The 140,850-nt window shown below is 57.0% G+C and overlaps 2 protein-coding genes across 3 annotated transcripts in view; one reads left to right on the top strand and one right to left on the bottom strand.

The window, feature by feature from the left end:
* Positions 1-317, top strand: part of PARVG (parvin gamma) — a 23,089-nt gene extending 22,772 nt beyond the window's left edge. Inside the window, exon 13 of the mRNA XM_045779988.2 lies at positions 52-317. Within this exon, the coding sequence (XP_045635944.1) occupies positions 52-161 (110 nt within the window). The 3' untranslated portion in view covers positions 162-317. The remainder of the gene's footprint in view (positions 1-51) is intronic.
* Positions 318-21,159: 20,842 nt separating this feature from the next.
* SHISAL1 (shisa like 1) lies at positions 21,160-96,528 on the bottom strand. 2 transcript variants are annotated; one of them, XM_087868636.1, is made up of 5 exons: positions 96,303-96,528; positions 68,998-69,093; positions 65,312-65,525; positions 54,846-55,163; positions 21,160-26,964 (listed from the first exon to the last, which is right to left on the bottom strand). In XM_087868636.1, coding segments are annotated over exons 2-5 (600 nt in total). In that variant the 5' UTR covers positions 69,065-69,093; positions 96,303-96,528; the 3' UTR covers positions 21,160-26,963. The 2 variants fall into 2 exon arrangements, with proteins under 2 accessions (XP_087724762.1, XP_045636018.1); XM_045780062.2 differs by lacking the exon at positions 96,303-96,528 and having other exon boundaries at positions 68,998-69,106.
* Between the last annotated feature and the right edge of the window lie 44,322 nt (positions 96,529-140,850).

Here is a 140,850-nt window from a genome sequence, read left to right as displayed (position 1 = left end):
CTCGCCCTGGCCGAGGAGTGACCAGCTGTCCTGCTCTCCTCTGGCCCGCAGACATCGTGAACAAGGACGCCAAGAGCACGCTGCGGGTTCTCTACAGCTTGTTTCGAAAGCACAAGCTGAAAGAAAGCACAGACAGCAAGCCCCAGGGACCCCCAAATTAACTGTCACTGCCCCTAGAAGCTGCTTCTCAGAGCCTGCCTGCTGCACCAGCCGGAAGACCCAAGGGCTCCAGAGGGACCTGCGCCACCGTACAGCCAGCTGCCCCCTGCCTCCCGTGTGTCCGCGGCATGTCTGCCCCGCCCCCACCCCCATTCCCATGTCCATCTGAGTATCTCTGAATTCACGAGGCATGCATGGATCTGTTTTGAGCCAACCCCTGGCCTCACTCAGTTTATATTAACAAGTGTTATTTCTGGGAGGGATCTGGGGCCTGCAGTGTCCTGGGAGAGACGATTCAATCTGTGTGTGTATGAGCTCCCCCCCGCAACCCCCACCCGGCACAGCTCCCCTTCCGCGCGGCCGGGCATGGAAGGTGCTCGGAGTCCCATCTCTGATGGCACCGGTGGGGGCAGCTGAGAGCCCAGTGATGCTGACCTTCACTGGGGCTCCAGGGCCTGACCTTGGGAGCAGAAAGGACTCTCGGGTGTCAGGGCAGATGGCCAGAGGCCCCCCCCACCTCTCAGGGTGATGCACGTGGCTCCGAAAGCAAGCCCCTGAGCCCCTTGGGGAAGTTAAGTTCGTCCTTGCCAGAGGAACTGTGGCCCAGGCCCACCCCCACAAAGGTGGCAGAGAACCTTGCCCAGAAATCCCAAAGGAGAAATCCTTGTGGTCTCCCAGGCTGTCCCAGGGAGGGACCTTACTCTCTCTCTGGTGAGACTTGGCCCTTGCTGCCTATGTTTCTCAAAGACTAAGTCCCTGGAGGAGGGTTTACCGTGGCCGTCCCAGTAGCCGACGTGGGGCAGGGACCAGCCAGGACAAGGCACAGGGGGCGGGGGTCAGGGCTGGCAGGGGAGGGCTGAGCTGGGCACCCGGGGGCTGCTGCTGGGCTTCTCCCCTACATTCCCAGCTCTGGGCCCCCGTGGAGGACAGAGCCCGCTAGGTCTGGGGTTATTACAGTTTGACGGCCTTGGATTTGGGGAGGGGTTTTGCAGTAGGGGACTGGCCGGTGTGGGCCAGGCCATCTTTGCCGGGCCAGCTGGTGGAGCTTGGGAGGACGTTCTATAGGGAGTGACATCAAGAGCCCTTAGAGTCGGTGTCTGAGTGCGAGAAGGTCTCAAGTGGTGTTCCTTCCACTCCACCCCCGTCCACCTGCTCCCCTCCTATCCCGATTCACAGGCCATTAGGTTTAGAGGAGGTCATGAGGGTGGGGACCCCATGATGGGATTAGTGTCCTAGTAAGATGAAGAGACACCAGAGTTCTCTCTCTCTCTCTGCCACCTGAGGACATAGCAAGAAAGTGGCAGTTCACAAGCCACGAGGAGGGCTCTTCCCAGCCCTGAATCTGCGGGCACCTTGATCTTGGACGTCCAGCCTCCAGAACTGTGAGAGTAAGTGTCTGTTGCTCAAGCCCCCGCCTGTGGTGTTTTGTTACACAGCAGCCGAAGCTGCCTGACCCAGATTCTCCGTACGATGAGTCATCAGCGAAGTAAGATGAAGGCCATAGAGCTACCCCTGCACGCCTCCTACGATGGCTAAATTGAAAAGTCCCACAATTCCAAGTGTGGGCAAGGCTGTGGAGCAGCTGGAATTCTCCTACAAGGCTGTGGGAATGCAGAACGGTGCGTTTACTTTGGAACGGCGTTTGGCAGTTTCTTATAAACTGAAACACACACTCCCCATATGACCCAGCCGTTTCACTGCTAGGTGTTTATCCAAGGAAAATGAAAACATATGTCTACACAAAGACTTACGTGTGAATAGCAGTACTAGTCACCAAAACCTCAGCCTGGGAAGAACGCACGGGTCCACACGCCGGCAAACGCATTACGGTGTGTTCATAGAGCGGGTTCTGCTCGGCATCGAGGAAAGGGGCGTGGAACCGAGCCGATGTGGAAGATGTCAGTAGCGCTGGGCAGACTGGAAGATTGGAGACACAGCAGGCTACGTACTGCTGGTACAGTTAATAAGAAATTCTAGAAAAGGCAAAACCACAGCAGTAGAGAGAGAGGAGTGTTCCCCAGGGCCGGGGGCTTGGGGACAGGGACTGACCGCAAAGAGACACAAGGGGAGCTTTGGAGGAGGTGGGAATGCTCTGCGTCATGATCGTTGGTGTGGGGGAAACATGACTATATGCACTCATCAAAACTCATCAAATCGTACACTTAAAATTGGGGAAATTGACCTTTTATAGATTATTCTTCAGTAAAGCTACAAACAACTGAAGGATTGAAATTTGCCGTCAGACCGAATAGGGGTGAGGTGTGTGTAAGGGAGGGAGCAAAGGCAGCCGAGCGGCCCTGATTCCTGCTTTCTCGGAACCCGGTATGAAGAAGACCAGGGCCGAGGGGGCAAGAGCAGAGGCCCAGGCCCGTTGAAATGCCTGCTGGAAGGCTCTGGAAGAGAGAAGAGGAGGGGAAGAGAGAGAGGCTCAGAGGAGGGAGGGGCTGACAGGTGCAGGGGGCCAGCTACAGACGAGGGGAAGGACAGGACACCTGGGAGGCAGGAGGGGTGGGGTGGGAGCAGACGGACAGGATGCTCCCCGCTACCCCAGCAGCCGCCGTGGCCATGGGGAGCATCATCTGTGCCCCCTTATCGTCCGGAACATCTCTCGCTCTGAAACCTCCTTTGATATCAATACAGCGGGATATCTTTTCCGTCTTTCTACTTTCAAACTATCTGTGTCTCTGTATTTAAAGAGGGTTCCTTACAGACACAAATAGTCATATCTTTCTGACCAATCTGAAGCCTCTGCCTTTTAATCGCAGAACTCAATCAGTTTTTTTATTGTGGTAAAAGACACTCGATAAGCTGGCCATTTTGGCCATTTTAAGGTGTGTGGTGCAGTGGCATTGAGTCCCTTCGCGTTGCTATGTAACCGTCACCACCGTCCGTCCCCAGAATTCCCTCCATCTTGCCAAAGTGGAACTATGTACCCCTTAGACAATAACTCTGCCCCCCCCCACACCTACCATCCTCCTTCCCGACCATGGGCACAGCTTCCCTTGGGGGGTCCACCCAACTCTCCATGCCCAAGTCAGAGCTCACCCTTCCCCTGTACTACCTCCTGACGCCCCATCTCTGGCCCCCAGGCCCCAGACCCATGGCTCATCTAGACCCCCCTTCCCCTTTCCCAGGGAACCAGTCCTGCCCTCTGCTTGCCTCTCAAGCTCACACCCTCCTCTCTTCCCTTCTGCCTGTGGGAAGGTCCAGGCTCTCACCCTCCATGAGGGGCCGGGATATGGTGACTCCCCAGCTGGGGTCTCTACTTTTCTCCCCTGTGACCCCAATTCCGCACCAACACTTGGGGTTTCTCTGCCCGGGGCATGGATCACATTAATGCCCTGCTCTAAACCCCCCTGGTCCCCAACTTCCCTCAGCGTCCGACATCCCGGGCCCTCCTGGCGTGCCAGCTTGGCGGTCTACCCCCTGCCCCACCCCAACCCTTCCCATCTGCTTTCAGCTCGGTGTCCAGGCCTTTCCCACGCTGCTGCCACCCCTGCCTGAGATGCCCCATCCCCCCATTCCAGGAGCTTAGCTTTCACAAAGGGACGATCCTTGAGGAGACGATGAGGGAGGGGGAGCCCGGGCCACACAGGGTGGATGCCTGGGGGTCCCGGCTGGCGCTGGGAGGCGGTGGAGGCAGTGGCTGTCACAGAGGAGACCAGGGAGGCGGACAGGCCAGACTCCCCGGCCCCCCACCCCCTCCACCCCGGGGAGTCTGACTCCTGCAGGGGTTGCGGGGGAAGTGGGAAGCAGGATGATGACAGTGGCTGAACGGGAGGATAGGCAGGCCTGAGAAGGAGCTGGCAGTCTGGGGCCGGGTGTGCAAACAGCTTCGGAGTGATGGGAAATGCCTCGAAGGAAGGCCGGGGTGCTGCGGAGTTGAGCCGCTTCCCAAAATAATCCAGGGGGGCAGCTGTCTCGGATTCTGAAACTGGGTCTGGCTGCCTGAGCTTCAGGAAGCCCCGGGCCCCACACCAGCCCCACTCTGGGAACAGATGGCACTAGGAATATTTTTTCTTTTACCAAAGTCAGCTGGTAAGCGAACAGCTTGTCTGGAGAGAAGTGTGTTCCTCCCCTCTCTTTCTCTTTGGCAACAGATCAAAGCCGCTCCCTCCCCTCCTCCAGTCCCTGCCCCTATGGGCTCTTTCCCTATAAGACCTGGGCAGCCGAAGCGGGGGGTGGGGGGTGGGCATCACAGGCCTTTCTCACGGGGAGCTCATTGGGTCCTCACCCACAGGTGGGTTTAACTTAGGGAGCGTCCAGGGCGCCTTGATCCATGGGGTCCTGGGCTGAGCTGGGCCAGCAGGTTCTGGGAGGCCTGGCTGGATGGAAAGTGGATAATGGTGATGTCCCAGACATGGTTCTTCCAGGAAAAGCCAGCCAACTGACTTGGGTTGGCCAACAACTGCATGAATTCATTCATTTATCCACGAGCGTTTCAAATCGATCAGTATGCACAGGTGGGTTTTTACATCTGTACGAATCATCGCGCACAAGCCATTCCTCATAGACCTTCCCTGAGCACCTACCAGTGTGCAGGCCCTGGGCTTAGAGCTGGGGGTGTAGAGACGGTCGGGTGGAGGCCCTGTCCTGGAGGAGCTCAGCGGCCCATCGGAGGAGGCAGGGTGGTGCCATGGGGACATTGCGATGCTTGAGTCAGATTCTGGGGCAGGAATCCTGGGTGCATCCTCCACCTGCTCTGTGATGCAGGGTGAATCACTCAGCTCCTTGGGCCTCAGTTTCCTTCTCTGTCAAATGGAAGCAAAGGAATCTGCTTTTTGTAAGGTTACTATGAAAGTTAAAGAAGAGAATCCACCTGACATTGAAAGATTGCTGGGCACATAGTGTTCAATAATGTCAGATGACATCACCACCATCACCGACATCACCACCATCACCACCATCATCACCACCATTGTCACCATCAGCACCATCATCACCATCATCATCACCACCACCATCATCACCATCACCATCATCACCATCATCACCATCATCGTCACCATCATCACCATCATCATCATCACCATCATCATCACCACCACCATCATCACCATCACCACCATCACTACCCAAATCACCATCACCACCCCATTATCACCACCACCATCACCATCATCATCACCATCATCACCATCACTATACCTGCAAAAACAGAACTGAAAGGCCCTCCCTCCATGGGTTCTGGTGAGAACGCCATCACGTGAAGTCAGGGCCCCAGCACATAGTTGGAGTTTGGGGCCGGGCACTAAAGAGCTAGCTCACCAGGTAACCTTACCTGGGTTTTGCACGTCCCCTGCCCCCAGGCTCTGCTTCTTGAAACCCACAACGCTACTCAGCACACCAGACGCACCGGATGAATATTTGCTGGCTGACCCAATGACAGGGACCTCTTAGCTCTACTGAGGTGGGGCAGATGCAGACCTGCTGCTGACACTTGGGCCCACCCTGGGGTCCTAGCTGGCCACCCTGATGCCCCAGGAAGCCAGTGTTAAAGCTGAGCTCAACTCTAGACTCACTACTCTGACTTCTGGTTGGTTTCCTTGGCCCCTGGGTTCACTGGCTCCTAGGCTGGTGAGTTCACCAGCTCAGCTGAAAATACAGAGGCATAGGGGGACCTCTGGCTCCACGATCTCTCTCCTTTCCCCATGTTGTCTGGAGAGAAAGGCAACAGTGTGATGTTGTGGGAAGTCCTGAACTCCGATCTCAGCAGCTCTGTGTTCTTGGGCAAGACACAGCCCTTCTGTGAGCATGAGCCTGAGTTTCCTTACTTATAGAATGGGAAGGATCCTCCCTGTTTAGCTTAATCCGCAGGGTGAGAGTCGAGAGGATTAACCGAAATAACAAGGGACAGGGCTTTCAAGAGTGCAATTAGCGAAATAATAGCTTGTGGCTCGAGTTGACCGGACCTTCACGCTTCTTCACCTGCCGCGGTCCAGACAGCCTGGCCGCTCACCAAACCTGCTTTCTCTTACTGTTGGGCACACAGCTAGACCACATTTTCCGGCCCTGTAACTGAGTCCTGAGAAATGTGAATGAAGTCAGATGCAACATCGCAGGGCCTGGTCCCCAAACCTGGTCCCTCTATGGCCCTTGGGGCTCCAGGAAGCCCGGGTGATGCCCAGGGGATGCGGGCAAGGTGGTGACCTCGGTAGCCATGTGCTGAAGCTGGTGGAGACACAGTTGGAGTTGTTCTGGGGGGAGAGCTGCCTGCCAGTCAGGACCACCTGCTTGGAACTGTACGCGAGCAAGAAATGTTTGAAGTCGCCTCTCTGCTGGGCTGCTGCGGTAGCTGGGGACACCCCGACCAGAGAAGCTGCATCGACCCTGCTGGTCTCGCCATTCATTTTATTTCAATTATATAGTTTTTTGTTGCTAGAAGTTCCATTTGCTTCCTTTCCAAAATTTCATGGCCATTTTAGAGTCCCTTGTTCCTTATTCATGTTTTTTGATCCCTTCTTTTGACTCGTTAGGTACCTTGATTTAAGTTCTGTGTCTGACAAGCTAGTGCCCAACGCCTGCCTTTGCGGCCTGACGCTGCTGCCTGTTGTCTGCGCTCAGTCTTGTCATGGTGCCTTTTCCCTTGTGTCTCTTCTGTGCGCTTCTCCGAGGGTCCTTTCCATTTAATCACCAGTCATTCTTCGAAGCCTGTGTTGCAGATGGGAACCTCCAGAGGTAATTCTCATCTCCATCAGCCAGATACCGAGGGTCACTCCCATTCGGCTCCCTTGAAATTAAAGTCTCAGTCTGAGCTCTGTGGGCCACACGGCTAGTGTAATATCCATGTTAGGGCCGGCTTGTGGTTAGGACTTCAGGGGAGGGTTTTTGCCTTTCTTCCCGTGCCAGGATTGATAAAGGCAAGTGTCCTCTTTAGGGTTTCCCCCTAACTTACTTCAACAGTGACAGCACGGCCCTTTGGAGACCCCAGCTTTACATGGCCCCCCTCTCTGACTCTTGAGCGGGGCAGGCCCAGGCTTTCCTCCTGCCCCAGCGCCAAGTGTGGTCATGACAAAGGGAGATCGGATGACTGGGCTTGGCCAATGTCCCCGGGACAAAGGCAGCTTTGACAGCGCCTTACCTCTGGGGAATTCCAATTCCACGTTTAGTCCCCTGGCTCGTGAGAGTTTTCCTTGTTCTTGCTTGCCCCCGTGATGCATATTAATGCGTATGTTGTACGTATCTCTGTGTATGTGTCTCTATGTGTGCATGCGTTACGTGCAAGCATACCTCCATATACGCACGTACCTACGTTACTTTTCCGTCGCTCTGCGGTGTGACCACTGCTCTCGTCCCTCGTACTGTGGGAAATGGGAGACACTCTCTGGTTTCACACTGTAGATTTCTAACAGGTAACAACGGATCTTTACAATTCTCTCTCTCTCCATTTTTGGCTCCTCCTCGAGTCTCCATGTGGAGGTTGTTAAGATCCCCCCTTGCCCCGTCCTGTCTCCCATCCTGGACCCTGATGTGGACAGCATTTGTCCACGGCTCATCTTCCCTGCCACACCGGTATATACCACTAACAAAAGGTTTTGGGTGCTTTCTTCTCGGGACAAAATTAGTGTGGGTGTGCAAGGGAACGGAATGTTCTGGGGGATAGGACGTGCCTGGAGCACAGAGTGGGCAAGGCAGCAGTTCTGGAGGAAAGAATTGGCCTAAAGTTCCCAGGCAGAGAGCGGCAAGAAACAGGTGCAGAGGAGCTGATGGCCTGAGGTGGAGACAAGGCCCCAGCAGCTTCCCCGGGGGAGGCAGGGGCCCCCAGGTGTCAATGGCCAGGGGATTCTGTATCAGATCAGGAAGAGCTTTCCAACAGGCAAGGCCATGCTGGGAGGGCGTGGGCTGCCTTAGGGTGCTGCCCGCCCACCTGTCGGGTGTCTGCACACAGTTCTAGAATCCTCTGGCAGGGTGGGAATAGAATACTCCTGATGGGCTAGGTGCAGCCCACGGGGCCAGGTGTCTTGCTCGGACCACCCTGGGTCATCAAAATCTGGGCTGTGCTGGTCAGACAGGCCCACCGGCCGATGTCCATCCACCACTCGGCCTACGGGGACTGGCGGTACCTCCTGGGTTTTATATTTTACACGCGGCATCCGCTCAGAATTTACACGTGCGTGACTCGTCTGGGCGTTCCATGCCATCTGAATGCTGCCAGAGTCCACGGACCACACTTCGAACAGCAGCTCTCGGACAGTGGTTCTCCTCTCGACCACACTTGGACTTCTGATCCTGGGTCTCCCCTGCAGGTGTTCCCAGTCCCTGGTCCAGGTGCGGTTGGGATGCGGGGAGGTCTCGACCCTGCCCAGTGGCTCTAATGGGCAGCTGAGTCTCAGAACCATAGTTCTAGAGCACCAAGACCTGGGGACTCATGGGCCTTCCTGTTCATCCCTCGTTTTGATAGAGGTTTGGATATGGAGAAATGCTTGTCTTCTCTGAGAAAAAGAACAGCACAGGGGCGCCTGGGTAGCGCAGTCGTTAAGTGTCTGCCTTCGGCTCAGGGCGTGATCCCGGCGTTCTGGGATCGAGTCCCACCTCGGGCTCCTCCGCTGGGAGCCTGCTTCTTCCTCTCCCACTCCCCCTGCTGTGTTCCCTCTCTCGCTGGCTGTCTGTCACATAAATAAATAAAATCTTTAAAAAAAAAAAAAAAAGAAAAAAAGAACAGCATAGTGCAGCGTTAAGCAGTGACTGGCTGGCTGGGATAGGACTCCAGTGAGAAGTGGAGACACAGAGAGGGGACCCTCATAGACTCTCCAGAGCCTCAATGGCCACCGTGAGCAGGAAGGAAACCTCAGGTCTGGCTGGGGTTTATCTCCGTGTTGCGTGGTCTAGCTTCCTCCCTGTCCTGCCTCCGGCCTTGTCCCGCCATCTCTGGGCCAAATGTCAGGTGTTGCTCTTCCTCCCCTCCCCCGTCTCCCTTCCTCCCCCCCCTCCCCCTCCCCCTCTTCCTCCTCCCTTCTCTCCCCTCTTCTTTCTCCCCTCCTTCCTCCTTCTTTTCCTGTCTTTCAGACTCCTTTCCTCCCATTCATGCAACAAACCCACGTGGCACAAGGCCAAGGGACACCAAAGCAGACTAGCCCCTAACCTCAGGGATTCTTGGTCCAGGAGACAAGACCCTTCCCCTCAGTCTCCCCACTTTAGGCCCAGGGTGCTCTGACCTTGAGATGCCAATGGGATCCCCTCCCTGCTCTGGAACTCTTAGAAGGGCCCCTTCTACCCCATCTCACACACTGTAAGGGGCCTTATTTCCCCAAACCCAACGTTGTGGGGAGCCGCAGGCCATCAGCGGGATTCTGGGGGTATGAGTGGTCTGTGAGGTGGTTTAAACAGTGCAGTGATGAAACCTGGCCTACCCAGGATGGTTTCTGGAACAAGGGGCAGCCTTTTTAAAAAGGCAGAGTGGATTTCCTGGGAGGGAGGGGCGGGCAGGAGCCTCTGGGTCTCTCCCTTCCCTGGGCCCCTTCCAAGGTGCTGGGACGGTCCTATGTCTCAGTACAGTTTGCAAGTGGAAACTACTTTCATGTTCCTTCTGTTAAAGTGCCCCTGCCGCCCCCTCCTCCCTGTCCCCCGATTGAACTATAGATGCTGGGGCCCCGAAACTCCTGGATTGGGTGCCGCTGGAAGGGGGCTGCTCCAGAAACATGGAGCCCCTCGTTCCCAGGGCTGGAACACTTCACAACTTCTTCTGTGTGGAGCCCCTCCGAGTCCTGCTCTGGGCCTTCTCCCTCTTCTGCTCAGACCTCCCTCCATGCGGTCCCACAACCTGGGAGTCGTACACATCTAATCCGGCCCCTTGACTCAACCATCAAAGTGCCCTCTCCAGGGCGGGGCTCTACAGGCAGGACTTCTTCAGTGGGAATCTGGCTCTGCCCTCTATCTGCCTTGACCTTGGGGGAGGGACGGGAGCTTTCTAAGTCATATCGCCTCATTTTAGGTGGGGGGTGGAGTCTATTGGTAAGCCTTCTTCCCTTCTGGTTTCTGTGGCTATCTGGTAACCCCCAGCTTACCTGCTGGTCAACACAGCAACAGGAGAGAGCCATCAGCGTTATGCTCCTGGTCTCTGCATGGGGGGCAGCTCAGCTCTTCAGTGTGGGGGCCTCAGGCACGAAGGCTCGGAGGCTGGGGTGGTCAGAGCTGTCCAAGGTCCCATGCTGGGCCTGGCTGGCTCCGCTGACGGACAGGCCCCTGAGTACTGCGGCTGCTGGGTGCACCTTGGGCTTCACACACCAGGAGCGCTGGGTTCTGAGTGTCTCAGGAGGAAACTGGTGGGCTATGCTGACCTAGACTGGAAGTCCTGTGGCTGGAGTCCACCGTGCTCTGCGGTGGATGCGGTGGCAGGCTGCCGTGGCTTCGGCCCTGCTAGCTTGAGATGCAAGGGGCAGGTGTTTCTCAGTCGCTCAGGTGAGATGGAGCCGAGACCCCCAGGGGGACGCGGAGAGCAAATGGGGCTGGAGACAGGCTCTGGCCTGAGATGAACCGAGCCAGCGAACCCAGCAGGGGAAGGCCCCATGGGCAGTCGGCGGTGTCAGGCTGTTTTCTGATGGTGGACAACCCAGGTCCTGTCCTGGGTGAAGACAGGAGATTTTAAAGGTGGCTTTCCTCGATAGCACGGGCTTTTCTGGGCCAAGTTGGTTGGTCCAGCAGGAGCCAGGAGGAGGAGGGTTAGACGCTGGCAGACAGAGAGCCCGGCCTCGGCAGGCACGGGGGGCCAGGGTCTGGGGCTGCACCCTGGGGACGGGGGAGGCGTGTGGTCGGACAAAGGACGTCCCCCTCCTCCATTTGTGAACGAGTTTTCAGAGAAACCCTCACACAAGTGTAAAATCCTTTACATACACTTAGCTATGCGTTTTCCAAGCTGCCACTACTGATAAGAATAAAATTCCATATAAGAAACATGGGCTTCGGGCAGAAACGCCCTCCGATCAGCACACGTTCATTCGGTCACTCGGTCACTTGCTGGGGAGCCTGAAGGCGCGTGGAGGGGTTTGTACTTGGCAGCTGCTCCCTGAGCGCCTACTAAATGCCCGCTCCTCGCTGTGTGGCTTGTGAATACTTTGGATCCTCACGATCACCTCCAATGGGAGTTCTCGCACACTCATTGGGCAGGAGCCCAGAGAGGTTGATCACAGGCTCCAGGCCACACAGCCGTGACAGAGCCAGGAGACCCAAGTATGAGATTCCCGGGGAGGGGGGGGGGTCAGGGCTGGGAAGTCACGTGACCTTACAGTGTTGATGGAAAGAAGAGGCACAGGTGAGGGCTGGCCGCCCGACCCTGCCCGGGGCCAGGCCCTTAGCCGCCCATTCTGCTAGCGGTCTGCCATCGATCTTTCCGGCACCCCCTGGGGCTGTTGTACCAAATCCCCACCTGTGGGGTGGCTCAGGGCAGCCAGAGTCCTAGAGCAGGACATGGGCTCCTTCTGGAGGCTCTGAGGGAGAGTCCCTCCCAGGCTTTCTCCGGGCTTCTGGTGGTTCCCACAGCCTGTGGGGTCCCCAGCTTGTGGCCATGCCCCTCCGCACTCCTTGTCCTCACAGGGTGTCCCCTGTGGGTCTCCTCTGCATCTGTGTCTCAAATATCCATCTTCTTTCTCTTGGAAGGGTGCCAGTCATTGGACGTAGGGCCCGGCCTAAATCTAGGGTGACCTCATTTTAATTCTATCTGCAAAGACCCTCTATCCAAATAAGGTCACATTCACAGGTCCTGGGGGTGAGGATGCAGACATATCTTTTGGGGGGCTCTCTTCAGCACAGTATGGTAGGGGAAGGAGCCTGTATGGGGCTGATCCCCAGCAGGGAGTAGTCATGAGGGCCCCGGGGGGCAGGGCTGGGCCGGGGGGTGAGGCAGCGTGTTGCCAGAGGGGCTCCAGCAGAGCCGGGAGCCCCAAGGCTGCCAGAAAGGAGGGTCTCCAGGGGTGGGGGGTGGGGGCAGGTTCCGCTTGGGGGAAGGCCGCAGAGACCTGGAGGGGGTGGGGGGCCTGGAGGAGAAGGGCGCCGGCCGTGGGTAGTACATGCTCACGGGGTCCCTCTAGGCTCAGAGAGGAGGTGCCGTGCCCTGCTGCCGACTGCCCCGTGGCCACTGTCCCGTTTCTGCTCCTGGGACCGACCCGACCCCAACAAGGACATTGAAGATGGCCACCCACATCAGGGTGGGGGGTCCCCATCTTCAGAGGCCAGCCGGGTCCCCGCACTACATCCTCTGTTCAGAGCGCTGACACTCACACGTGCGGCTCCCTCTGACCCAGCGCTCATGAAGCTGTCACGGCTCCTGGTCACCCCTGGGACCCGCCCTGCCACTGTCTCACCCCACACTAGCATTCCCTCCCTCCTCTCCTGCTGTCTGCGAGGGTTCCTGTTTGTCCCCTGTGGGGAGGGACCCTATTCACTGCATCCTGTGTCCAGAGCAGTGGCCAAGACTGTTTTCCAAATGAAAGAACTTTCTAATATTTTGAACCATCTAACAACGAAATGGACTGCTTGTGATAGTGAGCTCCCCATGGTTGGTGGTGTCCAAGCAGTAGTCCGATGAGCACTTGTTAGAGTATGTCGGAGGGATGAAAGCAGGAGGTAAGGGGAAGCTGAGGGCAGCCCCAGAGGCCCTCCAAGGGGCTCTGACCTTCCCAGGCTCCCGTCCCTATCTTCCACCACCTTCCTGTGCCATGCTGGCTAACACCCTCCCCCTTCCTGGGCCCCAGCCTCTCCACTGTTCTAGGAAACAAGAGGTGGCAGTATCTATTTGACTGAACCACCCAAATGGAGAAAACTGCAGAAGGAAAGACCAATATTTATTCATTATCATATTCAGAAATTAGGCTGGGGAGCCACAAATAGGCATTTCTAACGAGAGCCCGTCTGGCCCTGCCTCCCCGGCTCACGCCGCACATTCCTTGTTCCCGTCATGTCCTGCTGCCTCCTGCCGTGGAGTTTGACTCAAATATCTGCCAGCCGCTCCGGGTGTTTTCCGAGGCGATTAATGGGAAGGTGGGGGTCCGACAGCGATCCGGGACACGTGCTGTCCCCGGCGAGGCTCTCCCCTCCCCCAGAGCTGAGCCTCTGTGTGGTTCAGGGGCTCCCCTGTGGGAGCCACCGGAGGGCGGGGAAGGAGGGCAGGTGGAGTGAGGGGGCCGGCTCAGCACAGCCCGGCACTCAGGCATCCAGCTCTTTCTCCTGTGCTCAACAGGCTTCGGCCCCGCTTCTGCCCTCCACGGCTGTCTTCTACCCTCTTGGTAGCAAAGCTCCCCGGAAGAGCAAAAGCCCTCCCCATTTTTCTCGAATCCCCCAAAGTGCTCCAAGCAGGCCCTTGACCCCATGGATTCCCTGAAACCGCCCTGAATGAACTCAGGGGGATTCATTCAGGGGCCCCACCCCCCTGGCAGACCTCGGTTCCCCGAGCATCCGACTCCGCGGATGTGTCCCTTGCTGCTCCTGGCTGCCCGCTCCGCACCGGCTTCAGGACCCCGCACACTCACTGCCCCTTGCCGTTGCTTCCCGGTGCCTGACCTCGAGCACTGCGCTGTGTCCCGGGACTCAGTCCTCGACCGTGCCTCCCCTCATTAGACACAGGCGCCCTTAGTGATCCTGCACCATCAAGATGCCATGACTCCCACGTTATCCTCCAGCCTGGTGCTCTGTCCTGACCTCCAGCCAGGTTTCCAGCTGCCTCCCCGTTGTTCCTCTGGGATGTGAACCATGTCTTCTCAAGCTCAACACGCCCACCACTACACTCCCAGCCTCCCAGCCTCCCCGCCTCCCCGCCTCTCAGTGGCTCCAGCAAGTACCCTGTGCTCACCCACGGCGCCTGTCTCACACCCCACCCGCAATCTGCAGGAAATCACGTTTCTGACTTCAAAGCACATCCAGGACCTGCCCGCTCTCCGCCACGCCTGCTGCTTCACCCTCGTACAAGGCACCTCCATCCTTGCGCCCCGCAGTCCGTCCTCAGCACGGGGCTCAGAACAAGCCCTTAAAAACAGGAAGCCAGGGGTGCCTGGCTGGCTCAGTCAGTCGAGGGTGTGGCTCTTGATCTTGTGGTCGTGAGTTCAAGCCCCACGATGGGTGTAGAGTTTGCTTAAAATGCATGAATGAGTGAATTAATGAGTGAATGAATGAATGAAATCTTTCAAATAACTCAAACAGGAAGCCAGAATTTGTCACTTCTCTGCTCAAAACCTTGCAAAATCTCCCACTTTTCACCTGAAATGCAAGTGAAAATCCTTGCAAGTCCTGCAAGGCCCTGTGCCATTTTCCTGGATCTCCTCAGCGCCCACACTCACTCCTCTGCCCCCGGTCACCATGCCGTGAGGAAGCCCAAGCTGCCACATGGAGATGAACACGTTCAGACAGCTCGTGGCCAGACTCGCGGGGGGGATCAGGCATACCCCCAGCCTTCCCAGCACCCCTGAAAAACCCCACTCTGAGCCCCCCAGGATTGTCGTGGCAAATGTTTGTTGTCATTTCAAGCTTCTATGTTTGGGGGGATTTTTTGTGCAACAATGGATAACCTAACAACCGTCCCACAGAGGACCTGGTTTAAAATGTACTGTGATGAGGGGCGCCTGGGGGGCTCAGTCGTTAAGCGTCTGCCTTGGGCTCAGGTCGTGATCCTAGGGTCCTGGGATTGAGCCCTGCATCGGGCTCCCTGATTGACAGGGAGTCTGCTTCTTCCTCTCCCTCTGCCCCTCCCCCCGCTCGTGCTCTCTCGCTCTTTCGCTCTCAAATAAATAAAATCTTTAAAAAAAAATAATATGTACTTTAATGACATGAACACATACATGCATATATTATGCATAAATGCCAGAATGTGTTAACATATGTGCAATTTGTTTTATTGGCAGTCTTTTTGTTCTGTTTTCCTGTTTTGCTTGGCTCCCTTTCCTCTCTCCCACACATCACACCCTATGTCCTCAAACCGTGTCGCCTCATTCTTCGGGATGCTCGTGCAACCAGTAATTAATGCGTACACACACATGTACACAGCTTTTGCTGGGGGCGGTCATTGTGCTGCAAAAACGGGATCGATATTATACTCTCTTGTCTGTATTTTGCTTTGTTATTTGGCAATCCTTTGTGAAAATCCCTCCAAATCCTCTGTAGAACTCCAACTCATTCTTGTAAATAGTTGCATAAAATTCCACTGCGCGGCCACTCCGTATTCACCAGCCGTTCCCAGGGCTGTGCCGGAGCCAGCCCGTACTGGCTCGTGGGAGTCTATTGTTAATTTTTCAGGAATTTCGTGAGCCGGTTATTAAATGCAGTCAACAAAAAGATTAAATTCCATAAACTACATATTAAGTACATTCTATTAAAAGACAAAGGCAATAAATACTTAAAACGATCGCTTCCTAATTATTTTACTGTAACTGATGCTCGAGGTTGTGAATGTCTACTGTCATACGATGGAACAGCACGCTCCTGCGCGTCTCTTCTTGAGTTGGGATCAGGCACGCCACGCGGGTGGTCTACAGGTGGCCACGGTGAGAGGGTACACAGCACGGAACTTGCCACGCATTGCCACAAATTACGGCTTGATCTATGGTCTTGGTGGTCGTCCACGCTTCAGAAACGCTAACGTCGATAAAACAAATCAATGTGAAAGGGTGTCACGTTGGTACCTTTGCATTGGGAGTCTCACAAAAAAAGGGAGGAACATTCTCCAAGGACTCGAAAACATATTTACCTGGACAAAGAGGACATTCATGCATTGGACAAAAGAGTGAAGTCTCCACATGCCTTGGTTTCATTTCCTTCTTCCTCTTGCACGAAAACGGAGCTATCGATGGACGCTCACGCTGGATCTCCACTCGCTCGCTCATCGACTGCCACCGAGTGTGGGCTACAAGTACAAGAGTTCAGCAAAAATCAACAGAAGGGCTCTCTGAGAATGATTTGACTCTATAAATTTTATAACCGTGAGTATTGTATGTTTTACTATTACTCGTAAACTCTGTGCCACGCGTCCTCTATGTTTGTAAATGTTATGATAAAAAAATGCATGTGTTTTCTCCCCTCCCCCCGGAGATTAGATTATCACTTAGCAGCACCCACTGAGTCCTCTCTCTGTTGATAAGCATCATCTTGTTCCCTTTCCCACACGGAATGCTCTTCCAACCATGCTGGGTCAAAGGAGGTATGGCTTTTTTTTTTTTTTAAAGATTTTATTTATTTATTCGACAGAGATAGAGACAGCCAGCGAGAGAGGGAACACAAGCAGGGGGAGTGGGAGAGGAAGAAGCAGGCTCATAGCGGAGGAGCCTGATGTGGGGCTCGATCCCATAACGCCGGGATCACGCCCTGAGCCGAAGGCAGATGCTTAACCGCTGTGCCACCCAGGCGCCCCAAAGGGGTTATGGCTTTTTAATTTTAATGGCTATTTTCAGATTGCTTCCAACAAAGGCGAGGGGGGCCTTCATTTCTAGCTTGAGAGCACCGTCTTCTCACGCTCTGCTAACAAGAAATTCACAGATTTATTTTGCGCTAGTCTGATGGGTGTATGATGGCAACGCTCTATTTCACTTTGCTCCCCTGCCCCACGTCTGTGTGTTTGAAGGTCTTTTCCTACATTTGTTGCCATTTGGATTAGTTCCGTGAATTGCCTCTCAGTGTCCCTTTTTCTTTTTATAGAAATTGGGTTGTTTATTCCCTCTCTGTCGAATCGTGCATGCTCTCTATAAATTAAATATAAGCCTTGTATGTGTTCTCTGTGTTTAAATCTCTTGTTCGCATTTTCACTTGGTGTTACCTTCTGCCATACAAAAATTAATGTTTTCGTTTATCACTTCGTCTTTAGCTACCAGGTGCCTGGCCCTGGTTAGGAATCTTCCTACAGTGAGAATGTTCATAGACCCCTTTAGAATTTCTTCCTGGATTGTGTTTGTTTTATTTAAGTCTCTAATAGGAAGGTGGTTTTCAGATATGGCTAAAATCGGGGTCCACTTTTGTTTTCCTCTGGATGGGTACCTATCGGTATCATTTGTAAATACTGTGGCTTAGTCAAACCATGATAATAATGATATATTAATTAGTAATTCCTCACTGTATTGAAACACTACTTTTGTTCTATCAAGTATCATATATACTCACTTACATTTCTGGATTTTAATCTGTTTGTCTATTCTCAAGCCAGCTGTGCATTGTTTTGATATTAGTGTCTTTACAGTATGTTTGCATCTGGAGGACTTTGGGAAGACAGCCCGTGACACTGGGATGAGGTCATTAAGATTTTTTTTTTTTAATCTCTCTGTTCCCTTCCAGTGCATTCACATCCGGGAGGCTCCGAGTGAAAACTGTGGAGACAAGACGGAAGCAGTTGGATCCCTGAATCACTTTGCGGAGTGGAGTTTCCCTGCAGCTTGGTCTGATGGCCTCATCTTTGTAGGAGGGATGGAGAACCCTTTATTTTGACCTCCACATAGCCTTATCCTGTCCTGACTTACACCGGTGTTGAGGCATCAAAAGCTAAAGATACAGCATTAGCTTAGTGGCGGGTGGCGGTGCCAAGGAAACACTGGATCTGGGGCGTGGCGGTCAGGTTGTGGATGGTGACACATTCACCAAAGTCAGCCCGCGTGAACCTATAGCCTACTGAACTTGCCACACGAAAACAAGAGGGGAGAGAGCGGGAGAGTAGAGGTGCGTCTTGGCCGTTGATGACACTCAACAAGATTTGGCAAGAAAGACACGAGCTCAGGAGAAAAGTGGCTATTTGTGAGCAGGAAGAAAGAGAATAGAGAATTTCCAGAAATGGGGCTTAGCAAAGTTGGAAAGCCAAAAATAACGTGATAAAGGATTTAGGGAGCATTTGAACAAGAAAGGCTCGAACTACCTCAGGGCAAAAAGCAGATTAGAAAGGTCCAGTTAGACTCCAGGTGGCTGCCATTATATCGTGAGTGAAACATGGGGGCAAAACCGCAAGTAAGCAAAGTGGAGACCTGTATCCCAGAGAGACCTTTTGCATTGACGGATAAAACATGGACCTCACTTGAAACAAATACATGATGTTTACTACATTTTTAAGGATACTGTATTGGAAAGGAACCCCAAGCTTGGACTAAAATACTTGACTGTTGACTGTTCCCTGGGCCCCCAGTCTTCCACGGGCACACAGCAGCTGGGATCCCACAGCTCCCAAGGGACATACTCCTGCACGTCAAGGAGCCTGATGACAGGACATAGTCAAGGGCCAGAGAGAACGACCAACAAGGTACATTCTCAGGAGGAGACTAATCAAGAAAGCTCGGCCACCCCCGGGTAGGGACCTTGGCCCCAGGTAGGTCTACCCAGCAGGGTGTGGGGATTCTACGGAGCAGAGATGGGTCTCTGTTGTCTCCACGAGGAAGCGTTCATTGCACTTGTCACGACCCCGCTCCATCATTGACTAGGGGGTCGGTATCGGAGGTGGGGAATGTCTTCCAGTTTGCAGGTGTCCAGAGCAAGAGGAGTGGGCACAGACCCTCTGAAGAGCACCGTGCAGGTCACTTGTTCCAAGAGCCGAGATTTCAAGCTGGATTCAGTGAGCATGGCAGTTGGGTTCACTCTGTCGAGAAGGTGTGAGGTGCTCTGCATGTGGGACCAAGCGTGACTTGAGTATTTGGGGACCACAGGAGGATGACTCTTCCTAGCACCCTGGCAGTCAGGTGGGGCTGTGTGACTGGTTCCAACCAAGGAAATGTGAGCAGAAGGGTCACTTACCACTTCCAGCCCAAAGCGTCGAAGGGGTGACGAGTTACCCTCGCGCTCTGTCCTTCCTCGCCACGGTGACCCCGGAGGCTGCAGGGTGAGACAATGGTGAACAGATCAGACGGCGCCACGGCTCCTGAGTGGTGTATAATAGAAGGTTCTCAGCAACCCACATCACACCAAACCCCGTGTGAACGAGATACATATGGATTATGCTTAGCCACTGGGTTTAATTTAAATTAGATTATGTTGGATTTCCCACCTGTACGATCATATCATCTTGAAAGGTGGCATTTTAATTTCTTCTGTTTTAATCCTTACGCCTTCCATTCCTTGTCTCTGCCTCACGTGCTGCTGGGAGTTCTTCGACCACGTTGGGCAGAAGCGGTGAGAACAGATGTCAGGGGCCCATTCCTGATATGAAAGAAAAGCTTTCAAGATTTCAAGTATCCAGATCCCTAAGGTGTTTTCTGTATGTTTTCATGGGCATCGGCTATCGGGTTTGAGAACGTCCCCTTGTGGTCCAGCATTTTTAAACCTGAACGGGTGTTGGCGTTTATTTTTTTTTCTGTGTCTATGGAAGTGATCATACATGTTTCTCTTCAGGAGGCTGATGCTGCGATCATAACTATTGTTCTCTGATGTTCCCCGACCTGGCATTTCCGGGATACGCACCTGATTAGGTCATGCTGGATTCCACGTGCTCTCATTTTGATCGGGATTTTTGCATCTGTGTGATGACGGGGGCTCGCTCTCCCGGGTTTTGGTAACAGGGTTCTTCTGGCTTCAAAAAAATGAGTTGAGGCCACTGTCTGCTCTTGCATGTTTATCTTATTTTTCCCTCCTGTTCTCCAGAAGAGCTAGCCTGAGATTGGCATGATTGCTTCCTTACCGGTGTGGTTGCATTGGCAGGGCCTGGAGTTTTCTTAGTGGGAATAATTTGCTTATGGATTCCATTTATTTAATAATTACAGGGCTCTTTAGATTTTCATTTTTCATTTTCTAGTATCAGTTTCGGGACCTTGTAATTTTTTAACGAAAAAGATCCATTTCTTTTCAATGTTCAGGTGTTGGGTAGGATTTTTCCTCTCTTATCTTTTTTGGTGTTTTTTGGATGGGTAGCGATGCCTTCTTTTTAATTCCTCGTCTGGGGAACTGATGGCATCTCTCCGTTGTCCCAAGGCTGTCCATGGCCCTCCACAGCCCATTCGATCAAGTCCAGACATTTTCGCTGGGCACCCGAGGCCCTAAGGGATCTGAAGCCAAACTCTGTCCCTTCTCCTGTGTGGTCACCCCGCCCCCAACATAAGGGACAACTGGGAGAGAGAGGGCAGCTTTCCAGGACAGTCTTCACTCAGGAAGGTTGTCCCGTCCCCTCTCCAGTGCCAAGCGGGGGAGGTGCGTGAGCGTGAGTGTGTGTGTGCGTGAGCCTGTGTGTGAGTGTGTGTGTGTGTCTGTACGTGTGTGTGCGCACAAATGGCGGCATCCTGGCCTGGTCCTCCTTGCCTGGGAATAGGGGCATGGGGAGACCCCACACGGCTCTCCCAAAGAAGCCTCCACGTGCCCCAAGGACATGTCTGCAGCAGCAAAGCTGGTGACATCAAGCCAGCTCCCTCCCCGACACTTTTCCTGGTCCTTATCCTCGGCTCCAGCCCAGATGCTGGCTGCCCTGGGGAGGAGAAGGGTGTGTTTGAGACTGGAGCTTTGAACGGAACTGGAGGCAGCCCAGCCCTTGTGGGGCCACTCTGCTCTGCCCAAATTGTTTGTGGGGCTGAGACCCGGGCGGAAAGAGGGTTCGACGTGGCCCCCACAGGAGGCTGGTATGGGAGGCACAAAACCTGTTAGCCCAATAAGCGTGTCTGTCCCTCCCGGAGAGCAGGGGCTGGCCGTCCTCCGAGAACCCACAGGATGGCGCTCGGCCATCTAGGGCCACCTTCGGAGCCGGGGGTGGGAATCCAACCGCCCGAAAGAGCGGCCCTCACTGCGCCAGCCCAGGCACAGGGGTCAAGAGTTAACAATGTGCAGCAATTGTCCCTAGGCCGCCTGCCTGCGTGCTCACAGATCCCGCCACAGCCCGGCGGACCGCTCGGCTCTGTCTCCTTTCCCACCTGCTCTTGCCCCTTGGGAGGTGGTCCCCGTCTGGTCTCTCCATCTGCCTGTGGGGCTGGAGCCCCGAGGCCTTCGGGCTGGACCCCAGTCCACCCTAGACAAGTCCTCAGCTGAGACCTCAGCCCTCCTCTCCCAGCCTCTGGGACCGAGAGCGACACGTCATGACGGCGGGTTCCCGCGAGCGCAATTGGAAACACGAAAGCAAGTTTTAACACTGGGAACAGTTGATATGACACTCCTTTATTAAAACCTAAGGACATCTTTATAAAAACTACTGTATATAAAGACAAAAGCAGCGTAGCGCAGTGTAAAATACATTATTATTATTATTATTACATTATTATTATCAGGAATATTATTGGTTTTTGGTTTTCCCAGCTATCAGCTCTCAGGGAGATCCTGTGCCTGCTCACGGAAAGTCGGGGTGCGCAGGAGAGAAAACGCTCTGTCCCACCCTCACCTGTGTGTCTTTGTGTGGCTGACCCTGGGGTGGACACGCCCTGGGGGGGATCCTGCCTTGTTGGGGTCACTGAGCCCCTTCCCCTCGGCGTCTCACTCCATTATTGCCCCTGACCCAGACTGACTGCTTGCCGATCTGACGGTGACGCATCCACCAGCTTGAACACACAGAAGGAGGGAGAAACAGAAAGAACGCACGTAAGAACCAGGCGGGGCTCTAAAGAGACATTCCCTCAGGTCACCAGTTTGGTCCCGCTGGAGGCCCGCGGTGGCTGTGCCATCCGAGACTCACAACCACGTGCCCCAGCAATCCCCACCCCCCACCCCGGCTTCATCGACTTCCATGGCCTCCTGCATATTTTGCAGGGTGGTGTAGGGCAATTCATGGGGCACCTCACTGCGCAAACCCGGGGGTTGCTGTTCCCAGTGCGGTCCATAGAAACGCTGTTCCTGGGAACCCATGACCACTTCGGTGACAGCACTGCGAATGGTGCCTCCGGGAGGTGGGCCCTGCAGCAGCCCCAGATGTCACTCTCTCAAGGGCAAACGCAACAGGGTTTTGATGGAAAGGTAAGAGTTTTAGGTATAGTGTGACTAAGGGTCAAAGCAGTTCGCTCACCGAGCATCTCTCTAGCACCAACTATCTGGTTCTAGGAACTTGAGGGGTGGGGACAATGCCACCTCCAAGGTCACTCTCATGGAGGGGATGGGTAAGTGTTGCCTATTTGCTTTGTGGATCTGGGCTTTCCTAACTGTTAGACACAACTAGTCACTTCTCCAGTGATCCCAGCCTCTCCTGTGGACACACGCATGTTCCCTGACATCTCCGTGTTCGGCAGGAACTGCTCCCAGATGCACGCTGGGGTCAGAGCTGGGTAAATATTTGTTGAACAGATAAAGGAATGCATTCATGAGCGAATGGATTTTCTAGGATCTTCTATCTCTCTTGCCTGACCGCTCAACTTCAACATCTGTTTTTCAGGTCACAGACCCCAAGGTTGTATCCGTTCCCTTGACGGCCATCTGGGGCTGTGCGTGCGGCAAGGCTGGCTGGAGCCTCGTGGGGTGTCGGTCACACAGCAGGTGAGTGGTGTCTGTGTTCTGGAGGGTAAGGGGCATCACCCCAGCCTGGTCTGGTGATGGGCTCTGGGGCTGCAGGTGGCAGTAAGCACGTGTCACCACTCACTGGGGGCTGGCTGCCCTTCTGACCTCACAGGGGGTTGGTGGGGACCAGGTAGACACCATCTGATACTCACCAGGTAAGCAGTAAGGTCAAGAATTCCTGAAAGTCACTTCCATTATTCCAACCTCGGGTTCCCACAGCAGACGACGGGGGCGGGGAGGCATAGACGTCTCTCTGTGATGACGAGGCTGCCGCTCGACACTGACAAGAATGTCCCCAGTAACTCCCCTTGGGGCTATCCCGTGAATTTGGATTGTAGGGGGCTCTACTAGCCTCTAGTAGACACAGTGGACGGGGTGCCAGCTGAGCTGGTGGACAGAGCCTGGGCTGGAGGGAGGGGGAGGGTCAGGATCCGGACCTGGTGTGGACCAGGATCTGGGGGTGTGTGTGGGAGACGGTGCCAGGCATGGCCACACCCACAGTCTCGCTGTGACTGAAATGATCGAAAGAGGGCTTTGGACTTGATGGTGAGTGGGGGAAGCGTCTTGAAGCAGAAGTCTGTTATGCCCCATTCCTGACCATGTTGTCCCTGACCACCCGCCCAGCCCTTCTTTCTGCCTGAAGCCTGTTTTGGACGATGAAGGGAAGGACCACGCACCCTCGCTAGTGGCCCGCCTATTTTTCTAAAGTATCAGAGACCGCAAGAGGGCCTGGGTCCACCTGCGTGTGCTCTTGCGTGCACGTGTGCCTGTGTGTGTGCGTGTTCCGGTGCGTGTGTGCGTGCACATGCGTGTGTTTTCGATGAAGGCCTGTCTCATACTGGTCCTGGTCAGGGTCAGACGCCCCCCCTGGCAGCTGGCAGCCCCGGGCCTGGCTGCAGGGACAGGCTGCGCCCGGACTGGGGCTCAGCGCAACTTCAGAGGTTATGGGGAGGGCAGAGGGCCTGAGGGTGCCACCGGGGATTGGTTCTGAATCGATTCCAAAACTCACAGATCACACCATACACAGGCGAGAGGGAACGCGTAGGCTGCCCGTCCATGACACACCGTTCCCAGTGGGAAGAGGTCCTTACAACCAGGAGGCAGGACACAGACCGGCATCGGGTACAAATTCCTCCGTAAGGTATGTTGTCTTCTTCTTTCTCTGCTTTTTATTTTTCTCTTTGTACTGTGATTATTGTTATTGTTACAAATTACGTGGTGATAGCCAGAAGCTCACAGTAGAAAGTAAACATAAGCAGCTTGAAAAACCGGGTTTGGGAGTCACTAAAAAACACTAACTGGAAATCTCAACTTGGACTTGTCACTACCCTGTGTCTTATTCTCGGGGACACGCTACCGATTGGCACGTTGGCCTGCCACAGTGGGGGGGGACAGGTCTTTGCTGGGATGAGCCGGGCTTCTGTGGAGTTTTGGGGAGCCCTGGACACTGGGAGGGACGGCCCTGCGCACACGTGTGTGCCTTCCCTGCAGCCGTGCTCTCCACTTGGGGTGCTCCCATCCAGCACCCCGTCTCACTCCTCAGCTACTGAGAGGCAGTGACTGTTGTTCCCTCCTTCCCACGCCCCCCCTCACCTGCCAAGTGGCACACAGGCTTGGAGAGGCGCAAGGAAGGGGTGGTGCCCGCACTGGCCGGCTACGTCTGTGACATCCGCTGAGCTACACGTGGGAGGCCTCCATTCCAACGGAATGTTCCATCCCAAGCCCCACAGGGTTACCAGTCACGCCCAAAAAGAGTGCTGGCAGGGGCCAGAAACGGAGTCCTGTAAGTTGTCACTCTCGGGGCTGCGATCAGGTGGGTCCTAGCCCTGGATGGTCTAGGCGAGGGCAGTCTCTGGCTCAGGCTTCCAGGCCAGGGAGGCAAGGCGGCCAGCTCCTACCTGCCAGAGGGAGCACCTCTGTGTCAGCAGCTGCGTGAGCGCCACCCAGGACCACAGGAAGCCAGAGATGCCAGCCCACTAATACCTGGTCTGACTCCTTCCTCTTACCGAGGGGGAAACTGAGGGCAGAGAAGGCACAGGACTGGCCCAAGGTCACACTGCTCTTAATGAAGAGCTGATGTCAGAATCCGGGTCTTGTGCCCCCCTCCCCTTCTCCCAGCCTTCAGGTTCTCCTGATTCCCGAGGCCCTGCACATCGGATGCAGGGGAGGGTGGATCCCCCTGGGCAGGGTGGCTGCTAAGCCCCTCTCCAAGGCTCCCCACAGCGTCCGGGGAAAGGAAGACATGCCCGCCCCTACTCTAGACCCCAAGTAAAGCTTTCCCACTTTGCCTCTGCCAAGCCATAGGCTTGGGCACCCCTGTCTGGGGAGATGCATGGAAACCGTGGGTCTTGGTCGGCCACAGTCTGCCTGGGGAGCTTGGGCAGGTCACTGGTCCCATCTGGGTTTCAGGTTCCCAGTCCACGAAATGGGGAGAGTCCTTTCCTTACGGAGCTGTTGAGGGGATGGAGAGCCTGGTAGCCCAGAAAATGCTTTATCAAAGATGGGGTGTTGTGTCTGTGCGGCCTTGCAGAGCCTGGACTGCCATGCCCTCCACCCTTCCTGCCCTCCCTCTGCTTCCCAGCTGTCCTGGGTTTCTTTGGTTCTTTGAGACCATCAAGCATGCTGCTGCCTGAGGGCCTTTGTGCTGGGCTGTTCTCCCCCTATCTTTAATGCCCAGGGCTGGCTCTCGCTTAGCATTCAGACCTGGGCTTAAGTGTCACCTGCTCAGAAAGGGAATCCCAGATGGCCCAACCTCGACAAGACCCTAACAGACTGTTCTGACTGAATTCTCGGCCCAGCGCTCACCGCTGTTGCTACCGTCCTTGTTCACAATTCACTTCTCCCCTGTCCTCTCTCCCCAGCTAGCCGACCAGCACCACGATCAGGGGCCTGCCCGCTCTCTGCTGTGTCTGGAGGGCAGACAGCGTGTGTGCAAGAGCACTGGGTCTGGCTAAGTGAGGACACGCCATCAGAGGGACACACGCTTGCTGAGCCGGGTCTATCACGCTAAGAGCTGGGGGAGATCAGGTTATCACTAACACAAGTGGAAGGAATGTGCCTACACTGGCAGTGTGGTCCTTGGAGATTTATGTGAACATTTCCCGGGAAATGCCCTTCCATGTGTGTGCCCTGGGCCAGCAGGGTGGGCGGCGGTGGAGAGCTCTGGGGATAGATGTTATAGGCATCCGGGTTTACGTGGAAGTCTAAAGTGGAATGGTTTCTAGAAACTTCCCTTGGGGCTTCCACAGCCCTCATCACTGTGTTCAGCACAGATCTGTGTGTCTGTCTATCCCACCAGATGGTGGCCCCCCTCCAGGGCAGGGACAAGGCCTGCCTGACTCATGGCCAGTCCCCATCACTGCCCAGCCTGGGGTGTGACACACAGCAGGTGCTTAACCAGAATGTGCTGTGTGGATGAGGGTGTCAGGGCAGTGATGGTGGAGAACGTGGGGCAACAGTCAGTCCACTGAGAAGCCAGTGGGGAGATGTCCCAGGATTGTGCTGGGGGTCCCCTGGGCTGGGGAGTATGGACTTTGGGTTCCTACACCCCTAAGATCAAACAGAGGGGCTGGTCTCCTCCTGGCTGTGTGACCCTGGGCACCTTCCCTGCTCAGAGCCGTTTCTGCAGGGGGCTCACCACCCCCCGCCCCAGGCGGTGAGAGAGGGAGCACGTGGAAACATGCAGCCCAGTGCCTGTTCCGTGGATTGCCCAAGATGCATCATCTCCTATTATTAAATTATTATAGGAGCAAATTCCATAAGAACAAACCCTCACCAGCATTTTCAAATCCCCAGTGCCCTCTGAGACATAGCGGGGCCATGCTTCACGCTCAATGACTCCAATGGGTTCACGGCTGCCAGCTATAGCAAGAAGTTTGAATGGGGACACTGACCAGGGCCCCCACCACTGGTGACCTGTGCCCATTAGAGGACTCGGGGGGACTCCAATAGAAACCAAACAAACAAACAAAAAGAACACGCCAAATCACACGCACATGCACGCACACGTGTGCGCGTACACACACACACACACACTCACATTCAGTATTCTGACACTGATAGGCCCACAGGCCACAACTGGAGGGAGCGGAGGCAAGGGGCCCACAGGTACGATGCACAGGCCTAATCCCTGTGGCTTGAATTAGCCGGAACAGCTTGGTGCTGGTCATCCTGAGTCCACAATGGCGTCACCTCTCAGAAGCCACCAGCCCAGAATGGGACTATTGCTTGCAGACAGGTGGCTCAAGACCCCCTCCCTTACAACCCCTGGCCCCCACCCCTGAGTTTGCTCCTAATCTTAGAAGTCCATGGAAGGGCGTTGCGGGCACAGGTGGCATTTCCTCCTCTGCCACCGCCGCGGCCACCTTGGCTCTCCCTGGGGTCTCTGTTGAAGTTGTTCTTCTTGGAGGCTGTGCCAGGTGCTTTGGGTCTCGCCTCCCCCATCCTGAGGCACGGCAAAAGGGTTTTCTGGGGAAGCAGAAAGAAACAAAATATCACATGGCGTCTCCTCCATGGGGACTCACTGAGGACGTTTCTCTTGGGTCTCAGCGCCCAGAGAAGCCAGGCTTTCTCTGAGTGCACGACTTCTGGATACTGAAAACTATTTGACTTTAAGACTGGAAGCAAGACAAGCAAGGCCAACACCACTATGGCTCCATTCAGTACCAGCACTCATGGCCCATGTAATAAGACAAGAAAAAAAACATTACATCTTAGGTGTGGAATAAAAGAATCTGAATTACAGTTAATGGCAGATAATGTACACGGAAAATCCAAGAGAATCAACAGGCTAATTATTAGCACAGAGTGCAGATACAGAGATATGATCTTCAATCCATGAGATAATCAGATTAACTTAGAAAACCCAACAGTGTTCATCTATGTCAACAATTACCAGAGTGATTATGTGTCTTAGTGTGGGTCATCCCAGTTAAACCTGTTGTTCTGACATAATTTTTAATATTGTTCCCCTTTCATGCTAATAAGTGTTTTGATTTGGATGATAAACTATATTGTCACCCTTGCTATAAAAATCCAGAAAATACTGAGGCTCATGGGTGGCTCCGTCGGTTAAGCGTCTGACTTCGGCTCAGGTCATGATCTTATGGTTCTGGGATTGAACCTGCTACAGGCTTTGTGCTCAGCAGGGAGTCCGCTTGTCCCTTTTCCTCTGCCCCTTCCCCCCACTCATGTTCTCTCTCTCAAATACATAAAATCTTTTTAAAAACCCTAGAAAATATAACGAACAGGCACAGATACCATTCATAATTATAATAAAAACCATTATGAATCTTGGAATCACATCACTGGATGTGACCATATCCTACAAAGCCATGGAATGGAAACCAGGGTGCTCCTGGCACAGGGACGGGCAAGGAGACCCTTGGGGCAGGGTCAGGAGGGTAAACACTGGCTCATGGGGGCACTTACATCATTGACTGGCAGAGTCGAGATGGCACTGTGAATCCCCAGTCCTATATCCAATTATAAGGGCAGCTGCTCAGTCACAAATACTTACCTTTCCAGGCTTCCTTGCAGAGGGGGTGGTTCCATGACTCAGTCCTGTGTAAGTGGAAGTCCCCTGGGAAGGGGACATGCATCCAGATAAAAGCTTGAGAAGGAGGGACACTCACTAACGCAGGTGAAGTGGAAAGCAGGGAGAAACCTGGTTCTGGTGGTGGCCCCTGACTGCTCCCCTCCATATCAGTGTAGCTGGACTTCCACTTGCATCTGATTATAGCTTTTTACTGATAAACCATCTTCAACCAAGCTCGGGTGCATGTTAGGAGGGGTGGGGGGCAGGGGGGAGTTGAGGGAGGGGCTCTGACAAAGCCAGCACAGCCCATTTTTCCAGGTTACAGTCCAAGAAGCAGAGCCAACCTCCCCGTTCTACACCAGCAGGAGAGTGTGCGTGGGCTCAGGGTTGCGATTCCATAGAGCCTTCTCCACTGCTTCCCAGAACAAAGCCAGGGCCAGTGATCCCCCACCACCTGCTCTATCTTTCTCCATAGCATTCATCTCTATGCAGCACACCACAGGTTTTTCTTACTGGTCTAATTTATTGTTTGTCTCCCCCACCTAGAAAGTAAGCTACAACAGGGCCAAAGTGGCTGTGTGTCATGTTTACACCTGCATTGCCAGGGTCTGGAACATAGCTTCATCAATATCTGTTGAATGAATGAATGAACCAAGAATTTAAAACCCAGATGGACCATCTTTCAAGTTTAACATCAACGGAAACACTTTCTGAACCTATTTTTGAAATATAGTTCCTGTGAGTCCTGCTTATATAAATTACTAGAGGACACACTTGGGATAACCAAGGCCAAATGGGGTGAGTGTGGCAAGGGTACCAGCAGTGAGAATCTAGTGAACTGTAGGACCGTCTGAAACAAATCCAAGGATTGGGACTATCACAGGCAAGAATGAAAGAGAAAACAGGGAACCAGAGTTAATAACAATAGATGGGAGGGCACAGGTGAGAAGAGGGGAGGGAATTTATGTAAACTATGTCTTCATCACTTATATTTAGGTGTCTCAAGAATCATTCAGAGGTTTAAGTAAAATTAGAGGTACAATAGTAAACAGGAAAAAAACCATAAAATACAATCAACTAAAGTCATTTGGTGGAAGGGAGAGAAGGGGAAGGAAAATAGAAATATTCTAATTTGGACATTCTTCATATGTAGGGAGAAAATAAACACCGTCTAAGGAAATAGAGAATTAAGGATATCATAGCATGGTAGAATTATAAAGATAACCACAGGATCAAAAACACAGCTTTGCAAATTGTCAGAAGACATATACACAAAAAATAAAACAAAGAAAACAGAGACCATATGGTGGAAATTGACAACCCCCACAAAAGCTATAAAAGCAAAAAGCATATCACAAACCATGACAAAAGTAACACCAAATGTATCTGCCACGTCGGTAAATGTTAATGGGCCATACGTGCCAGCTTAAAATAAAGAAAAGGACTCTCAGACCAGATTACAAACAAGATCTGCTGAAGGTAGAAGGAGTCACACAGGTTTCACGAAAAAGGATGGACGATGATGAAAACACCCCGGGGGACGGTGGTTCAACACCGTCAATGTGCTTGATGCCGCTGAACCGAATACTTCAAATGGTTACAGTGGTGAGTTTTTTTTTTTTTAAAGATTTTATATATTTATGTGACAGAGAGACAGCCAGCGAGAGAGGGAACACAGCAGGGGAGTGGGAGAGGAAGAAGCAGGCTCCCAGCGGAGGAGCCTGATGTGGGACTCGACCCCGGAACGCCAGGATCACGCCCTGAGCCAAAGGCAGACGCTTAACGACTGCGCCACCCAGGCGCCCCTACAGTGGTGAGTTTTATGTGATGTGTTTTACCACAATTAAAAAAAAAAGAAAAGGATGGGCAGAAACATTACAAACAAATACAACCCAAGAGAAACCAGGGGTCTTGATCTGAATATTAGATAAAGCTGAAGTCAGGGCAGGAAATATTGAATGAGAAAAAGAAGGGATCAGGATGAGAGTCACCACGAGGATGTCAAAGTAATGAATGACTATGCACCAAATAACATAGCCTCTGCATTACGGAGCAAGGACTGCCGGGAATAAATGTAGGAAGAAAAAGACAGAGTATGCCAGTATTCGTGTATTTTAATTAACCTCTCAGTCCATTACAGATTAGGTTGACAAAAACATAAATAAAAAGACAGGGGGCCAAATACCTAATTAATAACATTGTGTGTGTGTGTGCACAGATGTGTGTGCATGCCCATGTGCATGTGTGTATGTGTGTGTGCATGTGTGTGTGTGTGTGTGTTAAACAGAACCTACTTTCTATTCAAATGTTCTTGAAAAAGAACACACAGAAAGTGACTATCAGGCCACAAAGAAAGTAAATTCCAAAATTTAAAAATCAGATAACATTCTCTGATCACAGTACACTACAATTTGAAAATATTTATAACGAAAACCACAAAACAAAACAAACTCTACCACCAAGAAGTTTAAAAAACTCTAAAAGAACTTGTGAGTCAAAGAGAAAGCCACAAAGCTAAAATTTCAGAATATGTAAATAATAATAAAAATATCATATCTCAGAACCTGTGGGATGCTCAGGCAATGCTTGGAGGAAAGTTTATAGCTTTAAATATTGATATTAATAAACAGAACATGAATTAACTATCCAACTCAAAAAGTTAGAAAAGGCCAAATAAATTCAAGGAAGTCATGGGAAAGCAACTGATAAAACTGAAATGAAGTTAAAAACAAGGGAAGGAAGGAATAAATAAATCCAATTTCTGGTCTTTGAAAAACAACGAACCGGTGGCTGTTGGTAATCTAGAGGCGGAAGGAGGGAGCGACCACATGGCAATTACCTATGTATCTGTTTTCCATTTGTACTCCTCCACTGTCCCTTTTTCCTCCAAACAGGCTTTTGCCCAAGCTATTCTGTAGAATTTGCCCTGGTCAAGGTCACCAAAGGCCTCTGTGTTGCTAAATCCAGTGGTCAACTCTCAGTCCTTTTCTTACTTGCCCCCTGGGCAGTGTTGACCCAGGGAATTGCCCCTCCTGCCTCTGGGATGCTCCGGACCCTCTCCTGGTTCTCCTTCTGCTTCTCTGGCCGCCACTGCTCAGACTTTTCCCCGGGTCCCTCCCCATCTTCCCGTCTTCTGTCCTCTCCTCTCCATCTCCACTCACTCCTGAGGAGCTCCTCTCCTCCCAGGGGCTCAAACACTCTACACCTTGATGACGCTCTGGCCTCAAGCTCTCGCATTATCTCCACAGTATTCACTTGACATCAGCAACGGGAGACTTGCCACACATCAAAAGCTTAACCTTCTCGGAACTAAAACCCAGATCTCTTCCCCAGTCAACATTCCCATGATCGTCCTGACCTCACTACATACAAGTCCATCCTTCCGGTCGCTCCCATCAGAGCCCCAGGGCCATCTCTGGCCCCCCTCTTCCTCTCCAAGTCCACTCCAATCCATTAGCTGCTTCCTGTACCCCCTTCTCCCACTACAGGCCAGCCCACATGGTTCCTTCAGGGGCTTCCTTGGCAGCCAGAGGGATCCTGTGAAAACCTGAGTCAGATTATGTCACTGCTCAGCTCAAAACCCTCAGTGGCCCTCGTCCCATCAGAGCGGAAGCTAAAACTTTCCTGTCCATCTTCTCTGGTCAAGTCCCTGTCTTCTCTCTGTTATTCACTCCACTCCATCCCTGAGGGCTCATTTTATGGGTCAGCTTGACTGGGCCAGTGGGGTGGGGCCAGATATCTGGTCAAATATGATTCCAAGTGTGTCTGGGAAGGTGTTTCTGGGCGAGGCTCCCATGTGAGTCAGCTGACTGTGTGAAGCAGACAGCCCTTCCCAGTCCACCGAAAGCCTGAATAGAATGCAAAGACTGACTAGGGGAGAACTTCTTTGCCTGGCTGTCTTCCGACTGGGACATCAGTCTCTTGCCTTCACACTTGGACCCGTCCTGGCACTCACAGCATCAGCTCTCCTGGTCTGTAGCCTGCCAGCTGCAGATCGTCGACTGCTCAAGACTGCACGAGCCAATTCCTTGTAGGAAGCCTCTTTATGCAGTTACACCTGTATCTGCAGGGTGTCCATAGCTATACAGCAAACTCTGTCTACAGGGTGTCTGTATCTACAGCGTATCTATATCTACAGCGTACCTATGTCTATATCTGGAGCGTGTCTCTATCTATATCTACAGTGTATCCATATCTAAGGTGTGTCTGTCTCTATCTACGGCATGTCTGTATCGATATCTGCAGCCTGTCTATATTTATAGCGTGTCTATAGCTACAGTGTGTCTGTAGTCTACAGCTTATCTGTATCTCTGGTGTATCTACACCTACAGCATGTCTGTATCTATAGCGTGTCTAATCTATAGTGTCTCTCTATCTACAGCATATCTATGTCTCTATCTAGAGCGTGTCTCTATCTCCCGCCTGTATCTGTATCCATAGCATGTTTGTATCTCTAACTATTGCATTGTGTATATCGACAGTGTATCTATATCTTGTGTATCTGTATCTTTATCTGCAGTGTATCCATATCTATGGTGTGTCTATATCTACGGCATGTCTGTATCGTTATCTACATCACGTCTGTATCCACAGGGTGTCTATGTCTATAGCATGTCTAAATCTGTATCTACATGTCTCTAGATCTATATCTGCAGCATTTCTATATCAGTATCTACGGTGTATCAGTACCTGCTTCTACATCTGCCCATTGGTTCTGTGTTTCTGGAGGACCCAGACTAACGTGCCACCTGCACCCATCTCTTCTCCCAGGTAAATACATGATTCTTCCCTCATAGCCTCAAGTCACCTGCACCCAAGCCCCTCTGTGACGACCCTATCAAGTCGTGCTCTTTCTCAAACTCCTTCCCTGTTCTCATATTGTTTTTCTCTCTGGCACTTAAAACATTCTAACAGTCCCATTGATTTTATATACACGTTTTAGTCATCTGTCCATAAGAGTAGTGCTTTTCATTCGTTTTGGTGCGTCGCCCGATCCCCAGGGCCAATAATGATGCTGGATGCAGGGCAGGTGCTCGGTAAAATGAGGTGACCAGACATACTGAGATAAGAGCAAGGGATCCCACCCACTCAGCTCTGTCCAACTAAATCGGAAAACCTCGACAAAATGAGGGAATTTCCAACAAAACAGAAATTACCCAAAGGATCCAGGAGGAGAGAATCTAAACAGACCAATTGCCAAGAAGAAAAACTGTCAAATCGCAAATCCAAAGTCTAAAATAAGAGCAATGCAAATTAAAGCCATAATGAGACAGCATTCCGGAGCACAGACAGCAGGACACTTCCACACCCTTCGCTCATCACACTGGCAAAGATCAAGAAGGTTGAGCGCTCCCTGCGTCTGCCGGATTATGGCGGGGGAGGGGGCGTGGAAAGCCTCTGCTTCACTGCTGGTAGGACGGACATCAAGGTCATTACTGGAAGGCAGTGTGGTGTGCAACAAAGTTACAGATGCACATGCCCCCTGACCCAGCAATTCCACTTAAAAATTATCCTCCAAATATGCTCACAAGGGCAAAGTATGTACAAGCTCGTTCATACGCAATAGCAGAGCACAGGCTCAGGGAAACGTCCGTCCGTAGGGAACTGGGTTCAAAAGTGACGGCTCCCCATACATGAAGGATACAGATATCAGAAAGGCCCAAGCAGCTGTCCAGGAGGGCAGTCTGTCGGCTGCCCCAACGCACCATGCTCACACGCCTCCCATTCTCCAGTCTCTGTCCCAGCTGTCCTCACGGTTTGTGACTTTAATCCCGTCTACGTGCTGAGGACTCTTCCCTGAACTGTAGTCTCGGATACCCAACCACCCCTGGATACCTGCCTCGCGTCCCTAGCAGGCATCTCATTCTTGACACATCCCAAACCAAACTCCTATGCTACCTTCTAAACCTGCTCCTCCTCAGTCCCCCTCTCAGCTGACGGCAGCTCCATCCTTCCAGTAGCTCAGGTCAAAAGAATGGGAGCTGTCCTTGACTCCTTTCCTCTCATGCCCAGGTCCAACCCATCAGCCAATCTCATGCATTCAAAATCCACACAGAATCACCACTTCCACAATGGTCCAAGCCACGGTCCTCGAGGATTTCAATACTCTTAAGTGATTTCTCTGCCCTCACCTCCCTACAGTGTATTCTCAACACTGAAGCCAGAGTTCTCTGTGCTTTTCATATATTTTAAAAATATATATTAAATCTTTTCTGCTTGAAACTCTCTAATGGCTTCTTATTACCAAAGCTCTGGTGACTCTCCATGCTGCCCCCTCGTACTTGTCTGACGTGGTCTCTGTCATGCCCCTTTGTCTTCCTGTCCAGCCACATGGGCCTCTTTGTGTTTCCTCCAATATTCCTGGTGCTCCTACCTCAGGGCCTTTGCACTTGCTCTTCCCTCTGCCTAGGCATCTGTGCACAGCTCATTCTCTCAGGAACCTCAGGTCTTGGTACGGATGGCTCTTTAAGGAGGTCTTCCTGACCCCCCTGCACCCCAATGCCCTGCTTGCTGCTCACTGCCACGCTCTTCAAGGGCTGATGTACTGTCTCCTCCATTTGAGGACTGTCCATCTTCCCACAACCCCATCTGTTCCATGAGAACAAGGCTTATCTGGTGCTATGTTTCCTGCTCTATCCCAGCCTCAGGAACTTAGGTGGGAGCATGGAGTAGGTGATTCAGACTCTGGCCTTGGGGACCCCATCTGGAGGGTAGATGGTGGCATCAGGTAGGAAAATGCTGAGACAGAAGAAGCCCCAGGGGTAAGAGAAGAAGAAAGTCAGAGAAAGCTTGCAGAGGAAGTCTAGGTGGTTGTCTAGACTTTGCTTGGCTTTTCCTAGGGACAGGGAGCTCACTACCTCGTAGCCCATTGCCCTTTTAACTGTTCAGTTAGCTGGAAAAACTTTTATAATGTGGACCAAATCTCTCCATCGTTCCCAGCCTGGTTCTCCCTGCCTCCAGTGGCCCTTCTGAGACATGGAGCCAGTAGCAACGTGCCATCTCCCTCGTCTCTGCTCTTCCAGGCTGACGTGGAAATGAGGTTCTCCTTTCTCCGAGGGGAGGCAGCATCACCCTTGACCTTGGCCAAGGCCTCCATGAGACTGTCCCTGCTTCTGGGCCCCATGACCAGGCCAGCTTCTGTATTTCCCTGGAACCCTTTCTCTTGAGAGCAAAATCTACTCCAGTCACTGCCCAGAGGGAGATATGTGCGGATAGCAAGCACGAAATCCAGGCTGGTGGAACCGTGTGTTTGTGTGTGTGTGTGTGTGTGTGTGTGTGTGTAGGGGGCGGGGCATGCTGAGGGCCTCTTGACATCTCTCTGTTTCACAGGCTGGGCAGTGGGAACAAGGTGTTCACTATTTTTTATGCCTCATATATACATTTTACGTATATTCTATTATACAGAATGAAATATTTTGAAATCAATAACGTTAAAAAAAATTGGTCATGGTTTCTCCAAGGGGAAAGTTATGATGCCTTATTTGGACACTTGGGACCTCTTTCCACCAGATTCCTATTACTGTTTCTACATTTATGGTCTGCACCTCGAAGGACTCTCCAGAATTCCCCAGTGTGCTCCCACATGCTGGGAACACCTCCCCTTTCTCTACTTGGCAAGCTCCTACTTGTCCTTCAAGACCTTGCTCACAGGGCACGCCGTCCACACAGCGTGTCTTTGTGATAGTCGGTACCACACGGCACTGTAGAGGGCCTGGGGTGGTCATAGCCACTGGCCTTGGGGCAGGCCTGGGTTCAGATCTCAGCCGTACCCCTTTCAAGCTGTGTGACCCTGGGTAAGTCACTTAACCTCTCTGGACCTCAGAACCCACCTGATGCCACTCCAGGTGTGTGGGGCCATCCTCATTGCTGGCCAACAGGGACTTTCACCACTGTGGACACCCCCTGGGTAGCTGACAGGTCTGCTTTGGCCCATCTGGGCACTGCCAGGCCTGTCACCCCACTGCAGCCCCTGCACTGGGGTACATCATACCTCAGAACAAGGCTTCAGCAAATGTCAGCTTCTGTTCTGCTTTTGTGGCAACCAGGCCTCAGCCACGCAAGGAGCGCAGGAAACTGTCCTGCCATCTCCTTCTGCTGAGAGCCACGTGCCCCTGTCCCTGGGGCTGCCGATCCTCCCAGGCACTTTGCAGGTGGCCTGGCCCCCCATTGCCAAGAGCCTGGAAGAAACTGGGGCCAGGCCACCAATGCTCCTCTCGCTCAGTACCAAGGCCAACGCCTCCTACGAGGCCCTTCAGAAGCCCTCACTGATGGCATCTTCTGCCAGGCCTGCGTTGGGTGCTGGGGGTACAGACTTGAGTCAGGTGTGGGCCCTGCCCTTGAGGGTTCTGAGCTGGTGGGAGAGCCACACGGGGACCCCCAAACAAGAGCGGGAGGTCCACGCTGCATCAGGGGTGAGTGCCTGGGGGCATTGGGGGCAGGGCTTGGGCAGAGGCAGAAGGGGGCTCAGGGAAAACTCGTGGGGAGCTGGTGCCGAGCTGCGGCTTGAGCGGGGTCAGGAAGATGAGGAAGGCGTGCAGGAGGAGGGCACAGCCTGAGTCAAGGCCATTCAGAGGCTCCCGGTGGGAGGTACAAAGTGCTCCTGGGGGGGGGCGCCTGGAGAGGTGGGGGAAGGCATTTGGACGTGATCCTAGGGCTCCGAGAGCAGACATGGGCGCTTCTTCCCAACTCTAATAAGGACAGGAGTCCAGGCTGATGTGTGCTGGGTATTTCTTCCGTGCGAGCACTTTCCATGCACTGTCTGCCTGAGCTCCCCCTGCGAGGCAGGCACGTTATTTCCCCCATGTACAGATGGGGAGACTGAGGCTCAGGGAGGTAATGGAACTTGCCCAGGGTCAGGTGTCTAGTTAGCGGCAGAGCCGGGAGCGCAGCCCCTGGGCCGCTCTGGTGCAGGGCCGTGGGCTGGAGGGCTGGGGATGGTGGGGGGGCTGGCAGGGCCGTGGGCCACCAGAGGGGAGAGGTGCAGAGCCTGGAACCCAGCTAGAGGGCCCACCGGGAGGACGAGGGTGTCCCAGCTGGCGTCTGCTGCTTCCCTCACTGCGAAGATAAAACTGAGCACCTGGCAATTTGAATAACAATGAACGCTTCCAGAAGGCTGCGAGAGAGTCGGTGACAATAACAGTTAGCTGACAAAAGCAGTGGAGTCACGAGGCCCAACATGACTAATTGCCAGGTGAGCTGCAGACAAGGCGCCCCTCCGCCCGATGATAGCGGGGTTTGGACGGCGCTGACTCTACGCCAGGCGTGGGGCTAGGAGCTCTCAGCACGCCTCCCACTGATTCCCACGGCAACCCAGGGCGGTGGAGGTGTTAGCATCCGCATCTCACAACAAGCCAACAGGGCAGGCATCCTGAATGAACGGTGTTCATAGGGTAAGACCGCAACCCCACGGAAGTGAGAGTAGAGTCCCCTAGGGCAGAGCTCCTAGCCACGAAAGAGGCGGTCTTGGGAGACTGCCTGGAGGAGGTGTGCTTGTGTCATACAAGTGTTGGGAAGATGTGACATAAAGGCACGATGAGTTGCCCCCTCACAATTCACGCCCCCAAAGAGGTCCCCTTCCTGGTCCCCAGAAGCTGTGAATGTGGCCTCACACAGTCTGCTGGTGTAAGTGGTGGACCCCGCGATGGGCAGATCATCCTGGGTTATGCAGGTGGGCCCAGTGTCATGACGAGGGTCCTTCAAAGAGGGGCGCAGGAGGGCCTGAGGCAGAGGAGGCAAGGAGAGGACAGAGACAGGTCAGAGCAGAGCCCCGACTGAAGGCACGAGCCACGGAACGTGGACGCCTCCGGAAGCTGCAAAGCACAAGGCAGTAGATTGCCCCCTCCAGCCTCCAGCAGGAGCCAGCTCGGCCAACACCTTGACAGCAGCGTTCCTAAGACTAGTCTTGAACTTCTGGGTCATGGCTTCATGTCATCTTTCCCCGCGTTAGGCGAGAACTGGCAGGTGAGCACGGGCACAGGTCCTAGCCCAGTATGGACGTGGCTCACAGCACGTGGAACGGCGGGCAGCCCTCCTCTCCGAAGCGCCCTGGGTACCAGTCATTTCCTGCTAATGGGGTCGCCAGGGAAGGTGAGAAGCTATCCCAACAAAGATCTCATTTGTGGACAAACCGGAATTAGTTTGCGTTTTCTAGGACACTGTGTCATTTGAAAGAACTGAATGTGAAACCTCACTTTCTCTCCCTGAGAAAGGAGATGGCTGTCGTCCCGGGGAACGGGAAGGCCAGACGGACGGGGGAGGGAAGGGCGATGCTCTGGTGTCGGCTACTCTCTGTGGATTCCACAGATAGGACGTCGTGTCTGTGTTTCTAGCAGCACATGACTGCTCTGCGGGATGGGGACAGGGATGGGGCAGCATGGCAGCAATGGGCAAAGGGCAGGGCATCCGGCCCTGGCATCTGAGGCCAGGTCCCCACATCCTTTCTGCTGACCTTGGTCCTCTGAGGACACCCCCTCTTTAAGCCCCGGGACCCCACGGCTCCCAGTTTTCTCCTGCCTCGGGGTGCTCCCCCCCGACTACATTGCCAGTTCTTCCCTCCCCCCCAGGAGCTCCCACACACTTCATCCTCCCCTCAGGTGACCCCCAGCCCCTCGGATTCCATGGCAAGCACCGTCGGCCAAATCCAAGCTGGGTTGCAGCCTAGACCTTCCTCTGAGGTCCTCCTCAACTTGTCTGCGGCCCTAACATCGCTCCCTGAGGCTCACAGGCGTCTCAAACGGCAGACATCCCACATAGCTGGTACCCAAAGCCACACCCACCCCCAGGGTCCCAACCCCATCAGTATTTCCCCAGCGGCTCGGTCCAGGATCCCAGATATCCCCTCTGGAGCCCCCCTCTTCCTTACCATCCCCCCATTCTCGCAGCCAGTCTTGTGGGTGCTGCCCCCCTGCTTCTGCCACCTCTCTGCCCACACTCCTGCACCCCGACTTTCCTTCCGATGCATGAGCGCACCAGCTCTCTCTGCCTCAGCTCCAAGGGCCTGGCTTCTCTGGCAGGCCGTGGGGAGCCTGGCAGGGCTGATGGCCGAGGAGGGCCGATCGGGTGGGCGCCCCACAGACACGGGGCTGGAGGCTGCTCTGGCTTTGTCGGCAGAGGCCGAGGGTCGGTGGGGAGTGTGCCTGGCTCGGGGAGCTTCATTATCCAAGCCCTGCATGCAGCCTTCCCCCCGGGCCTTCGCCCTCCTGACTTCTGGACGTTTCTTGGGGTCTTTAAACATCTACATCCTAAAGGTTAATTTTTAATGCTGCTTTGGTAAATATTTGATGCCATGGCTTTCACGAGAGAGCCGCCTTCTGCATTAAATGCCACAAAGGCTGGAGACGATGTCCTCTTTGACCGCAGTCCCCATCACAACCCCACCTCCTCCCACTCTACAAAAATAAAGACTCTCCTTTTGCCTCCTGTTATGAATTTTTCAAGTGCTTTCCACATCCATTCTGGTCCCCGATCGGCGTCTCCATTAGCCAGAGAGAAGGTCAGAGGGGTTTTAAGTTGAAAGACACTGCAGAAACATCCTGTCTCACAAGGGAAAACGAAGCCCAGGGAGGGGCGAGGCTGTCCAAGGTTAAACAGCAAGCCAGTGGCGGAAGGAGTCCGACAAGCAGCCATGACTCCCAGCCCAGGGCTCTGCTCCGGGCACTGGGATCTGCAGGAGGACCCAGACTGTCCTGGCCTCGCCCCATCCAGGGGGCACTGATGTGATAACAGACCACATGGGCCTGACTGTGATGAGAGTGGGGAGCAGGGACAGAAGACCTCTGGAGGAGGGTGGGAGGCCTCGGGGAGAAGGGCAGCCTGCGCAAGGTTTTGAGAGATGAGTAGGAGCTCGCAGGGGAGCTGGGGTGGGGAACCCAGTGACGTGACCAGGCTTGGTCACGTGTCTCATGGGCAGAGATGGGGTCTGAGCCATTCTGTGTTCCCAGCCCTGGCTGGGAGGGGAGCCCAGGCTTGGGTCCATATTTTGCAAATCCTTGTGAGATGAATGTGCCTCCTGGCTCCAGGGCTGTTTATACTTGGCCCTCGAGTGTTCACGGCTCCTGGTCCCCTGCCCCGGCACTGTGCAAATCTCTGCACTCCCTCCTGGGGACCGCTGCCCTGACACTGTTTTTACATTACTGTCCCCCTGGGCTGCCTCCAATACCCCGGCCTGTGCCCCAGGCCCCTTCTCTGCCCTCGGGCTGGGACAGAGGTGGCAGGAAGGGCTGAGGCTGGAGCCAGGGTCACACCCAAGCACGTGAACGTGCATACAACACACACACTTCTGTGCACACACAGGACACAGACATCGCACTACACACACACTGAGCCCAAACCACATACTCACACTGCACACACACACACACACCCCACATGTGCCCCCAACTACACACACAGTATATACCACACATGGCCGCTACACTCACGCTGCATACACACCGCTCACGCACGCACACACCCTAGACTTCGGCTTTCCTGGCTGGCCCCAGAGCCAGGGAGAAGGCTAGATGCATATCCTGGGCAATATGTCCTGGGCCCACCATCCCTCCTGGGGCCCTCCTGGTGTCCACCTGGCTCACACCTGTCCCTCCTGCCCCTCTCCGCTCCTGCTCACCTGGGACCCGCCCCAGTCCTCAGGATGCACGTGCAACCTTTCTATGTCTTCGCTTGCTGGTCGTGCACAGCCCAGGGCTCCAGCCACAGCCAGCGACAGCACGCCCCACCGCGCCATGCCTGGGACCCCTGCTCCACCTGTCCTCCAGTGGGGTCCTTCCTCACCTGTGGCAACAGCGCACGTCTGGGGTAACCCCCTTCCCTGCCCCAGGTCCAATGCCCCCGTAATCCTGTCTGCACCACCTCCGACACGTTTCCAAATCAGACCACCAGCCCCGAGCCTAAGCCGCCATAGTCTCCTCCCTGGGGCACAGCAATGGCCTCCCCATGGCCTCTTTGCCTCCACTCCCGCCTCCTACCATTGGCCCTGCCCACCGTGGGGGCCTCTCGCCAAAGCTCCCATCTGACCAAGTCACTCGCTGCTGAAAGTGCTTTGCTGCCTCGTGGTTTCCTTAAACTAATGGACACAATCTCGCCATCGAGACAGCCGCTCCGTGGCGTCATGCCTTTCCTCCCTCTTCGATGCCAGCATCGCCTGAGGAATGGCTTTTTGGGGAAGAAGAAAGCAGCGCTCCATGAAATGGACACCTTGGCCAGGGATCCATTAGATGCCAGAGGTGGTGAGGATGTGCCCCTTAGGGTCACGTGAGTGACGGCATCGGGCAGGGCCCAGGTGGGGACACAGCCGCGGGGCTGTCATGGAATAAGGCATTTATTCTAGGAACTCTTGTTTCCACACTCTGGGGGAGGGAAGGTCGAGAAAGGGGAGTCGAAGGCTCGGAGGAGGGTCCCTCAGCTGCACTGGATGGGAGAACAGGACCCATGTGCAGGGGCCTGGGACCTGAGGGCAGCCGAGGGGGCCTGGGGTCCATGGAAGGGTCTTGCCTTCCGTGAGCTCTCTGGGGCATGTCTGCGGGATCTGCGGCCTAGGGTCAGCAGCCAGGAAGAAGAGCCGGACACAGACGGAAAATCTGCAGACACACAGGGGCCCGGGTCACCTCTGCAGCCATGCCTCCCTGGCTCTGAGACCTCTAGGGCCCCGTGATGCTGTTTTAGGCTTCCCGAAACTCAGACAACTCCGGCCAGCCTTACCAGGGAAGTGGATTCTGGGATATGAAGACCCCAGGGTAACCAAGCTGACAAGAGAACAATCTAGCACAGTATCCCTTTTTCTCGTCTGGTTCATGAGCTATGACATAAGCTTTTAGCGCCCTCAGCTTGGGGGAGGGGGTGGAGGAGGCGTTTGGCAGGGACCCCTTTTCCTGCTGACCCAGTAGACAGAGACAGGGAAAGGGGATAGTTTGGAGGTCCTCAGCACATCCTCGGATGGTGTTCCCATGATTCCCCTGCCGGGGGGATTATTTGCTTCCCTGCTGATGTCTCAGAGAGGTGAAGCAGCTAGCCCAAGGACACACAGCCGGGCAGCACAGAGCCCGGTGCTAGCCCAGCCCAGGGGACCTCGGGGGACACCGGGGTCCTTGTTGCCACCCCTGGGCTGCCACACCCAGCAATTCCTGAAGCCACAGGTCCCCATGCTTGAGGCAGGTTGGAGCCACCCTTTGAGGCCGCAGCCAAAGCCATTGGGCAAGGAGCTTTCCCTAGCACCCTCCGGGCGCCGTAGAAATAACAGGAAGACTGTTCTGGACGGCGTTTATGAGGAGCAGGTTTCTCTTGGCCTGCAGGCGAGCGTTGGCTTCCATCATTCTGACGGCAGCGGGCTGCCCGCTGGGAGAGTCTCCCTGCCCCAGCAAGCATCTATTCTTGGAAGCAAATATTTTTGCAGTTAAGGCCAGAGTTTTAACGATGGAGGGAATAAAGAAGGAAAGGTTTCCTCGTCCTCCCTGGCTGCACCGATGGAGGTAAATTCCTGGTTCTCTTGTCCTGTCGTGCCTGATCTGGGAGCCGGGCCTATCACGAGCCGCTGAACTAAATGGTTTCGGGGCACGGAACAGCCGCGGGCCCAGCCTCGACGTCCCTTCCTGGCAATCTCATGGTGTCCACGTTACCTGCTGCAGCCCACGGGGCAATCAGACGGGATTCCCGTCCAGTTGGCGGGAAGGAACATCCTCCCTTCTCGCAGGCAACGTTCCCCCAGATGTGCCCAGGCCTCCGTGCAAACATCTCTTTGGTTTTGTTTTTTGTTTTTTGTTTTTGTTTTTGTTTTAGATTTTATTTATTATTTGACAGAGAGAGACAGCCAGCGAGAGAGGGAACACAAGCAGGGGGAGTGGGAGAGGAAGAAGCAGGCTCCCAGCGGAGGAGCCTGATGTGGGGCTCGATCCCAGAACGCCGGGATCACGCCCTGACCCGAAGGCAGATGCTTAACCACTGCGCCACCCAGGTGTCCCGAAACATCTCTTTGTTAATTGCTCACTCAAATTGGCATCTTTGTTTAAACAGTAGCTGGCCACCATGACTGGATTGGGGAACCTGAATTGATTCCAAACTAGTGTGTTGGCTGGGCAGTGTGGGTCCCCCCTGGGGCCGTGTGGCTGAGAGTGGGGACAGGACTGCAGGAGCCCCCTCCAAGGATGAGGCATGTCTGACCATGCCACGTGGCAGCATGCCGCTGGGAACGGGGTGCCATGGGGCTGAGCGTCGGCTCTGTGCTGGGCTCCCGGTGGGCTCCACCTCTGTCCTCCCGATGCCTCCATCTTCACATCCAGGCAAAGGGACCTGGAAGGAGCAGTGACTTGCCCAAGGTCACAGGGCCTGCAGATCCGGGTGGCTGGACTCACGGCCCTAGCTTGTCCACCCCACAGAGTTGCATCCCAGGCCCAGAGGCAGTGAACTCCCATGTGGAACTTGAGCTGGAAGAGGGGTCTGCAGACAGTTAAGTCCGGTCTAGTTCATTCTGAAAGTGCATCTTCAAAGAGACTTTTCCACAACCTTCTCTAAGGTATATTTGCCCTGGGGCTGAATACGCTGACTTTCCAGGTAAGGAAAGTGGCCGGGATTGATTTTCTGCCCATCACTGGCTGGTGATGTGCCTCTCTTATCTTCCAGCCTCTGCACTTGGCCCAGGGCATGGCCAACCCTCAGCAGGCCCGGGTTGAAGGAGTGAATTAATGGTGTCCGGCCGCATCCTCACCACAGTGCACACTGTGCTGAGAAGCAAAAGCAGACAGGACTGGCGAGTTGGCAAAGGGACGGCCCAAGACGTTCCCTCCGGTGACCGAGGGCCAGAGGGATGACAGGAAGTTCTGACCAGTCCTCCTGCCTGCTCATCTCCCTTACTTTCTTTGCTCCGGGAAGGACCAGGAAAGAGTGGATGAATCTCCTTTCCAGAACCACCTTGCCTCTTGCCCCGGCTATAACCGCCTGGGATGCCTGCCTATGGGTGTTCCCGGAAGCACTGGGATCCAGTTTCACAAGCATGTAAGGACAGGCTCGCTGCTCCGCACTAAGATTCTCAGACCACGAGGCAAGCAGATGGTCATAGATGCTGAACACATGAGCGCTTGAAACGTTATGTGCAGTGGCAGGCCAGTAAACATTTAACGACCAGGTCTTGAGAGGAAAAAGCCTTGATTTGTAACATTTGCTGCCCATTTCCATGGTGTAAATACCATCAACATGATGTCAGAGTTGGGAAGAGATTCACAATAACCAACATTACGTAAGTTTCACTACACAGACACAATAGATATAAAAGCTCAAGGGTACAGATCATAGGAAATGTAGCAAAATCACTAGGAAGTGACAAGTTTTGAATGTCTATTACTTTTGTGTTTCATATAATTTATTTCTCAGCTTGTATCATTTAATTTTTATAGCAGCTGTATTCAACAATGGGCTCACAAAATCCCTAAAAAATTAACGACTAGCTCTTGTGAGCCAGTGCAAGGTGGCACTGGCACATCTTGGCTATGTTTGTACATTTGTTTTAATGCATATTGGGAAAAATATAACTCTGAAACCAAAGATATGATTGCTTAGAGCAAGTCTGAGTTTTTTTAAAAAAGCGACTTGATTTAAAGCCAATTAAAAATGTATTAAGTAAACAGCACAGGGGAAGGCGATATACAGATAAGACCAACACCCAGGAGCTGAAGTTTGGAAAATAAAAGTTGCTTTATGGAAATGCCTTCAATTACCACCTGTCTTGGGGGTGCAGTAACATAGATGGGCAACCCACAAGAGAGGAAATACAGTTAATTAACAAATGAAGGGAAAGGTGTTCAGCCTCGCTAACAATCAAAGAAAAGCAAACTACATAAAAAATGAGGGGGCCCCATCCTCGCAGGCTGCTGCTGGTGACAGTCCCCTTGGGAAGGGGGCTGGCATTGGTACAAAGAAGCATATCGCTGTCACGCCCCTCGACTCAGTCATTTCCCTGCCTGGAATGTATCCAGAGGAAATAATTCATAAAAGGGAAAACCATAAACACTTAAAGGTGTTTATTGCGGCCCCTAGTCTTCTGGAGCATGTTTCCCCTCCTGCAATATTATTTGTCATAATAAAAACAATGGTAAGACGTACAAATGTCTCGCCGTAGGGGAACCATGCAGTTAATGCTGGCACGTGGGATCTGGACTACTAGGTAGCTGCTAAAATGATATTTAGAAAAATTAAGTAAAACCACAGGGTAATGGCTAATTTAGTGTTAAGTGAATATAATTAGAATGCAAAACGATGCATACATCGTTATTAGAAAAGTATTAAACCAAGTGCCTAAGAAAGCAGAAAATGCAAAACACCCGTAAGTTGTGGGGAGGGGGGTGTCATGTGGCCTTTCTTCTCTATTCTACTTGTGAGCTAGTAGCCACAACAATAATTACGATTAGCATGTATCGAGGCACCTGTCACTTGCGGGGCCCCACGAAGACCCTCACAATCATCCCGCAAGGCAAGTCTACTTGTGTCCATTTTACGGACAGGGCAAATGAGGCCAAGAGAAGTTAAATAATTTCCACAGGCAGGAGGCAAATAGGGAGCTGCCAGGTGGATGGACAGGGACACCTGGGGGGCTGATGGGGATACCCAGCTGCTTCAGCACCTCCTTGGGGCTCCAGAGAGATTCCGAGGGCCGGGAGAGACCTTCCCAGATGAGGCAAGAGGGAAGATGAAGACCCTGCCACCAAACCAAACCAACCACGAGCCCCCCGGACGCCGCCATAGAGCCAGTTCTGAGTCAGAACCCGCACCACATTTTCAGCTGCTGTTGGGCCCCGGCCAGAGAGGGTTGGGTGCGCCAGTGCCTGGAGCGCCAGGCCTCACGCACTTTGGGGGAATCCTCGGGCTCTTGCCCCAAGGGCAGATAGGACCAGACTTGCGCCAAGAACCCCTGTCATCGGGTCCGGCATGGGGCCACGCGCTTTGTGAGCACCAGTCCGGGTTTATCCTCACAGCAGGAGAGACCCAGGCAGAGACACTGCCTCCCACTCCAAAAATGTGGGCTTTGGAGTCAGTTGGACTTGGGTGTGAATCCTGCCCGACTCCGCCACTGTGCAGCTCAGGACAAGCTGCTAACTCTCTCTGAGCCTCATTTCTTCCTCCATACATGGAGCTCAGGGTGACAAGCTGCAGTACGGTTGGGGACATGGCATGACACTCCTTGTTGTGGCTGCTTAGCTCCGCAGATCCTCAAGAAGTGGGAGGTACCGTTATTAATAAAAATGCGATACATTCATTGATCTGACGCTTACTAGGTGCCTGCCACGTGCCGGGCACTGGGCAGATGAGGACGCATTCATTCAACACTTAACGTTAAGTGCCGACTAATAGTAGCTGGGGTATGGCTGAGCACAAGACAGACCAATCCCAATGCTCTTGAAGTCTCCTGACAGCAGAGGAGACAGGCACCAGACGAGAAAACCAACACAGCAACAGGTGGTGAGCACCAGGAGAAGATGAGAGAGGGTGAGGGGGTACAGAGGGATGGCAGTGATGGGGGCCGTGCTGATCTTGGCCAGGGAAGGCCTCCCTGATCAGGTGACATCTGGGCAGGCGCCTGGTGGAAGGCAGAGAATGAGTGGAGCAGGAATCTGGGAAGGGAGAGTTTCAGGCAGAGGAAGTGGCAGGTGCAAAGGCCCTGAGGTGAGAGGGAGCTTGGCGAGCTCCAGGAATGGCACGGAGGCCAGTGTGGTTGGAGCAAATGGGGGAGATGAAAACAGAGGGACTGGGGAGGGGTATCAGATCAGGTTGTGGGCCATTGAAAAGACTTTGGATTAATCTAGAGAGAGGGGAGACATCCACAGTTTTTGATTTACATTTTAAAAGGATTGCTCTGCTGCTGTGGGGGGCAAAGGAGAGAAGCTGGAAGAGATTTAGAAGGTGCTGCCTCAGTCTGGGCAGGAGGATGGTTGGTTACGGTAGAGGGGTGTGGAGGGCGGATTCTGAGCCCATATTTCTGGTGTCCCTGTAGGGTGTGTGACGTGGCAAAGAGTCAGGGATTCTGTCTTGAGCAGATGGCAGGAGGGCAAAGGACACCGGGTGTGCTAGTTTGCAATGTCTACTGAACACCAGAAGGGGCCGCCTGTGAGGACTCAGGGTTTGCACCTTGGGGTCTGGAGTCAGAGCGAGGTTGTAGGGGGGCACACTGAAGCAGACGGACAAGGCTGGAGCTGGCGTGGTGGTGGAGTTCCCACGGGTGGGTGGAGATGGAGAGAACAGGGAGAGAACAGGGTCAAGGAAGGAGCCCTGGGCCCTCTGGGGTCTAGGCCTGGGTTGATGAGGAGGGAGCAGTGAAGGGGAACCAATGAGGGGGCTGGGAGCCACGCAGGGTGGTCCCCAGGACCTGGAGTTCCCCAGGGCTCCCCACTTCTCATTAGCCTTTCCCATCCTCTGTGACAACATGAGCTGCACTCTGCCTAGGTGGCCATATCTCCACTTCCAGAAAACTCCTACTCATCCACTGAAACCCTTTCTGGGTGTTGACCGCTCCCTGGCCAGCTAGTGCTCCGCCCCAAGGGCTGTGGACCCTGGGACAGCTGACTGGTGTCCTCAACATCACAGAAAGGCTGCCACACCCTGACGTGACGCTGGCGGGCAGGAGGAACACTGGCAGAACGGTTTCTGCGTGCCGCGATCTTCTGCGTCTCCTCTGCTGGGCCGGACAGCACTGATGCTAGCATCCTGCTTCCAGGTGAGGAGAGTTCGGCCACATCACCTGCTGGAGGTACACCAGGAATCAAGAAATGGGGGAGCAAGATCTGAACCCAGGTCTGTCTGCCTCTAACAGGTTTTGCATCTAAATGCTCTGTTTCCTGCCTGTAAAAAAAAAAAAAAAAAAAAAAAAATAGAGCTTCGCAGCAGGTGGGTTGATCCACTGAGGCAGGCGGCTTCTGGAGGGAGTGAGCGCTCCATCACTGGCCATACTCGCCTGGGGCGGGGTGGGGGGAGCTCGATGTCCATATCTGGAAACCCTCTTGTCCTGGAGGCTGAGGGGCCCGGCATGAGATGGAGCAATGCTCCAAGAGGTGGAAAGAGAACTGCGGGGGGGGGGGGGGGGGCGCTGGAGTCAGAAGCCCTCAGGGGTGGCCTGAGTCAGGGAAGAGCGTCACCGACTTATGGACCATCATCTCTCAACGGACAATTACAGCAGCCGTTAAAACAGTGTTACAAAGACTTCTCAATAATGCGGGAAGCTTGCTGAGACAGTGTTTTGAATTAAAAACCCAAGACACACAACTTGAAGTGCAGGTGGCAACAGCTAGCTGTAAGGTGGAGAGAGCGAGCTGCGGGGGACGACGGGCTGCACGGGGCGGGGGGGGGGGCATGGGGGGGCATCCATGTTGGTATTTGATGTGATACCAAGGAAAGAAGATACTTGGTCTCCCTTTTTGGCTTCTGGCTTTCTGGAATTTCTCCCTGTTGGCTGGTGGCCTCCTGCAGAAACCAGACATCAAGGATCTGGCCCCGGAGCCGGGAAGAAAGCAATGCCCGAGCTTTAGTGGGAGGACGGTTCTGGGGTCGGGTGAACTCCGAGGCCTATGAATGAGTTCTGTAAAGAGCCAGAGGCTGTTCTGGGTCAGGGAGGCAGGAGGTGAGAGCGGCTGCTGCTGCAGGGGCTTTGCTGGCAGGCAGAGGCCTGTGGGCTGAGAGGGGCCCCGCACATCAGGACCCAGAGTCTGGTTCTACCTTAGGTCACATGACATCTGCAAGCCTCTTGCAATTTCCAGGGTCACTGTGGTCTTCACTTGTGCTTTTTCCTTTGTCTGAGTGGCTTTTCCATTTTGTTCCCACCTGGTGAGCTCCTCCTACCTCCCCGGGCCTGCCTCCTCCTTGCCTCCTCCTCCTCCAGGAAGTCCGCCCTGACTCCTCCCTCCCCTGCAGTTCATCGTGGCCTCCCCAAGCTCTGCAGGGCACCTTGTATAATTGCGGTTGTTCTCTGTCCTGCTCCGTGAACCCGGGAGCCTCCTGGGGGCAGGGCACCCCCTCAACCACTAAAGGCACCCCCGGGACAGGTCAGAGCCTGATGCTGTTTGGTTCTGCATGATCTTGGGTGCTAGGCCACTTTCTGCGCACACCCAAGCCTGGCTCCTACCGGGGGGCCAAGTTAGTCAGGGACCCCATGGACTCCAGAGATAGCCCCCCAGGCTCCCCGGGCTCTTCAGTCTGGGAACTGACGTCTCAGAGACCACTGTGCAGAAGAGCTCCCAGCTCCATCAGCATGGCTCTGTCCCCACTCTTCGCTCTTCGAGGGGCAGTCCCCAGACCGGCAGCGTCGGCCCCTCCCAGGCCCAACCCAGATCACACACATCAGAACCAGCAAATCTAACAAGACCGCAGGGGACCGAACGCCACTGAAGTTTGAGATACACAAACAGCCATCTTCCCAGACCAAGTCAGGAAGTTTCCCTCAAGCTTGGAAAGACTGAGAGGCCACGGGGGCTGGGCAGCCTCCTCTCCTCCTCACTGCCCCATCACACGCCCCCCACCCCCACCCCAACTCTTCAGGCCTCTAGGTCTGACCAGGGCCTGTGACCTCAGGGAAGGTTTTGCAGGATGAATAAGAGTGTTCCCCAGGGAGGGGTGCATTGGTAAGGGCTGGAGGGGACCAGGCCGGCAGGGGAAGGACTGAGGCAGGACGAGGCAGGAAGAGGCAGTTGGCTCAGAGTCCTACTTGGTCCTGGGAGACCTGGAACTGGGAGATCTGGCTCCAGCCCACAGACTTACTGTGTGGCCTGGGCAAGTTGCTTCCCCTCTCTGGGCCTGTTTGTTCATCTGTAAAAGGGGATAATTAAACTCATTGCACTCAGTTCCCACTGCAGGAGTCACGGGGGCCAGCACGTGGAAATAATTACGGCGGGCTGTGTCTACATGGTCCGTGCGGCCATGGCTCCAAGCGGCTCCCTGTGCAGGTCAGAGGGAGGCAAGCAGCAGCCTGAGGCTTCAGAGAGAGCAGTGGGGTGGGGGGCACCTCGGGGGCTGGGGTTGGGGAGGAGAGTGGAGGCTGGGGTCCCGGGTGGGCATTCGGTCCTCATGATGGCACTACAGGGTCAGGTGGTGATTGTCCCCATTAGACAGGTGAGGAAATCGAGGCTCGGGCAGGTGAAGCAACCTCGAGGGGTTAAGCTGGGATTCAAGGCAGGCGTGTGTGCGATGCCGCTGCTGGTCCCCCTGGGCCCGCAACCACAGCGAGGAGGGGCACGCATCCGAGACAGCAAGGATGACAGCGCAACACCTCGGGGACCCTTCTGGCAGCCGCAGGCTAACAGCGCGATGTGACGGGGAGTCCGGCGAGTTCGCTGAGGCCACGCGGAGCCCTTGGTGGTGCCCCAGCCGCCCGCTCTTTTCCCCTTTAGGCCACAAGGGCCCCTGGGGAGGGCAGCAGCACGGAGAAGCGGAGAAGCGGGCCTGAGGGCTGGTGTGAGCTGACAGGTGACAGAGGGGCCGCTCAATCAAGCAGCATCTGCGGCTCACCCACCGTGGGCCGTGAGCACCAGGCGCAGAGGTCCCTGGGCTTGGGTTCTGGCTGAGGGAGAGCGTGGCCTGACATCAGTGATGGGATTTGTCACAAGGTGGGAGGTGCAGGGCCAAGGACAAACCAGGGGGAGCGGGTGGTGGGCCTGGGCCCGGTGGGTGGGGGCTGGGGGGGGGTGTTGGCTGAATGCTGAGTGGGAAGAAACTGAGGGAGGGAGGGGAAGGGAGAGAGGGGAGGAGGGGGAGGGAAAAGAGAGAGAGAGAAGGGGGAGGGAGGATAAAAGGTAGGGAGGAGGAGGGAAGGAAGAGGGGAGGAAGGGAGGGGGAAGGGAAAGGAAAGGGAGGGAGGGGAGGAGGGAGGTAGAGGGAGCTGAGCTGCAGCCCAAATTGTGGGTCCTGCTGCCCTGACAGCGTGAGGAGGGCAGGGTGACCGAGGTGCTCCCTGCATTTGGCCGGCAAGGGCAGCAGGCATGTGGGGGGGGGTGCGGGGGGGGGATGGTGCTGCCTGAAACAGAAGGGCACCCAGTCTGCACTTTGAGGACGAAGTGAGCCAGGGGAGCGGGAGAGCTGAAGGCCCCACTCCTCCCCCCCACACACAGGCCAGCGGCCGGGTGGCTGGAATGGAGCATTTCTGGAGCTGGAGCTGGGTGGCATGTGTCTGGGGCCACGGAGTGGGGGCTGGGCGGAGGGGCTGCTTTTTCAGTGACAGCTGGGAGACTGCCTCAGTCTTACACACCAGCCGGGTTTCTGACTGGAGGCTCCCCCTCCCCCCATGGGCAAGACCCCAGCAGAGAGGCTACGGGCTGTAGGGTGCCACTCAGCCCTGGGGTGGGGCCCTGCCTCAGTCTCCCCTTGGCTGGGTGACCTGGGTAGGCCAATGACTTCCTCCGAGCCCCCAAGTTCCCACGTCTAAAAATGGGGCACAACATCCTTACCCCAGCAGGCAGATGGGAGATGACAAAGTGGCATGTGGCCGGCACGTGGCTGGCCCATGTGGGGCGCTGGGTGAGTGCTGCTTGGATCTCCCCATCAATCCTGGGGGCAGGACCCCTACCCACCCGAGAAATGAGCATGAGCATTGACAACATGGGACCAGGCGGCGGGTCAAGCCCCTCCCTAAGCATCCTCCCCTTTAATTCTCAAGACGGTTGTGACCCCTGGGAAATCTTCATGGGGAAACTGAGGCATGGGAGAGAGAATGACTTGCCCGAGGTTGCAGAGCCGACGATAGGTGCATGTGGCTCTTGGACCCGGGTGGTCAACTCCAGCCCCAGACGGATGTGCTGCTCGCCGTCATGCCAGCCATGCTGGTAACACTCAGAACAACGGGCTTGTGGCTGCGACACGTGGGACTGGGGGTCCAGCCGCGTTCCAGTCAGAACAGGACAGGCAGTCTGGCAGGACTCTGAGGCCTGCTAGCGGTCTCAGCTGTGGACAGGGGCAGGAAGGGCCGGAGGGGCCACCAACCAGAAAGCCGTGAACCAAGGGGCAGGGTGGCTAGTGTCCCCAGGGAGGACACACCTTAGGTTGTGGGTGAGGAAGGGGAAGAGCAGAGCCGCTGGGCAGGGGGGCAGGAGGAGGGCACTGCTGGAGAGAGAGCTGAGTGGTGGGGTGCCTGGCTAGAAGGGGGCACAGGACCACAGGGGAAGAGCAGGGGAGCAGCTGGCAGGATCTGTGCCTGAGGGGAATGCGTGTCCACGATGCCGGGGAAGCGCTCAGGGGGCTGTCTGGAGGACCCAGAGTGACAGTTTGGGCAGACGCCAGCTCTTGCATGGAGGGAAGCACTGAGCACAGCCCACCCCTGCCCCAACCACACCCCATGCCACCTGCGGACACCCCGGTGGCCACACTCACCACTGCTCAGATCTGCCCTGGCCGTGCCCCCCGCCCTCCATGCCACTGGCACCGCCCCTAGGCTGTGTCACAGCCTTCTGTCCTTCCCCGGTGGTTCACTCATGTCTTGTGTGTCACTTGTCTCTTGTCCCCAGCACCCGGCACAGGGCCAGGATGGGGTGGGGGCCGGTGGGGAAACAAGCCCCAGTGAAGGAAGATGGGTACACACACCATATCCTTCCTGCTGCACTCACGGGGGGTGTAGGGGTCTCTGTCAGCACAGAGGACGGTAGTCTGATCCCTGCTCCACCAGCAGCTGGTGACCTTGGGGAAGCCACTTCACTTCTCTGCCCCCGGCACCGAGCCCGTGGGGGTGCAGCACGACTTAGAGACGGCAACCACCATGCCGGGGGCACAGCAAGTGCTCGATAGATGTTGCTTGAACCATGAGCTCCCGCCAGGAGGCCAGCAGGTGACGGTCACGCCAGGTCCATCCCCTCTCCCCATGGTGGGTGCGGTGGAAGCCCCTTGCCCAAGGTCACACCGGGTGTCGAGGGCAGACAGGATCTGGAAGTCACCAAGCGAATCCTCTATCCCGCATCACATCCTCACAGGCTTCTGAGGATCCGTTGTGCGAACACTTCTATGGTTATGGGAGCACCCTTCTGAGTCCACAATATGCGAACCAGGGGGGACACGAAGCCTCCGAGCTCCGAAATTAAATGTCTCCCACTTAGACAGCAGGGCTCAAAGACCGCGGGCTCAGTCTCTGGTTTGGACTGAAGGCACGAGCCCAGCAAGGCTGGCAAGCCCTTTGCTCAGGGAGGCATGCGGCGTTCCAAATGGGGGAGAGAAAACCATAGGTCACGTGGAAGAATCCCAGCTCTCAAAACACTTGGCCACATGGAACGACGTTTTCCAAAGGTTCTCAGACTCTGGTACCTCAGGCACTACCCCCAGAGTGTCCTGGTCAGGGGGCTCTGGATGAGACCCAGGAATTAATTTTGATAAACCCCAGGCGGGTTTGCTGCCAGAGACCCACGTTTCAGAAAACCCCACCGCCGGGGCCAGGTCTGTTTCATGGTCTACGGCTCTGCGTGGGTCTGTGCCTCTCCCCCCTACTCCTCAAGCGTCTCCACCCACTGCCTTGCTGTCACCGGGAGCCCGGTGCAGGGGAAGGACCCAGGGGACTGGCTCGGTGGGCATTTGTCAAGCTGAGCTGAACAGGGCTGTGTTTCTGTCTTCTGCCTGATAGATGGGGCAATTATCCAATCAATAAGCTGATTTAAGTGTATCTTATGAATTCTTTAAGTCATTCATTATTGAAAAGGTCACTACTTCTAGCTCTTTATCGATCATTAATTGGATGGGTTGCTTCTCCAGTGAGGAAGCACCAATGGTTAACCGGGCGCCTACGAGGTTAACAGACATTTCATTTTACCCTTAGGGGACCCTGGCAGGGGCCACGCTTACCCTCCGCTGCTTCCTGAGGACTGGAAGGTCAGCAGGGCTGAGGTAACCTGTCTGCTCGCAGAGCTGGTAAATGGCGGAGCTGGGACTCGAACCCAGGTCCAGTTTCCGGCAAAGCTCACAGACTCGACAGTGATCACTGTGCTGAAGATTTGTGCACGTGCTGGCAGGTGGGCTCTGGGACGGATCTCGCAGCCTGCGCTCAGGCTTGGGATATTCCAGGATGATGTGCCCCACGCCCCACGTGCCCAGCTCAACCTCCACAGAGCCTCTGAACCCCAAACCTGCCCTCTGGCTGGCTCCTGTCCTTTGTGCGGGCCTCCCTCACAGAGGGCTTCTGCTCCAGAATGTACAGCCCTCCTCTCTCCGTCCCACTGGGCACTGCCCAGGGACGGTCCGTCCTCCCCCACCTCCCACCGGCCTGGGACTGGGCAGAGACGAGAGTCACAGTAGAGAAAGTCAGGTCTGAACATGCAGCCAGGCTACTAGGCTAACCCCTGATATCCTCCGCCCCTCGCTGCCTCCCGTCCCTTCCCCTGAGCCATCACGAAGCAGTCTGCCTGCAATGCCTCAGACGTCCTTACGAGACTCAGTGTATGTGAACATAAGGAACCAACCCAGAAATACGCTTCTTTCCTAACTTCATGCTGAGAAAGCTTATCCTCCAGCCTCCAAATACCCATTTGCTTCATTTGACCGTGAAAACTTGGAAAGCCATCCAGTTTCCCCTTTTGCCTTGGCTGCCAGGAAACTCACAACTCCATGAACTGCTCAGCGGCAATCACTGCCGCACCAGTCTCTAAGTGCAATAAAACTGGCAAGCTGGGCTCCCAAGCTCCGTCTCCCCCTCGCATTTGACTCTCGCCCAGGCGCATGTTGTCACGGGCAACTTCAAATCCCTCTTGGCAAATAAGGTAAGCAAACGATCAGGAAATCAAGGAGCCGAACACGGCAGCAATAACGGCCCGTATTTTCCAAGCTTGGCAAAGACAAGTGATCCACCACGGCGGCCGGGGCCTTGATCGCAAGCACTCACCAGGCAGACGAACTCTGGAAGGTCATCAGTGGAGGGCTGTGAGCATCTCCCTGCAGCGTGTGCACGGCCTGGGGGGCTTGCGGCAGCGGTCCTGGGGGAGGCTGGGGCTGCGGGGCGGGCTGCCCTGGCCGGGGCGGCCGGGCAGGGTTGCCCCACCGCCGGGGGTCCTGTTTCATCCATCGTCCGTGGATGCCCCACCGCGCCAGGTAAACCTTGCAAATGTCGTAGTTCATTGCCGAGTAATACAAAAGATCCAGGACCAGCAGCAGCATCACGAAAAACCCATAGATCCACACTCCCAGCAAGGCGGTGTAATTGCTGGGGGAAAAGAGAGACAGGCGCTGACGGGGAAGCGGACAGCAGCCCCCAACGACAGACTTAATCCACGGGGCTACTGCAGGCTCCCAGAGGGGCGGGGCTGCACCCCCCGCTGCGGGGTGGGGAGTCTGGGCTCCACTCCTCACACCCACCCTCCACTTCCTCTCCTCCACCTGCCTGATCGCCACCTCTTAGACCCTTGGAATCCACTCCCCTGCACCCTGACCCCTGGAGCATCTCTCCCAGGATCCTAGTGAGGGCGGGGACCCCAGTGGGCCCCATTCCGTTGGGGGCTTTGGAAGGACCTTCACCCTCATTCATGTCTCTCCCAGCATGGCAGCTGCTCCTGGACCAGCCAGCTGGCTTCTGTGGGTGCCCCCACCTGCTTGCCTCCTGGTTCCTTGCTTACGCTGCTCCCCCACCCTGGGGTGCTCTCCTGCATCCCTTACCGCCTCCTCCACCCTTCGACCCCCCTACAACTCCTCTCTACTGTAGTGGACCCAGGGCAAATGCGGGACGTCTGTTGTCTTAGCACAAACCAACCCAGCTTCCTGAGCCATAAACCCCCAGCCCTCAGCATCCACGCTGGGCCACCTCACACCCCCACGTGCTTCTGGAACCCAACTGGTGCCCCCTTTGCACCCAAGGACAGCCTCCCCTTCAGCCTGCTCCCTCTCGCCCTTTCTCAGAAGTCCAGGAAGCAGAGGTGGGCTCAGCGTCCCTCCCCACACCCCACACCCCACACCCCACACCCCACAGGACAGTCACTGGTCCCGGCTGTTCCACCAGCCCCTGCCTCCACCGCTCCCCTACCCTGCCCCCCTGCATGGTTGGGGCTCTCAGGTTCCCTGACACAGTTTCTCGTGTTCATTCACCAGCATTTCCCTGCTGAGGACTGCTCCATCGTCTAGAAGTAGAAATGAGGGTGAGTTTTAGGCTGCTGGGCCTCACGGCTCCTTTGGAAGCCTGGCTCCCCGCCACCCCGTCCCTTCACTGAGGAGCACGTCCCACTCACTCAGACACTGGGCTTTTGCATGAACTATGCCTTCTGCCTGGGCAGCTTTTTCCATTTTCTTGCCTCCTCCCTTCCCTGCTGGTTCCCACCTGCCCCTCTTGGACACTGCTTCCCCCAGGAAGCCCTCCAGACAGGCTGCCCCTCCTGCTGGCTGGGCTGGGCCGGGCCCCTCCTCTGGCCCAGAGTCCCGAGCGCCTGTCAAACCGAGCACCCCAGCCCCGGGGCTGGGCTGTCTGGGTCCATCCGTCCCCCTCCCAAGCCAGGGTCTGAGTGTCCCCTGGGTGCCCAGGGAGGGCTGTTTCCTGGGCTGGCCGGTGCAACTGGGACTGCAGTGCTCCGAACTGACTGCGGCTGTTTAAAGGGACCGATTTATTAATCACTCAGACACAGCCTCCATCTGCTCCCTGCTGCGGGTGTCTGCTCAGGGGTGTGTGCGGGCGGGTGGCGGACAGGAAGCGCACTGCAGACAGGCAGAGCCCGTGTCCAGCCTTACCGCCCCTGCTCACGAGGAGGGACCCTCCCCCCAAGCTCCTGCCCAGACAGGGCCCCTTGGCGTCCTGGGTCCCCACGGCAGATCCCTCTAGACCCTGCCTGAGGCTGGAGAGCCCAGGCCCGGAGCCAGGAGGCCTGGTCCAGGTTCCTCCCTGGTCCAGCTTTGCTGTGTGGCCTGGGAGAACCCCTGTGTGTCTCTGGGCCTGCAAGAGATGGTTTCAGTTCACCCCCGCCCAGCCTTGGCCTCAGCAGTGAGGCCGGGACTGTTGCCCTCTGACCCCTGGGCCTGGGGCCAGGGCTGCTTCCTTTTGCTCCCTTGCACTCTGCCTGGAACGCCATCCCTCCCCTTACATAGCCAAATTCCCCCCACTCCCGAAGACTTAGCTTGGGTGCTTGGAGGCCCCTCGAGTGGGCAGTCTCTGGGTATCCAAGCCCTCGGCATGGAGCAGTCACCGGTAAGAGCTCAGGGCTCAGTATCTGCTTGAGGGGCGAGGCACAATTCTGTGTCTGGGCCACCCGCTTTCCTTTGTGGGGCCCCACCTCTAGCCACCACCTTCATGAGGCCTGCAGCAGTCTCAGGGGCTTGGTCACGCTAAGGTGTGAATGACTGACAGGCCCCAAGCTGCCTTACTTCGAGGGGAGGTTAGCTTTGCCTGGATATATCTGGGTGTGGAATTTCTGTCAGGGAGCAGAGGCTGGCAGCCCGGCCGGGCTTGTGGAGGCAGGAGTCCTGGGGTGGACGCCCACATGGCCAGAGGAGGCGAGCCTGGCTCCAGGCCCCGGCCCTCCTGCTTTTCCCAGCACCCTCTCTCCAGGCTCCCCGGAGCCCCCACGGCATTGCTGCAAGCATCGGGCCTCTTCCTGGTGGTTCCCATGGCAGCAGCCTCAGGGCTGAGGGAGGGGAGTGGGAAGGGGGAGGCAGGGCAGCTGTGTGCAGATGCTGCCCTGCAGAGAGGGAGACTGTGACGCCAGCCGGGGGTGGTGGCTGGGCCGCAGCTGGGCCTAGAGCCAGCAGGACTGCGAAGTAATCAGAGTAAGGAAAGCGGCAAACAGTGCGCGTCGCTCTGCGCGCTCCATACGGTAGCCCGTTCGGCACCCTGAGCAAACACATAAGGAAGTGTTGCTGCTATCGCCACCAGCCCCATTGGATGGACGGGAAACTGAGGCTTGGAGGAATGAAGAGACTCATGTAAGATCTCACAGCCATTAGGTGGAGAGCCAGGATTTGAACTCAGAAGCCTCGCTCCAGGGCACACGTTCTTAACCACGGCACCGTGCTGTCCAGGGTGGCTGCGCCCAGCCTCTCAGGGCAGACGAGTCACCTCCAGGCCTTGGTTGATGTGGCTTCTCCGCCTGGAACTCACTCCCTGCCTCCTGTGCACCCATGTTTCAGCTCAGCTACCACCTCCTCCAGGAAGCCTTCCTTGATGTCCTCTGTTAGATTCAACTCCTCCCTCGGGCTCCCAAAGTCACTGGGTTTCCCAGAACACAGTGTTGTCTTGACTGTTTCATAGGACTGTTGGCTCCCCGGGCTCAGAGATCCCTGAGCCTAGGGTCGGGGTCCCACGTATCTTTGCGTGCCTGGCACTCGGCGCAGGGCAGCTGCTGATGTTACTGAAGGGGACACACATGGGGTGCTGTGGTGAGCTGGTGACGTTGGCAGCCTTGATATAATTAGCGTCTCCACTAGATTTTACCTCCTCTCTCCGTAGTCACTAAGTTACTAGCACCGCCAGCAGTGAAGCACGCCGGTGCCCCGTGTTTCTCAGTCCCTGCAACGATACCGTGAGGGCACAAACGGGCCAGCCTGCCCCATGCACAGGCAAGGAAATGAGGTCCAGAAAGGCCAAGTCCCTGCCAGATGGGAAGTGGCCGCACTGGGATTCAGACCCAGATCACCTAACCCCAGAGTGTGCTGAATCTTGGGAAAACCCCAAGGCCACGTCTGGATGTCCAGGGCGGGATTTCCTGCAATTGCGTGGCATGCCCACTTGTCCGGGTTCACGCCGTACCAGGACCTGAGGACCTGAGGACAGATTCCAGTCCCTGCTTCCCAGAGCATTCTGCATCTCAGCATGTCACGGGCTTTGCGTGCATGCGTGGGCACTGCTGGGCCTGCGGGCCTCCGCGGCCGGCTGCTCCAACTGGCGCTCGGGGGATGCAGACTGGTGGTCTGCTCTCCCTGTCCTCCCTGCTCAGAGAAAGGAGGGGGCACCTGCAGGAGCTGCTTTGTTCGCTGACTCCCACTGCCCTGCAAGGGAGCCCACACGGGAGGTTGCAGCTGGCTGGAGAGCCCGGGCCACAGACACCATCCCCAGGCAGCTCCCCTGCCTTTCTCGGCCTGCCCTCCCCGTGGTTGGCCGGCTGGAAGCATTCTGGGTTTTTTAACTTAATTTTAAAAATGTGATCTGGAAATTAATTCCATCCAGATGCAGGGGTCTTTGTTGTGCGTATGCATATGTTTTGTAAAGGGCAAAAGATAAAACGGAGGCTGTTTTATTGGGCAAGATGTGAAGCCAGCCAAAGCCGCAGATAGCAAATTTTCAGTGTGTTTCGGAGTATTTATGGATTCAAATTCTTTCGGTGTCTCCCAAGCGATAAACAAAAACCTCTGTTGGAGAAATCTCACAGAATACCTACTGGTAACAGGAGCAGGTACGGCTGCAGGAGGGGGTGCTGTGGCCAGGAGGAAGCCCCCTCCGCCGCTCATGAGCCGTCCCTCCCCGCAGCGGACGGATGGAGGAGGTGAGCTGCTGAGGCCATCAGGCCAGAGCGGAACATGGGCTGCAGGGCTCATGGCGAGGCCAGCGCCGGCTGGGAGGGGACCACGGCCCCTTGGCTGACCTCATCTACGCTATCTGAGCCCACTCACAGGGTGGCCTGGGGGTCAGTGTGACAAGCTGGTGACCCTGGTGGTGACATTCTGGGTCTGAGACGTCAGGGCTGCATGAATTCAAAGCCCAGCTTTACTCTCCTCATCTGTAAAACAGAGGTAACAATCCCCCTCCTTGGGGGTGGTATTTATGGGGCTTAATGAGATAGCACTGGGCCAAGAGGGGAAGGACGCTGTGAGGGCTGGCTCCTGTGAGTCAGGCGCACAGGAATGCTTAGTTGATCTTGGCCCAGAGAGGCCAGGCAACATGCCTGAGGTCACACAGCAGGATCGAGGCTGTCCCAGGCAGTGGAGGAGCATGGGCTCTGGGCCAATGAAGGAGAGTCCGTGACTATCAAAATACTCACCATCCCTCCCCACATCCGTCCCCGTGCCTCTCCCCACTCTGCTGGTCACAGGCTTGGCCAAATGATGCACTTTGGCCAATAGAGTGTGAGCAGAAGTATCGTGGCTGCTTCTGAGTAGAAGTCCAAGAGCCACCTCGTGGTTTCACCGGTGTTCTTTTCCCTCTGCCATGGGGACATCCTGCCCTAGATGGGATGCGCTCCGTCCGCCTGGGTCACAGAAGGCTCCAGGCACAGAGCTGCAGGGGACCCCAAAGAACATGGAGTGTGAGCCCAAAATAAGCCTTTGAGTCTCGAGCCGTGGGGACCTCTGGGCCACTCCTTACCTCCACATAACTGACCCGGGTGGCTGATGCACCTGTCCCCAACCCTGCTCTGCCCCATGTGCACTGTGGGACTACAGGCAACTTTTCACCCTCTCTGAGCCTCAGCCCTGGTGTAAGGGGGTCAGGGGACCTTCTCCATAGATAACACCTCTACGTGGATCAAAGGAGCTAGTGAGGACCCTCGCACTACAGTGCTCACGAATGTCCATTTGGCTCCCTCCCCTTGGCTTGGCAGAGTGTATTCCGATGAAGAAACATCATGATTCTAGAACCTCTTCAGTCTTGAGAAGGCTGCCAGTGTATATGCAGGTTTTGTGCCTAACAGGGCTTGACAGGGTTGAACAACAGATAAGAACATCCAGAAGCTTCTGACCACACTCAGGGGCTGCACTCAGAGGCGTCTGGATGGGGGAAGAAAGCCTGCGGGACAGGGCCCAGGGCTCTCGGGGCCTCAGGCGCTGGGGAAAGGAAAGCTTTTCAGGTGCCGCCAAGGGAAGAACGATAATTCATCCCCTCCATCCTTGGAGGACCCTTCTGCCTTCCTAGAATCCTCTCCCATTCTCCCCGTCTCGCAGCCCACCTGCCCAGAGAAGGAACGCCCACCCACTGCACAGGACTCCGCCCCATGCCACCTCTGTCCCCGGGGAGAGCCGACCGTGGCCCCTGCTGGCTCAGGGCTCTGGGTCTGGGTCACCTGGCACGGGAAGGTGTGCCGCACCCTCTCCGGGACACCCAGGGCCTCTGCCTGCACGGCGGGACGTGGGCCTGGTGAGGCTGCTTCCTTCTCTCTGCCTGCGTTTCTGCCAGGCAGCGAGAACCAAAACAAACCACTCTGTTCCTCCAGAAAAACACAAATAAATAAGTCATCAGAAGCGCTCTCCTTTTCCCTGTCACCAGCCCTGCCCCCTCGCTGATTCACTGGCGGGGTGGGTGAGGTGGGTGGGTGGCGGGCGCCCTGGCTGCCAACGGACCCCGTGCATCTTCACGAAGCCCAGGAAGGGTCACTGCTACCCTGGGCCGTCTAGACGGGCTGGGGGCCCATGCATGCCACATGGTTCCCCTTGTCCCTTCATCCTCAGGCTACAGGGAACCCTGCCTGGAAATGCTCATTCCTCTGGACCATGTGGTGGCTCCCACCTTCTCCACAAGTTCTGGATGCAGGGAAATCCGGCACCGTGCCTCCCTGCACGAAACACAAGGACGGCGGGTGTGGTACAGCCTGGGTGAGGAGCAGAGCCCAATGATGCTGGGGTGGGCACAGCCGCTCTCTGGGCCTCCGTCCACATCTGTGGGAAGGGAGGTGGGGGAAGCGCGGTGGAGAATAACAGGGAGGAATCCCTCCAGAGCAGCGGTTCCCAAGCGGGGCAATACTGTGCCCCACAGTCGGCAACATCAGGAGACGGGGCTGGTTGGCATGGCCGGCTGGAGGGGAGAGGCTGCTCCCAGTGTCTCGTGGGTGGTGGCGAGGGAGTTTGCTAAACGTCTAACGCACAGGGCAACCCCCACCCCCCGAGAAAGAGCCAGCCCCAGGTGTCAGCGGTGCTGCAGTGGGGATCCCCGCTCTAAGGGCCTCCCCACTCAGATCTGCCTCCATTGGTGGAGGCCCAAGATTTATTAAAGCAGCCTCCAGACCTGCCTTGGCTCCCGGCCCCACCCCTGATGGGCTGCCTGCATCGGGCAAGTGACACAACCCCCCCCCCCATGCCTCATCATCCCCGTGTGTGATGTGGGCTCCGGTTGGGCCGTCAGGTGCCCTCAGCGACACGGCAAGGAGGGAGCTTAGCACTGAGCCAGCCCTGTGCCGTGCACTCCATAAGTGCTTTCTGAGGTTTAAGAATCAGAACTAAGCTAAACTTCCTCAGTATTTCCATTCCTCTCTAGGGGAACGGCTTTACTGTAGGGCTGAACCCTTCCTCTCAGCAACCAGGCCCCACGGTGCTGGAATGATGGAGTATTCTGTGAGAGATCCTGTGGAAATGTGCAGATTATAGAAACCTGTGGGCTTCAAAACGAGGATCCCAGACACCCGTCGCCAGAGCCTTGGAGAAGTCTGCTTGCCTTGCCAAGCCTCTGTCTTCCGTCTGGCTTTTGGCCGGCAATGATAGCACTCTGGGGTCCTAACCCCAGTGCTGGCACCACTCTCCCCCCTCAGGGAGCCAGTCTGTGGTCTTATAAAAGGCTTGGGTCAGATTCCAGGCCCAATTCCAGCCCTTGTGATGGACAGGACTTGCTGAACGACTTCACACACAGAATTATTCTAAGGCCTGAGCAGATGGCAAGATATTCAGGGGAAGCACCCATGCATTTGAGGAAGGAAGGCTGGGGAGTCGGCCTTGGTGGGAGGAGGGAGATTTGGATGATAGTCAAGGAGTCTGCATCTCCTGCCTGACCAAAGGGAAAGGAGATTTCCCGAGTGAGCATGGCACAGTGGCAAAGCATTCAAGCCCCAACATCAGACAGACTGGGGCTCAGCCCCCCCAGTGGTGCCACCACTCCCTTCCACAGTCACTCAACAAACCCTCCTTCCTAGGGGACTTTTCCTTACGATGAAAAAAATATAGCCAGCCAAGAGTCAGCCTCAGGCTTATTGGGAAAATATCTGAAGCAGCCCAATTAATATCAGGAAGAAGAGAAGAGTGCTTGATAATTCCAAACATCTTTGGAATTTTAGAGGTACCAGCCAAGATGATAGGACAAGAAAAAGAAATGAGGCCCAAAAACTGGAAGGAGATAAAATTATCATTGTTTGCAAATAGCATAATGGGAAACTTAAGAGATTATCAACTGAAAAAGTATAACAAAGGTAAGAAATTTCAGTAAGGTGGCTGGGTATAAAATTCATAGGTAGAAACCATTAGGTTTTGTCATCTAAACAAGAGTCGGTTGGAAGACATAATGGGAGAAAAGACCCTATTTATAATAGCAGCACACAAAGAAATAGGTAGGAACAAGTACAAAAGATACGCATACAATCTCTATGAAGATCATTCCAAAGCACTACGAAAGGAAATTTGAACAACTGGAAAGACAGATCTTCCTCAACTTATGTTGCAGCTATGTCCCAATAAGCCAGTTGTGAGTTGAAAATATCGTAAGCACGCACTGCATTTACTACACCCAACCCACAAACCCCACAGCATAGCCCCGTGGGCCTTACACGTGCTCAGAGCACTCACATTAGCCTACAGCAGGACAAAATCAGTTACTGCAAAGCCCATTTGATTTTTAAGTGTAGACCATGTCATGTAATTTATTGAATACTGAACTGAAAGTAAAAACCGGAATGGTTGTCTGGGGACAGAAAGCTTGCGAGTATGTCCGATGTCAAGCCTCAGGATTGCCTGGCTGACAGGGAGCTTTGGCTCATGGCCACCACCCAGCATTACAAACAACACTTGTACTGTATATTGCTAGCCTGGGATGAGATCAAAATTCAAAGTATGGATTCTACATATCCCTTTCTTATCATCATAAGGTTGAAAAGTCATAAGTTGGGGCGCCTGGGTGGCACAGCGGTTAAGCGTCTGCCTTCGGCTCAGGGTGTGATCCCGGCGTTATGGGATCGAGCCCCACATCAGGCTCTTCTGCTATGAGCCTGCTTCTTCCTCTCCCACTCCCCCTGCTTGTGTTCCCTCTCTCGCTGGCTGTCTCTATCTCTGTCGAATGAATAAATAAAATCTTTAAAAAAAAAAAAAAGAAAAGTCATAAGTTGAATCATTGTAAGTCAGGGATTCTCTGCACTGTGTTCTTGGATTCAGTATTGTGCAAAGTCCATTCTCTTTGAATTAATCTATGAATTCAAGACAATCTCAGTAAAAAATACTAAGTGGATTCTTGAAGGGGCAAGACTACACAAGATAATTCTAAAGTTCATATAACGAAAGAGCTAGGGGAATAGACTAAGGAGGCATTAAAACATATCAAAAGCCACAGTAGTCAACTGAGTGAGACACTAGTATATGGACAGACAAATGAAAGCATGAAAATGTATCAAGATCTATCCAGAGGCTCAAATCTAGTATATTATAGTATATAAGTTTGCAGTTTACATCAGTGGGGGAAAGATGGACAATTCAGTGAATGATATTGGGACAACTGGCTACCCATTTGGAAAAAAAATAATGCGGGTGGATTCCTACCTCAAAACTTATATCCAAATAAATTCCTAACAGATCAAATATTTGAAGGCAAAAAAAAAAAAAAAAAAAAAACCATAAAAAAAGTAAAAAAAAAAAGAGAGAGAGGATTTTTAATGATCTCTGAGTAGGGAAAGCCTTTCTCAGTCTGATACAAAATCCAGAAGATATAAAAGAAATGGATCCAATTTGATTATATAACAAACTAAAAATTAAGCATGAGATAAAAGCATCACAAATTGAAAGACACATTGAGAAAGTATTTGCAACTCATCATATTTCTTTCATATATAAAGAGTCCCTGTAAATAAACAAGAAAAAAGCCAACAATTCAATGGGAAAATGGCAAAGGACATAAACGGCTAGCTCACAGTAAAAGAAATACAAGTCACTCTCAAACATACGGAAAGATGCTTGGTTTCTTTCACTCATGAGAAGAGAAATGCATGTTGTTTCAATCCTGCACGCCTTTCCTTAGCATATCCCCACTGCTTTTCTGCAGGGTAAATTTGTCTTTCTTTACACTCTTGGTCCCTTCCATTAGAACCTTGGTCTCTTGTGTTTTAATCACCGTAAGGAAAGAATATGCGTGGGATTGATCTCGGGGTCAGAACCGCCAATCGATATCTGTTGCGCAAATAAGGAAGGAAGGAAGGAACGTGGATTCCTGGCCCACGCCCCTTCCGTGCCTCTAAGCCTTCCAGTCCATATCCTCTACTTCACTTCACTTCTGCCACAGCCCTGGGAGGGGGGTATCGTGCCCATTTCTCAGAAGAGAAGGCTAAAGTCAGAGGACAGACAGGCCAGAAGACCTGTCACCTAAAGCCTTTTCCAGAATCCTTCCAGGCCCACGGGTCCTGCTCTGGTTATCCGACAGCCTCCCCAGGGGATGGGGTGACTAATGGCCCCCTGCCGTGACGGGGGCCCCAGCGCGGTACTCACTTGTGCATGTAGCCCTCGGAGCCGGCCGTGAGGTTCGCCTGCATCACCGCCTGAAACTCTGTCTCGTTGCAGCAGTATTTGAAAACTGTGTTGTTATGGTGACAGCAGAGAATGAAGGTTTTGTTGTCCGAGAGCCGGGGGCAGTGGAAGCCAAAGTGATAGCGGCCTTTGTGGTCCGTATACGGCTCACAGACCCGGAAATGCGCCGACAAGACTGGAAAACAGAGTCCCCAGGCTCAGTGGGGGGCTTCCCCAAGCCCGCTGCCCTGGGAGTCCACGAGCGCCGGGACGGGGACCCTGGTCAATCTGTTCTAGAACGCTGCTAAGCCTCTTCCCTCCCCAGGAAGGCTCTGTGATCCAGCATGAGTCTCCCCTGTGCCAGGAGGCTGGCTCTGGGCTGCTGTCACATCCCAGACCTCCCTCGACGCCAGCCCTGCTTACACGGTGTCTCCCAGATGGGGCTCCTTGTAGGCAGGGCTGCATCCTAAGCCCCATGGGGATCCCCTCCAGCGGCTCTGCACATAGCAGGCACTCGACTAGGACACGATATTAACTGAGCGCCTGCCACACACGTCATACACTGCATCTCATTTAACCCACTTGGCCAGCCTAGCAGGCAGGTCTGGGATCCCACTCTACAGATGGAGAAACTGAGGCTCCGTGATCTGTCTGAGCTGGTAAGAGGTGGCAGAGGGAATCCAACTCAAGCCTGCTTAGGTCTGAAGTCCAGCCCTCTCCACTCCCGTCACCAGCTTTAATAACCTCCGTTACCGTGTGGACTGGGGGCAGGCCCACCGACAAGCCCAGGATCCCTGGCTAGAGAGCAGCATGGGTGAAGGAACCGGGTCCCCCTCTCGAAGGAAGCAGCATCTCCCCAGTACCAAGGCTTCTAGTAAACCAGCGCCCTAGCCCCAGGGGTCCCCAGGGCCCTGCCTTGGCCACCCCCACCTCATGGTCACAGAGCTGTCCTGGCTTTGGGCCCTCCCTCCCCTGGCTCAAGAAGGGAGGCCGCTATTCAGCCACAGAGGCTGCCGCAAACCCAGGACAGTATTTACCAGTCGTGCGGATGGTGATAAATAGGAGCGAAAGCCTAAGCAAATATAACAATGGAAAAAAACCTGGAGCCCGCTGTCTCCGGCTTAATTAGTATCTTCATAAAAGGGATCGCTGTATCTAATTTGTATCGCTGAAAAGGGGCTTCGTCGGCTGAATACATTTCTCTAACCACAAAAGCTCTGGTTTTGCACAAGCTCCTCAGCTAGTTGAAAGCTCTGTGTCTGCTGAGAGGTAATCGGACAGCAGCCCACACGGTTCCCTGTGCGCCCGGGGCTGCTGGAGGGGAGCCCCAGCGGCGCTGCACTGGCCAGTGGGCGGACGGGCCTCTCGAGCCGGAGCACTGAGGCTGGCTTGGGTGGCCTCGTGAAATCCTGTGCCCAAAGTACAGCATCCTCTTTCGTGGGGACAGACGTGACCACTTTGGGAAGAGGGTCCCAGAGTTTCAGGGCTCAGGGGAGCCCTCCAGGGCCCCTGCTCAGCCTTGACCTTGGGAAACAGAAGACCCTCCTGTGGGGAGACAGGGGTCACTAAGGATGTCCCATCCTCAGCGGGGCACGCCCCATCTCATTTAATCTCCTGGACTCCCATTGTACAGAGGAGAAAACTGAGGCTCAGAGCCGTGGTCTCACAGCGTGGACCTGACCTGCCGCTTCTGCATCTTCTCGGGACGTGTCACCAAGGCAGCTTCTCAGGCCCCTCAGCAGACCTTCTGAATGGGTGATGCTGGCGTGGGAGGCAAGCCCTGCAGGGAGGTCAGTGGGCTAGGGTTCGGGACCCGCCGGCCCAGAGAAAGGACGCGCCGGAGGCCGGGTGTGAGGGTTAGAGGCGGGAAGTCCAGTGTCGGTCCAGACAGGTGAGGACGCCCTGCTGCAAGCAGGCTTGCAGGGAGCCGGATGTGCCCGCGACACGCAAGCAGCTAGTTAGAAAGACCAGTGCAGGCCCTGAGGCTGGATCGAGAGGCTAGGACCTGAGGCAGGACCCAGGGCGGGAAGGGACAGAGCCGGGAGGTGGCCTTTGAGCGGGGCTTCAGGGGAACCTGCTGTGGCAGAGCTGGGGTGGCAAGGGAGACTGGGTAAGGCAGGGGACAGAAGTCCCCCTGGATCACCCTGGCCACCACAGAGGGTCAGTGCCACTTGTGTTGTCATTTGGCAAAGACAAGGAGGCCACTGCCACTCCCAAGGAAGAATGAGCTAAAGTGGCCTGGGCTAGGAGCCGGGACAGCGGGGTCCGAATTGTGGAGAACGCGGGGTAACCTGTGCCATCATGACCTCTCTGGGCCTCCTTCCCCTGACAGATGGGAGACTCTTGGCATCCCGGACGGCTGGGGCTCCGGGGAGAGTTTTGTAAACAGCAGGGTATCGGCCTTGCTTTGAGCAGGGAGGTGTGAGTGAATGTGTGGGTAACACAGGGCTGCCCTCGCTGGCTTCCAGGCTCAGGGGGGTTCTCAGGCTGTGCCTGGGCCCGAGGGCAGAGGGACGCTCTGGTAGGAGGCCAGTGCATTCTGAGTCACCAGGAGAACCGGTCCAAGTGGAGAGGGGACACCAAGGAGAAAGCTGCCCCCTTGGGTTCCGAGGGACGACCACAGTGCGCCATCCTCTAGCAGCCGCGTGACTGTGTGGCCTCGGGCAGCTCCCTGTCCTGCTTTGAGCCCTGTTTCCTCCTTTGTAAAATGGGTGAGGATCTCCTCCTCTCTCCCAGGAGGCAATGGGGACCAAATGTGCTAATGCACGGAAAAGGAGTCAGGGAGGAGCTTGGTAAACAGGGGCCCCCAGACCCTTGGCCTGGCTTTGGCTCTGCTCTCCTGGAGCCCCCAGTCCCCAGGGCCCTTCACGGCCTCCCTCGGAGCCAGGCCCTCACCAAAGGGGCAAGGGCAAGAAGCCGGTGTCAGCAGCTCTGCCAGAGCAAGGGGGCATGAGGAGGTCCTGAGCATGGATGCACAAACGAGAGACACAGAGACCCAGAGGCACAGAGAGACAGAGACAGAGGGCGATGCGGAGAGGGAGACAGAGGCAGAGGGAGACACGGAGCAAGTGCCTTGCTCAGATCAGGGCTTAGCCAGCCACCACTGGTGTTGGGAGGTAGGAGGGCTTCTCCAGGCGGCCGGCTTTAGTTTGGAACAGCCGAAGGACTTGCTTTATGCCCATCTTTGTAAACAGGGGTGTGAGAGCCCATCTGCTTCAGCAGGGGGTGTCTAGGAGGTGGTCAGGTGCCGGCAGGCGGACTAGAACCCCAGCCCCGGCACCAGCTGTGTCGCCTCCTGCTAGCCAGTTGGGCTCTAAGACTCAGTTTCCATATCCATACAATGGGATGACCAAGACATTTTGGACTTGACTTTCAGGTGTAGGTAGAGAATTTGTGGGAAGGCTTCTCCCAGGGCTGGCAGCCACCATTAACCCCACTGTGCCCAGGAGGACACTTGGTGCGGCTCCCACCGCACGCACGTGGGGCACAGCACACAGTAGGTTCTCACTGAACAGCACCGAATATGAGCTCCTCACCACGGGGATGCTGGGGGACTAGGGGCACTCCCCTGCCAGTACCCAGAACCCCCACTGGGCTAGCGCCGACCCCGGGAAGGGACCACCTGCGCCCCCACTCCCCGCCCCACTGGGCACCCACAGAGTTTCTACCTGCAGAAATCAGCAACGAGAGGACGGTGAGCACGTTCAAGGACTGCTGGCCACAACTGGTCATCATTTGGCTGGCATCGATCCGTCGGGAGCTGCCTGTTTAACGAGATCCGGCAGAGGCTGGGTGTGGGCTGCCTTGCCTGCGGGTGCAGACACGGGCTTTGCTGCCCACAGCGGGGGACGGGCGGGGAAGCGTGTTTGCTGGGAGCAGGGGCTGGGCCGTGGATGATGGAAACGCTGCCATCCAATTTCCTTTCTGGAATGAATGACCTCCCCCCACCAGTCAACTGTCACCTCCTTTTCTTTTCACGGCAAAATGAGACTTAATCAAAGGAGGACCGATGGCTCAGGTGGTGGAAACAACAGGCGGGCTGAGGCCAGTGGGCCGGCGCCCAGACTGCAGGGGGCCAGAGGGGCCGCTTTGCACAGGGGTGGGGGTGGGGAGATTGGACAAGAGCTCGCTCACCCCCAGGGGGGCTTGCAGGACCCAGGTCTCCCTGCTGTGCCACTCACAGTGACTTCCATTAGCCCCTCCACCAGTCCGCACGGAGCCGGGCACCCTCCACGCACTAGGGACACAGCAGTGGTCAAAACAGACACCAAGTAGCCAAGTAGCACCAAGAGGAACCGTCCCTGCCCGGCTTGCGCTCCGGGGAGGGAGGCTGACGGCGCACAGACACACAGATGAATATGTAAAACGCTCCGAGGCTCCTGGGGATCCCCCCTGAGAACTGGACACAGGGTTGCAGACAGATGGTTGCACACCTGTGTTCACAGCAGCACGAGGCACAGCTGCAAAAGGTGGAAACAACCCCAGTGTCCGGGGACGGGTACACGGGGAAACAGAAGGTGGCCGATTCACACGGTGGAATAGGATCCGGCCTCAAAAAGGAAGGGGATGCCAACACGTGCCACGACACGGATGAACCCCGAGGACGTGGTGCTCGGTGACGTGAGCCCGACGCAAAAGGACAAATCCTGTGTGATTCCACACCAGGAGCTCCCCGGGGTCGTCACATTCCTAGAGACAGCGAGTAGGACGGTGGGCGCCAGGGGCTGGGGAGGGACGGGAGTTTGTGTTTCATGGGGACGGAGTTTCAGTTTGGGAGGATGGAGGGAGTCCTGGAGACGGATGGTGGGGACGGCTGAACTACACACTGAAAATGGTTAAAACGTCAATTTTATGGTATGTTGTGTTTGACCACAATAAACAAAGCTGTGAGGGGGAACAAAGCCAGGTGTGTCTGTGGCGGGGTACAGAGTGGTCCTGGGGGGCTCCTTCAGATGGGGGGAGGGCCTCCGGCGGAGGTGACGGTGGGCAGACCTGAGTGCGGCAGGAGTGAGCAGCATGGCTGTTGGGAGGAACGGTGCTGCGGACTAGGGAGAAGAGGTGCAAAGGCCCTGAGGCAGGAGCAGCGGGAGGCCAGTGGGGGACGCTCGGGGGTGTTGGTAGCAGGAGGCCACCTGAGGCAGAGCCTTGGCCCTTGTTGGCCACGTCACATCAGGTTGTTGAAGCCCCAGGACAAGCCTGAGGGCACCTCACCATCACCTCTGTCCCTGCAAGGGTATGGGAACAGAGGCTGGGGACAGGAGAAGGCCTACATGTGCTCCGTGTAAACATGGTGGCCCAACCCAAGTCCCAGTGGGCTGGAGCTTCCTGTGGCTGTGGAGAGGTGTAGACACTCGGGATGGGGATTAGTACGAGCCAGGCTCTGGTCCTACACAGCACCCCCTTCCCTCGTGGTGCCCCATCGTGGTATATGAATTGTGTCCCCCCCAATCTTATGTGGCAGTCCTAACCCCCCTGGAACTCAGAATGGGACCTTATTTCGAAATAGGGTCGTTGGAGATGTAGTTAAGATGAGATCACGCTGGAATCCGGTGGGCCCCAACCCGACATGACTGGTGACCTCATAAGAACGGCAAATTTGGACATGGAGACACGCACAGAGAGGAGGCCGTGTGAAGACCGAGGCAGGGGTTGGGGTGATGACTCTATAAGCCAGTGAACCCTGAAGATCTCCAGTAAACCTCCAGAGGCTGGGGGAGAGCCTGGGCAGACTCCGTGGGAGCGCCCAGAAGGATCCAGCCCTGCCCACAGCCTGATCCTGGACTCTGGCCTCCAGACTGTGAACGCACACACTTGGGTCGTGTGGTGCTTTGTTCCGGGGGCCCCAGGACACCGCCACACACCCTCCTGTGGGGATTGTCCCAGGACGGGCTGGGATGGACACCGAGGTATGATGGGTGCTCACGGCTCACCTGGGAGCCAGAGCCGATGTGAAGATGGGGGGGGCCTGCACAGCCCCCTCACCCCCACCCCTGGCAGAGACCTGTGCGCCCCCACAGCCAGGCTGTACCCCCATCTACAGAGCAGGTTTTTGGGGGCTTCTTGACCCCTCCATTCCTGTCCCCTCACTTGGTGAAGACCTCCACCTCCCAGGGGTAGGTCTGAAAACAGAGCACACACTGCAGAGGCTTGCAGCCTGAGAACAGAGTTCTGGAAGAGGGCACCGGGAAGGGCATGTCACAGTCCACAGAAATGGTCCTCTGACCACCCAGGCTGTCCCAGAGCACCTGCTCTGGGCTGGGCTCCAGGGGCCATGACAGCCAGCTCGTCCTCGCCCTCAGGAGCTCACAGCCTGGTCAGGGAGGGCACAGGGGTGTCAGCCGGGGTCCGAGGAGGCCCTGAGTCCTCCTGAGTGGTGGCAGACAAAGCAGGGAGCCACCCTGGGCAACCTGGAGGTTCGAAACTTCTGAGGGAGGAGACAGGACTGGACTCCAGGCCAAACGCAGAGGACGGATGGCCGGGCTCCATGGGTGACTCGGGCCTGGCTCTGACCCGGAGCACGGGCAGCGGCGTGGACCAAGGATGCAAGATGCTGTCGGTCGAAAGCAGGAGCCAGGATAAGAGGGGGGACGGCATGAGTGTAAGATGGAGCCCAAACGCCTTCATCCGGTGGTTATGCAAGCTGACTTCACGGCAGCCCCTGGTGAAGGGCCCCCCATCTCTCCCGAAGGCCTCCCTGCACCCACTGGAGCCACACCGGCTGGAAGCTGCTTAATTGTTCTGAGCCCGGGCCTCCTCCTGGCCTCCCTCAGGGCCCTCCTGGGAGGATGAAGGAGATTAAAGCATTTCAAAGTGCTTAGCCAGGATTTGCACTGAGGAAACCCAAGGATCCGGCCTGGAAAACACAGGGTGGGGGGGGGGGGGAGTGGGGAGTGACAGGCCCTCTGAGACGGCCCCTCTGTGGCTCCGCTCTGTGTCTGAGCAAGCCAAGGCCCGCTGAAGGCTGACACAGGTCTCAGGACTCCGGGCCCTCTGGCTCCTGTGGGATGGAGCTGCCCCACTTGGGGAGCCCGGGTTCGAGTCCCAGGGCCGGGGGTTTGTTGAATGAATACGGGGGGGCGGGTGCTGGACCTCTGCACCCAGTACTCCCTCCTGCTGCTCCAGCCCCTACAAAGCCCTCCATGTAGTGGGGGCTGTCACTCCCACCTGGGTGCCCTCCTCTTACTCCTGTGACTCTGAATCCTGCGTCACCCTGGCAGTGGCTCCGGGAGGTCCTGATTGGTCCACCAGCAGGGAGAAGTCTGCCCTCCATGAGACATGTCACGTTCCATGTCTTCTTCCATTCATGCGTTCATTCATTCACTCATCCACCTATCCTCCCAACATTCACTCGCTAACCCCCACTCTGGAACAGGGTCTGGTCTGGGTTCTAGGGACGGGGAGGATGGGGTGTGCCAGGCGAGGACGCCCGCCAAGCTCTACCTTACGTGACTGGTCCCCATGCCCTCCTCTATTAGGCCATGAGGGTCCTGGGCCAGGGCCAGGCCAGGGGGCGCCATGGCCATGGAGCTTGGGCTCCAGAGTCCCCCAGACCGGGTGAGAATCCCAGCCCGGCCTACTCCAGCCTCGGGCGCCCAGGCCTGACTGGGGGGACTGAGGACCGTGGCCTCGGGGGCCAGCATGCTGCAGGCGTGCGTGAGCAGGACACACTATGGCTGTGCTTGTCCCCGTCCAGGACTGCTCTGCTCACTCTCGGCTCGGCCGTGCTCCCCACCCCGACCCGGGCCGCCTGCACGGGACTCCACGGTGGGCGTGGGGGGGCCACAGAAGCCACAGCCCTGTTTGCTGGACACAGGTTGGGGTACAGGGACTCTGGGGGGGATCTGGGGGCCGAAGGAGGGGACACTGCCCGCCCTCCCCAGGTGCTCAGGGCAGCTTGGGCGCCAGAACCAAACACGGAAACTACACAATGGAATGAAGCCCACCACGTGTCACACGGGAAGTTACATAAAAATTCCATTGCTCACGAGACAGCAAAACTCAGAAGCCAGCCACTCCTGCCCTGGCGGGGTCAGAGTGGTCTTCACAAACTCAGTGGCCGGTGGCAGCTGTGATCCTTGGTCTGTACTCGGGTCTTGTGACCGATAGCACCAACATTACCAACGCCAAAGCCCATCCCCTTGCGCCCTGCGTGGCACCTGCAGAGGGGGACGTGGGCTCAGGGACTACGGCCTCAGGTGTTAAGGGTGTGTCACGCCGTCATGAACGGCCAACTGGGACCCCCAGAGGTCATGCCTGTGGGAAAGGGGGAGCCCCTTTCCTCCCACCAGGCTGCCCTGGGGCTGGATTTCTAGGGCTGTCCTCCCCCCCACCCCCACCCCAAGTCCTGGACTCTGACTTTTCTCTGCTTGGTCTCAGGGAATCTCGTCACCCGGGACAGGCAGGTCGTCAAACTCCACCTCGTAAAGAAGGAAACTGAGGTTCAAGGTCCCACAGCTCCTCAGTGGCTCGGACGGGAGGCCAACCTGGCCTAGATCCTCCTCTCCTCCTCGGCGCTGCAGGAGTTTCCGGGGCCTCCCCTACCCCACCCCCCCGAGAAAGCACATGTACCGCAGACAGATGAGATTTATTGTCCTGGGTTCTAGTTCTTTGAACATTGGTAAACGGCCCACAAGGGTAGCTCAGGGCCGGCAATAAAACTCAAATAACTGGAAGAACATTCTGGATGAGAAGGACTCCCCCTGAGCTCTGACCGCATCCAGAATCACGAGTTGGGCACGCATCTCTGTGGTCCACCCTCGGGTCAGCCAGGGACTGCTGTTCCCAGATTTGAGGATTATTTTTAAACACCGAATTTGGCGAGGCTGGAGAGGAGAGGAAGGAGGGCATGTGAAGAGAAACAGAGCTGATGAATTACGCCCCACCGGGAACAACAGATCTGTTTTCTTGTCAGCCCGGCCGGGCGAGGGAGGGCAGGGCCTGGGTGCCATGCAGTGGGGGCTGCCAAAGACGCCCCAGGCCCGGCACCTGGAGAGCCCACATCCTCTCTGGGCTTCCACCCACCCCTTCTCAGACCACCACACCCTCCCCTAGGCGGGGCCGCGCGCATCCTCCTGCCTGGACTGGGTCAAGGGCAGCATGGCCTGGAGGTTGGGCCCTTGAGCTTGGACCACACTGTCTGGGGCCAAGTCCTGGCCCCCTCTTTGTAGCCACACCCTGTGTGGCCTGGGACAAGTCTCCCCAGTCTTCTTGGACCTAGAATGGGGATAAAAATAGTATCTAATTCACAGGATCCCTGTGACTGTGGAATGAGGTGACACGCCAGGGCGCCTGGAACAGAGCTGGCATGCAGTGGGGGCTCTACGGGTCCTTGCAGGTGCTTCCTCGGCTGCCTCGGCCCCAGCCTTGCCCACCCCTCCAGGTCCTAGTGGCCCCAGGGCCAGCTTTCTAAAGTGCCCGTCTGACCAGCAGCCCGCTTTCTCAGGAGTCCCGGCAGCTCTCGGTTCAAGTCTCCACCCCCTCCTGAGGCCCCGTGTGGTCTGGCCCTCGCTCCCACCGCCTTACTCTCTCTGCTTCTCAAGGCTCAGCCCTCTCCTCTGGGCCTTGGCACATGCTGTTCCCCCACGTCTGGGACACCCTTCCCCTCTCCTGTAGCTGGGCAGCTTGGACCCAGCTTTCAAGGCTCAGCTGGGGTGTCTTTTCTTGCTCTGATTCTCTCACCCCTTGGGTGGGCTCCTGAAACTCTGGGCCTGCCTCTGCCCCAGGGCCGTCCCGGGTGGTGTGGGATTCACCTGCCACCATCGTGGGCAGGGGCCCGGCAGGGCCCAAAGCCTCGAGGGCAAACCAGGAGCAGGGACTGAGCAGCAAGCTCTACCTTACGTGACTGGTCCCTGGCCCTCTTTAGACCTGGCCACCCGAGCCCTGAATTTCCTGGCATCGAGGACAAAGACAGACACATGACCAGTGCCATACCTGTCACCCAAACATGTCCCACCTTGCCCCTCCCCTGCAGGGGTCCGCGAGGGGCGGGAGAGGTGGGAGGCGCAGCTCCGTGGCTAGCCCCACGGCGCGCAGGGCAAGGACAGGCCCTGCCCCAGCGTCCCGGGTGCCCAGGGGCGGAGAGCAGAGTACAGGAGTTGGGACTTCGGCTCAGGCTGGCCCTTCCCTGGGTCGCCCTTTCCCCAACTCCTATGTCCAAATCAGGCCAACCTGTGAGGCCCGGCTCAAAGGCTACCTGGTCACCCTCCCCACCCCACTGTCCGGGGAGTGGTTCCTCTTCCGGAGGCCCATTCAATGAATATCTAACGGGCTCCACTGGGGGCTAAACCCAGTGCGGCGGGGGACGTTCAGACACAAGCAAGAGGGACACAGTCCGGCCACCATGGGACTACGGTCTGGGGATGGAGTCACGAAGCAACTGATGCCGTGATGAATTAGTCATGAAGCTTGGACGTTCTTCCTACCAGCAGCAGTAGCATGAGGAATGTGAGCAGTGGGGAAACAAGGGCGGGGCCCGCTGGGGGCAGCAGGTGCCCAAGAGACAGGTGTTGGCACTGATGGGAGGTGGCTGCTAACAGCTGGGGGGGACCCTCCCTGGGCCGGAGGTGCTTTACTCAGGAGCTCACTCACTGCTCGCCACACTGCACCCCTGAGACTGTACCCCACCCTCCCCAGGATGCAGGGTGGGGGCAGAGCCAGGATTCAAACCCTGTGCTCTGCCCCTGAGCCCTGTCTCCACTGACGGATAAGCACGGGCACGCCCCAGGCAGCACACACGTCCACACACACGTCCACACACAGTACACACCTGCACACGCACGCGCACGCCCGGCAGCTCACGCACGCGTGTGTAAGCGCACAAGGCATCAGGAGTGCCGTTTGACTGCCGGCACAGTCCCAAGTTCCCAGGGCCCTCCCTTAGCAGTGCAGACCTAGCCCGGAGTTTGCGAACTTTTGTTTTCAGGACAACGCCCACTTCAAGGTTATGAAATCTCCGAAACGTGAAGTCTGGGAATAAACACGTGGGGAGGCGAGATGTCTGTGTGAAGCAAGATCAAAGCGGGTCCTCCTGACCCCCATGCACATACAGAAGGGAGCAGGGAGGGAGGGAAGAGGGCTGCATTCCCTCCCGTGCCGGTCAGAGCAAAGTGGCTGGAGGGCAGGCGTGGAGGACAGACTCGGGCCAGAGATTGACACATGCACCAGCCCCGCAACAGCCCAGCCCTGCACCTGCCCGGCCCCACACCAGCCCCCTCACCCACAGCTTCCCACTGAACTTCGGGTTGGCCCCTGAGGTCCCCTGTTGTTTCCACCTCCATGCAGACCTGCGAGCCCAGGAGGGAGCCTGGCCCCCTCCAGACCCCCTGCCCCCTGCTTCCTCTCCCTTGCATCTGACAAGCACCATGAGGTCCCCCTGCACCGCTGCTGTACCCCAACCCATCCTTACCTTGAAGCCAGAGAACTGGCTTTCAAAATGCAAACCTGGTGGCCCTGAGCAAAACCCTCCGAAGGCTGCCAGCCTCACTGTGCTGGTGGGAGAGCAAACTCCAGCCAGGGAGGAGGCAGGCCCCTGGCCGGAGAAGTGGGGGTCCCCCTGCAGCCACATTGGCCATCTCTCCATCCCTGCACTGTCAGCCAGCCCTCTGCCCCTTCCCTGCACCTGGCAGTCACAGACAAATCCCCCGGGGCCTGGGGCCTCCGAGAGGCTTTCCCTGACCCCTGCCACTGAGCTCCCTGCCCATCCACCTTGCCTTCAAACGCAGGTGGCGGTTTAAGTTGAGTGCTCGGCGCTGAGGCTCTCTGAGCCCATCTGTCTCTTCCATGGGACTGTAAGTTGGACGAGGGCTGGGACCCAGGACCGGTGACATAATTTGCAGGGCCCAGTGCAAAATCAAAAAATGCAGGCCTTTGTTAAAAAATGATGAGGCATTTCTAGACAGCGACGGCAGAGCATTAAACCAAGCTTGGGCCCTCCTGAGCGCCGGGCTCTGTGACTGTGAGAATCACGCACCCGCGAAGCTGGCCCTGCTGAGACCACGTGGTCATTGCCTGTCACTGTAAGCAGCATGGGGCCCGGCACATAGGGGCCCTTTATAAACACCTGACGCATTGGTGAACAACTGTAGGCATCATCGGCTCCATTTTTCAGATAAATAAACCATAACTTAGAGCGACTAAGTGGTTTGCCTCGACCCGGAGGGTAGCAGGGCTGTGACCTGAACTCAGGTCTGTCTGACTGCAAACAGGCTCATGGTGAGTGCGTGGGGGGGGGGTGGCATCCCATGGCGTGGGGTTGAGCTCTGCCACTCACTAGCTGTGAATTCCAGGCAATTACTTCTCTGGGCTCAGGTTCCTCATCTGTAAGATGGGACCCATGCCCCTACCTTGCTGGGGTAGGAAGAGACAGAAAGGACCAGAACTGCTAGCAGAGCACCCAGCACATAGGCCAAGGGCTCCACAAATGGCTCCTATCTGGTGTTGCCCACTGTGTTTCCAAAGCCAATGGTTTAGGCACCTGAGAGTTTCGTGGGTGCCCATTAGCAAATGAAAGTGTGTTTGAACACTCTGCCTACAGGTGAATTCCTCTTCCTGCTGTGCCTGTGCCTTCAGTCAGCGCTGACAAATCGCTTGGCAAATTGCTTCCCTGCCTGCTGCAAGCTTCTGGGGCTGAGGGGACCTCTGTGCCTTTTATCCCCCCACCATGCTTTGCATACAGTAGGTGCTGACTAGATGTTTGCTGCCCAAAGAGCAGAACTCCGTCCACACTCACTGGCCTGGATGCCAGGTCTGCCTTATTGCAAAGAGTGAGCTTTCAGAGGAAGCAAAGTGGATCCAGGCAGAGGCCTTAGTGTAATACGCCTGTTCCTCCCGCGGAGACAGGGGCTCCACTCTGCTGTCACTGACAGTGACCTCAGGCATCAGCCTCGCGGTGGACGCCACTCACCCAAGCCCAGAAACCCCAGACTCCAGCTCTGCGGCCAGGGAACCCAGGTGGGACGCTCCCTGTCCCACCCAGTCACCCATATCAGGCTGGCATGACAACACACGCTCCGTGGGGCCCCTGGAGGGTCAAAGGGGTCTTTGCGAACTGTAGTGTAGGGCGTTGGAAAGAGCGTTGTCACAGGGACAGAGTGCAGGTTAGCACCAACTTAGAAACCACTGCTGCCCCCCATCCTTCCTTTGAGAACACATTGTAGTCTCTCCTTGATAAAGGGCTCTCTCCCCTCTACGACCCCCTTCACCCAGCCAGCTGGGCTCTGGGTTCAAGTTCTAACCTCAGCTTGCTTCCCTGGTCCCCTTCCTTGTCCCCTGGCCCTGGGCCAGTTCTGCACACACCGAGTCCTTCCGGCATGCTCCGTTCTCGAAGGCCGGAGGCAGGCACTGCTGCTCCCCCCACGTGCCGGGTGAGGAGACTGAGGCCCAGGGAAGGGCGCACCGCTGGCCATCCCATCCCCGGAGGTTCTGCTCTCCCCCTCGGGGCCACACCGGGTCACGGGGCAAGTGGCTCCCCCTACTTGGCCTCGATTTCCTCCCTAGTTAAGGGGAGCGCTTAGCTGAAGCCATCGAGGGACACTCCACAACTCGACATCCCTCGGCCTCTGTCTGTTCCCTCGAATTATTCGGCGGCACCGTGGAGATGAAACAACCCTTGGAAATCCCAGCGGCATTTTTTTTCCCATTGGAGCAACACAAAAATATCCCATGAAGAGTGAATCACTGAGAGTGTCAGGGCAGGAAGAGGAAAGACAGGCCCACAGAAGGCCTGCCGCAGGGTGGCCTCGATTTCCTTCCCAGCACCCAGGCCTCTATTCCAGGCTCCCTCAGTGTGAGGGGCCCTGGCCGCGGGAGCCCTCCTCATGGGGCAGAACCGAAGCCAGAGCCAAGCCTCGGCTTCCCATCTGTAAACGGGATCACACACCCACCTTGAAGGGGTGCTGGGAGGGACTAAGGAGACATGCATGAATGTATTCATTCATTCATTCACTCATTCATTCATTCCTGATGAGGTGTGACACTGGGCACTGGGCTGGGGACAGCAGACGGCACAGTGGCCGAACAGACCTGTCCCAACCCTCACGAAGCCAACCAAATACCCACTCGAGCAACTCAGGGCATTGGAGCAGATGGGAGGGCCCTGACCTGGGCTGGGTCGGGGCACCCCAGGGAAGCTGAGATCTGAGGTAAGCAGGCCTTCCCCAGACCAGAAGAGGGTGGGGCTGGGGGAGAGAGCATGCCAGCACTGAGCACAGCTTAGGCAAAGGCCAAGAGGTGGGACAGAGCTAGGGGATGAGGCCAGGGCAGGGCTGGGGGGTGGGAAGGAGGAGGCGGAGGAAGGGGGGGGATGCCTGGTTCACTTATCAGGGCCCAGGTGAGGGCTCTAGGCACAGAGTAGGTGCTGTTGGGCTCGCTCCCATAATTTATGAGGACCACCAAAAACTAGGGGTACAGGAGGGACAAGGAGATAGAACAAAGGACAAAGCAAGTGAAGTGGGGAGGAGGGAGCCATTTCATTTGAGCAGCTACTCTGTGCCGGGCCCTTCTGCACATTCTTGGGCCTGTAATGGTTGGGGTGGGGGAAGGACCCGGCCCATGCTCGCACAGGGGCCAGCTATGACCCTGTGGTGGGCCCCTATGTCTTTCCCCTCGGTCCTCTGGCCAGCTAGGTGTGCACACAGGCCACCCTGGGGAGCTGGGTGGACAGGGTGGGGATGTTGAAAGGATTTAGAGCTGAGCCGTATAGGAGGCCAGATCCCTCTCCCTCCCTTCTATCCCTGGAATCCTGCCTGTCCTGAGCTGGGCCAGAGATAAACCCTCTTTCTCATCCCCTGGAGAACGGGTGCTCTGGTTATCACCAAGTTCAGACTGGCCTGGGTTCCCCTTATCCAGCCACAGCCCAGGGGGGACAGGGGCCCCCAGGATGACCGTGCAGTCAAGGGGAAATGGGGGCTGCGGGGCCCAGGAGAAGTGCCGACCCAGCCTGGCGGAGTTGGGGGCGGGCGGTATTTATTTAATCCTCGGGATCAGGAGGGGTTGAGATGATCTGTAATTTACAAGTGAGGAAATAGGCACGTCCTCCTCTCCTCAACCCCACGAGCTTCATCACTCATCCTGGGCCACCAGGATGGTGGACCCGAGGGTCTCATGGTGGCCTCTTGGGTCGGGGGAGGAACAAGAATTACAAACGGGAGGTGAAAGTGAGGGCTGCTTCAGTGTAATAAACGTGGGAGCCATTTCCGTGCAGTGCTTACTGACATAGGAGAGAACCAGAGGGCGGGCTCTGAGCCGGGGAGCCACACACTCGGACTCAGGGCCTGGCTCTGCCACTTCTCAGCTGTGTGACCCTGGGCAGGCCCCTGCCCCTCTCTGAGCCTGGGCCACCTCAATGTTTTTAAGCTACTATTCAAAGCCAACCCCCTGTGTGCCAGATCCTGAGATCCTATGGGATATAAACATGTAGCTCTATCGTTAATGTTTACTCTTCGCGATTACCCTACGTAGGGGTTCCTATATTCACCTTTGCAACGGCTGGATCCACAGCACAGACCAGCCGGCCTAGCGGGAGTACGATCCCTCTGCAAGCTTGGAGAGGCCCAGAGGAGGCTCAGTTCACTACCTCCTCTTAGACACGTGGGTGCCCAGCCACTGCCTGGTAAGTGCCACCAATACCCCTCCACCCCTCCCGGGCTCAGGGATGCCGGCCACAGGCACCAGGCATGAGAATGTTCCCAGCAGCACGGTTTAGAAGAGCAAAACCCTGGAGACGACCCAAATGGATAGACGGGAAAAGGCACTGTGGTATACCCACACACAGGAACACTCCAGAGCTGCCTAGGAAGCCACAGCCATGCCAAACATCTCGGGGCGTTTTAGCAACACGGGGCTGCAGGAGAAATTCAGGTCCCCAGATCAAACACGGCATGGTCCCCTTGCTGAGACCAGAAGGAGCTGGAGAAACACGCGTTCTTGTAGGAAGTTTATGGTCGTGACCAGGGCACAGAGGGGAGCCAACACGATGCCTGGGTCCTGCGGGGGCAGGGGGTGAGGGAGGGCAGTCGGGGCCAATGTTCCAGCCCTCGCATTGGGTGGTGGACTCGAGAATGTCTATTATGTTATTAACACACAAACAAGTACGTAGAGAGGTTTTGGCAGGGACTGTAGTGGGGGGAGAGCACGAGGAGAGGAACTAACCTAATTCCCCGACCTGGAGTCCAGGCAATAAAATAGAAAATCAATGCTAAAAAATACGGACAACAATAAAGATGATGCCCCCTCTCCCATTGACTGTAAATAGCCCCAGCCTCCGGCCGCTGGGGGGCCGACAAGGGTCCTGGAGCAGGGGTCCCAGGGAGCTGGCTTGGCAGAGTTCTCCAGAAAGGCTGCCTGTGCTCAGCTATGCCTCCTGGACTCTTGGCCTGGTGCTGGGATCTCCCCATTCCAGTAAGGGTCTGTCTCCGCGTGGATCCCCAGGTCACCTGCCCCTGGGAGATTCGGTTTTTTCCTCTATGAGTGGATGACCTGCCTCTCCCCTCTCTGGGTTTTGGGAAGATTAGGGAGCTGAAGAGCATGCTGGTCATTCGGACTGATGACCGCTGATCCGGGGGTGGCAGGACAGGTGGTCACTGCCCGAGGAAGGAATGACACCAAATGGATGTTGGTAACTGAACTCAGAGCAGCCTGTCCGCTGCTCTGCCTATGTTGGCGGAGGACAAACAGCAAAGCCCCCACTGGGTGCCAGGTGCTCTCGGCTGTGCCCTTGACACCCTGACCTCCCACGATGATGCTCCCTTAACCCAAGGAGGGTGATGGCACTCTGTGCCTGGCTCAGGTACTGCTGTTACGAATAGTAAGCCTCAGTGTGGACCCCAGATTCGAAACAGACCAAGCTAAGTAACTGGGGTGTGTTGTACCTGGGGTGTGTTCACCCTGGGGTGAGGTACCTGCCTCAAGGGTACAGTATGTCCTGGGGAAGAGCCAGCACTTACCAGCTCAGGACCTTGGAGAGTCGAGGGGCCTCTCGGACCCTCAGTTTCTTCTTCTATCTAATGGGGATGGTGTTCAGAGTAGGACAAGATGTGTGCAGACTGTTGTAAGAGGTGGCTGGACCAGGTGCCAGAAGTATGGCCCTGCACCGGCCTTGGGAGCTGGCTAGAAACGTGGAATCTCAGAATCTGCATCTTTATCCCGGCTTTTCAGGGGATTCTGACGTGTGCTCAAATATGAGAAACACTGGGCTAGTCAGAGGTCAGGAGATGTTTTCTAGAAAGGGCCAGACGGTACATATCATTGGCTTTCGAGCCACTGGGTCTTGTTGCAATGACTCAACTTTGCCATCGTAGCCAGAAAGCGGCCATCCGCGATACTAAGCACGTGGGTGAGGCTGTGTTCCAATAAAACTTTATTAACAGCAACAGGCAGCCCCCGCTTGTGAACCCCTCCATTAGAGCCTCGATACCCACCGTGCAGTCCACGGACAGCTTCCAGGGCATCTCCTGGGAGCTGGCTGGAAACACAGGCTCTCGGGCCGCCCCACCTGCCGAATCAGGGACTGCGCCTGCTAACCAGTCCCTGCACCTGCTCACCGGTCCCACCACCTGCTCATCGGTCCTGGCGCCTGCTAACCAGTGCCCACTAACCAGACCCAGGGCCGGCTAACCGGTCCTGGCGCCTGCATGTTTGAGAAGCCCCAGCTGCAGCACACACCAGGGAGTGGGCAGCAGTTTCTGCAGGAGCCACCAGGCCCTGCCGGTTCCCTCGGGGTCTCTCCTGAGCAGGGGCCGGGAGGGGGGAGCCGGGGGAGGGGCTGCCAAGCGAGGTGATAACAAACCAAGGCACCAACGCAGCTAATTGGCAGCAGCTGCTGTTGCAACCAGAGACTTGTCAGCTGTGATTAAGCGAAGTTGCCTTTAGGCCAATCAGCTTCAAAATTATGCAAATAGGGCCATAAAGGAGACCACAGGGATGGGGCGTGCGAGCTGGCTCCCCCTCTCGACCTGGCACTCTTAACCCCCCACCGCTGGCCTGGGGGGCTCACGTCCACCCAAATCACCCCTGGACCCGCTCCACTTCTGGGGGTTAACGAGCCTCCCCCCCAACTCCCCATAACTGGCACCAAAGCCGCTCAGCGGGAGGTGAGTCAGCAGCTGTCAAAAGCCAAGCCGGGCCCTGACGCCCCTCTCCAAAGCATCTGTTGCCACCCCTTGTTAGCTGGCCTGGGTTCCCATCCAGTCTGGCCCACAGTGAGCCAAGCCTAGCCTCACCTGGGACCCTCCGTCCCTCAGAGGGCTCCCTGGTGGCAGTGGCCAGGCAGCCAGGTGACACAAGACACTTCCAAAGGTGGCAGGAAGTGGCTCCCGGCCATCTTCCCCGAGCACTTACGAACCCTTACCCACCCCTGCGGCCCAGACCTGAATAGACAGAGGCCCTTCTCCGGCTCATCTCCACTCCTGGGGCCCCTGGCACCCCAACCGGAACTCCTCGGCCAACCCCAGCCCTGTGGTCCCCAGCCTGGGCTTTGCTGCCCCCCTCTGTCAGTCCCTCCCATGACTGATCGATCTCCCAGGAAGCACGAGCAGTCGGCCACGAGACTGGTGTGAGAGGTGGAGGGCACGGGGGCTCCAGGAGAGTGGGAAGCCCCCCGCTTCAGACACACTCCCCGCATCCTCATCCTGGCCAGGGGAACAGCAGTATCACATGGTCTTAGGTGATCTGGACGGAAGCCAGCTCTCAGGCCTGAGGTCACCCTATCCAGCCACTGTCAGGTGTCTGGTCAGGAGCTGGGCTCTGGAATCCCACGGAACTGCTCTGAGCCCCTGGGGCTTTTCTCTTCCTGCTGCTTCCCTGCTCTTCCCAGCCTGGGGGCTCCTCTGCAGCCCAGCCAGCACCAGCCAGCACTTCCTCCCCAAACTGGAGAGCCCTTCTTTCTCGTTTGCACCCCAGAAACAAAAGAGTCACTAAGAAACCTGTCTGTCTGCATCCACAGAGAGGCTGGAGCCCGCTAACCAGCCCCCAGGTGGGCTCTGTGGTCGTCTTGGCCCCAGAGATGCCTGAGAGGGAGCCGGGAGCGAGGGGCAGAACACGGGCCCTGCCGGAGAGAAGGCCCGGCCATCAGGCCTGCACCCGCCCCCCCCAAACGGGAGTCCATCCGGGTCCACCCAGGTGACGGGGCACAGCGTGGCCCTGGGAGGGCGAGCCTTCCCCACACGGGGTCTCCGTGGACTGAAGGAGATGGCCCGGCCCACCACAGCAGGCTTCCTGCTTTTCAAAACTGAACATCGCTCATAATGGGGAGAAAATTGCTCAATTGTAGAGCATAGGTTGACATCTAGGTAAACAGTATCACGGAGCTCTAATTAGCGTGCCGCTTTGGGGAATGTGGGCTCCAAAGTTTCTGGGGAATGGAGAGGTAACATGAAAAAGCATTTATGAAAGAGCTCTGTCAGCAAGAAACCCAGTCAGAACCGGGGTGGGGAGGGCGGGAGTCCACGAGGGGGCGGGTGCCGGCCAAGCCAGGCAGAGGACCACTGGAGAGAGGACAGGGGTGCAGGCTGGCCTAGGGGAGGGCCCACAGTGGTCCTGTCACCCTGGACACGTGACCCAGCCTGTCTGGGCCTCCCTCCTGCCCGTGAAGCGGGGTGCTGATCCCAGCCTCACAGGGGGGGCCCGAGTGTGTATGTGAATCCAGGACCGAGCTGGGTGGTCAGCCGGGGGTTGGGAAACAGGGTTTCCCTACTCGGCCCCTCCTTCGCTGGGGCTCTGGGTTTCCTTCCCGCTTCTCCCTGTTCTCTAGGGTGAGCTGCGCGTGACCCCGAGATGTGGTCCAGGGGGAGATTATTAGCCTCAGATGTGGACATGGAGGAACAGAGGATCAGAGAGGCTGTCACTCGGGGTTGGGGGGGTTGTCTCATAGCTCATACAAAGCCGACCTGGGACTGGCCCCAGATTTCCAGGTTCTTGGCACAGGGCTCCCTCCACAAAGCCACACTGGCCACAGCTGGCACAGTCCACACATCCCCGGCACAGCTCGGGGGGCACTGAGACATTTGGGGGCTCACAGGGCTCTCTGTGTGGTGGCATCCCCCTGCCACGGCTGTCAGCCGGGATGGGGGGGGGCACCGTCCTTGGACCAGAGCCCAAGGCTCCGGGCTGTAGCGGTAAACTGTATATAAGAACTGGCCTTCTGTATGGTGGAAACAGGAGAAAACGACTATTTCTTGAGCACCTACTATGTGCCAGCCCTGGGACGGGCATCTGACCAATATTGTCTCCTTTAATTTTTGAAAAGGGGGGGTTACTGCTCCCAGTGCATAGATAAGAAAAGTAAGACTCGGAGAGGTGGTGTCACCAGGCCAAGGTCACAGAGCTGCTGAGCTACGGGTACTCGGCCCCAAGCTGGTCCGGTTTCCAAGTCAAGGTCCTTTCTGGGCCTCTGGCTCTTGGCCTTGGGCTATTGGGAGGAAGCCGTGGTAGGGAGGGAGCTGCCACTGTCCTGAAATGAAACCACCGGGAATTTCCCCCTCTCCCGAGGCCTGGGGGAAAGCCGAAGAGAGACCATTTTTGGAATAAGCTGGTCCCATTTCCCACCCTGCGCTGGAGGCCCGGCCCTCCGCCCACACTCAGGACTTCCCGGCAGACCTGGCCCCTGATTGAACTCCTCCATCCACAGAATTCGGCTCACCACAGCCCCTGGGGGCCCATTCTCCTGGGGGACAGTCACACTGGGAAGCTGGGGAGGAGGAATCCGCACTCCCGCCCCTCCCCTCTACGCTAGTCTGGCCTCACACTGAACAGGCTTATTTTAAAACAATCAGCATTTGGCTCAAGCTGTGAAAACGAAATCTACATTTGGTTGTGTCAGGAAGAGCGGGATAGGCCATGCCTGGGAAAGAAGAGGGTCATTGCTGGGAGTTCCCCCGAGTGTCTCAGACCTAGCTCCTGACCTCACGGGCGGGGAGGGGGGGATGGGGGACATCCAGGTATTGGGGTGACTCATCTGGTTCCAATGCCATCACCACCACTAACGGACATGGGACCTTAGGCAGGTCACTTCATTCAAAACCTCAGTTTTCTTCTTGCCTGCCTCCCTCCCATCCATCGTTCGGCTGGGAAACTTTCACTGAGCACCTGCTAGGTGCCACTCTGGCTCTCAGCCCTGAGGACGCAGGTATGAACTAGACAGACACCTGTCCTTGGCATGCAGAGGCCTCGCGCTGGAGCTGGGAGGGGAGCTCTGCATTCCTCCCCACCCGTGGTCTGCACAGGAGGGACCTAGATCAGAGTGCCCATCTTGGCTATGCCCACACCTGAGGCCCCAGCGGACTGTTGGCTCCCAGCGGAGGCTGGAGCCAGGGCTGATGCCCCTTGGAGACTTGGCAGCCTAGCCCTGCCCTGGGCAAGGAGGAGGAGGAGGAGGAGGAAGGGAGTGGTAGAGGGGCAGCGAGGAGCTAAGAAGCCCTGGCCACGGCCTTGGACAGTCCACAAATAAACTGCTCATCCCTCTTCCCAACTGAGAGAGAGAGAAAATAGCTTTCACACTATATTTTCTGATTTTTTTTCCCACTTCACTGCTTCTAAATCGATCCAGAACAGATTGTCCAATTGTTTGAATTTCAGGAGAAAAGTCTCCTGATCTTTCCCTCGCCCAGCCCAGAATTCTGCCAGGCCCTCTCCCTCTCCTGGTGACCCGGCTGGACATTCCCACCTGCTGGCGTGTGGATCGGCAGGAGACGGGCAGGGGCTCACCCGGGCTGGGAGTCTGTACGCTCAGGTGGCACTCCTGTCCGGGACCCACCGGAAATATCCTGTCCCTGCAAGAGAAGGCTTTGCTTCGCCAGGAAGGACTGAACTCGGGGGCCTCTGCAGGCAATAGAGCGCCCTGGGAGCCTGGCAGCCTGGGTGGAGCTGGAAGCTGCCACCTGCCTCCCTCTCCCCTCTCCCATTTGGAAAGTCCTCTGGGTGCTGGGCTTGGCCACAACACAAGCAACTGTGAAGGGCCGTCATTATCCCTGTTGACCACAGCGGCAGGACAAACGCTGCTTAACTTGCCAGAGTCCTTGGAGGTCAGGCCACTGCCTAATGCTACAGCCTCACCCACTCAGCCCCCACCAACACCACCGGACAGCCATGTCCAAGCGCCGAAAGTGTGCCAACTCCTTGTCCCGGGCTCCACGTGCATTCTTCCTTTTGCCTTGATGTCCCTCCATCCCTTGCTCATTGCCCTCATAATCGCATAGTCTACCTGCTGGGGTGCCACCTCCTCTGGGAAGTCCTCCTTACTGCTCCGACCCCTTTCTCCGGCGGAATTGCTCCTCCAGCCCCTGTCATCACCCACACTTGCTCGGTTCCTTATGTAGGACTCAGACCTGTCGGACTCAGACTTCCTGCAGACCACAAGCTCTCGCTGCAACTTCAGGAGCAAATAACCATGCCACGTGCACCCGAGCAGATGGCTTACGCACTCCTATCTAACACCCGGCCCCTCCGGAGGAGGCCACAGGTGGCAACAGAAACCAGGTGCCAGGTATTAAATAACCCATTGCCCACGACCTCCGAGCCCAGATGATGCTGGGGCAGCCTCAGTACAACCCCACCCAGACCCCACTCCTTCCCCAGGGTCTCGCTACCCTGCATCCCCCTCCCCAAAGAGAAGGAGCTCTGTGATGGTGACAGAGGAGTGGCAACGTGTGAAGGGCTTGCTCTGGAGCACTCTGCCTGGTCCCGGGGAACCCAGGACCCCGGAGGTCCTGCTGGGGACCCCAGTTTACAGAGGAGGATACTGAGACAGAGAGGAGGTGGCTCGGCAAGGCCACGCACTGGTGAGGGGCTGGCACAGGGCTCTGGTGCCCCCCATGCTAGCACCTCTCCCGACCACGACGCGTGGAAAGAGTCGAAGCTGCCAGATCCAAATCCTGGCTTTGCTACTTAGCAGCTGTGTGCTGGCAGGGAAGTCACCGCACGGGTAGGACTGGTAACCTGCCCTCGCTCCCAGAATGTTCCCAGGATTAAACTGTGCTGTGTTTACAGGGCGCCCAGGACGGGAGCTCCGTGGCGACTCACGGGTCTCCCTGGCAGATCGGGGTGCCCGCAGGCCTGGGAGCCAGCGCTCCCGTGCCCAGAGCCGGCAGGCCGAACTCTGCCCTGGGTTGGCAGTGCCCTCGTCCCTGCCCCTACCCTGACCCCGCGCTTCGGGCCCCCTCTGGAAGAAATCAGATGGCGCCCAGGCTGCTGTTTCATAATCTCTGCCTGCAGCGTGCTAGCCCTGCTCCAAAGCCTCCCGGGCAACCTGCCCCCACCGTATGGAGCCCAAACACCTCCTCCGACTTCCAGCGTAGCTTCACAGATTACAAACTACGCTCAGACACGTTAGCTTTGCGCGTCACCATCCCCCAAAGGAAGGCAGCGCTGGCCCGTATTATGGAGGAGGGAACAGAGGTTCGGAGCTGCCCTGGGACTTCCCTGTGCGAAAGGGGAGGAAGCCACAGCCTGAACTGAACTCTGTCCAGCTCAGAACCAAACCGGCAGGGACACCAAGTGGCCTGGGCCCCCAGACTTGGGTCACTGTGCCCAGTCCCGTGGAATGGGGAAAACAGATGTTTGCGCAGAGAGAGGACTCCAAAGCCCGTTCCACCTCATTGCTCACGGCCCTCAGAGGGGAGCCCCTCCCCAGCTGCCCCGATCTCAGGCTTGTGACATTTCCTGACAGCTGTCCGTTCTTCCTTCTTTCTTTCCTTCTTCCATCCATCCCCTCACTCGCTCATCCATCCATCCATCCATCCATCCATCCATCCATCCGCCTGCCCATCTGTCCATCCTGTCCAGGCACCCCTGGGCTAGGCACTGGCCACAGAGCTAAATCAGGAATGAAGTGGTCTCCACCCTTCGAGCACAGAGAGAAGCCCACTGCCTCTGGGCCTCCTGAGTGTTTCTGTTATTAAGTGGACCCGTGGTGGTAATGACAGTAACGTTTACTGAGCACTGAACTACGTGTCGGGCTCTGCACCAAGCACGGTCCTTGGATTTACCCATTTAATTCTTGAAAGAACCTTGTGAGGTGGGTGCTATCCCCATTTCTTAGATGAGGACACCGAGGCTCAGAGAGGTCATGTAACTTGTCCAAGGTCACACATCAAGCAGGGGTGGAGACTGGGATTTGAGCCCTGATGGTCCATCCAGAGTTCTGGGATGGTCATCACCGTGACGGACCCCAGGAGCCCGGAATATTATGATTTTTCCCCATAACCCTCAAAACCACGCTTGTCATGTATTATTACCGACATTATCAGCCATATTTTGCAAATGAGGACGCTGAGGCTCACAGGGACCCGAGCAGCCCGACGCCGGAGCTGGGGCCGGCCGGGGCTGCCGTGGCGCGTCCGTTCATCATAATCAAGCGAGACTACAGAAAGTTGATGCGGTCGTCAACGTCCACCCTGTGCTCACCAAGCATCTCTGCAAATCTTATCTGGTTCTCACAACAACCCCTTTTGCAGCTGAGGAAATAGAGGCCCAGAGGTTGTATAACCCGCCCAGGGTCACACAGTTCAGAACAGGCAGAGGGGAGACTTGTCCGGGCTGGAGCCCCGGGCACAGGCTCTTCAGCGACCTGGGCATCTGTGCCCGGAGCCTCCCACCCGCTCCGCCCGTTGCCCTGACGATGGGCCTCAGCTCAGAGGCTCGGCTCAGTCCCCAAAGGCCTCAGGGCCCCAGGGATCAGATTCCAGGCAGTCATACCCAGATGACGCTGCATTCCCGACCTGCTCCCTGAAACACGGAAACAGCAGAGACCTCAGAAACCAGCCCATAGCGGGGGCATGCTGGACTCCTGCAGAGGTGAAGGTCGGGCCTCCGGGGGCCCAGTGATGATTCAGGGCTTCCTGCAAATGAGCACAGAGGCTCCCTGCCCCCATTTTCTGGATGTAGAGACTGAGGCTCGGGGTTGGCAGCTCTAGCAGAGACATCCCAGGACCCCTGTCCTGAAGCCAAGCTTGGGCGGTAGCAGAGGAAGAGGAGGGCTCAGAGGGAAGGAGAAAGGGGACTTTCTAGATGTTGGTATTAGTATCTGTGGTTCCACGATTTACTTTTCAGAATTTCCATTTTCAGTATCTTATACTTGTTCCCCAACCCCAAGGAGCCCACGGGATTTAGAGCCTGGAGTTTTAGAGCCCTGTCTGGTTATGACCCCAGAAGCCCCGTTTCCTCTCTCTGGGCTCTGTTCTCCTTAGGGAAAGGGAGGCTCAGAGGTTGGCTCTGGGGTTTCCTGAGGGTGCCGGAAGGGAAGGCATATGAAAGGACTTTGTAACCAGGGAGGCTGCCAACGTCCAAGTCAGAAGATACCACGGGGAGCCCAAGCCTCTGTGGGACCCTCTTCAAGACTTTTCTCGGGCTGCTCCTCTTCCTGAAATGCCCTCTGCCCCCTTCTGGGCCTGGCACCCTTCTACTCACCCTTTAAGACCCAAGCCAAAAGTCACCTCCTCCAGGGAGCCCTCCCTGCCCCCTCAGGCAGGGTGGGACCTTGCAGATGCCTGTTTTATTCTATTCTGCCCCCGACAAACACACTACAAAGCCCACCAGGTCCTGTCTTCATCGTCTCTGGTTTCTGGGGCCTGGCGCTGTGTCCGGGCGCGGGGCAGGTGCTCCGGAAATGTGGAATGAATGCAAGCTAAATGCACTGCTCTTGGTCTACAAATCCAGCTGCACATGGAAGGTTCTCCCCGAAAAGAAAAGAAGCCCGAAGTGAAAGCAAATCACCATCCTTTCCGTAAGCAGCTCGGGGAGCCGCAGAGGAAATTCTCACACTGGATTATGGAAGGAATTTGCCTTTATTTTTAATTTGTGCCAATATCTAAGAAAGCGGCACTTTATTCTGAGCCCCTCATGCGCCGGGGAGCTTCGAATCTGGCACAGGAGGCAAACTTTCCCGGCCCAATTTCCCCATGCAAATCTCTCGGCGGCGGCCGAGCCATCTCCGCCCTCCGCCGGGCATTTCTCTGAAGCTTGCCAGCGAGGAATAATCAGATTATGTAGCTGGGTTTTAAAAGATCACGGGTTGTCTCATTTTCCAGGGAAGTGTGAACAAAAATTTTTTTTCCTCCCAGGGCTCTGTTAAGAGCTTCCAGAACTTAATTCAGTGTTAAATGGGTGTAATTTGGGAAACTCATGCATTATTTCTTAATTTCTCGAGGCGAGCGTGCACGCATCTGCAGAGGGCCGTGTGCGTGTGGACAGATGGGCGGTAATCGGAGTGTGCGCCCTCGTCGGGGGAGGGAAGGGGCAGGCTGTTGGGAACACGGAAAGTAAACACTCCATTCATGGCTGACGTCCTGAAATCGGGGATGGGAGGCATTTGCATCTCATCTGGCTTCTGCTTTTTGGCTTTGATGGCCAATGGCCTGGAAGGGGTGGGGGTGGGGGTGAGGGTGAGGGTGTCTGAAGCCTTTTTCAGAAGGGACTGACATTTTACCATCCAAGCCCCCTCCCGATCCCCCATCGCAGGCAGCCTCGGGGACCTCTGAAAAACACCTTCCCAGTCTGCATCGTATCACCAAACATCCTTGGTCGTCAAAGATGCCCATTCACTATGACCTTGAGCACGTCCGGGGCGGCTCTGGACTCAGTGTCCGCATCTGTATCTGGGTACGTGGACAAGTTTCCAGGTCCCTCTCAGGACCCACAGCAACAACTCCTGGGTCTTCCCCTCTAACTTAGCATGGCACACAGGCCCCAGATGTGCTGGGGTCCTCTTCTTTGTCTGATCCCCCAACTTTAGGCTATGGAGAGAGGGGGCTCCCACACTCAAGACCCTACCAGTACCACTCCCCCTGCAACCTTCGTGTCCTGAATCGCTGAATGGGAAAACAGGCTCAGAGGGCAAGTGACTAGCCACTGAGTGGCCAAGTCAGGATGCCCAGAGAAGGCTCTCCAGAAAATTTCCCACCTGGTCACAGCCAAGGGGAAAAGGAGGGAGGGGCGTCACAAGTGGGCTTAGCTGACATGTGGGGGGCTACTGTAATAGGGTCAGGGGTGCCAAGAGAGCCACTGTCCCAGCCAGAGAATTATCTGTGTATATACTCAGTCATCCAACAACCGGAGCACTGATGGTCTCTAGGTGGGGCTCCATGGGGCCACGTCTGAGCGGGGACTCCATGGGGCCACGTCTGAGCGGGCTTTGGGATCTTCTCTATTTCCCCAGGGTGGTCACACACAGAGAAAGGGTCAAGGAATGTGCGAGCCAGAGGAAGGAAAAAAAGAGAGGGATGAAGAGAGGAGGGGATGGAACTTCCTTCCAGCCAGACTTTGTGCAGATTGAGGCCAAAACCAACAGAGTGGGTGGCGCTTGCTGTCCCCAGGGGGCCGTGGCCCAGGCCTCTAGTCACCCTCCTCACTTTTGCTGCCTCCAGATGTTCAGGACTCCACCTTACTGAAGCATGTTTAAGTCACAAGGCCCTCCTGTTCTTAGAGGTTGACTATTATTTCAGTAACTTCTAGAAAGAGCAGGCGGGCTGGGAAAAGCTACTTTTTGAGGGAGCTGGGGATAGGGCTCTCAGTTCATCCAAGGATCAATGTGACTCTGTTTCGTGACTCAGCTGGGGAGAAGCAAACCAACAGAGGCTGAGTTAATAGAGGTAGAGTGTCGCCAAGAAGGGAGGTGATATCTATCACCCTGAGCATAAGATGGGCTGCTCTCTGGCTTGGTGCAGAGCAGAGGAAACAGAACGACATCTTGGAATGTCTGACCGGCAGCAGCTCACAGCACTGCTGGGGGGCCACAGGGCTGCCGTGGGGCAAGGGCCGGGCTCCAGGTGGAGTCCTGCGGTGGTTAGGAGCAGGATTCCGTCTGGGTTACGTGAAGCCCCTCTGAGCCTGTTTTGTCTGCACGACAACATCCCTAATGACGGCTTCACGCAGTTGGGTGCAGATTAAAGGGGGTGTCGGGGCTTGGGGCTTGCTCAGCACGGCGGGGGCACGTAGTAGGCCTTCTGGCCTCCGTCATCAGATGCTAGCCGAGAGCCGGGGAGGTGCCATCCTGCGCGTGTGTCAGCAAAGTCGTCTGTCACATGCAGACAGTTGAAGCAGCCAGAACGGGTGTCCGCTTGCTCCCTCCCTCTCTTAGAAGCCAAGGGCCTGGCCATGAGGCTCTCCTGCAGTGTGGCCGGAAGCGGGTTTGGCTGATTGTCCTAGAGAGTTGGAAACCAGACCCATCTTCTTGTCTTCCAAACTACCCCTCCCTCTGCCCACCCCAACCATGGGCTCCCATCCGTGGGCTATGTAAGTGTCCAAGCTCCAAACCTACCCATCCCCCCCTCCTCACCACCCCACCCCTGCTTCTGAACCCTCCCCCAGGCCGGGGGTGGGGGGTGTCCAGCTCCCTGGCGCCAGGGCTGCCTGGCGGCACCATCTGCTGCCCGTCTCCCTAGTCCAGCAGCCCCCCCACCCCGGCCAATCTGCATCATCACCCACAGAGGGTCTGCCCAGAACACCTTCTGCTCCTCCCTTCTGGCTGCTTCAGGCCTGCCTTCTGGACAGGCCCCCCGGGCACCCCTCCTCGGGCTCTCTGGGGCAGAGGCTCCCCACCTGCGCCCCCACCGCCTCGGCTTCCCCCAGGCAGGGCTCCAACCCCACGGGCTCGCAGGGGCTGTTTCCTTCAGAGCTGCCAAGGGCAGAGCTGAGGCCCTTCAGCTGCAGCGTTGGGGGCTTGCCGGGCCGGGCGCGTGAAGGAATGAATGGATGGATGGGTAACAGGACCAGGGAGTGGCTCTCAGCGGCTCCCTGGAGCAGGCCTCCCTCCCCCCTTGCTCTCACCCAGGAAAGTCTGCGCAGCGCTGGCCCTGCCCCCGCCCCTCCCATCCAGCCGGATAGGCTTCGGGCTGGGTGGCCTGGGAGTCGGGGTGGGACACATGCTCACGCTCGCACAAACACATTTACACACACACACGTTTACATGCACACCGTGGTTGCCACAAACTCTCACACCACACGCACTCACATGTTCACATACTCACACACATATACACGCAGCTCCAAGCCGAACTGCTTCTCCTCACCTCCCCGCCAGTCCGCTACACCCCAGACGCCTGACACAGAGCCAGGAACTCCGTGTGACGGTGACATTAAAGAACCCGGCAGAACCCCCTACCTGGGGCTTTCACCTTGAGCCCAGAGGTGCAGGGGCTCCCTGGCTCCAGGGAACTTTCTGGCCACCTCTCGCTCCACACTCAAGCCCCGGTCAGGACAGGCATGGCCAAAGACCTCTCTGGAGAGCTGGACGGCTCTCCGGGAGGTGCCCAGCCGAGCAGCCACAGATTCAGGGGTTGGAGGGAGCCCCCAGTTCTGGACAACCCTGACCAGCGTGGGGATTGTCCCGAGCTGCCACCAGGGTCCGGTGGTTCGTTCTGATTCTGCTTTGAAAGCCATTTCCAACCATACCCTGAAGACTGCCTGTCGGGAAAGGTCCCGCTGGGCCACCTGCCTCCTGGTCACATTCAGACCATCTGACAGGTGAAGAAACACGGGATGATGGAAGGACCCCCCCCCCCCTTCATCGAGCTCTGAATGCGTCTGACTTGCTGGCTCAACAGTATTTCAATCACAGCCCAGCGGGAGTTCACAGGCCGCTGGGGCCTGAAGATGTCTTAGACCCACAGGAGTCAAGGCCCTCATTCTATAGACTAGGGAACTGAGGCCGGGAAAAGTGCAGGAAGCTGCCTGGGGTCACAGAGCCAACAGGACAGCATCAGAAGTGACAGGGCCTTCTCAGGGCAACCTCCACCAACCTTCCCGTGCCACTTTACAGATGGGGAAACAGAGGCTCTGAGGGGTCAAGCACCTTGCTCAAGGTCACCCAGCCAGGAAAGAGAGGGCTAGAGGCCACCCACCGTGATTCCTGGTGCAAGGCACTTTCTGCTCCTCCTATCCAGGTCTGGGGTTCCTTGGGCAGGAGCAGTCACTAAGCCAAGGGATCAGAGAGGCCGAGAGGCAGGGTAGACACAAAGAGGCATACAGACACACTCCCACGGCAGATTATGTAACTCCCCTTCCCTGGCCCCATCGCCCCAGGGGTGCGGCCCGCCACCCGCAGCACACACCGACCCACTGGGCCTGGCCCACGGGCCCCGAGCGACACTGGCTCTCTCCAAAGAGAGGACAGTTGGAGGCGCCAGGACGCGTTGGCATTTCTTACTCCTTTCTTTTTTCCTCTGGCTGACTAACAAATACTAATACTAATAATGATAATAATAATTAGAATAAATATAACCTGAAGACGCTTGGGGTCTTGTTGCCATGGCAACCGCTCGCGCTAATGAGCTTCGGAGGCCGCCGCCGGCCACCCGGCCCCAGGCGCGGGATCAATATTGATTCGGCCCCGGGAAGCGGCGGCGGCTCCACTGGGGCCACGCGGCGGGCTGGGAGCCAGGGGCGCGCTCTTGGAGGGGGTCTTCCTGGTCGCCCGCGCCGCCCAGCTGGGGCCCCCGGAACCGGCTGGGTCCTCAGCGTGCCTCCGGAACTCTGTCCGGCGCGCACGGGGCTCCCCGCTCGCTGCGCTCCGGGACTCGGTCCTCGGACGCCGGTCCCCACCTCGGACGCGCATTCCGGTCCCAACTGCCGCGTACCCGCACGACGCTCTCCGGACTGCTCCTCGGACCCGGGCCCCCTCCTCTCCCAGGTTCAGCGACCCCGACCTTGATTAGCCCCGGCGCGGACCCCCAGGCCAGAGCACCGGCTACCCCACACGGCTCCCGCCCCCAGACTCTCCGCCCGGCGTCCCCGGCCCCTTTCCAAGGCACACCGGACCCTCCAAAACACCCAACGCGGCTCTCCCAGTGCGCCCACCCCTACCCGCCCCGGGCGCCCGCACCCCTTTCCCCCGGAGCCCGGGCGCCGAAGACCCCGCCCCTCACTCGCCGGGACCCTCCCCCGCCAGGAGCCCCGCCCCCGGCCCCCTCTTCCCCGGGCGCTCGGACCCTGGCCGGGCGCGCCCCTCCCCCGCGCGGCCCCAGCCCGGCCCGCCCGGGGCGCCGCTCACCTCGTGCCCGCCGCCCGCTCGCTCCTCGCTCCGCCGCCGGGAGCCGGCGCCCGCGGGGCTGAGCCGCCTGCTGGGGCGCGGGGCCGCCCACGCCCCCGCGCTGCCCCCGCCGCTGCCGCCGCCGCCGCCGCAACAGTTGTCCTGGCCCCGGGGGCTGCGGGGACTCGGGGGCCCGGGGGCTCGGGGGCTCCTAGGCACGCGGGGCGCGGCGCGGCGCTCGGGCTCGGGCTGGGACTCCGGCTCGTGCTCCGGCCGCCCGCCCCGCCGGCGCCCGGCCGCCCGCCCGCGGCTACTGGGCGGCCCGCGCCGCCAGCCCGCCCGCCGGCCCCGCGCCCCGCGCCGCGCCCGCCGCCGCCGCCGCCGCCGCCGCCGCCGCCGCCGCCGCCGCGCTCATGCTCGCCGGCCCCGCGCCCGCCGCCGCCACTTCACTCTTTGCCGCTCGCCGCTCGCTCCGCGCCCTCTGCTGCCCCCTCGCCGCGCTCGCGGCTCCCAGCCGTCTTGCCCTCGCCGCCGCGCCGCGCTCCCCCTCTCCCAGCGCCGGCGTCCGCCTCTCCCGCCCGCCCTCCGCCTCCCTCGCGCTCTCCTTCTTTCTCGCGCTCGCCCGGTCTCTCTCCCTCTCTTTCTTTCTCTCTCCCTCCCTCTCTCCCCACCCTCCCTCCTTCCCTCCCTCCCTCTCGCGCGCTCTCCCTCTTCCTCTCGCTCTCCTCCTCCTCTTGCTTTTTCTTTCGCAGTCTTTCTTTTTCCTTCCTTGTGTGGCTCGTTCTTTCTTCTCACTGTCGTCTTTTCTCCCCTCCCTCTTTCTCTCCTTCGTCCGTCCTTCCTTTCGACTTTTCCCTCCCCTTCTCTCCTCCCTCCTGTCCTTTCTCTCTGGCTCTCTCCCACCCTGTCTTTGATCCCGGCTCCCCAGCCCCCCGCCCCACTCCCCGCGCTCACCTGCCTCCTTCCAGGTGCTCCGGCGCCCCTGCCTACGGGAACGCAGACCCCCTTCTGCCAGGTGGACCCTGTCCTGGCAGACGTCCCACTTCCTGCCGCAGGAGGCTCGCCGGAGCAGGTTGCCTCCCCAGGCCGGTCCTGTGGAGGGAGGCATTCCTCCTGGGCAGCCCGGGCACCGGGTAGGCAGTGGCAGGGTCAGGCTGAGGGCGCTCAGTGGCGATGTCAGGCTTGGGTGGAAGGGTCCATCACATCAGAAAGGATGTTCTGTTCAGTTTCCCACGGGCAGAGCCCAACCTCCCTGACCACTGTGACCACTGCTTGGGCTCCCCTCTCCGGTTCCAGACCTTCTCTCTGCCTGCCCTCCCCAGCAACCCCTACTTCTTATTACCCCCCCCCCCACCATTTTACCCCTCACCTGCCTGGCATGGGTGTGTTGGACGCTCTGCGTGGCCCTGAGGCAGAGAGCCAACCTCAGTAAGCCCGCCTTCCCACCTTCCTCTGTCCCAGGCCCCCTGACCTCCAGTGGTAGGGACGACGGGGGGGGGGGGGGTAGGGGGGGAATTGCAGGGACCCCGCAGAGGGAGTGGTGACTAGGACAGCTCTCTTGGTCATTCGGGGGAGGGGGAGTGCGTTTGAGTGCCCTGGAGGGCAGGTCAGTCTTCCCAGTGCAAAAAATTCCTTGGGTCTCTCCCATCCTTGGATCTGGCTTCAAGGTTACAGACATGGATTGAACCTCACCAGAAACTGGGCTGTGCCCTTTACACACGGTATTTTACTTATTCCTCACCAGGGCACTGGGTGGTGTCCTCCCCTTTTCACAGAGGAGGCAGGCAACTGGGACTCAGAGAGGTTAGGACACCTGCCCTGAGCCACACAGCCCAGATACACCCCCCCCCCCCCCCCGCCCGACTTCCAATCACAGGCTCTCCACCTGGTGCAGTGCTCTTCCCTAAAGAGATCACAGCATCCCCTCCCTCAGGGGATCTTGTGAGGATTAAATGAGGCAGCCTGGCACCCGCAAACCCTCTCAAGAGGGGGTCTGTGATCACCCCATGTTATGGTGGAAACCAAGGACAAGAAAGGTGAAGAAACAGGCCAAAGCGCTCATGGGGGTGGTATTCAGGTTAAGAGGTGTCTGTCCTCTGTAGCCAGAGGCTGTGTCCTGGGGGTCACTGAGGCTGCGTAGAGTGGGGTGTGTGTGTGTGTGTGTGTGTGTACATGTATGTGTGCACGTGTGTGTACCTGGGTATGGCACGTTCAGGGTATATAGGAAAGCCTTGTTATTCAGGACAGTCCCTCCTCCCCCTTCGCGTCACTGAGCAGGGCTCTGGGCCTGTCCTTTGTCTGGTGCGAGCCACCCAGAGATGAGATGAGCTCACTGACCGGTGGAGGCTCACAGCCCAGTCGGGGGATGACTCGGGATGTTAGACCTCCATCCACCCCGATTTTCTGTCCGCTCAAACACAATCACCCTGTCCTGGCACTGGGGGCCCGGCCCACCTTCCCAGCCTGCTCCGCGGCCAGGTGCCCCGAGCTCCAGCCACATAGAGGCCGCTAAGAGCTGGGATTTCCCGAGTCAGCCCCAAAGCTCCACTACCCACCTGCTGTGTGCCCGCGGGGCTGCCCTCACTGGGCTCCAGCCCTGCAACTTCTCCTCCCCCACAGCTGGACAAAGCGAGGTCGTCTCCCTGAGCCTCAGTTTCCTCATCTGCAAAATGGGGATGATTTTATCCACCTCTAAGGGTCAACATAAGGGTTAAAGGAGAGACTCTCACAAAAGAAACGAGCACCTGGCCCTTAGCTGGTACTGGATCAGCAACAATATCCTTCTGTTCCTGCAGGGGGTCCCGAGTGGGCAGGGAACAGCATGGGCTGGGGGACCGGACTGGGGCTTGACTCTCATGTGGCTGTTTACGTGCTGCTGTGTGACAGAGGGCAAGTTCATTCACGTCTCCCAACTCCTGTGCACTGGTTTCCGATGGCTGCCGTGACCAATGACCCCAAACTTGGTGACCTGAAACAACACATACTTATTCCCTTACAGTTCTCGAGGCCAGAAAGCCAAAAATCAATGTCACTGGGTCCAAGTCAGGTGTCCGTGGGGCTGCCTCCCTCTGAGACTCGAGGGGAGGACCCCTCGAGCTCCTGGTGGCTGCCAGAATCCTTGGCTTATGGTCGTGTCACTCCAGCCTCCAAGGCCACCATCTGCCCGCCTCTCGGTGTGGCCGGCTCCTCCCTGTGCATCTGACCCCCCTCTGCTCCCTCTCAGAAGGTCCTATGATGGCATTTGGGGTCCTCTGATAATCCAGGATCATCCCCTATCTCAAAACCCTTTCTAAATCACGTCTGCAAAGCTCCTTTTTTCCCCTTCTTGCTGTATAAGGTAACACCCCCAAGTTTAGGGGCTGGGGCACAAGAAGTTGTCTTTAGGAGTGGGGAGCATTTTCACCAGGCTTCGGAGCTCGGGCCACGCATCTGCAGGAGCAGGAGGAGTGGGCTGGGGGGCCGCTGGGGGCTGGGGGAGCCAAGCAAGGACACTGACCGCAAATATTTGTGTGCTCTCTGGGGGGCCGGGCTGGGGGAGGGAGGGATGAGGGGGGATGTGCAGGAAATTACACAGCCTCCCCCTTTCTGAGCCTACTGTGTGTCGAGCTCCACAGGCGCGGTCGCCTTTAATACCATCCCTATTTACTATTTCTCTGCCTTCGGGAGGCCTGCTCCCCCGCAACGGCTGCTGCTCACCAGGGCGGGCGGGAGGGAGGCCTGGCGATGACTCACGCTCTCTCTCCGTGGAGAGCAGCCTTTTCAAAGGGCTGGCTGGGGAGGGAGCTAAATTTAAAGCCAGGCCTCCCGAGAAGATCACCTGCCACGTCAAAATCACTGCCATTTAATTAGAAGTTGGAGCCACGAGACGTTCAGCGGAGGTCCGTACAGTGAGGCCCCTTTGGGAGGGAGCAAGGCGCTCGGAGGCTGAGCCCCTGGGGTGCACAGGGAGAGGGGCGCCAGGGTGAGCACCACCAGCTGGCCCCCAGCCTCTGCACCCTCTCCCCTTATTCCCCCCTCCCTCGGGGAGCAGCCTCTGCCCTCCCGAGGGCCCCTCAAGTCCCACCTTTCTCTTCAAGATCTTAGGGTTCTGACCCCAAGCCCCTGTTTCTCGAATTCAGAATAGGAAACCGGGGCTCAGAAACATTTGAAACCTCACCCCCAAAGTCACCCATGGTGGATGTGGCCATGCCCCGATTTAAACTGCTGGCCTGGCCTGGGGCTTAGGTTCTGGACCATCTGGCCACTTGGTCCCTCCTATGGAGCGGATGGGGGTGGTGGGCAGGCCGCTCACTTCCTGCAGGGGCTGAAGGACATGCTGCCTCGATCCCTGGACAAAGCACTGGGGGGAGCATCAAGTCCACCCCACCTTGTTTTCAGAGGACGCAAGCCCCTGGTAGCGGGGAGGAGCTGGCCAGCAGCCAGGCCTCTGCCTCCCAGCCCTGACCCCTTGGAGGCGGGAGGCCGGTCTGGTCACGGCCATCCTGGGACCTTGCTGCTTATGCTCTCCCAGCTGGCCAGGGGAGTCTCATGTGCAGAAAAGCGGCAGCCTCCCTGTGGTTCCAGGGCCAGGTCGGTGGGGCAGCCCAGTGATCGGGGACACGGGCTCTAGAGCCAGAACACCGAGCTGGCACAGCCCGGGCCCGGCTCTCCACCTGTGGGCTCATCCCGAAGATGTGAGTCTTGATGGTTCAGAGCCAGGCACATAGTAGGTGCTCAGTGTGTGAAGCCACCACTGAGGCCAACTGTCGCTCTGGAGGGACCTCTGGGAGGCCGGATGCAGTGAGCGGGTCGTCGGGTCCAGGAAGCCTGCTCTGCGGGTCAGGGGTGCTACGGTGACACGGACGAGTGCTGTGTGTGGCTGGCCGTGAGCAACGGCCATAAACCCATCGGGGGGCCTCCGCACAGCCTCCCTCTGGCCACAAGGTGTGAGCCGGTTTCTATTAGGTTTCTATTCCGGCCCTGGTGGAGAGCCTGACAGGACCTCTCAGAGCAGAGAAGATACGGGGCTTCTGTCTGCATCCAAAGTGCACGGCAGTCCCTGTTCTAAACCCGTCCCACCACCTCCCTCCCTGGTGTTACTCTGAGATTCCATTCTGTGGCAAAAGGGGTTTTACAGATATAATGAAGATTACTAATCAGTTGACCTTCAGATAAGGAGATTATCCCGCGCCTAAGCTGATCACACCAGCCCTGAGGGATCCCCCCCTGCTCATGTTAGAAGATGAAATCAAAGAGAAGTCAGCGTGAAGAGGGACCACAGGACCGAGGCGCCTGCTGAGTGGGGAGGTCTCAGGGCAAGGAGGTGAGAGCAGCCCACAGCCCACAGCCAGCAAGAAACGGGACCTCAGTCCTGCGGCCACCAGGAACCGCATTCTGCCAGCATCCTGAAGGAGCCCCGAAAAAGTCTCCCAGAGTTTCGGCACAAGGCCCTTTTGGCTGATGCCTTGAATTTTACCTTGAGAGACCTCAAGCAGGGGACTCACTGAGCCCACCCAGGCTTCTGACCTACCGAGCTGTGGGATAACAAATGGGCGCTGTTTGAAGCTTCTGCGTGTATTAAGTGCTAACAGGAAAACCAATATATATGTATATCTAAAGAAAGAAAAACCAACATACTCAGCAACCACTCATGCCAGCTACTTACTTAATTTTTATGGGGCGAAGATCCTTACAGCCCATCCTTCCCGCTGCAGACCCTGGGCGTGGTCTTTGTACAACATGACCCTGACTTAGCCACCCCTCTGCTTGTGGCCCTTCTGTGGTTATGCCTTTGGGATGAAGTTTGAGTCCCTAGTTTGGCATTCAAGGCCCTCCATGCTCTGATCCCGGTCTTCCCGCGTCCCTGCGAGTGGCCCTGTGGCACATGTGCTGTGGGCAGCGGTGTGTGTGCAGAGGGCTGCCTTGGTCCCTCGTCGGACGCGAGTGGTGGATCGTGATGGCTCCCTGTTCTCAGGTGCAGTACCTAGAGGCTCCTAAGTGCTTCCGTTTCGTTCAGGACACCCCCGATAGCCGGTTACGTGGATATCGGGGAGACGGAGGCCAATAATGTTAGACACAGTTGCACATTCCACATCTGAGAAAATTCAACACAGGGATGAAAAGACACAGTCTCCATCCATCTGGAGAAAGCTGGCAGCGAAGTCCCTGCTACGGGCTTGGGGCAGCTGATTCTAGCAATGGGCCTTGCTCCCGGGGAAACAGCAAGACTCAAGAAGGTGGCTCTTGCAGACCTGCCTGCCCTAGACCGTAAGGCTTGGAGCCTGCCAATGCCCAGCATGCCCAGCATGCCCAGCAGTCAGGAGCCCAGGAGCTGCTGGGGGCGGGGGGGCAGGAGGCAGGAGCGTGTCTGCCACAAGGGGGCAGCAGGAGCTGGGAAGGGCTGGTGGGAGACACCCAACTGCGCTTTCCAAACTGCAAAGCAGGAGTCCCCAGGGACTCAGTTTACTCATCTGTCCACGTCACTGATAACCTGCCTTCAGGTCGCACCAGGCTGTGCTCCGGGCATGGTGTATATTAAGTCACGACAAGCCTATGGCTTCAGAGCCGGGGTCCTCTGTCATTATGACGGTCTCGCAGGTGGGGAATTTAGGATGGGCGGGACACGCTGGGACGCAGAGCTCTGGCCGTGCAGCCGCGTGCCCTGGGCCTGAATCCTGGCTCCCCCAGTGCCGCTGGTGGCCTTGGGCAAGCTGGTTCGTTTACCTCCTGCAGGGGGATGGCGACGGCAGGGAGCTCAGCCCAGGCCTGGCTCCCAGGACACATGGCACAGCCCCCCTCCCCCCCCCCGGGGAAGGCAGAGAGGCTGCATTGGGGGCAGCGAGGGACCTCCAGCCGGGCCTCGGATCCCCAGCGGGTCTGCCCCCTGCACGCATCTGGCTGATGGGACCCCCGTTCCTGCGTCCGTCCAGCTTCTGGCTCGGCTGCCGCTGGTGGCACTCGGGCTCCCGCATCGCACCAGCACCTCCAGCCCAGAGCGCAGATGAGGAGGATTAATATGATGCAGATTGGTAGGTTGAGCCAAGCACCCTGAGCCGAGGCCTAATTTCCATGCCGCCCAGCCCTCCCTGCGGGCAGGCCCTGCGGTAATCACAACAACAGTGATAATCCGGGTAATTGGCATGTGCAGAGCCGCCTCAGCCCCATGCCCTCCGCGTGCATTTGCACCTAGAGAAATCGCGGGGCATGGGGGACGGGGGGCCATCCCCCACCAGAGCTGCAGGAGGGGGCCCAGCGAGGTCGTGGGGGGGGGGCCAGGGCGCACCGCTTGGGAGGGGCAGGCCGGGACAGAACTGCGAGGGCCTCACTGCCCCGTGGCCCTCCATAAACAGGCCACTACTAGTTTAACACCGTTTCAGTCTAGGATAGGAAGGATCAGAGAGGTTCAGTACCTTGAACCTCCGGGGGGCTGCTCAGGAGCCTGGGGAGGGGGGGCCAGGGGCAGGAGAATAAGAGGGGTGTGCCTGTGGCCACAGGCTCTGCTGCCCCACAGGCCCTGTCCAGGCTCTTCCGGCTGAGCCGACCTAGCCCAGCCCTGGTTCCTTTGGAAGAGGGGAAAGAGAAGGAAAAGTCCAGCTTCTGGAGCCTGATTCGTACACCCCATGCCAGGCCTGGGGCTTTGCAAACACTTCCTCATGAGCTCCACTGGCCCCCCGTAAACAGGGCACTACTATTTTAACACCGTTTCAGTCTAGGATAGGGAGGATCAGAGAGGTTCAGTACCTTGCCTAGGGTCACACAGCAGGTACGTAGAGGTCTGTCTACCCTGTGTTAGATTCCCAAGTTCAGAACCATTTACCCCAACATCACTTTCTTAGAGAAAATGTGGTCTCCCTTTTCGTGTCTTGGGGGACAGGCCTTTGTGTCGACCCCGCTGGCTGGGACTAGACCATGGGAGGGACCAGGCCCCCTGCAGTTGGTTCTGTTCATGTCTTGCTCTAAGGTTTCCCCAGAGCCGGACCCCAGGACGAAGAGAGGATGGGCTGCCTTCTGCTTTCAGAGCACGATGGGGGGGTTGTCCCAGGCAGTGACACAGCTGCGAAGATGCGTCCCAGAACCATGGCCCACGAGCGCCACCTTCCACGATCAGCAGCAGGAGCCCCGGGTGCCGATGAGGACACCGAGGCTCAGAAAGGTCCAGTGACCTGCCCAAGGTCACACAGCATGTTAAGCCTTCTTGCCACCTTCACGTGTTTTCATGTGAAAATTACAAAACCAGCCCCAGCTTTGGAGTCAAGCTCCTGGCTCTGCCTCCTATCAGACAGCCCTCGGGTGAGTCGCTCCCCACTCTGAGTCTCTATTTCCCTGTCTTCGAAATGGGGACAACAGCTCCTATCTTTCAGGGACCCTGTGAGAAACGACCAGCTGAGGCCACATCGGCGAGCGCCTCTGCACAAAGCCTGGCACACAGAGGAGGCTCTGCGTGGGCAGTCCTGCCCTCTCCCCCTGCCAGGAGCCAGCGCCTGGAGTTTGGCCTTCACTGACGGTCGTAACAGCTGCTAGACGAAGCGCCTACGGTGTATGAGGCTTGCCTCGTGCACTTTGCATCATCGTCTGTCCTCCACCTACGGAGAGGGGACACCGGAGCCAGCTTGGGGGCATGCAGGCTGGGAGGGGAGGAGGGGGAGGCAGAGTCATCAAACACAGGGGGGCTCTGGGGTACCTCCCCACAGGCGGAGTCCACGGGGCCGATGATCCATGACCACCGTTGGCCAGGGCTGTGCCCCGAGAGCATGGGTGTGGCAGTCCGAGAGGGACGGGATTGATGCCATGGACAGAGAGGCCGATCTTTGTGGGAGCTCTGTCCTTGCCAGGCTCACGCCCTCCCCAGTCCGTCCCCAGCCGTGTTGGCTTCGTCAGGCAGAGCCCTCCTGAGAGTCCTCTGGCTTCAGCCTCTCGGCCATTCCTCCTAGGACCCACTGATGCCGCCCAGTTCAAGGCTCACCCCCTCTTGCCTGGACTCATGCAGTAGCCAGCAGCCTCCCTGACTCCATTCTCTGGCTCCCTGGGAGCCAAAGGGATCTGTGCGAAACCACATCTGACAGCGTCACTGTCCTGCTCGGGACCCTTCTATGCCTCCCTGCTGCCTTCAGGACACGCCACCAAGCCCCATCTCCTGCCACAGAGTCACCCGAGGTTCGCTCAGTCTCTCATCTTTCCTGAGCTTACTTCACGCCACCTGCCTCCAGCTCTTTGTTTTCTCTTCCCGGACCGTGTCTCTTGTTCCTCGTCATCCTTGATGACCCGGTCACTTGTTTCCTTCTTCTGGAAGCCTTCCCTGAGCCCAAGCTGGGGCCCTGCTTCTTCTGGGCTTCCCGCCCATCACAGCCCCAGTCACACTGAGTGACCCTGCCCGTCTGTGCTTCTGTCACCACCAGGAGCTTCTGGAGGGCTGGCCCGGGTCTGACCTGACTCGATGTCCCCGTGGTCACCCAAGACAGGGCCCAACCCCGAGCAAGAAGTTGTGTCCGTGGTTCTAGCTGGCCTGAGAGGCAGCTCGGGGCTGACGGCCCTCCCAGCAACCCTGGGACACCCAGCACACAGCAACTTGGCCCCAATATTTTATTAATAAGCACATTTGGCACTTGCCTTGCACCTTCCATCCGCAGCTCTCCGAGGCGTCCCCAACCTTAATTAATTCTCCCCGCACCCCAAACAGGCTGCTCATCCCACCGCAGATAATGATGTGCGAAGTCCTTCCCACAAAGGTGCTGTGATTAATCCCACCGTGTAATTAGGTTCCTCTCGTCTCTGCCTCCCTCCTCCAGTGCTACTCCTCCCTCTCCCGGCTGTCAGGGAGACTTGAGGCCATCTCCCGCCTGACTTCAGACCCTACCCACTCTTGCTGGACTGGGCCCCAGCCCCCCTTAGCGGTCCTGGCCCATCTCGGGCCCCCTCCTCGGAGCAGCCCAGGGGCTCTTGCCAAAGCGCAACCCTGATCCGGCCTTCTGCCTGCCCCCAAGCCCTCCCCCGGCCCCCCAACGCCCGTGGACACACAGCCTTCGCGGTGTGCCCAGCGTCTCATCACCAGCCAATGTGGACACGCCAAAGGTTTTCTCCACAACAGGCTCCCGGCTCACTGCTTACGTGCCGCCTTTTCTGGAATGCCAGCCCCCACCATCCATCTCAGGGCACAGTGAGACGGCCTCTCCCTCTGGAGCTCCCATCCCAGCCTGCCAGCTTCAGGATGGTTTCCAGCCTGGGGTCTGGAGTTACTGCCCGGGGACCCTTGGCTTCCCCACGGCTGGCAGCCTGGTGTGTCGCATGAGCAGAAGCGAGAGTTCTGATCTGTCTGCTGGTCGCAAGGACTGAGGTGCGGCAGTCCTTCCTGCCACAGCTGACGTGAATGGCACTTTGTAGACGGTTGGCTGTGACCACCCTTTCCTGAAACGACTGCCTTTCCCCACCAGACAGCATGGTTCTCAAACATGAGATCGGGGCTCCTTCACGGATCAATCAGTCAACGCATTCCATGAGTATCGATGGAGCCTTTTCTAGGTTCCGGGTGCTGTCCTGGGTGCCCCTGGGTTCACATGTCTGTGAACACAGTCACCCCGTGGCTCAGGCCCAGGTAAATCGCTCGGCAGAATGGCCTATCTGCCTCCGGGCTGGGTTTCCACCTGGCTGCCCGCCCAGGCGCAGTCTCTGAACCAGAAACGGCCCTTGCCTTCCGGAGCAGGGCAGCCCGGGGACCAGGCACTCTGTCGACCTGTCCAAATCTGAGTCACTTCTCTCTTGGGACAGCAGGGTGACCTTGCCTGTGGGCCCTGGGAGCTAAGAATAGCCTGGGCAGCCACCCCTCCCAGCCCCGTGTGCAGCAGGAGCGAAAGGACCCGGCCGCCCGCGGAGGGGACAGCTGCTCCTGGCATCTCTGCGCGCAGGGCTGAGCCTTGCCAGCTGTTTGCAAGAGGAGAGGAGCCAGAGGAAGGGGGGAAGTTTCCATCTCTGAAAGTGCCGAGTCCACGCTTGGCTGCTGTGCTGAGGTCCCGCCGGAGGATGGGAAGGTGTTTGAACCCTTGCTCTGCCACTTCCTGGTGGGTGACCTTCAGCAAGCCGCTTGTTCCCCCAGGCTGGGCTTCCCAGGTGAGGAAAAGGCCACACCCTTGCTTTAGCAGGTGGAGCTGGTCCACAACCCCAGCCCTGATCCTGCCCCGTGCCAGGGAGGGTGGAAACCTTCCTCCCAGGCCCCGCCTCCACCCCTTGGCCTCGCCAAGTGCACACTGTTGCTGTGGCTGCCTGGTTCTGGACGGGCGCCTAACAGCCCAGAGCACTGCTCTGGAACCTGACAGCCTAGGGCCAAACCCCAGATCAGCCACTCTCAGGCTTTGCGATCTCAGGCCAGTGGCTTTACCTCTACCAGCCTGTTTCCTCCTTTATAAAATGGGGATCCTGGCCCATTATGGAGGCATGGGGCTGTGGTATGAGATATGCGCAAAAAGTGGCACACAGTAGGTGCCTCTGAAGCACACAGTAGGTGCTTCGTGTTGGTATCATGCCTCCTCGTGGGATGGGCACAATGCATGACCTCCGCAGGGCCGAGCTGGTGAGCAGAGGAAATGGCCATGCTCTGTGTCTCCGAGGGGCACGGCCGGGACCCACGGGAGACCCTGTGGGCAGATTGGGAGGAATGGCCCCAACTAGCGGAGCTGAGACAGATGGTCCCCCTTGGGTAGAGAGCTCCCTGTGCCTAGGGGCTATCCAGTATAATCCGGTCCTCCACTTTCAGGGATATTCAATGCAGTGATTCACACATACGTGGGTCAGCGGCTGCCTTGGGGTTTCATGACGCTGGGATTTATCTGAATCCGTGGCCAGCAGAGGCGCACTGTGTAGATTGCAAGCTAAAAGCAGATGTGAGGAGGAGGCAAGACAGGATGATGGTGGCCCTGTGCCCTCCCAGTCCTGCCCCCCAGAGCTGGGTGGGAGGATGAACTTAAAGCCAGTGCTATAGGCTGGGTGAACATAGGCGGAGTGGACCTGATCCCCGAATGTGGCCGGAGGGCAGGGGGCTCGTCTTAGAGGCCGAGATGGGAGCAAACAAGTGCTTCCTGTCCCGCCCAGAGCTCCGGTCGTGGGTCGTGCAACTCGCTTGCCAAAGTTACTGTGCCCTCCGGCCACCCTGTCTCGCAGAGGAGGAGCCTGGGGCTCAGAGCGGGTGGGTGACTCCCTACAGTTTCCCCAGCAGCATCCAGCCAGCAGTGAGCACACAGGTCTGCCCCCGAGTCCTTGCCCCGTGAACTAAAGGGAGGCCTTCCCCAGGCAGCCAACCAGTGCGCTTGAAAATCTGAGATCCAGCAGCCCCTGGGGGCATTTGACACAGCGATGGAACGAGGGCCAGTTTCTGCACTCAGGTCTCAGCTTAAACACCCGCTCCCAACCATGGGAATAAGGATTGGTTCATTCAGTGCGGCAGAGTGGTCAAGGCTCTGTTCCAGGAATTGCTCCCAGCTGCGCACCTGGAGAGCAGGTGGCAGGGAGAGAGGCAGGGAGGCCTTCTTCTAGGTTACATGTATAACCTTGTCCCTTGCTCTTCCTCCCTCTCCTGTCCATCTGTGGGCCACCACCCCCCAAATCTCTGGGCCAACTCTCTCTTCTGAGGGCCAAGCCCACACCACCAACTGCCAAGGCCCCTGGGTCTGTAGGCAGGTCCACGGTGGAACTCTGCATCCTGCCATCCCTAACCTGCCCCCCACCCCCGTCCTGCAGTTCCCTCCATGGCCCCATCCCACCCAGAGCCAAGGCCGGCTCATGGCCTCCCTTCTCTGCAATGCTCTTGCCCTAAGAGGTCTACACAACGAACCAGCTCACTCCGTGGAGACTTTTCTAAAATATCAGCTCCCTCGGTAAGGACTCTGCTGTCCTGCTGCTCCTCCCCCTGCCCCTCCCTCCCCAGTAGGACTCCCCCCTTCCCGGTTCTGTCTTGGCTCAAGCGTCTCCTGCCCATCCAGGCACTTTGCCCCTTTGTCCTGTTGTTACAAATGCTCCATTGATCTGGAAGTTCCCCAGCACAGCGAGGGGGTGGGTTCCCATGTATCTGCTTGCTCTCCACTGTGCCTCTGGGGCCCCGCACACAGTAGGCCCTCAGCAAAGACTTGCTGAATGAGCCGGGACATTTTGCGGAAATGTTAGGCAGAACGTGGGCAGGGAGCGGGCCTGCTGTTCCCAGCTGTGCCAGAGTTCCTAATATTTTTGTTTCATTTATCAGAAATCAAGCCTGTGTCAAGCCGAGTAATACAGCTAAATTGGTTGATTAAAGCGTCAGGAAGAAAGTGGTGCTCGGTGGCAATTAAAGCAAAGCCATGGGAAGATTTGGAAATATTGTGATCCCTTCTGCGGTTTTTGCAAATGGGGTTTCTATTCATAGCGAGTCCGTTGTCTTTCTTTCATTCTTTCTGGGGGTTTTCTTCCCGGCTCCTCCCCAGGGTTTCATGATATTGTTATATAAAATGATTTCAATTATGACGGCCCCGCACTGTTTGCTCTTGCTGATGGGGAGCTGGCTCCTGCAGGCAGGGCAGGCCTGGGGGCCTGGGTGTGACTCAGGGTTGGGATTCAGGATTCGGTTGAGTCTCCCCCACTATCAGGTGGGGAGGTCAAGGGGAACGAGCCTGGGTCAGAGGTTACATCCTGGGCCAGGGGCACACAAGGGAACCCACCCACCTCCCAGACAGCCTTTCCTGTGTCTTTCCCACCTGCTCCTTTCGTCCACTCCACCGTCCTCCTTACTGCTCCCAGGCCATGTCATGCACACACCTGCCTCAGGGCCTTTGTACTGGCTGGTCCTGCTTTCCAGCTAGTTCTGCTGTCCCCCAGTATCCTCCCCCTGCCCCGGCCTCCTCCTTCTTGCCTGCTGCGGCTGACACATGTGCCTCTCTCGAGCACGCTTCCCTCCTGACACTTCCTACCTGTCTTCTCGGCTTTTCCCCCTGAGGTGTTTGCTGCCATCTGCTATAGCAGCATATATGTACTTGATTATCTGCAAGGAGTGAACAGATTCAAGCGTTCTCGAGGGGGTGGGGGCCCAGATCTGAGGGCTGAGGGAGGGGCAAGGGCCCCGTCCTAGGTCTATGGCTTCAGGATGGGGGCAGGGGGCCGTGGAACCATTTGCCCTGATGGGGAACCCAGGCAGCACTTCCCTGACCAGCTGCCGGTTTCCCCAGGCACACTGGTGTCCCCAGTGTTCCCATCGTCCCCTCCTCCGACTGGCCTGTCCCCAGTGCCCACCTGGCACCCAGCCTGGCCTCACCGATTCCAGGGTTGGCCCAGTTTCCCGGAGCCCCGCCCGGAGTCACTGTTATGAGTTGACTTTGACCTCCAGAATTCATAGGTTGGAGTTCTAACACCCAGTAGCTCGGAATGCGGTGCTTTACATGGAAATAGGATTGATGCAGATATAATGAATCACGTTAGGATGAGGTCATCCTGGAGTATGCCCTAATCCGCTACAACCCATGTCCTTACGAAAAGGGGAAATAGGCACGCAGGCACGTGTACAGGGAGAAGTCCACGTGAAGACAGAGGCAGGGATCTGGGGATGCGTCTACAAACCAGGGAACGCCACACGTTGCCAGCAAACGCCCAGAAAGGGAGAGCAGCCCGGGCGGATGCTCCCTCACAGCCTCAGAAGGAGTCAGCTTCCCAGCACCTTGATCTCAGACTTCCCAGCACCGTGAGAGCATAGATTCCTGTTGGCTTAAGCCCCCCCTTCCCTTGCCCCGTCTGTGGTCCTCTCAGCAGCAGCCCCGGGACACTAACCACGATACCCAACGCCCCCCGCGCGCCCCTTCCAGCCTCACCCGGCCCACAACCGGCTCCAGGGCCGCCCTCGCTCATCAAGGGACTCAGCTCTCTGAGTCTCCAGTCTCCTCATTTGAGAAATTAGGATAATAATACCCACCTCCCACGGCTGTCACGAGCCTTCAGTAAAATACACTGGGAAATGCACCTGGTCCGTAGTAAGGCTCAGTAACTGGTGGTGGCAGTAATGCGGTGGTTATTTTTATTGTTGTCATATTAATAGTATTATTGTAATTAGCTGTCAGTTGCCAGGTCCCAGCTGGCCCTTGTGGGGATAAAAGCACCTCGCGGTTGGGTCTCCGTGCAGGCGAGGGGGCTGCCTGTCCAAGAGGGGACGGACTTCCATGCGTTCCTGCTTTCATTTATCCAAACGTATTGTTGCCACCTCTCTGCTTGACACATCTGCCCCCAAAGAGGGAGCCACGTTGAATGCAATGGGGCATGATTCGGGCTCCAATGAGGGACCCTGAGCCAGCCCCGGCCCTTCCCTCTGAGCCAATCAAGGTAAAGAGGCAGGTTGCCTGCAAGGCCCTCGGGTGGGTCACATTCCAGGCAGTTCCAGGAGAGCCGCCTGCCTGGGGTAAGAGAAGGAAAACTCCTGACAAACACCTAAGACATTTCATAGACTCCCTGCCCTGCTCTTCCAGTGGAGGGGAAAACAAAATGCCAAGCCAAGGTTGTTGAAGACCCGCACCCCACCGGGGCTGAGCCTGGACTGTCCAATACCTTCCTGGTTCCTTTATTCAATTTCAGCTCTGCGGCTGGCCACCTGCCTGTCCTTTTGAGCACTGAAATAGAGAGATAAATAGGGAAGCGGAGCCGGGCAGATGTCACCATTTCTGAGAGTTGCCGCTCCCTCACCACCTGGGATTTTGTTTTCCCCGTCGGCAGACAGACTATCCCGGCCGCACGGCGTCTTTCTTTGCTGGCAGATTGAAGACATCTTATAAACAGGAGCCGGAGAAGGACAAAGAAACACATGTTTGCTGAGCACCTGTTCTGCTCGGAGACCTGCCTTCTGTGGGGTGTGTGTGGTTTCTTCTCTCTTCTCTACCCATTTTGTAGACGTGGACGAGGGTGGAGGGAGCACCTGCCCAGGAGGGGAGCCGGGAGGTGAAGTCGGGGCTCTGAACGTCCCGCTTGCCGTAGACCGAGACAGAGTAAGATTTCAGGGGTGAGCCACTTCGGGGGAGGATGGCTAGGCTGGCGGAGGCTAAGGGGGGGGGGGGTTGTTAAAGAGAAGAATTGCACCAGATTCTTCCTAAAAGCAGCAAGGAAGACTTTATTCAAGACGATTGCTCTGGGGTGAAGACTACTGCAACAAGCTCAAGAGGTCGAAGTCAATTCCAAACACAGCAAGGACAGCAGGGGATTTAGAGCCGTGGAGCGGAGTGAGGGGTCGTGGGTGGAAAATTACTAAGAGGGGCTTGATTAGACATCGGGGGTTTGGGGATTCCTGCTAAACGGCCCGATAGAATTCTTCCTAAGGGCCAAGGGCTTAGATGCCAAGGATGGGGGATAAGGAACTGGCGGATCCTTGGTAAAGTGGCTTAGCAGGATTCTTTGCTGGAGCTGGGCTCAGGGCAAGGCCTGGTCAAGGAAGAGGGTGCTCACACGAGCCTCAGGAAAGTGTGGTCAAGGAGGGGGTCTGTCCCGTGGAGGGGGAGAGGAGGAGGTCGAAGGTCATCGTGTCCCTGGGGACTTGGCAGGGCTCAGAGGTGTCCCGGGACGTAGAGGCAGGGAGGCCGCAGGAATGTGATACCACACCGAGGCCACGCAGAGGACCCAGCAGATGTCAGGGCCCAGAATTTCAGGGGGGCCCAGTCTTCATTGTCAGAGCCAAGATTTCCAGCCACAGTTTGGGTGAGCAGAGCCAGAGCCGCAAAGCCTCACGGTGGGTGTCGACAGGTCACCCATCCATACCGCTCAGCTTCCAGAAAGCACAGGTTGTGATGTGGTGGCCAAGGGCCCAGCCCCAGGGGAATCTGCCAGGGCGATGATCTGGGAGAGGGTGGCCTCGGGCAGCTGGGTTGGGCCGAGGACAGGGCACTCGCGCTGCCTGGGGCACCACCTGCTCCCCAGTGGGCCATGGCACGGTTGAGGCAGCACGGCTACAGAGCTGAATCCCAGCTCATCCACTTGCTGGCCTCGCCCAGCTCAGCTTCCTCATCCCCCAGACAGGTAACCAGAACACATACTCCTCTAGGAGGATGACGTGGCCTAAGCCTGGCCCATCATGTGAGCGATGATGGTGGTGATGATGATGATGATGAAGAAGGAGGAGGAGGAGGAGAAAAGAAAAAGACAAATTAGGTACCCCCACCCCAACCTATGGTCTGGCCACTGGGCTCTGCAAGGCTGGCTGAAGGGGGAAAACCCTCATCTACACTCCCAGGGGCTGCAAGGGAGTACATGCAAAGGCCCTGGGGCAGACTGGTGATGACACACTTGAAAGCTTTTCCTATTTTGAAAAGGCTTTTCTCATCTTCCCTCTCACTGATCCTCTCACACCTCTTAGAAGGACTCAAATCTATTCCCATTCTATGGATGCAGAAACTGAGGCAGGGAGGCTCAGAGAGGTGAAGGGGCCCGCATAGGTCTCAGGGGAGACGCAAGCCTGGGCCTGGGGAGCTTGCATCCAGCTACCCGGCCCCGAGTCCTCCCCAGGGCCTGCAGTAGGGTGGGACAGGGAAGGCATTTCAGGGAGTAGGACCAGCTTAGGCCAAGGCTGGGAGGCAGAAGGGACCTGAACACTTGGGGCATAGCAGTGAATGTTAGGGGTGCACAGAGCAGAACTGGGAAAAGCATCCCTAAGGGTAGAGCTGGCACGACCCAGCCACACAAGCGCCAGAGCCCTAGGCGTGAACGGAAATTCTTGCCGTACTCCTCCGTGGCCGCCGCCCCCATCCGACCCTGACTCAGTTTTCCGGCTGTTAAGTGGGGCCTCTGATGCGGATGAACTGAGAACCTCCGAGGAGCAGCAATGGTGCATAAAAAGGCGTGAATTCATGAAGCCTCGTCCTGATCGAGCGCTCCCCCCGCAGCCTCGGGGGCACCGAGCTGCCCACCCGCCACATCAGATGTGATTTGGCCACGTGACTGCAACAAAGACACATTCCTTGCTCCTGCAGCTCCCTGCCCTGCGGGGCTGTGCGGCCACACTGTCGACAGCCTCCGGGGGACCCCAGCACGGAGGAATTCAGAGCTGGGCCCGCAGGGGTTTTCACGGCACGGGGAAGTGTCCTCCATGGGCTCTCCTGGGCGATGAGGTGACGGGCTGAGCCCCTGGCACGGAGGGAGACCGGCAAGAACATATGGGGGCCAGATTTGCACCCCCCCAGGAGTCCTCCCGACCTCTGTCATGACTCAGTTCTGGGACCCCTAGGGCTTGGGACACAGGAAAGGCCAGCCCCACACGGGGCGCAAACCCGAGGGGAGCAGCGGCCGGCTCTTGGCTGGGTGTGCTGGGTGTTCAGAGGTGTGGCGAGCTGCCTCCGTGCCCAATGAGTGTGTCTGCAGGGCCGCGACTGTGCTCTGTGTCACCCATGATTCGTCCGACGATTCCTGGACAGCAGCGGCAGGCCCGGCGGGAGCCAGACCCCATGGGTGCAAGATAAATCGCCTCGAGTCCTGTGTCCTGGAGCAGGCTCCCGGGCTGGCCAGCTGGGTGGCATCTGCAACCTTACGGAAAGCCATAGACTGTGTCGTGGCCCCTACAGGCAGCTTCTGGGGAATCCAGAACTTTCCCGGAACATTTTAGGAAGCTGTTGGAGCCAGGTGGAAAGCCAGCGGGCTCTGGAATGAGCCAGGTCGGGGTCCATGTGCTGCCTCAGCCCCTGGCCGGCCCTGTGACTGGGAAAAGTCATGGTCTCCTCCAGCCTTGGTGTCCCTGTGGGAGGCAGGGCGCTTGGTGGTGCTGAGGGGCGGTGGTCTCAGAGGGGCTCCCGGCGTAGTGAGCCTGTGGCTCTGCGTGATTGGTGCTCCACAAATTCCAGAATTACTATAAGTCACCTGTGCTATGGGCTTCGCTGTGTACCCCACCATTCATATATCAAGGTCCTAACCCTCGTACCTCAGAATGTGATTGTATTTGGAGACAGGGTCTTTAAAGAGATCATTAAATTAAATGAGGGCTTTAAGGTGAGCCTTAATCCAATATGTCTGATGTCCTTATAAAAAGAGTTGAGGACACAGACCCACACAGGGAGAGGACGGCACGCCGTCCGTAAGCCAAGGAGAGAGGACCAGAAGGAGCCCACGCTGCAGACCCCTTGACCTTGGACTTCCGGCCTCCAGACAGTGAGACAATGAATACCTGCTGGCTAAGCCGCCCCCTCCCCCACCCCGGGTACTTGGCTACAGACAGACAAGAGCACGAGCCCACCAACACAGCCAGCCCAGGGGTCACGGGAGAAGCGGTTGTCACGGCCCCGCAGGCTTGAGCCCACCCCGCAGCACCCCAGCCACGGGACCGTCAACGACATCCGTGGAGCACGGAGGAAGCAGAGCCCCAGCCCCAACAGGCCCTCTCAGGACCAGCTTGAACTTGTCCCAAGCAGTTCTCCGCCCCAGGGACTGTTCTCGGGGAAGCTCTGGGCGCATAGACGTTCGCTGCGCATTACTACGGGCACAGATCACCTGCAAAAACGGTCAAGGCAGCCGTGCCGTCCGTTCCAGGGGGTCTAGAGCAGATTAACCTTGGTCCCTGGAAGTGGGAGGGGAGGGGACGGAGGGCAGCTGTTCGTTGAGCCGCTCTCTGAGGCCTGGCCCCGATAGCCACTCTTTCTAGGTTATCTCATTTGTTTTCTCCTCTCATTCTAAGTAAGGCGAGAGAGTTTGATCTCTACTTTACGAGGCTGAAGAGCAGGCCCAGGACCCCTCGGCAGAGAGTGGCAGAGCCTGGGCCAGGCCACGGAGAATGAAACATACTGACAAGGGCACAGGGGACATGAAACCCCCTGCGATGGAGCCGGGAGCCGGGTGTCCCAAAGGCGTCCGTGCAGGGTGCGGCAATGGGATCACAGGAGTTCTTTCAACGTCCTTCAACGTCCCTTTCCTACTCACAATAGAGAGAAAAAAGGCACGTCCTGACTCAGGTCAAGGCTGGGTTCAGTGTCCCCTCCGGTGGAGGCCCGCCTTGGGGCACCTGCTGGCCTTGGGCTCGGGGGCGGCCCTGGTTTACAAGCTAGGCGTCTTAGAGGCAGGCACGTTCCCTCCCAGCACCTCTACAGGGCTACACAGGTGACCGTCACTGTGGACGCCGGCATCCCTGGCCTTATGCCAGCCCGCACCGCATCCCTTGTGCCAATACTAGCCACAGATGCTGCGATTAGACCCATTGCACAAATGGGGAGACTGAGGAGCAGAGAGGCTGAGTGCCCATCCACTGCAGCACTGTGCCCATGGACGTGGAGTGGTGACCGCAGGGCACTCTGCCTGGCAGCGTGCTGTTGAGGGACAATGTGCGCGAGGGGTGTGGGACCTGGAGCGGTCTGGCTGCCTGGCTGGGTTTGTTTCCTCCAGAAAAATGGGCACCCTCCCAGCATGTGCCTTCAGGGCAGTGGAGAGGCAGGGGGAGGGTCAGCCTGAGCTGGTCGGTCCCAGACACTCAGCTTCCAGTGGTGTGGCGTGCTCTAAGACGGAACGGGCTGACATCCAGGGCGTGAAGCCCTCTGCCCAGGACAGCCCCAGCCCTCTGGAAAGGCCGGCCGCTGGGTCAGGGACACTGGCCCAGCTGGTAATGAGGGTTCCCTGCGCAGTGGGGTTGGCGGCGGCGCCTGGATGGCACCCAGCATTCTTCCAGGGCCTTCCGGAATCCCAGTCGAGCTCCTGTCTGACGCTGAGTCAGCGCTCACGCCAACTGCCTGCTCTGGGCTGGCCAAGAGGCAGTAGGCTGCACGTGTCACAGGAGGGATGGAGTATATGGGGACGCCCAGAGCCCCCTGATCTAGAAGGCTCTTCAGTTAGACAGAACTGCTTCACTGCTCCCACTGCACAGATGAGGACACTGAGGCCCAGGGGAGGAGACCTGCCTTGGTCCCGCCCTCGAGGCTGCCTGTCCATCATCAGAGTGGCTGAGCTCCTTCGGCAGGGCCCTGCCCCCACCCAGGCATCTCCCAGATCCACCCCCAGCAGCTGCTCACTTTGTCCTGCCCTCATTCAAGATCCAGGTCCTGCTGGGGGACTGACCCTGGCCTAAGGCAGGAGGGAGAGGGCTGACCCTGCAGCCTCAGGCCTGGGCGAGAGGGCCCTTTGATGCCTCCCAGGCAGCAGGAGAGGAAGTAAGGGACACTTCCTGCAGGGGGACCCATCCCTGGAGATCACAGCTGCCACCCCTCAGGTCCTGTCCCCTGAGGCCGTGATGGGCCCTGCCGCATTTCACAGGGACCCTTGGCTCCTCACCAGCTCACTACTCAGCTGAGAGCTGTGGAGCCCCACTGTGTGCGGCCCCGAGCAAGGAGGCAATGTCTGTCTTGAGGACGTTGTGTGGGGCGGTGGGCTCCAGGCTAGGCACTAGGTGCTGAGATGGGGGCAGCGCAGGGTGACAAGGGAGCCTGGGGTGGAGGCTTTGGAGGGGCGCACACCCAAGCCAGCCTGGCCCTGGGGACAGGTCCCACGGGGTGCCAATGGGGTTGGGTTCCAGCCAAGCCTCTAAGCCAAGCTAAGCCAGAGGGTCAGCCTGGAGGAAGGGGCCTGAGTATACTTTGCACAAATCTGCGAGTCACTGCTTGAGGAGGATGGGTGTGAGTACCAAGAAACCACTCCAAGAACTAGACAAGTGCCCCCTGGGAACTCTCGGGGCTGTAGGCGTGGGAACAAGAGGCTGCCTGGGTAGAGCCAAGAGGTGGGGCCATGCTAGGTGCCGAGGGACTAAAGGGCTCATTCTTGTGGCCAGATTAAACCCTCAAGAAGGGTGGGTCCTTGAAGCTGGGGCAGAGGCTGAGGGGCCCACGGGAGGGTCTCCAAAGACTGTGTAGGGGGCCTTGACCCCAGCTCACAGCTTCCCCTCCTCACCACCCTGCCTAGCAATGGGGAGGGAGGGGGGACAGAGGAGAAACCAAGCAAGCCCCTGGCCCCGAAACTAGGTCAGCCGCTCTGGGGCAGGCAAGAGCTTCAAATTCCAGAAGACTCTCCCGGAAGGGTCCGGATACCCAAACCTGCCTGGGAAAACCAGGAGAAGAACCTGTCGTGTTCATGTGAATGTGGGAAGAATGAGTCTGCCAGGTGGGAGAAGGGGCCAGAAGCAAGGCAGAATGAATGTGATCCCACCCCCAAGCCCCCAGGCCACACTGGACCCATGGTGGGGCTCCTGGAAAGAGCACATGAGGAGGACTGGCGTGTGAGCAGTGCGCAGGGAGCAGGGAAAGCCCCCCCCCCCGAGCCACAGGGATGGGGCAGGGTTCCCCTGGGAGCGGGCGCGCGGCAGGATGGAGCACGGCGCAGGGGCACATGGGGCGGTGCTCTGACCCTGGGCGGAAGGTCAAGTCACCAAATAACCCAGTCTCTCCAAAGGGAGATTCGGGACAGGCTCTAACCGTGCGCTTGTTAGAAGCATCCCTCCTGGATGCCAGCGACCGTTCACAACCACCCTGTTACCGTCCTGTCGTGGGGGGCACCTGCTTCCCTGTCCCCTCTCAGTGTGCAAAGTCCCCTGAGGCTGTGCCATTGTAACCTGAGTCATGGTGCGTCAGAAAGGGCTCTTTTGTCCTCAGAAAGCTTCAGACTGTGTTTGAAATAAAGACATCCCTTCGTGGCATATGGATGCTTGAAGAGGGTGGGCTTTGGTTTCCATCTGCGTTTTTGTACCTTGGTCTGTCAGTCAATCGCCAGCCACTGACTGAAACACACATGCATGTACACGCACTCACATTCGCACATGTGCACACACATTCACACGTGTGCACACACATTCGCACGTGCGTACACACGCACACACATTCACACATGTGCACACACGCACAGACTCATATTCACATCTGTGCGCTCACACATTCACACACATGCACTCACACATGCACGTGCACACACGAACACTTCCCAGGTCGCTGTGGCCCGTGCTCTGCAGAGGGGCCGCCTCCTTCCCCTGGCGCCTGTGGCTGCCTTAGAATCCGCGTTCCCTCATTGCTCTGTGCCTTTTAAGAAGTTTAGCAGTTTGGCGCCGGGCGGATCCCAAAAGGACCCTCTCTGTGGAAACTGAGTAAAGCCAGAGAGAAGTGCTCCTGCCTCCAGCCTTTGCTCGTGCAGATGACCCGCCAGGGGTGCCCTCCCCAGGCCGCGGGCAGCTGGGCGTCTACATGGCTCCCAGCAAGTATAGACCGAGCCTTCCCTGCAGATCGTACAGATCTGCAGGAAGGGACTTGGGGTCTTTCTCTCTTGTCTCCAGATCCAGCTCAAGGGTCTGAACCGAGCCATCCACCCCCTGCAGGCTCTTGGCACTGCTGCCCCAGATCCCTGCCACACCCATGTCCCTCGGCAGGAGGTGTGAGTGTCAGATACAGGGATGCGTGAGTCTACCTGTGGCACAAATGGGAAACTGAGCCTCAGGAGGAGGAGACGCCTGTACAGGGTCACACACGGAGCTGACTCATCCGGGGCCCCTGTAGCTCCCGGCTCCCCACGTCTCAGCCCTGGCACGGGGGCCTCGGGGGCTATCTGGGAGCAGACGCTGGTCCGGATCGGCTGGCGACCCAGCGACTTGCAGGACAGCATGAAGGAACCCACGGATGGCTTTTGAAGAGCCGTGATACTAATAAAAGGATAAAACTGGCTCCTTCCCACAGGCAGCAGGGGTGGGGTGCTTCTCCCGCATCGTTAAGGAGCTGCCCATTGGTCCTCACGGGCCCTTCGAGGGTTGCCTATCATCCGGCCCACTTTCCAGAGGCCACTGAAGCGCAGAGAGGCTAAAGGATGCCCCAAGGTCACACGGCAGAGCTGGCACTGGCCCCCATGTGAACAACATGCCCTCTCAGTCACGACGATGCCGGCATCTACAGGGGACCTTCTGTGAACCGCAGCATTCTGCACGCCCCCCCCCGGCCCCCTGCAGCCTCAACACTGAGATGCACCCCCAAGACAGGCAGATGTGAGAGAGATTTTCAGAGAGAAGTCCGCACGCCTGAAGACCCGAGCGGCAGGGAGCTGCCCGCAGCCACGGAAAAAGCTCAGGGCTGGGAGGTGGGAGGCTTGGCTTCGAGCACTAACAGCGACAGATGACGGGATAAAGAAGATGCGGGATGTATATACAATGGAATATTACTCAGCCATCCAAGAAATGAAATCTTGCCATTTGCATCAATGTGGATGGAACTGGAGGATAATATGCTGAGCGAAATAAGTCAGAGAGAGATTATCGTATGATCTCACCCATATGTGGAATTTAAGAAACAAAATAGAGGATCGTGGGGGAAGGGAAGGAAAAATAAAACAAGATGAAATCAGAGAGGGAGACAAACCATGAGAGACTCTTCATCAGAGGAAACAAACTGAAGGTTGCTGGAGGGGAGGGGGGTGGAGGGATGGGGTCACTGGGGAAGGGGCATTAAGGAGGGCACGCGATGTGATGAGCACTGGGTGTTATATAAGACTGATGAATCAGTGACCTCTACCTCTGAAGCTAATAGTTCTCTATATGTTAATTAATTTAATTTAAATAAAAACAAAACCCAAAAAAGAGCAACAGGTGTGTACCCAGGCACGCCCTGCATGCCAGGCACGGTTGTGTTTTTTTTTTTTTAAAGCTTTTATTTATTTATTCGACAGAGAGAGACAGCCAGCGAGAGAGGGAACACAGCAGGGGGAGTGGGAGAGGAAGAAGCAGGCTCATAGCGGAAAAGCCTGATGTGGGACTCGATCCCGTAACGCTGGGATCACGCCCTGAGCTGAAGGCAGACGCTTAACCGCTGTGCCACCCAGGCGCCCCTATACACATTATCTCACTAAATCCTTCCCTCAGCCCTGGGATGGAAGGAGAGCAAACAGACCCACCTTCCCGACTCAGCCCCAAGAGGTCAAGGGCTCCACCCAAGGTCACGAAGAGTAAGGCAGCCAGAAGATGGCAGAGCCCACCCTCCTACCCTCCCCTCAGCTGTCCTGGGCATCCGTGACTCGGTTTCCCCGTTGTGAAGGGTCTGGAGGTCGCACCAGACCTCTCTGGTCTGCGACGCTCTGAGACCCCGCCCCCAGCTCCCTCCACTGATTCATCCGCTCACCCCTCACTTCCGCCAGCCCAGCGCAGCCTTGTCACCTCCCATCGGATGCCCTCTCAGAGTGGAGTTGGCTGGGTTTTTGTTTTTTAATAGATGTCAGTTTTTAGAGCATTTTAGGTTCACAGCAAATAAAGCAGAAGGCACAGAGATCTCCCATACACCCCAGCCCCCACACAGGCAGAGCCTCCCCCAGTATCAAAACCCTGCATCCGAGCGGGACATTTGTCACAACTGATAAAGCTGCATCGACCCTTCGCCCCGTGCCACCCATTAGGGTTCCCTCTTGGTCTTGCACCTGCGATGAGTGTAGACGAAAGGACAAGGACACACGCCCACCATTACAGTATCACACGGGGGAGTCTCACTGCCCTAAAAATCCTCTGTGCTCGGCCCATTCATCCCCCGCCCCCCGGCAACCACTGGTTTTTCAGTGTCTCCATAGGTTTGCCTTTTCCAGAATGTCACAGAGCCGACATCATACAGTACGTGGCCTTTTCAGACTGCCCTTCACTTAGTAATATTGGCTGGCTTTCAAAGGCACCTTGTCTGGGACGTTGCTAGCCTGTGTCCGTCCCCCCCCCCCCCCCGCCCAGCTCCACCAACCGACAAAGACAGGATGCCCATGGCCGCTTGAGAAGATGGCTCACTTCCCACTTCCCGTACCTCCTATCATGAATCCTACCTTCGTTATAGAAATAATAGCGATTTTAGACAGCAGAAACAGTCACCTCTTCCTCCCCTCCCTCTTCCCTTGATCTGTGTGGTCTCTCCCTCACCGAGGCTGGGCTTGCCCATGGGACTTGCTTTGGCCAAGGGGGCATTAGCCGGTGTGATGCACGCAGAGGCTTGGAGACCACAAGTGCACTGGGGTTTGCCCTCGCATTGCACTTGGAATGTTACGAGCACCAGGTGAATTAGCCCCAGGTCGCCTGCCGGAGAGGCCATGTCGAGGGACTAAGGTGCCCCAGCCAACCGCCCGCCAGCCACCAGTCATGTGAGTGAGGCCATCCTAGATCATTCTAACACCGACCAACCTGCCAGCTGACCACGGATACAACAGAGAGCCCAACAGAAGTGAGCTGAGCTAACCCAGACCCAGAACTTCTCAGGCCACCCATGGAGTCATGAGCTAAGTAAATGATGGTTATTTTAAGCCACAAAGATTTGAGATGGCTTGTTACACAGCAGGAGCTAACTCACGCAGTCCATAACAGCCGATTTGAGAATCGGGTCTTAGATCTAGGTGTTCAAAACTTCTGGGCTTTGGGGGAGCTGCTTTCAGGATAGACGTGCCTGGAAATCATTCCTCACATCAAAAGCTTCTGCTGCTAAGTGCTCGGTGCCCAGCCCCGGCCTCAGACAGTAGCCAGTGCCCAGGAGCAGAGTGCCCAGGTCATTCTCGATGACTTAGATCAGGCGGCAGGCATCTTGCAGACTGCATTAGGGGAGGCCAGTCCCCTAGCAGAGCGGCTGGTGAAGACCACGTGAACGGCTGAGACTGACCGAGAGCCTAGACCTTCTCTGAGGTGAAAATTCAGAATCCTGATGGAGGCTGCAAATATTTCCGCAGGGAATAGCTCAGACACAGAAAAGGGTGGCTTCCCTTTTGACCTTCAAGTAATTGTCTTAGCCAAGGGGTTTCCCCAGTCCCTAAATGGGGAGGGAATACAGAACCTGGGATTTATTCTTGTTTCTTATTGTATGTTTCTATGCATGTCTACAACAGGATACAACATGAATTTATATAGATAGCACAGCTAATGGCCTAATAAGCCATATCCATCCTTCGTGCTCTAGAGCAGACGTCTTCAACACACTTTTCCTTTCCTTCCTAAAGTCCTAACTTGAGAAACACCCTCAGCCACTGTTCCAGACAGACCCCCTACCCCCTGAAGTTACAGCTCCTGGGTGGGCAAGGTCAGGAGTCCCTTCACCAGGCGAAGCCAGGAGATCTCATTGGACTCTTGGGACAGTGCAGCGACAGAAGTGGGAGCCCATTTTACAGATGAGAACACTGAGGCTCAGAAAGAAGAGGTGGGACATATAAAGTCCTCGCTGGTACATGTTAGGGCTGGGACGTTAATCAAGCCAGCACCTCGGACTGCACAGCCAGTGAGCCTTTCCCAGAGTCTCATGTACCAGAATTGGTACCGCACTCCCCACGCTGGGGAGGGACAGACCCCCGCTCCATCCCGGGCCCCACAGCCAGCCCCCGGCTCTGGCTCTCCTAGCGGGGAACCCCTCTTGGGCAGGGTGTGCATCAAGCCAACCGTGAATAGTTGTCAATAAGCATCTGACCTCGACTCGTTCCTTAGGCTGATGGCAGGGAGAGAACTGGGCGCCGGCTGGGGCCACCTTTTGGGAGTGACACACGGTGGGAGCATCTCAGTTTTCAAGGCCTGCGTCTGCGCAGGGCGGGGAGCCGGGCTGGGGTATGCATCGGGGCTGGGGCTGCTCCTTCCCGTCTGTGGGTACATTTGGTGGCTGCCTCCAACCTGATTAATTCCTCTGTGTCTTGGAGGGACCTGGAGGCCCAGGCAGCATGTGGGGCCTCCTTTGTGTCTGAGTGTGTGAGATGGGGAGACGGCCGGAAGGGGGGTGTGTGTGTGTACGGGCACGCTGGGGGTCTGGACTGATCTCCTTCCTCCTCTTCCCCACAAGGAGGTCTGGGGGGCTGGGCCATCTGGGATCGAAGTCTCCCGTGGGCTGCGTGGCACTGATCTGCTCACCAGGTCTGGCTGGAGAGTCTGGGGGCTCACCTCCGGCAGGGGCAGCGGCCAGCAGAGTATTCTGGCTTCTCTTCCAGCCTCAGCCGAGGGGGCAGCCCAGCCTTGTGTGGCCAGGGCAGGCTGCCCGCCCTGGCAGGGCGTAGTGCTTCAGTTAGCTTTAGGAGCTGTCCCGGGGCAGTTGGCACCCAGCCAGCCGGAAATAGCCCCTCCTGCACGTTTGCGGCAGGTGACGCCAGCTCGCTCCGCTCACGCAGCTGCTCTCCACCACCCTGGCCTCCACACCTGCTCTGCTGTGAGACGTCTGGTGCCACTTAGCATCACCTGTGATTTGCTGCCCCGCCCCCCACTGCTGTTAGGATGTTAACTTCACAAGGACAGGGATTTTTGTCTGTTTCGTTTCACTGCTGTGTCCCCACTTCCTGGAGGAGCCTGGCACTTCATAGGGGCTCTGTAACTATTGGGTAAATGAATGAGTAAAATTAGATGATTTTGAGCCTCATGCCATCTTTCCAGAAAGGCAGACAGGCCAGGATTAATAACCCCCTTCTGCCAGGAGGAGAAACTGAGGCTCAAAAAAAAGCAGTTTGCTGAGGTCACAGACAAGTAAGGGGCAGAGGCAGGTCGGAGCTCAGAGGCCAGCTGGCCAAGGCCAGGAATCCCCTCCCATAGTTGTTCAGCAAACGTTCATGGGGCATCCGTGATGCGGCAGGCACAGTGCTAAGCAGAGGGAACAGTGGTAAGCCAGCTCTTTGTGGAGCTTCTAGTCCCGGGGCGGGCAGGGGACACCAAAAGGTCACCACCAGTAATGTATGATTGCCAGCTGAAGAGTGAGGACCTGGGCCTGAGCCAAGGACATTCAAGCTAAGACCCAAAGGGTGGACAGGAGTCAACTGGCCACTAGAATGGGGTGAGGAAGAGCATTCTCACGCTGGGGAACAGCGTGTGTAAAGGCCCTGAGCAAGGACCTCAGGATGTACTGGGGGCCATGAAGGACTTTCAGGGTGGCCCAAGGTGAGAGGAGGGGTGCTGGGTGGCCAAGGCCTGGGCAAGGGCCCGTGGGGCCTTAGTGGCCATGCTGAGATATTTGGTCTTTACTGAGGGCAACTGGGGCCCTTGAAAGTTCTATCTGCCATGATGTCACCAGGCTGAGGACCATAAGATTGGACACTGGGGACTCTCTGGTCACAAGCTCTGGTCCCCCAACAGCCCAGGCTCCGTTGGGCATGGAAGCCCTTAGGGCACTTCTCAAGCAACTTCCAAACCTGCTGCTGTGGGCTTGGGCTGTGCTGGTGACCCGTGGATGCCTCCCTCATTGGGAATCAGTCCACCGTAGCTCTGTGGCCAGAAGCTGGCTGTGGGTGCCCTGAGTGGGGGCAACACACACAGTGTCTCGAAGGATGGCCTCAGGGGAAGTGACGGGCTCGGGGACACATGTCAGGTTCTCGGGGACAGCAGTGGCCTGGGGTGCCCACACAGCACAGGACCCTGAGAGGAACATAGAGCAGCACGTTTCCTTTGGATCAATCACAGTTACCCACTAAGCTCCTCTACTGGGTTCAATAGTGTCCCCCCCAAATTTGTGTCTACCTGGAACCTCAGAACGGGACCTTATTTGAAACCAGGATCTTCGTGGATGGGCTTAGTTACGATGACGTCATACTGGAATAGGGTAGGCCCTAACCCAGTGACCAATGTCCTTATAAGAAGGTCATGTGAAAAAGACAGACAGACAGGGAAGAGGCAGAGCCTGGAGGGAGGTGGCCACAGCCAAGGAACAGCAGGGATTGTCTCCCATAAGCAGGAGCAGGACGAGGTAAGGAAGGACCCTCCCCTGGAGCCTTCAGAGGGAGCATGGCCCAGCCAACACCTTGATTTTGGGCTTCTGGCCTCCACCCTGCAAGGGAATAAATTTCTGTTGTTTGAAGCCTTCCAGTCCATGGTCATTTGTAATAATAGGTCCAGGACACTGATAACGGCTCCTGGCTTAGCTCCAGCCCCGGGGGACACCTGAAGTTCCCATGACACAGAGTCCTCTGAGTGGAACTTGGTTGGGGTCTGTCCGGCACCTGAGCCTACCTGGGTGACTCTGCCAATTATGACTCTCCCTAGGGAGGGCCCTGTGGAGGCTGCATCAGGTGACCTGGCTCAGACAATCAGAGGCTCGCCTGGGCTTCTGTATCTGGGGCTTATGGGGTGAAGAAGCAGGTGTCCTTAGGGCATAAATTAAAATTTCCAGTTGAGACAGATGGGCTCCTAGAAAAATAAAACTGGCCAAAACTGATCAAGAAGAAATAGAAAGTTTGAATGGTCCTATATCTATTTTAAAAATTTAATCTGCAATTTAAACCCTCCCACAAAGAAATCTCCAGGCTGGTTGGCCTCCCTGATGAATTCTCCCAAACACATAAGGAAGAAATAACATCAATCAGATAGAAATTACACAGAGAATTAAAAAGTAGGAATATTTCCCTATTTGTTTTGGAAGCAAAGCAGAACATTCACACTTAAACCTGATAAGGACATTACAAGAAAAGGGGTAGAATGCATTTTCCAAAGGCAACAAACCAATAGGTTTACCCCATGACACAGGCTCCTCTTACAATGGGATGGACATTCTTCTTAACTTCTTTTGAATCTGGGAGGAGCCAGGGTACTTCCCTGACCAATGGAGGGCTGCAGAAGTGATGTTATGTGCTTTCCCAGGCTGGTCTAAAAAGGATAAGAGAATATAGTGTATGCCTCTCTGTCTTCCTCTCTCCCTCTCTCCCTCTCTCTCTCTCTCCCCCTCTCTCACTCTTGGGACATTTGTTCTTGGAATCCAGCCACCACGTTGTGAGGAAGCCCACGCTGGGTCTCCAGCCAGCAGTCAGCATCAACCACCTGGCATGTGAGTGTATGAGACCTCATGGGATTCCCTTCCTGTTCCAGCCTTCGGGCCTTCCCGCTGACGCCCCAGACATCCTAGAGCAGACACAGTGTTCCCTTTCTGAATTCCTTCATCATTATATCCATTAGAGATATCCAATATCCAATATCCATTAGAGATAAGATTACTGCTTTAAGCCAGGACGTTTGGGCACCATTTTTATGCAGCAATAAGTCACTAATACACAAGAAAAGTGAACGGCTGATTTAAAGCCAAAAGTTAAAGATACAAAAATCTTAAATAAAATATTAACAAAGTAGAATCTGGCTCTATATACCAAGAACAGTACATGATGATTGGGTGTACTCTGGGAATGCAAGACTGATTTGGCTTCTGAGAGTCAGTCAGGGGAAGTCACTGCATTAGAGGAATATACTAATATGTTTGCCCAATGGATGTAAAACTTGCATGTGGTACAAGTCAACACTCATTCGTGATATTTACAAAATGCTTAGCAGTTCACGAGTAGAAGAAACTCCCATCTGATCAAAGTATCTACGAAACCTTCAGTGAACATCACACTTAATGATGAAGGATTGAAAACGTCGCCCCCCCACCCACTGAGGTCAGTTGCAATGGGGACAATGGGGACCCACTATCATTGCGTCTGTTCAACATTAAGGGGTTTAGCCAGTACAATAAGGCATAAAAAGGAAAAGTACAAGGACTCGAAGAAAAGAAATGACTCCGTCCGCATGTACAGATGAATGGTTTGTGAGGACAGATGATCCAAAGCAATGTACATTTAATCTGATGGATCTGATCAATTAAGCAAGGTTGCTGGATACAAGGTCAATATGCCCAAACCAACTGGATTTCTATATGCCATTCACAAATAGTTAGGAAATGTTAATAAATCATTTGCAATCATATCAAAAACAAAGCACCCAGGGATGAATGATGAAAGATATACAAGACTTCCACATGGTAAAATCGGAACATTGTTGAGGGAAATCAAATAAAATCTGTTTTAAAATGCTGAGATGCACCATGTTCATGGATGAGAAGGATCACTATTGTAAAGCTTTTCATTCTGCCCCAACTGGTCAGTGCACTGAGCACTGAATGCCAACCGGTCAAATTCCCAGCAGTTGTGTGCATGTGTGTGTGTGTGTGTGTGTGCCTCTGTGTGTAAATTGATAGGCTGGTCCTACTATTATACAAAAATGGAAAGGATCTACAGTAGTTTAAAAATCTCAGAAAAGAAGAGCAAAATGGGAACTCACAGGAGTGGATTCAAGAGTCACTATCAAGTCCATCACCAGTGTTCCCTTGAGCACGGCGTGCAAAGGCGAGGCGGTTTACGAGGACGTGAAAGGCTGCAGCCTCACTGAGGCAGGGTCCATATAACCACCTGAAGAAAATGGGCTCAGGAAGTGGCAGGTGGGGGCAGGTGCAGAGCACCTGCTGTGGGCAGGGCACCATACGGAACACTTTGCAAGTTCTCTCTCTTGGAATCCTCAGCTCAGCTCCGAAACAGCATGTCACTACCCCATTTTACAGATAAGTAAACTGAGGCTCAGAGAAATGAAGCCACTTGCCCAAAGTCATGTAGGGCCATGATTCAAACATAGACTCTATGACCTGTGCTTCCAGGAACAGAGACTGGCCCAGGCCCGAGAAGGGACCCCAGGAGTGAGCAGGGGCCACACGGGCGGGTCTGTGTCCTGGCAAAGCGGGCACTCCCAGCCTGGCGTGTCTGGCGTCTCCAGGGCAGGGCTCCTGCCATCTTTCCCCTCCTGGCAGGCCTGTGGCCTCTGCATCCCCTGCAGCTGGATCGCACGGAGCCCACATGTTCTCTGCTTACAAACAACACTGATTCCGGGGTGGCCGGGCAAGGGAGCGGGCACAGAGCTAATGGCACAGCAGCCGTCATAAGCGCTGGTGAGTGAATCAGGTCTGCACTTTGAAGCTAAAGCTTGGCCAACACTCAAGATTCAAAGTAAAAATGATTCTCAACAAACCGTGAGCCTCCCTTGCTCATCCAGCCAATTTCAATCCCTGCTGGAAGAAGCTGGCCAAGGTGGGCTCCAAGCAAGTTTCTCTCCTTCTGGGGGCCCCAGGGTCACCAGGGGCGTGGGAGGAATGCAGACAGGGAGGCCCGGGAATAAAAGCATGGCGATCAATCTGGAAACAGGGGAACAGGGGAGGGTGTGACCCCAGAACGCCAGCTGGCAACAAGAAGTGGAGTCAGCAAAGTGAGGGCCGGGTCTGCCCCATCCTTGTTTGGCCCTGGGCACAGGGCACACTTCACTTCCTCCTCGGTGAGTGGGGAACGTCACCCCCTCGCTGGACTACTGGGAGGAGTCCTGGGGGCACTACTCCTGAATGTCATAGGATCCCCCCCCAGGGGCCCAAAGGCCCCATGACTTCCTGGTCACAAGCCAGGGACAGCAGCGCCTTCTGCTCCCTCACCCAGGGGGCTGCGGGGCCTTGGGCAAATATCTCAGCTCTCTGGGTCTTGGGATCCTGAGGGCTGACAAGGCGTCAATACGGTGTGTTCCGCAGGGGATAGCGGCCTCCCGGAGGCCACACGTGTGAGCGGCTGAAGGCAGGCCCGGCATCTGCCAATCCCGAGCCCGCTGCTGTCGCGGTGGCTTCCTGGCGCAGAGTGTGGGCAGGGGACGTAGGGGAGGGGCGGGAGCTAGGGGGAGACGGGGCTCTGGGGCAGAGCTGGCCAGTGGCCGGGTGGCCCCAGCATGTCACTTCTCAGCCCCTTTGGACAGGTGAGGGGGACCCAGGATGACCCCGGGGTGGGGAAGGAGGGGCCCTCGGGGACGGCTGGTGCTACAAGGAACACATGGCACTCATCCATCCACTTTGTCCCCCCAGGCCTCCTGGGCCAGGCAGAGTGACACTGGTGTGGGAGCAGGGCAGAGACAAGGATGGGGAGAGGCCACCGTCAGACATGTCGTCCTGCACCCACGTGGTGGATGGTCAGAGCGGCTAGATCATAAGGACTCTGAAGAACGGTAGTGAGCACCCTGTCACCAGAGGTGTGCAAGCCTTGGTGCTGGATGTAAGAGTGGAGCTCCTAGGCCAGGGGATCCCCACCTCCTGAGAGGTGAGAGGCAGTTTGATACAGTGGAGAAGCCCACGGGCATCTGTGCCTCAGTTTCTCCACCTGAGAAGGCTACAGTGACAGCAGCCCCCTGTGGTGCAGGCCTGCTGGGAGGACTGAGTGTGCTCCCATTTGCAGAGGCAGAGTGCCAGCATGTAGGGACAGCAGCTAGGTGACTGTCACACGCTTGGAGGGTCAGGACAGAAAAGGCTCAGGCATGACACCATGGAGCTCCCTTTTCATGGCTGGCGGCCTAGCCAGGAGGCCAGGGGTGGGGGGGCGGGGAGCGGATGTTCCCTCAGTGCATTAGTCTTGTTCCCGGATCTCAATTATCATTCCTAGACCACAGGGCGGCTTTATGGAGTGGAAAAAAATCCATTAAGGTTTTTAAAGCAAAGCTCAAGACGCCATCACCTCATTGTCAGGACCTTGACATGGGGCTGGCAGCCTGCCCCTCAATCCTCTGCTGGCGTTGCTCAGGTGGGGGCCGCACCTCTCGGGGGCCGGGTGACCCAGGTCCCTGCGGCCAGCCTCGGGCTGCTCTGGCCACCCTCTAAACAGCCCAAATGACTTCAGGCGGCCCTTTCCAGAGCTTTCTGCCACAAATTGATCTGTCCTCTCCTGGCTCACCCATCCCCCACCAGAATAACCTTTAAAAAGTCGGAGTCTGACCTTGTCTTTCTTCTGGCTAGAATCTCCCAGGGTCCCCCTCCCAGGGCTCCCCAGGACCCTCCGGATAATGTGCAAACCCTCTGAGGTGAGGTTCCGCTATGTGCCGGCTGCCCGACGGCCAGGCCGAGTGCAAGGCCCTGGTCAGTCAGCTCGGGCTGGCACCCCAGCTCTGCCACCTCCCAGCAGGCCACCCGGCCTCCCCGAGCCCCAGCGTCCTCAGGGGTACGCGGTGTGAACGTACCAGCTGCCTGGAGGCCTTGCCAAGAGAATAAGGAGATAACACAGGGGGAGTTCACCACAGTGCCCGGTTCACCGTCCCTCATTCCTGCGCCCCCTCCCGCCCGCCCCACCCCCATACTCTCACTGCTCAACCTTGCAGTGCCCTCATGGTGCCTCCTTCAGGGTCCATGCAGGGTGCCCTCTTCCAGGAAGCCCTCCCTGATTACCTAGAGTAGCCCTGGACTTTCCCATCACTGAAAGGAGTGCACAAAGATGTCAGTAGTCCTGCCTCAGTGCAGACAGTGTGCCCTTCAAGGGCAAGGCCCAAGTCTGGGTCCCCGGTACCCGAGAGGCCTGGACACAGAGGGGTGTCTGTGGGCCGGATGGTCCAATGCCTCATCCAAACTCTTGGTGGCCCTTAGGCTTGCCCCCTGGTCTGGCATTGAAGACCCTCCGAAGTTGGCTCCAAGAGGATCTTCCAGGCCCTTCCACACCCGACCCTCTGTGCGTTGACTCCATCTGGGCTGGTCCCCCTCCTTCCTGCCTCAGCCCTGAGCTGGAGCCCTTGCTTACAAGCAGCTGGTAGGCCGCATTGCCCTGGAGGGAGGCAGGGAACAGAGCCGGCGGGACACCTGCACAGCTCCCTGAGGCCCCTCCGGACGTCGCTGGGCACAGACGCAGAGGCCGGGCCCCACCGCAGGTCCCACAGGGAGGAGTAGGAGAGCCGGGGTCGACTTTGGCTCAGCCCAGCCCCGCCGGCTGGCCCCTGCTCCTCTGCGCCAGTGTGACGGCCTGGCTGGGGAGAGCAGCTCTCGGGAAAGAGAAAGTGCAATTACCTTGAATTAATGGGGAGGGAATCCACCTCCCCCCAACTGCCCCAATTCCCGTGTTTACAAACGGCTGATCTCCCCGGGCTCCTGGCTGGCTTGCCAGAAAGAGTGTTAAAACCCCTGGTTTCTGCCAGGTTCCCGTGAAGGGCAGCTTCTCTGAGGGGTCAGATGTGAAGCAGGCCGAAGGGTGAGGTCAGTCAGCCATGCAGAGAGCCCAGAAAGAACCTTCTGGGAATTTCCAGAAATCTGGAGAAGGCCGAGAGCTGGGTTTGAGGATGAGCCAGGAGGTCTGAGTGTCCGGGTCCTGGTTGGGGATGGGTTGAGATTTTGTCCCATCTTGACTGAAGGCCAGAGAGCCACCCAGGAAGGAGAAATCACGCTGATGCCAACAATGTCTTAAAGAGCCCCTTGGCAGGTTCAAAGTCCTGGGGGTCCAGGGTAGGCAGGGGGCCAACTACGGGGGAGGACCCCAGGTGCGGGTGAGAGATGAGCCGTTGGAGAGGGTGGCCGGACAGAGCAGGGACCATGGAGAGACTTGGATGGATTCGGGAGATGTCTGGAAGGCAGGGCTGCAGGATTTGCTGATGCATTGGGTGCTGGAGGTAGAGACAGGAGGAAAAGGTACCATTTTGGGGGAGAAGGAAAATGGGGGGAGGGATCATGGAAGAGTTGGTCTCTGTTAAATGTCAGCCCGCCATGGAAGGTGGGCTGAGCCAGCCGGCGACACCTGCCGAGCTCAGAAGCTGGGACTGTCCGTCCACCTCCCGGAACTCAGTGGCACACGGGAACCCCTCCCAGTGGCTGGCAGCCCTCCTTGTTCGTGTTTTCTGCTCTAGGGGGCTGGTGTGGTTGTCCCCATCCCCATAGCTGGGGCAGAGGTTGGCGAAACCCCCCGAAGGTCCCTATGCCCTGGGCCCTGCACCCTTCTTTGCCAGCTGTGTCCACATGCCCCCGTCGGTGAGTCCCACGCTGGCTTTACGCCCGTCTCGATGCCGCAGACACCCACACGTGCATGTCCTGCCTGGCGCCTCCCTGACTCTAGACCCACTCTCCTGGCTGCTCCGACAACCCCCTCAATGACCACGGGCATCTCGGGTTAAGTGTGTGACTTTCCCATTCACAGCAGCCGCCTCCGGGCATCTCTGTGAGGAGGTTAAATCTCTTCTTGGTGCTTTTCTCTGTTTTCCAAGAGCGCTCTTCCCCACCCATGCAACGTCAATGTGGCCGCACCATCTGGCCCTCCCGAGCATCCCCCACTGCATCCTTCCCAGGAAGGTCTTCAGAGAGGAGAGGTGGCTTTCCTAAGGACACTCAGACAACGTTGTGTCGCCAGGCCGGTGCCCCCAGCGCACCCTGAGTGCTGCCCGGGAGCCAGGGCGGATTTCGTGCTGGCTCTGGCCCTGCCCCCGTGCGCCTCAGCAAAGTGCCCGCCCTGCCCTGCCCTCTGGTCTGTTCCCTGCAGCTCACACGCACAGGAGGATTTCGTGGGCCCCATAAGGAAGAGGCCTGGGTAAACAACGTGTTGCACAAACATGCTTGGTCAGGGACCGAACAGTTGCAATATTTGGGATTTTTGTTGGCTCCTTCCCCGGGCTCAGATGCTGGAGACAGCGGTGGGAACTCCCTGCAGGGTCCCAGAAGTGTCTTGGTGGTTCTGGCGCACACATGTGTGAGGGTGCACGCACACGTGTGTGCCTGTGTGTGTTACTTGTGATGTCAACAGTATCAGGGCTGCTGCACGACGTCTTCATTTGTCTGCAGCTGTGGGCTGCGCAGGTGAGAGCCCACATGGTGGCTTCGTGGCGCTCCCCTCCCCCCAGGGCAGGGCCTCGGGCTGGCCTGGAGGAGGGAAGCAGGTCTGCGGGAAAGACACCTCGATGGGATGCTCGGCTGCACGCCGGGGAAAGGGCATCGTGGTGCAGGAGAGGGTGGGCGGCTCCGCCTGTGGGTCCCTGAGCGTCGCCTGGGTGGGCAGCACCTGGCACTAACCCTACATTAGTTAACCCTATCTGGCACTAACCCTGCCTGCTCCCAGGTGGCCGGCCTGCCCTCAGCGTGGGGGCCAGGAAGGTTGGGGCCAAGGACCCCAGCCCTGTGTGCCATGTGCAGCAAAGAGTTTAATCCAAACTGAGCCTCAGTTTGTTCCCTCTGTCTGGAATGCTTTTCCTTCCTCTTGCCCTCCTCTCCGCCCTGGCTCTAGCCACAGACGCTCCAGCCAGCGCCCCTCAGCTGGTTCACACAGACAGCCCCCCCCCCCAGGGAACCTTGTGGAAAACAGCCACAGCCATCCGAGGGGGTGAAGCCAGCACGCATGCGCCAGCCATGCCTGTGCCCCAGTGATGCCAAAGGCAGGTGCGTGTAGTGTGTGAACATGCTTGTGAAGAGCGTGTACCCCTGGGAAGGCTTGGGAGATGGGCAGGAGGCAGGAGAGGCCTAGAGTGGAGCCCATGGCCTCCCTGCGCCCAACCTGTCCTCACCCACCCGTCCACCTGCACCAACCAGGAACCCTGGAGGCACCTCGACGCCCACACACACCTCCCAGCACTCTGGCAGCTAAGTTGACCTCGTGGACAGCTTGCAGACCTTGTCACCCTGCTCTGCCCTGTTTGCCACACCAGGACCGAGGGGACTGAGATGCCACCACCTTGAGCTGGGCATCCTGGTCTCATGGCCCACAGGGATCTTTCTGTGCACGTGTCTGATGGTGTCAGCTCACGGCAGAAACCCCCCAGTGCCCTCTCTTAGGAGAAACACTCAAATCCTCCCCAGACTTACGATGCATCATCCAAACTGGGAGTTTACTCTTGAGTGTAAAAGGGAGAGCTATTAATAATAAAGTTGGTATAAATGGGGCTGCCCTGAGCCACCCCAGACCTGTGGTCACCTCATGCGAAGCCTCTGTGTAAGGCTTTGTGGGAACTGGCCACTGCCCACAGCCACATCACACATCCTGCCCCGCTCTGTTTTCTGAACTTTTCTCTTCCTGAGCATTTTAGGCTCCTTCCCACCCCAGGACCTTTGCACATACCGTTCCCTCTGTCTGGAATGCTTTTCCTCCCTCTTGCCCTCCTCTTCTCCTAGTTTAATGTCCGTCCATCCTTAGATCCCGGCTCAGGGAAGCCTTCCACACTCCAGAGTAATTACCTGTCTTGTTGCTACTCATCCCCTTGGGTAGCTAATGTCTGCCTCCTGCCCATGGGTACATGCCTGTTTGGGGCATTGACATCTCCCCATGCAAGGCCTGGTACACCGCAGATGCTTACTAAATATCGCTTAAACCATCTAATGAGGCAGATCTTACTGCTATCCCCACAAGTGGGGTGAACCCGTGCCTAGAGAGGTAACGACCAACCTCCAGGTCCCCAGCTTTTCAAGGCATAGCTGGTGTTTGAATCTTCCTCTGTCCTGCCACGGAGCCAGAACCCCTTATGCCTGGACATGGCTGCTGAGATAAGATGTTGGCGGCGCTGGGGGCTTCCCCAGGCAGGTGTCCTGCCCCCCGACACCTGATCATTCCACCCACCAGGGGCAGCCCCAGAATCTTGTAGTTTCTGCAAGGAATAATTCCTTTGACAAAGCACACCTTGGACCCTGGACTTGTCAGGATTCTTGTTCCTAAGACAACTCCAGGCTCAGCTCTGTGGCCCCTGGCCACTTTGAGAAGAATGGTGTCATGTGAACAGCAGCACATCCCTGCCCATTCATGCAAGCATTTCAAGGTTTGTGTCACCGTCAGGAGGGAAATCTTCCGTGGGCGGCAGCCTGAGGTGGGAGCCAGGGGTCCCTATGGGCAAGCCAGCTGCCTAATTTTCTGTCTGTGAACTTATACACAGAGATGGGGTGGCTCCAGCCTGCCGCCCTGGCCCTCCCTGGACACCGCCTGGACCACCCCTTTCCACACTTACTCGTTAGAAATGGGACGGGGCTCAGGCGGTTGCCCGTCCTCCCGCCCCCTCCTCCACCTGCGCGCCTCCCTCGGCTTTCCCTGGACGCCACCTGCCAGAGCCAAGGCCACCATCCATGTATCCGTGGGGCCCCCTGGGATGAGGGACTCCTCCCCCCACAGGGGTCACTTTACCCATTCCTTCTCTTCACGGCCTTTGCCGTGTCTCATTTAGGTTTTAATTTATAGCTGTATTCTGTTCCCTTCACCGGAACATGAGGGCTGCATGTCAGAGACTTGGTCCCACCGCTTTACGGCTCATGGATGGACACGAGAGAACGGCCCCCAGGAGCACCCACGCCCAAATCCTGGGACCCTGTGAGTGGGTCGCCTCCCCTGGCAAAAGGGACTTTGCTGATGTCGTTAAAAGCATGAACCTTGAAATGGGGAGATTCTCCCGGGTTGTCCAAGTGAGCCCAATTTAACCCCAAGAGTCCTTAAAGGCAGAGCCCCTTCCCTGGCTGGGTGAGGGACGGCAGGAGAAAGCGAGGGCAGAAAGGTGAGAGGGCGTCACCCTCCCCTGCTGGCTTGGGGAAGGAGGAAGGACACAGGAGCCCGGGATGCGGTGCCCCCAAGAAGCTGGGACGGCGCTCAGCTGACAGCCAGCCAGGAAACGGGACCTCAGTCCTACAAACTCGAGGAACCAGGTTCTACCAGCCTCCAAGTGAGCCGGACGCAGCCCCCCCCCCCAGGACTTCCAGAAAGGAGCATGGCCCTGCCCACCCCTTGAATTTAGCACCGTGTGGTGAGTCAGACCTCTGACCTCCAGAGCTGTCCGAGAACAGATTTTACTGTTTCTGCACCAACCATGTGGTCGTTGGTTACCTAGCACGAGAACGGCTGAAGTGCGTGGCGAACCCCCTGCCTGGAAAGGCACCAGCTGCAGAGCTGGGTCTCTAGGCCACCGGCTGGGGGATGCTAACAGCCCCCCCGCCCCATGATGCTGTCACCCTCCCAGCTCAGGGAGCTTCGGAAACCTTCCAGAGTTCACACGGTCAGCAAGTGGCAGAGGTGGGACACAAACTCGTTTCCCCTGGAGGAGGGTTTCCACCGGGGAGCCGGACAAGCCAGGCTGAGGAGGGGCTTAACATCAGCCTCCACCTGTGCAAAGCCTCACGACTGTCTTCTCACTGTGCGGGGTGTGGATGGCGGGCGACCCTGCACCCCCAGTGGGCGTGCTTCGGAAAGAGACCAGTGCTCCACACTGGGTGACCATTAGGCCTTCCCATCGAATGGCTGCCGTGCAGTCAGAGCCCCGTGCTGGGAGACAGAGATGGCTCCACAGGAGGATGTCCATCTGAGGAGGAACTTTCTAGAAGGCAGAGCTGACTAACGTAAGAACACCTTGCCTGGGTAGGTGGTGAGGCATGTGACCCTGGCTGGTGGACTGTGCCCGAGATGCCCTTGCAGTGGTCCCGGATGGGAGGGTGGGAGAGGGAGGGGCAGACCAGGCTCAGATGCCCACAGCCTTGAGGTGTCAGGAACACGGGACACTTGCTGGCCGCAGGGGTGGATAAACCACGCACGTGCTTGGGGACTGGTGGCCACGGTAGGGGGCAGACACATAAGCGCACATGACTGTAAGAGATTTGCCAAGGGAGCACCAGGGGGTGGTGGGGGGACTGGGAGACTGCTTCCCATGGAAACTGAGGCAGGAGGTGAGTAGATCCATAGGCGTTGATGGGGGAATGAGGAAGGGAAGTTGTTCTGGGCAAGGGACCATGGTGGACAAAGTCAGGGAGGGGACGTCTGGGTGTGTGGAGGGGAGGACTGAGGCCAGGGCACAATCTGGGGAGGGGCTGCAGGGCTGAGTGGGGGGAGTGGATCAGACAGGCCCTGCGGGGACTCTGGATTCTGGTCTGGGCAGATCTGGGTCTCGGGAAGTTCTGCCCAGCACCTGGGAGGAGGCCTGGACCCTGGCATCCCCCAGCTGCTCTTCGTCAGAGAGCCTGAGCAGCCCTTCCAGGAAGGACAGACAGACGGGAGGAGGAGAGGCCTGACGAATGCTCAGAGTGGCTGGGAGAGGCGGGCCCCCGGTCTTCCTCCCCTTCCTGTGGCATCCCTGGAAGGGCAGCCATGGTTGGGAGAAACCGGCTTCGCCCAGAGGCAGCTCTCCCCCACAAGCCATTTGAAAGTGTTCTTGACTGAGAGCAGAACAGTAAAAAAATGGAATTCAGACATAGTCAATCCCTCCCTTTGCCTGCATTAGCTGCCAGGAGTGTAATGATTTTCATTAATACCATCAGCTTTCCTCAAACTTGATTATAATTACTCTCAAGCCACATTCCCCTCCGCGCCGTGCTGCTGAGTGGAATGTACAGTAATCAGATCAACGGATCACATCTGAATGCTGATGCCTGAACTCACAGCCCGCGGCCGATGGGAGAGGCCAGAAGGGGGTGGCCGGGCGCTGCTCTCCTGCGGCAGGACATGCATATGCATGGCGGAATGAATGAATCCTAATGCCTTCGTGATCAGCCTCTGTCCGCAGCCACCTGCCTGCCTCCTTTAACAGGATCCGGTCGCATTATCACCTGTTGGGCCCTCACCACAGCTCGGTGGCAGGAATATTGTTTGCACTTTCAGTCGAGCAAGAGCCTTGGCTCAGAGAGGTCTAGTGACTTCCTGAAGGTCACACAGCATGTTGGAAGTCAGTTTTAAACCAGAGTCTGGCGATCTTTCCTCTACATCCTGATTGTTCCCCTGGGAAACAGGGCGGGTAGGGCTGGGGCTAGAAGGAAGAAATAGAAGAAGGGGGCAGAAGAAGAGGGAGGCATGCTTCCTGGCCTGGCCACACTGGAATCCTATGCGCTGGCCGACACCTGCCCCACCCCTGCAGATGACAATCCGGTCACTCGGGGGGCCTCCTGTCGATGCCCCCTCTGCACTCTGAGTCCGTTTTAAATGCAAATGTGGCTCCCGGCCCTCATGACCAAGCCCCAGCCTGGATCAGCTGGGACTCCAGCTGCTTGCTAAGCCTGAGCCCCCCTGCTGTGAGCAGCCCCCCAGATGGCTCCAGGCAGGGTCACTTCCTGGTCTGGGGGTCTTCAGGCACATGAAAATAGTCCACTGCCAGAGCAGAAGGCTGACAGGTAAGTCTGGCCCCGTGGTAGCTCTGCCACCTGCCTGGCACCTCCAGGCCTCAGCTTTCTCATCCGTAAGATGGGGTGATGAGAGCTAAGCTTTGGGGGGAGCGCTCAGGATGAGGGTGCAGAGGTGCTCGCTCTGGGCACTTGGCAGTGTTTCCTGCCCTGCCCTCGTGTCTCTGCGTAAGTGATTTTTCATGAGGACCTGGTTGCCCCCTGCAGACTTTCTAAATGCTGAGAACATGTATTTCTCTCCTCCTCTGTAAGGCATTTTCTGAGGCCCAGACCCTGCAGGTGCTCAGAGGCTGAGCAGACTGGTCCGAGTCGAGTCACACGCCTTGGAGGACCTCACCGTTCTGTGCCGGAGACACACCCAGGCTTGTGCAGCTGGACCTCGGGAACAGGTGCTGAGATGCACCATGCATCGCTGTGCTGATGAAGGGGCTGCCGGAGGGTCCCCAGACCCTGCTCTGGAGCCCGGAGAGCAGGGAGCAAGCCAGTACGGGGGCCAATGCCTCTTGGCCACCCGAGGGTGGCCGGGCAGGGCCATGGCACAATCACACGGCTGTCAGGTGACTACCTGGCCGCTGCCCCCGGAGCTGTCAGGGAGAGGCTGAACCACACAGGCCTGACAGATGACAGGGCCTCCCTGGGTAAGCCAGGGAGAAAAGCAATGCCTTAATGTTTATTTGAGGGGAAAGAAACAAAAACATCATAACGTTGCTTGCCAGGAAATACAGCCGATGCACCCTGCTGGGGCGGGCTTCCTGCCTAGGATGGTGCCCGGGGCCAGGACTCTGCCCTCCCCACGCCGGGGCCTCCAAATGCAGACAGCATACAGAGAGCATGTGTGTAGAGAGGATGACAGCCCAGCCATGCCGGCAATGCAGGAAGGGGCTGCTGGTTGGCGCCCTGCGGGTTGGGCAGCATCGGGCTGCAGTAGTCGGAGGTGAGGGGAAGTCTGGGTCTCCCTGGCAGGGCCCCGGGGAGTCAGCTGGGCCTGATGAGTGCAAAGGGTGCCCCTGGTCAGGCTGCAGGAGTCGAAGGGCCCATTTGGGATGGACGCCTCCTCCGGGCGCTCCTCTCTTATTAACCCGAGTTGCTGGTGACTGTGACTTTGACTCCCCCAACCCGGAGCCCGTGGGCCTGGGCGGGTCCTGCCTGGGTGCTGAGTGACCAGAGAGAGGCAAAGGCACGCAGGAGACCCGTTGGGATGTTCAGAGGGCTGAAGTTTCCTGCAGAACGCAGGAAAATACTCTAGCGGCTGGGCTGACTAATCACACAGGCTCCCCTGGAGAGCAGGGTGGTGTTCTGGAAGACGAGGCAGGACCCCCCGGAAAGCAGGACGGAACGACGCAGAGGCAGAAGTGAGCCAAAGACCAGGGACCTGGACACTAGATATTGGGATCCAGTAGCATCTACGAGCAGCTCCGGAGACAGCGAGTGAGGGATGACGAGGAAGAGAAATCAAAGCTTAAGAAATAATGATGGAAGGAGCTTTTCCCCAGGGCTGTAGCCTGTCACATGCTGATAGATCCGATGTGCCTGACACGTGTGCGCGGGACGGACTGACGACGGAGAAAATCCATACCTGCGGATATTCGGAAGGGAACAATAACAGAAAACCCAGCACGCACACCTGGGGAAGAAGCAGTCCCTGGACGAGGGAACGGGATCAGACCTGGAGGGACTTCTCCCCATCAGCCTTGGCAGCGGGAAGACCATGGAGCAAGGTTCACAGTGTTCCGAAGGAAGAGGCTGTGAGCAGAGTTGTGTGCCAAGGATGAAAGCAACACAGAGATGTCTCCAGGCGAGGGCGAGGCAGCAGGCTTGCCCCACCCGTACACGCACACGCACGTCCAGGCCTCAAAGACCCGTGCTGCTTGCAGTCACCAGGCCAAGGAGAAGGCAGTGGGCAGCCGGCCATGGGGCCACCGGGCCATGCAGAGTAGCAGTGAGACCAGAGAGCAGGTCACAAAGTATCCAAGTGTCCGTGGAGCTGGGCGCTAGGCAGGTTCTCCACCCAGGGGCATGTTTTTAAGAGCTGGGCTCATACTTTCCAGTCTGCAGATTCAGTCATACTTCATAGCTCCTCGGGGCATAAT

Source organism: Ursus americanus, chromosome 17 (assembly GCF_024610735.1).
Source record: "Ursus americanus isolate L20-20 chromosome 17, mUrsAme1.1.p, whole genome shotgun sequence".
Classification (NCBI taxonomy): domain Eukaryota; kingdom Metazoa; phylum Chordata; class Mammalia; order Carnivora; family Ursidae; genus Ursus; species Ursus americanus.
The sequence above is the reverse complement of the archived record's forward strand: the minus strand, read 5'-3'. Positions and strand labels throughout refer to the sequence as shown.

Excerpts from the sequence above, each read along its gene's own strand:
- SHISAL1 (XM_087868636.1), bottom strand. The coding sequence starts at position 69,064 with ATGATGACCAGTTGTGGCCAGCAGTCCTTGAACGTGCTCACCGTCCTC. Across the intron at positions 65,526-68,997 it reads CTCGTTGCTGATTTCTGCAG|TCTTGTCGGCGCATTTCCGG; the intron begins GTAGAAACTCTG and ends TCTGTTTTCCAG. Across the intron at positions 55,164-65,311 it reads TCCGAGGGCTACATGCACAA|CAATTACACCGCCTTGCTGG; the intron begins GTGAGTACCGCG and ends CTTTTCCCCCAG.